Source organism: Gossypium arboreum, chromosome 11, assembly GCF_025698485.1.
Source record: "Gossypium arboreum isolate Shixiya-1 chromosome 11, ASM2569848v2, whole genome shotgun sequence".
Classification (NCBI taxonomy): domain Eukaryota; kingdom Viridiplantae; phylum Streptophyta; class Magnoliopsida; order Malvales; family Malvaceae; genus Gossypium; species Gossypium arboreum.
In genome coordinates, this window is record NC_069080.1 from 133,926,880 (window position 1) to 134,065,889 (window position 139,010).

General features: G+C 36.6%; 3 protein-coding genes and 3 long non-coding RNA genes across 7 annotated transcripts; 2 read left to right on the forward strand and 4 right to left on the reverse strand.

Moving 5' to 3' along the window:
- Positions 1–14,885: 14,885 nt before the first annotated feature.
- LOC128284067 (uncharacterized) lies at positions 14,886–45,197 on the reverse strand. Of its 2 annotated transcripts, XR_008274381.1 has the most exons (3): positions 45,047–45,197; positions 44,089–44,130; positions 14,886–15,085 (listed from the first exon to the last, which is right to left on the reverse strand). It is a non-coding gene; the product is annotated as an uncharacterized LOC128284067 (long non-coding RNA). The 2 variants fall into 2 exon arrangements; XR_008274380.1 differs by lacking the exons at positions 44,089–44,130; positions 45,047–45,197 and adding an exon at positions 43,860–44,026.
- Positions 45,198–61,251: 16,054 nt separating this feature from the next.
- LOC108472833 (uncharacterized) lies at positions 61,252–62,232 on the reverse strand. Its single transcript, XR_001869607.2, has 2 exons — positions 62,056–62,232; positions 61,252–61,673 (listed from the first exon to the last, which is right to left on the reverse strand). It is a non-coding gene; the product is annotated as an uncharacterized LOC108472833 (long non-coding RNA).
- A 10,626-nt stretch (positions 62,233–72,858) lies between these two features.
- LOC128284068 (uncharacterized) lies at positions 72,859–81,160 on the forward strand. Its single transcript, XR_008274383.1, has 3 exons — positions 72,859–73,027; positions 79,864–80,137; positions 80,923–81,160. It is a non-coding gene; the product is annotated as an uncharacterized LOC128284068 (long non-coding RNA).
- Positions 81,161–89,003: 7,843 nt separating this feature from the next.
- Positions 89,004–94,413, forward strand: LOC108472145 (uncharacterized). The gene is made up of 11 exons (XM_017773659.2): positions 89,004–89,032; positions 89,223–89,280; positions 89,895–90,007; positions 90,109–90,211; positions 91,138–91,214; positions 91,889–92,024; positions 92,139–92,236; positions 92,382–92,472; positions 92,553–92,662; positions 94,001–94,101; positions 94,237–94,413. Exons 3-11 carry the CDS (start codon positions 89,904–89,906, stop codon positions 94,275–94,277), a joined length of 861 nt encoding a protein of 286 aa, XP_017629148.1. The 5' UTR covers positions 89,004–89,032; positions 89,223–89,280; positions 89,895–89,903; the 3' UTR covers positions 94,278–94,413.
- Positions 94,414–122,337: 27,924 nt separating this feature from the next.
- Positions 122,338–123,669, reverse strand: LOC108472144 (uncharacterized). Its single transcript, XM_017773657.1, has one exon. It carries the CDS (start codon positions 123,667–123,669, stop codon positions 122,338–122,340), a length of 1,332 nt encoding a protein of 443 aa, XP_017629146.1.
- A 1,490-nt stretch (positions 123,670–125,159) lies between these two features.
- LOC128283989 (tropomyosin-1-like) lies at positions 125,160–125,732 on the reverse strand. Its single transcript, XM_053021439.1, has one exon. The coding sequence runs from the start codon at positions 125,730–125,732 to the stop codon at positions 125,160–125,162; it is 573 nt and encodes a 190-aa protein (XP_052877399.1).
- Between the last annotated feature and the right edge of the window lie 13,278 nt (positions 125,733–139,010).

Sequence of the window (139,010 nt, forward strand, 5' to 3'; positions counted from 1 at the left end):
AAATGTTCCATGATAATGGGTAAGGTAAATGTTTCATGATAATGGGTTAGGTAAATGTTTCATGATAAGAATATCATGTCTTTTGTATTAAAGAATTAAATGGATGAAATATGAAGTTTTATTAAAAGAAAAAGGGGTGAAAAGAACAAAGTTTTGTCCATCTTTATTCATCATAGCTGAAAGTTAGAGAAGAGAAAGGAGAGGAGAAAGCTCTTGAGTATTCGGTCATTAGGAGGAGGAAAATTGAAGGTAAGTTCTTGGTACCTTGCTTCTATTTTGAGGTTCATGAGTTCTTCTTGATTCTACCTTAACTCTTGAAGTATATTTTGATTTTTAGTTGTGTTGTGAGCATTTAGTCATGAATTAAAATGAAGGAAATGGTTGTTGTTTCATGTTCTTTTGATGAAAAATGGAAGATAGGTGAACTTGAGCCAAACAAATGAACATGCATGTGCCTTAGATGCTAAAGGGAAAAATCGGCTAACATGTTGTGCTTTAAAATGATGAAATGGAGATTATACTTAAGTAAAATCATAGATATGTGATGATTGATTGGTGATATACATGTTTAAATAACATGCATGCAAGTTAGGTGTGAAAGAGTGATTTGGTAATAAATCTGCTTGGGACAGCAGCAGTAACGTGACTTTGGAAAATCACCATAAATTGTGGGAGATGAATTAGAAGCTGAATAAATTATTTAATTAAAGCTTATTCAGTCTAGTTTCTAATGAAATAAACAAGAACATATTTTGAATTCTGTACAATGAGAAATTTGATTCGTAATGAAGAGTGGTCAGATTAGTCAAACAGTGAAACATGGGAAACTTTGAGAAAAATCTGGTATTGATTGGATAAACCAAAAATTCTGAAAATTTTATGGATAGAAGATATATGAGTCTATTTTCAGGAAAAATTAACGGAACTTGATTTGGAGTTTTGTAGCTCCAGTTATAAATGATTTAGTGACTGTTGCTCAGGAAGATAGCTTGCAGTGAAATTATGATTATGTGGTAAACATTGACAAAAATTTGTTAATGGGTTGCTTATTGATTTCTTATAAGCTTACTATGATCTGTAGGTGTGGTTGGCCGAATATTGTAAGGGATTAATACGTAGTTCATATTTGAATAGTTAGATTAACGTGTTAGTAATCCAATTGTAGGCGGTTCGTGTGTGGATCTCGTCAAGATATCGTCGCAAAGCAGTGTGTAACTAACACCCTCTTTCTTAGTCTAGATCAAAGAAAAGTCGAAAAGTCGAAATGCGAAACCGTATTTTGTAGATTTGTGAGTGTGCGAATGCTCGTGAAGTAAATCGATTAATGTTTTTGGTAAGCTGTAATGTTTGGACCGCAAAGTGCATGATTTACGTGCCCTCGATATTTTTGGGCTTAATGGGCCAAAATTGGAATGATGGGCCAACTGCCCAATTCGGTAAGAACCCTCAAGACGTGATTCTGTTAGTACGTGAAAAGTAGGAATATGCATGAAAAACCCTAAAATAGATAAATTACTGAAATACCTTTAAAAGTGGAAAATTTACGCTTTACCCTAGTAGATAAATTACCAAATACCCTAGGGTTAAATACCTAAATGCATGTTTGACTGTTGTTATTTACTGCATGCCATGTTGTTATTATCTGATGCATGGGACTGGGATATTGACGGAGGAAGTTGTAACGCCCCAATTTTCGGGAATCCTGTGAATGTTGGCATAGGTTTAATTATGTTAGTGGGCCTCTAGAATGCCCAAACTTAAGATAGAACCCGACAATTTTAGTTAATTTTTGTTCCATAAGAAAAAGGGGGTGAAATTATGAAATAGGACCTATGTGAAAATGTTTGAAAATGATATAGGCTAAATTGAAGTGGCCAAATAAATAGGAGTGCAAAATAGGAGGATTTGCATGACAAACCTCCCATTTTACATGAAGTGGCCAACCATTATGTTGTTGTAGACAAAATGTACACTTGATATCCATAATTTATGGTACAAATTGATACAAATTGATAATAGGTTAGGTAAATGTTCCATGATAATGGGTTAGGTAAATGTTTCATGATAATAGGTTAGGTAAATGTTCCATGATAATGGGTTAGGTAAATGTTTCATGATAATGGGTTAGGTAAATGTTTCATGATAAGAATATCATGTCTTTTGTATTAAAGAATTAAATGGATGAAATATGAAGTTTTATTAAAAGAAAAGGGTGAAAAGAACAAAGTTTTGTCCATCTTTGTTCATCATAGCTGAAAGTTAGAGAAGAGAAAGGAGAGGAGAAAGCTCTTGAGTATTCGGTCATTAGGAGGAGGAAAATTGAAGGTAAGTTCTTGGTACCTTGCTTCTATTTTGAGGTTCATGAGTTCTTCTTGATTCTACCTTAACTCTTGAAGTATATTTTGATTTTTGGTTGTGTTGTGAGCATTTGGTCATGAATTAAAATGAAGGAAATGGTTGTTGTTTCATGTTCTTTTGATGAAAAATGGAAGATATGTGAAGTTGAGCCAAACAAATGAGCATGCATGTGCCTTAGATGCTAAAGGGAAATCGGCTAACATGTTGTGCTTTAAAATGATGAAATGGAGATTATGCTTAAGTAAAAATCATAGATATGTGATGATTGATTGGTGATATACATGTTTAAATAACATGCATGCAAGATAGGTGTTTGAAAGAGTGATTTGGTAATAAATCTGCTTGGGACAGCAGCAGTAATGTGACTTTGGAAAATCACCATAAATTGTGGGAGAAGAATTAGAAGCTGAATAAATTATGTAATTAAAGATTATTGAGTCTAGTTTCTAATGAAATAAACAAGAACATATTTCGAATTCTGTACAATGAGAAATTTGATTCGTAATGAAGGGTGGTCAGATTAGTCAAACAGTGAAACATGGGAAACTTTGAGAAATTTCTGGTATTGATTGGCTAAACCAAAAATTCTGAAAATTTTATGGATAGAAGATATATGAGTCTATTTTCATGGAAAATTAACGGAACTTGATTTGGAGTTTCGTAACTCCAGTTATAAATGATTTAGTGACTGTTGCCCAGGAAGACAGCTTGCAGTGAAATTATGATTATGTGGTAAACATTGACAAAAATTTGTTAATGGGTTGCTTATTGATTTCTTATAAGCTTACTATGATCTGTAGGTGTGGTTGGCCGAATATTGTAAGGGATTAATACGTAGTTCGTATTTGAATAGTTAGATTAACGTGTTAGTAATCCAATTGTAGGCGGTTCGTGTGTGGATCTCGTCAGCATATCGTCGCAAACAGGTGTGTAACTAACACCCTTTTTCTTAGTCTGGATCGGCAAAAGTCGAAAAGCCGAAATGCCGAAAACTGGTATTTTGTAGATTTGCGAGTGTGCGAATGCTCGTGAGGTAAATCGATTAATGTTTTTGGTAAGCTGCAATGTTTGGACTGCAAAGTGCATGATTTCTATGCCCTCGATATTTTTGGGCTTAATGGGCCAAAATTGAAATGATGGGCCAACGGGCCCAATTCGGTAAGAACCCTCGGTACGTGATTCTGTTAGTACGTGAAAAGTAGGAATATGCATGAAAAACCCTAAAATAGATAAATTACTGAAATACCTTTAAAAGTGGAAAATTTACAGTTTTACCCCTAATAGATAAATTACCAAATACCCCTGGGTTAAATTGACCTAAATGCATGTTTGATTGTTGTTATTTATGCATGCCATGTTGTTATTATCGATGCATGGACGGGATATTGACGGAGGAAGTCTCAAGTGGCTTGTCCACGTCTTGGAGGCTTTGCCTCAATTCTTCGATAATCGAGCAGTATGAAGGCTGCAATCTGTGGAGTGTTAATGGGTGGGTTGAGCTATTCCCCACATGGAGTGTATGGCTGGTACGGTGGAGTGTAGTGGTTGGTGGGTTGAGTAGTCTCCCAAATGGGCTTGCATATGTTTCTTGATGTTGCATGTATTTTGAAATGGGCCTATGGGCCATCTCATTATCTGAATAAGGGCTAAGGCCCGGTTTATTATAATCTGAAAAGGGCTTTGGCCCAAGATCACTATTACCCAAATGGGCTTGCATATGTTATTGATGTTGCATGTATTTTGAAATGGGCCTATGGGCCATCTTTATTATCTGAATAAGGGCTAAGGCCCGGTTTATTGTAATCTGAAAAGGACTCGCCCAGACCACTTTATTACTGAATGGGCTTAGGCCCAATGGGCTTGAGTGACTTGGACTTTGAATGGGTTTTCCTTACACACCGAGTTTCCCCAAACTCACCCTTTTATTTTCATCCACGCAGAAATCCCCAACCATAGTGGGCTTGGAGTCGTGAGGGAATTGAGAGTGGCCACATTGCTCAAAGTTTGATTTTCTTCTGGTGAACTGGACATCCTTTTAATTACGTTTGAGGTTTTAGACTTTTAAATGTAATAATGCCGCTTATTTATTTTTGATGGTTTTAATATGTATTACTAAGATAGGTATTACTTATTTTAACTGTTGAAACTGGATAGCTTTAGGGCGCGTTTTCAAAAACAACAGTTGATTTCAAAATAACAGGACAACAAGCAAAGCTTCCGCAATGAAAGTATTTTCTAAAATTAATCACTTTTCCTAAAATGACTTAATCAAATCGGTTTCCTAGAAATATCCATGACGTTAAGGTGTGGCAATGGCGAGATGCATGTCTAGGATTGGATCCGAAGGAGCTTGGTATAGCAATCGATGGACTCACCACCTCTTTTCCGGTTTCCTACGGTGCATGACTTCCATTCACTTTAACCCTTAATGAATTAATCTTTTGAACATTAAGTACGATTTTACGGACTTAGAATGGATTTTTTAACGCTTTTGATGTGGCATGCGGATCCACCATAACCGGGTCGGGTTTGGGGTACTACATTTAGTGGTATCGAGCCTAGGTTGCAATAACTCTACTGTGGAATGGGTTTACAAAAACAAAGATTTTCGAAAGCAAAAATTTTATAAAGAATACGAAAAACTCGATTTTCAAAATTTAGATCTTTAGAAGCTGGCATTCCGAATCTCCGGCCCAAGCCTGTAAGTATTACTCTAAACTCTTCTGAATATTTTTCTGACTTATCTGTCTGTACTAAAATCCTGCTAGGATACTTTAGATAGGATGATACTGAAACCATAGGAAAATCTAATAAGAGACTGAAATTGTAGCTAGACTTGATTCTGCGAAACAAACTCGAACTCTTTCGATTCATAAAACATCGTAATAAACACCGGAATATTAATTGATGCATAAAAATTCAGAATCAAGATAATACGATATGAGTACAAGAGGCCGTGGGCGGAGCCGAGGAAGTGCTTGAGCGAGATCTTCGTCTTGAGACATATCTTGGCGGTGGATGCACGGTACCACCGACAACAGAGGTAGAGTCTCATGACCATGGTCAGGGGATGATGCCTATCACGAGTAATGCTTCGTGTTCGGAAAGGGTTGCGGGACAAGTTCGAAACGAAATTCGAGGATCGATTTCTGAATGACTTCGAGCTAACGGAGCGGAGACCTTTAGGGGCGTGTCTGGTATAGCCCCGAATGTAGCGGAATATTGGTTGGAGGCCACAGAACGGATTATGGATGACTTGGACTGCTCTGAGGAGATTGTGAGTGGGGTATCTGTACTAAGTCCCTTGGGTCACTCAGTTAGGGTAGACAAAGCGTATAGGAATGTACCTTAGAAACTCAAGGTAAGATTTTCCTTGGAGATCTGATGGAGTTACCATTCGGAGAGTTTGATCTCATTTTGGGAATGGACTGGCTTGTTAAGCATAAAGCAACTCTGGATTGTGCTGCTAAACGAATAGTGTTAAGGACCACGAAGGATGAGGAGGTTATGGTGATAGGTGAGTGAAGGGATTATTTGTCCAATGTGGTGTCGGCATTAAGAGCCGAAAAGTGGATTCAGAAAGGTTGTGAGGTCTATTTGGCATTTGTAAATCAGTCAGAAGAGGAGGGACTGACAGTGGATAAGGCTAGGACCGTAAAGGAGTTCCAAGATGTTTTTCCGGAGGAGCTTCCAGGATTGCCTCCGAATCGAGAAGTTGAGTTTGGAATAGACTTGTTGCCTGGAAGGGCGCCTGTGTCAATCACACCATATAGGATGGCACCGAAGGAGTTAGTAGAGTTAAATGCTCAAATTCAAGAGTTGTTGGATAGGGGCTTTATTAGGCCAAGCGTGTCTCCATGGGGAGCACCAGTGCTATTCGTGAAAAAGAAGGATGGTACGATGCGGATGTGCATTGATTATCGCCAGTTGAACAAACTGACGATTAAGAATAAGTATCCACTGCCAAGGATTGACGATCTATTCGACCAGCTTAGAGGAGCTTCTGTATTTTCCAAGATCAACCTTCGATCTGGATATCATTAGTTAAGGGTCAAGGAGGCAGACATCCAAAAGACGACATTCAGGACTCGGTATGGTCATTACGAGTTTCTGGTTATGCCATTTGGACTAACGAACGCTCCTGCAGCATTTATGGATCTGATGAATCGTGTGTTCCAACCATTTTTGATCAGTTCGTAGTCATCTTTATTGACGATATCCTGGTATATTCTGAAACTGAAATGAAACATGATGAGCATCTCCGTATAGTGCTGTAAGTGTTAAGGGAGAAGGAACTTTTTGTGAAGTTCAGCAAGTCTGAACTTTGGTTGAGGGAGGTAACCTTCTTAGGACATGTGGTCTCTGCTGAGGGGATTAAGGTGGACCCTCGGAAAATTGAAGTGATTTTGGAGTGGAAGCCGCCTAGGTCAATGTCAGAAATACGGAGTTTTCTAGGACTGGCAAGATACTACAAAAGGTTTGTGGAAGGTTTTTTTTTTTCTGTGATGGCAGCACCTCTGACAAAACACATAAGGAAAGGAGTACCGTTTGTATGGACTAAGAAACAGCAGGAAGCTTTTGAGAAGTTGAAGAAAGTTCTGACTGAAGCACTTGTGTTAATTCAGTCGGAGTCTGGGAATGATTTTACTGTGTACAGTGATGCATCACACGTGGGTTTGAGTTGCGTGTTAATGCAAGAGGGTAAGGTGGTTGCATATGCATCACGATAGCTTAAGCCTCATGAGGGAAACTATTTGACTCATGATTTAGAGTTGGCAGCAGTGATATTTGCACTTAAGATTTGGAGACATTACTTGTGCGGAGAAAGGTGTATTATATACACTCGACCATAAGAGTCTTAAGTATTTGTTGACTCGAAGGAGCTGAACCTTAGGCAAAGGAGATGGATTGAGTTGCTTAAGGATTATGATTGTTCGATCGAGTATCACCCAAGCAAGGCTAATGTGGTAGCCGATGCTCTAAGTCGTAGAGCTGTATCTGATCTGAGAGCAATGTTTGCTCGTCTGAGTCTCAGATGATGATGGAAGTCTGTTGGAGTTGCAAGTGAGGCCAACACTGGTGGATCAGATTAAGGAAAAACAGTTGAACGATGAGTCTTTGGTCGCTCGTTTTCAACAAGTTAAGGAAGGCGAAACTTCTGAGTTTGGGAGCCAGAAGAGACGATGCAACAGCAATACCCTCATTTGTTTGGATTAGGTAAATTTCGAGGACGAAATTTCTTTAAGGAGGGTAGAGTTGTAACGCCCCAATTTTCGGGAATCCTGTGAATGTTGGCATAGGTTTAATTATGTTAATGGGCCTCTAGAATGCCCAAACTTAAGATAGAACCCGACAATTTTAGTTAATTTTTGTTCCATAAGAAAAAGGGGGTGAAATTATGAAATAGGACCTATGTGAAAATGTTTGAAAATGATATAGGCTAAATTGAAGTGGCCAAATAAATAGGAGTGCAAAATAGGAGGATTTGCATGACAAACCTCCCATTTTACATGAAGTGGCCAACCATCATGTTGTTGTAGACAAAATGTACACTTGATATCCATAATTTATGGTACAAATTGATACATATTGATAATAGGTTAGGTAAATGTTCCATGATAATGGGTTAGGTAAATGTTTCATGATAATAGGTTAGGTAAATGTTCCATGATAATGGGTTAGGTAAATGTTTCATGATAATGGGTTAGGTAAATGTTTCATGATAAGAATATCATGTCTTTTGTATTAAAGAATTAAATGGATGAAATATGAAATTTTATTAAAAGAAAAGGGGTGAAAAGAACAAAGTTTTGTCCATCTTTGTTCATCATAGCTGAAAGTTAGAGAAGAGAAAGGAGAGGAGAAAGCTCTTGAGTATTCGGTCATTAGGAGGAGGAAAATTGAAGGTAAGTTCTTGGTACCTTGCTTCTATTTTGAGGTTCATGAGTTCTTCTTGATTCTACCTTAACTCTTGAAGTATATTTTGATTTTTGGTTGTGTTGTGAGCATTTGGTCATGAATTAAAATGAAGGAAATGGTTGTTGTTTCATGTTCTTTTGATGAAAAATGGAAGATATGTGAAGTTGAGCCAAACAAATGAGCATGCATGTGCCTTAGATGCTAAAGGGAAAAATCGGCTAACATGTTGTGCTTTAAAATGATGAAATGGAGATTATGCTTAAGTAAAAATCATAGATATGTGATGATTGATTGGTGATATACATGTTTAAATAACATGCATGCAAGATAGGTGTTTGAAAGAGTGATTTGGTAATAAATCTGCTTGGGACAGCAGCAGTAATGTGACTTTGGAAAATCACCATAAATTGTGGAAGAAGAATTAGAAGCTGAATAAATTATGTAATTAAAGATTATTGAGTCTAGTTTCTAATGAAATAAACAAGAACATATTTCGAATTCTGTACAATGAGAAATTTGATTCGTAATGAAGGGTGGTCAGATTAGTCAAACAGTGAAACATGGGAAACTTTGAGAAATTTCTGGTATTGATTGGCTAGACCAAAAATTCTGAAAATTTTATGGATAGAAGATATATGAGTCTATTTTCAGGGAAAATTAACGGAACTTGATTTGGAGTTTCGTAACTCCAGTTATAAATGATTTAGTGACTGTTGCCCAGGAAGACAGCTTGCAGTGAAATTATGATTATGTGGTAAACATTGACAAAAATTTGTTAATGGGTTGCTTATTAATTTCTTATAAGCTTACTATGATCTGTAGGTGTGGTTGGCCGAATATTGTAAGGGATTAATACGTATTTCGTATTTGAATAGTTAGATTAACGTGTTAGTAATCCAATTGTAGGCGGTTCGTGTGTGGATCTCGTCAGCATATCGTCGCAAACAGGTGTGTAACTAACACCCTTTTTCTTAGTCCGGATCGGCAAAAGTCGAAAAGTCGAAATGTTTGAAAACCGTATTTTGTAGATTTGCGAGTGTGCGAATGCTCGTGAGGTAAATCGATTAATGTTTTTGGTAAGCTGCAATGTTTGGACTGCAAAGTGCATGATTTCTATGCCCTCGATATTTTTGGGCTTAATGGGCCAAAATTGGAATGATGGGCCAATCAGCCCAATTCGGTAAGAACCCTCGATGCGTGATTACATTAGTACGTGAAAAGTAGGAATATGCATGAAAAACCTAAAATAGATAAATTACTGAAATACCTTTAAAAGTGGAAAATTTACGTTTTTACCTAGTAGATAAATTACCAAATACCCTAGGGTTAAATTGACCTAAATGCATGTTTGATTGTTGTTATTTATCGCATGCCATGTTGTTATTATCGATGCATGGGACCGGGATATTGACGGAGGAAGTCTTGAAAGTGGCTTGTCCACGTCTTTGGAGGCTTTGCCTCAATTCTTCGATAATGAGCAAAGAAGGCAAATCTGTGGAGTGTTAAATTTGGGTGGGTTGAGCTATTCCCACATGGAGTGTATGGCTGATACGGGTGGAGTGTAGTGGTTGGTGGGTTGAGTAGTCTCCCCAAATGGGCTTGCATATGTTTCTTGATGTTGCATGTATTTTGAAATGGGCCTATGGGCCATCTTGTTATCTGAATAAGGGCTAAAGCCCGGTTTATTATGTCTGAAAAGGGCTTTGGCCCAATATCACTTTACCCAAATGGGCTTGCATATGTTATTGATGTTGCATGTATTTTGAAATGGGCCTATGGGCCATCATGTTATCTGAATAAGGGCTAAGGCCCGGTTTATTGTAATCTGAAAAGGACTCGGCCCAGACCATTTACACTGAATGGGCTTAGGCCCAATGGGCTTGAGTGACTTGGACTTTGAATGGGTTTTCCTTACACACCGAGTTTCCCAAACTCACCCCTTTTATTTTCATCCACGCAGAAATCCCCAACCATAGTGGGCTTGGAGTGTGAGGGAATTCGGAGTGGCCACATTGCGAAAGTTTGATTTTCTTACGGTGAACTGGACATCCTTTTAATTACGTTTGAGGTTTTGGGCTTTTAAATGTAATAAGGCCGCTTATTTATTTTGATGGTTTTAATATGTATTACTAAGATAGGTATTACTTATTTTAACTGTTGAAACTGGATATCTTTAGGCGCGTTTTCAAAAACAACAGTTGATTTCAAAATAACAGGACAATAAGCAAAGCTTCCGCAATGAAAGTATTTTCCAAAATTAATCACTTTTCCTAAAATGACTTAATCAAATCGGTTTCTAGAAATATCCATGACGTTAAGGTGTGGCAATGGCGGTATGCATGTCTAGGATTGGATCCGAAGGAGCTTGGTACTTAGCAATCCGATGGACTCACCACCTCTTTTCGGTTTCCTACCGGTGCACGACTTCCATTCACTTTAACCCTTAATGAATTAATCTTTTGAACATTAAATACGATTTTCGGACTTAGAATAGATTTTTTTAACGTTTTGATGTGGCATGCGGATCCACCATAACTTCGAGTCGGGTTTGGGGTACTACTGAAATCTTGAAAGTGGCTTGTCCACGTCTTGGAGGCTTTGCCTCAATTTATCGATAATGAGCGACAATCTGCAGAATCGTGGAGTGTTAAATGGGTGGGTTGAGCTATCCCACATGGAGTGTATGGTGATGGTACGGTGGAGTGTAGTGGTTGGTGGGTTGAGTAGTCTCCCAAATGGGCTTGCATATGTTTATTGATGTTGCATGTATTTTGAAATGAGCCTATGGGCCATCTTATTATCTGAATAAGGGCTAAGGCCCGGTTTATTGTAATCTGAAAAGGGCTCGCCCAGCACCACTGTTACTGAATGGGCTTAGGCCCAATAGGCTTGAGTGACTTGGGCTTTGAATGGGTTTTCTTACACACCGAGTTTCCCCAAACTCACCCTTTTATTTTCATCCACGCAGAAATCCCCAACCATAGTGGGCTTGGAGTGTGAGGGAATTTGGAGTGGCCACCGCTCGAAAGTTTGATTTTCTTCGGTGAACTGGACATCCTTTTAATTACGTTTGAGGTTTTGGGCTTTTAAATGTAATAATGCCGCTTATTTATTTTGATGGTTTTAATATGTATTACTAAGATAGGTAATACTTATTTTAACTGTTGAAATTGGATAGCTTTAGGCGCTTTTCAAAAACAACATGGATTTCAAAATAACACGACAACAAGCAAAGCTTCCGCAATGAAAGTATTTTCAAAATTAATCACTTTTCTTAAAATGACTTAATCAAATCGGTTTCCTAGAAATATCCATGACGTTAAGGTGTGGCAATGGCGATGCATGTCTAGGATTGGATCCGAAGGAGCTTGGTACTTAGCATCCGATGGACTCACCACCTCTTTTCCGATTTCCTACACGGTGCATGACTTCCATTCACTTTAACCCTTAATGAATTAATCTTTTGAACATCAAGTACAATTTTACGGACTTTGAATGGAATTTTTTTACGTTTTTGATGTGGCATGCGGATCCTACCATAACTTCGGCGGGTTTGGGGTGCTACAGAAAGAGAGGGGAATTGCTTTATGGTGTTATTAATATTAATTTAATATTTCAAATTTATATAAAGTTAATAATATTTTGATATATTTAATTACATATTTCAACTAATTGAGTCGTAGCTCGATTGGCTGGAAATTATTACTAATACAGGGAGAGTGGGTTCGCGTGAGCTGAAATATATTATTCTCCTATTTATGAGTTGGGGAGGGACTATGGTTAATTTTAGAGATTGTAAAAAAATAATATTATATTAAAAATCGAAGAAGTCATATTTCGAGTGTCATTATTGTTGATGTAACAATTTAAAAAATATAAATTCTACTGTGTTTAAGCACATAATATCTTTCACCGTGTAATTTAGCTCTTATTTTATGCAAAAGTAGTTTTAAATTATTTTTACTTAAAATATTAAAATAATAATTGATATAATTGTAAATTTAATTTATTTATAATTAATTGTTAAATCATGGCGAAGCTGGGTATAAAAATCTAGTATAAAACCAAGTAGATTCACATAAAAATTTAGAGTAAATTATACTTAATGTCACTAAATTATTACTAAGTTTATATTTTGGTCATTTAATTCTAAAAAGTTACCAAATGGTCGTTAAATTATTCGAAAATTTTCATTGAAGTCATTGAACTATTTGAAAGTCTTTATTTAAGTTGCTGGGCTATTAAATTTTCTTTTTTTAAAAAAAGTTCGGCTAGCAAACTTTAAGCAACTATTCGATGATCAATATGGTAGATCAATAACCATTGACTAGTAAAATGATAACTTTCAATTAGTGTAGGTGGTGCGAACAAAGAAGACCATACAATAACGATTTTAACAGCATAGTGATTTAAATAAAAACTTTCAAATAATTTATCGACTATTTGTAACTTTTTAAAGTTAAGAGACTAAAATATAAATTTACTAATAATTTAGTGAACTTAAATATAATTTATTCAATAATAAAAAAAGGGAAAAATCTAGGACTTCCTTTGACCTTTTGGGAAACTTAATACAAAGAGATAATAATTATTACATGAATGGACAGCATCGTTGGATTGGGCTCCACGTGTATTTTTTTAATTTTATCACATGTTAATAAAATATAATATTTTTAATATTAATCTGATAATATATTTTAATGTATTTAAACTTACGATCTATCACATTAATAATAATATCAATATTAATTAAATTAAAATTCAATCGATAATAAAATTTTTTAATACACCAACACTATATAAATTATAACATAATTATCGTATAATTAAAAATATTTTTATTAATTTAATACTAGAGTTAAAATCTTTTAATGATTGAATATGATTAATAAGAGGCAAATTTATACACAATGCGACAACAAATATTGATTACTCTTTATTTGAAATGTACAATCATGACGACATTTGCATTAGTCCTAGTTCACGCGTTTCCCATTATGGGTAATTTCACTAAATATCTTTAAATTACGATTTTTATTTTAAATTATTTTTTAATTTAAAATGTTTTAATTGCAATGTTAAATTATGAAAGTTGTTTCGTTATTAAAATAGTTAATTTAGCTATTAAACAGACATCAACTCTTATATAACGTAATTTAAAATAAAAATTATAAAGAAAAATAAAATATTATTATAACTTTTAAAATTAAAAACTAAAAATAAAGTAAAATCGAAATTTGATATAATGGAAGAACCTAATTGATAAAAGATATATAGTTTAGGGATATAATCAGAATGTTTTGAAATTTGAATTTGTATATGGCGCACTAGAAATATATAATTTTATATATTTCAGTAATAACATGTCACTAAAAATGAAGTCATTGTCGATGAGATATTGATACTGTTGGTAGAAGTTGAGACCCTGATACCTTAATGACTGAAGTTCAACCATATGTGTGTTGTCTTTATATTTATTCCGACTTAATTCTTATCTTACGTGGGTCCTCTCGAACATTATTTTGGTTTGGCTCTGAATATATTTTACATACTACTTTTATTACACTCTATAATGCTTGATTTTGACAATAAGTTATTTGAATATATATTGCTTGTATTGTAATTGTACTTATACACTTAAAAAAAAAAAGTAAATTACAAACTATACATATTTGAATAAATTATAATTGAAATCAAGCATTATAAAGCACCGTCAAATAAATAATCGAAATAAATCCAAAACTAAACTAGAATAATTTTTTAAATGATTTACACATGGTAGAATTTAAATCCGGCGAATAAACTGAAGACAACCCATACATGATTCCCGCAATGTGAGAATTGAATCCGAAACATCAAAGTGTTAGAACCTTAGTCTTTGACAACACTACGAAACTTTCATTGCTAAATGACTTGTATTTGTACAAGCCCAATTTGTGGGCCCGATATAAGCCCAATACAATTACCCAAACCTAAGTCCAATACCTAAAATAAAACTAAAAACCCTAGCAAAATCAGCTTCTGCCGCCTCTGCCCCCAGCCCCATGCTAGTCAGCCACTCACTCCACCTACTCCTACCGCCACTATGTCACCACTCCACTTGCACTTGCAAAAGGTAGAGAAAAGAAAGATAATATAAAATAAATCATGTAACAATGCTATAAAAGCCATCAAAATACAATGTAAAGGTGTAGCACCCCAAACCCAGCCCAGAAGTTATGGCCGGATCCGGCATGCCACATCAAAAACGTAAAAAAAAAAAATTCCATTCTAAGTCCAGAAAATTGTACTTGATGTTCAAAAGATTAATTCATTAAGGGTTAAAGTGAATGGAATCATGCACCGTAGGAAACCTAAAAGAGGTGGTGAGTCCATCGGATTGCTAAGTACCAAGCTCCTTCGGATCCAATCCTAGACATGCATACCGCCATTGCCACACCTTAACGTCATGGATATTTCTAGGAAACCGATTCGATTAAGTCATTTTTAGGAAAAGTGATTAATTTTGGAAAATACTTTCATTGTGGAAGCTTTGCTTGTTGTCGTGTTATTTTGAAATCAACTGTTGTTTTTGAAAACGCATACCTAAAGCTATCCAATTTCAACAGTTAAAATAAGTATTACCTATCTTAGTAATACATATTAAAAACCATCAAAAATAAATAAGCGGCCTTATTACATTTAAAAGCCTAAAACCTCAAACGTAATTAAAAGGATGTCCAGTTCACCAGAAGAAAATCAAACTTTCAGAACGGGTGGCCACTCCGAATTCCCTCACAGCTCCAAGCCCACTATGGTTGGGGGTTTCCTGCGTGGATGAAAACAAAAGGGATGAGTTTGGGGAAACTCAGTGTGTAAAATAACCCAACCATAGTCTAAATCAGCTCAACCCACAGAAACATAATAAGTTGGCCTTAGCCTAAAATGCAATTGAATAAAGCCCATAGGCCCATAGCGAGCGAGCAGATATTACATGTTTATGCGAAACCCAACCATATCCAACCGTATACACCCCATACCAACCTTACATTGTGTGGGGAGACAACTCGACCCACCCAACCGCTACACACCACGAATTTGCAGCATGGCTGCTGAGCGAATAATGTGACAGAGTCACGGATCTGAATAATCGTGGCGAGCCACCGTATCAGATATATGTGGCGAGCCACCAGATCGAATATTTGTGGCATAGCCACCGAACGCTTCCTCCATAATATAACCCATGTCCCCATGCAACAGATATATAATCATGGCATACATCATACGAATCGGATCGTCATGCTTTTCACCAAAATTAACCACAGGGGTATAACGGTAATTTTGCACCTAGAGGTATATGATAATTTTCCATACATAGGGGTATTATAGTAATTTAGCTACTTTTAGGGTTTTCATGCATATCCTAACTATTTACATACTATCGAACACTTACACGCATACTTACGAATTGGGCTGTTGGCCCATGAACCCGATCTTTGGCCCATTAAGCCCAAATTATCAAAATGTACGAAATCGCAGCGTCTGCAGTTTATTACTTTAGATTACCAAATATACAAACCCAACTATCTTACGAGCATTCGACATTCATAAATTCCCAAAATACCGACTTTTCGGCATTTCGCTTTTGGCTTTTGCCAATCTAGTCTATGAGAGGGTGTCATTACACACCTATTTGCGACGATATCTTGATTTAGATCCACACACGAACCGCCTACAATTGGATTACTAACACGTTAATCTAACTATTCAAATACAAACTACGTATTAACCCCTTACAATATTCGACCAACCACACCTACAGATCATAGTAAGCTTATAAGAAATCAATAAGCAACTCATTAACAAATTTTTGTCAATGTTTACCACATAATCATAATTTCACTGCAAGCTGTCTTCCTGAGCAATAGTCACTAAATCATTTATAACTGGAGCTAAGAAACTCCAAATCAAGTGCCGTTAATTTTCCCTGAAAATAGACTCATATATCTTCTATCCATAAAATTTTCAGAATTTTTGGTTTATCCAATCAATACCAGATTTTTCTCAAAGTTTCCCATGTTTCACTGTTTGACTAATCTGACCACTCTTCATTACGAATCAAATTTCTCATTGTACAGAATTCAAAATATGTTCTAGTTTATTCCATTTGAAACTAGACTCATTAAGCTTTAATTACATAATTTATGCAGCTCCTAACTCATCTCCCACAATTTATGGTGATTTTCCAAAGTCATGTTACTGCTGCTGTCCCAAGCAAATTTATTACCAAATCACTTATTCACACCTAACTTGCATGCTTGTTATTTAAACATGTATATCACCAATCAATCATCACATATCTATGATTTTACTTAAGTATAATCTCCATTTCATCATTTTAAAGCACAACATGTTAGCCGATTTTTCCCTTTAGCATCTAAGGCACATGCATGTTCATTTGTTTGGCTCAACTTCACCTATCTTCCATTTTTCATCAAAAGAACATGAAACAACAACCATTTCCTTCATTTTAATTCATGACTAAATGCTCACAACACAACTAAAAATCAAAATATACTTCAAGAGTTAAGGTAGAATTAAGAAGAATTCATGAACCTCAAAATAGAAGCAAGGTACCAAGAACTTACCTTCAATTTTCCTCCTCCTAATGACCGAATACTCAAGAGCTTTCTCCTCTCCTTTCTCTTCTCTAACTTTTAGCTATGATGAACAAAGATGGACAAAACTTTGTTCTTTTCACCCCTTTTTCTTTTAATAAAACTTCATATTTCATCTATTTAATTCTTTAATACAAAAGACATGAAATTCTTATCATGAAACATTTACATAAACCATTATCATGAAACATTTACCTAACCCATTATCATGGAACATTTACCTAACCTATTATCATGGAACATTTACCTAACCTATTATCAATTTGTATCAATTTGTACCATAAATTATGGATATCAAGTGCACATTTTGTCTACAACAACATTATGTCTGGCCACTTCATGTAAAATGGGAGGTTTGTCATGCAAATCCTCCTATTTTGCACTCCTATTTATTTGGTCACTTCAATTTAGCCTATAGCATTTTCAAACATTTTCACATAGGTTCTATTTCATAATTTCACCCCCTTTTTGTTATGGAACAAAAATTAACTAAAATTACCGGGTTCTATCTTAAGCTTGGGCCTTCTAGAGGCCCACTAACATAATTAAACCTATGCCAACATTCACAGGATTCCCGAAAATTGGGGCGTTACAACTCTACCCTCCTTAAAGAAATTTCGTCCTCGAAATTTACCTAATCAAACAGATGAGGGTATTGCTTGTTGCATCGTCTCTTCGCTCCCAAACTTAGAAGTTTCCTTCCTTAACTTGTTGAAAATGAGCGACCAAAGACTCATCGTTCAACTGTTTTCCTTAATCTGATCCCCAGGTTGGCCTCACTTGCAACTCAAATGAGACTTCTATCATCATCTGAGACTCGAGACGAGCAAACATTGCTCTCGGATCGAATCTGACTCTACGACTTAGAGCATCGGCTACCACATTAGCGTTGCTTGGGTGATACTCGATCGAACAGTCATAATCCTTAAGCAACTCAATCCATCTCCTTTGCCTAAGGTTTAGCTCCTTCTGAGTCAACAAATACTTAAGACTCTTATGGTCAGTGAGTATAATACACCTTTCTCCGTACAGGTAATGTCTCCAAATCTTAAGTGCAAATATCACTGCCGCCAACTCCAAATCATGAGTAAGATAGTTCCCTTCATGAGGTTTAAGTTGTCGTGATGCATATGCAACCACCTTACCCTCCTGCATTAACACGCAGCCCAAACCCACGTGTGATGCGTCACTGTACACACTAAAATCCTTCCCAGACTCCGGCTGAATCAACTCAGGTGCTTCAGTCAGAACTTTCTTCAACTTCTCAAAAGCTTCCTGCTGCTTCTTAGTCTATACAAACGGTACTCCTTTCCTTATGAGTTTTGTCAGGGGTGCTGCCATCACAGAAAAACCTTCCACAAACCTTCTGTAGTATCCTGCCAGTCCTAAAAAACTCTGTATTTTTGACACTGACCTAGGTGGCTTCCACTCCAAAATCGCTTCAATTTTCCGAGGGTCCACCTTAATCCCTTCAGCAGAGACCACATGTTCTAAGAAAGTTACCTCCCTCAACCAAAATTCACACTTGCTGAACTTCGCAAAGAGTTCCTTCACCCTTAATACTTACAGCACTATACGGAGATGCTCATCATGTTTCGTTTTAGTTTCAGAATATACCAGGATATCGTCAATAAAGACGACTATGAACTGATCTAAAAATAGTTGGAACACACGATTTATCAGATCCATAAACACTGCAAGAGCGTTCGTTAGTCCAAATGGCATAACCAGAAACTCGTAATGACCATACCGAGTCCTGAATGCTGTCTTATGGATATCCACTTCCTTTACCCTTAACTGATGGTATCCAGATCGAAGGTCGATCTTGGAAAATACAGAAGCTCCTCTAAGCTGGTCGAATAGATCATCAATCCTTGGCAGTGGATACTTATTCTTAATCGTCAGTTTATTCAACTGGCGATAATCAATGCACATCCGCATTACCATCCTTCTTTTTCACGAATAGCACCGGTGCTCCCCATGGAGACATGCTTGGCCTAATAAAGCCCCTATCCAACAACTCTTGAATTTAAGCATTTAACTCTACTAACTCCTTCGGTGCCATCCTATACGGTGCGATAGACACAGGCGCCATTCCAGGCAACAAGTCTATTCCAAACTCAACTTCTCGATTCGGAGGCAATCCTGGAAGCTCCTCTAAAAAAACATCTTGGAACTCTTTTACGGTCCTAACCTTATCTATTGTCAGTCCCTCCTCTTCTGACTGACTTACAAATGCCAAATAGGCCTCACAACCTTTCCGAATCCACTTCTCAGCTCTTAATGCCGACACCACATTGGACAAATAATCCCTTCGCTCACCTATCACCATAACCTCCTCTTCCTTTGTGGTCCTTAACACTATTCGTTTAACAGCACAATCCAGAGTCGCTTTATACTTAACAAGACAGTCTATTCCCAAAATGAGATCAAACACTCCGAACGGTAACTCCATCAGATCTCCAGGGAAAATCTTACCGTGAGTTTCTAAGGGTACATCCCTATACAGTTTGTCTACCCTAACCGAGTGACCCAAAGGACTTAGTACAGATACCCCACTCACAATCTCCTCAGAGTAGTCCAAGTTGTCCATAATCCGTTCTGTGGCCTCTAACCAATATTCCGCCACATTCGGGGCTATACCAGACACGCCCTTAAAGATCTCCGTTCCGTTAGTCCGAAGTCGTTCAGAAATAGATCCCCGAACTCCATTGCCCGTACTTGCCCCGGTAACCCTTTCCAGAACACGAAGCATTGCCTGTGACAGGCATCATCCTCGGCACCGCGATCATGAGACTCTACCTCTATTGCCAGTGGTACCGGTGCATCCACCGCCGGCATATGTCTCGAAGACGAAGATCTCGCTCGAGCACTTCCTCGGCCCCATCCACGGCCTATTGTACTAATATCGTATTATCTTGATTACGAATTTTTATGCATCAATTAATATTCCAGTGTTTATTACAGATGTTTTATGAATTAGACAGTAGTTCAGAGTTTGTTTTCGCAAAATCGAAGTCTAGCTACTGATTTCAATCTCTTATCGATTTTCCTATGGTTTCAGATCATCCTATCTAGAGTGTCCTAGTAGGGTTTCATGATGACAGATAATTCAGAAAATATTGAAAAATTCGAATACTTACAGACTTGAGTAGAGATTGAATGCCACCTTCTAAAGATCTAAATTTTGAAAATCAAGTTTTCGCATTCTTTATAAAATTTTCGCTTTCAAAATCTTTGTTTTTGTAAACCCATTCCACAGTAGAGTTGTTGTAACTTGCTCGATACCACTAAATATAGCACCCCAAACCCAGCCCAGAAGTTATGGCCGAATCCGGCATGCCACATCAAAAATGTAAAAAAAAAAAATTCCATTCTAAGTCCAGAAAATCATACTTGATGTTCAAAAGATTAATTCATTAAGGGTTAAAGTGAATGGAAGTCATGCACCGGTAGGAAACCGGAAAAGAGGTGGTGAGTCCATCGGATTGCTAAGTACCAAGCTCCTTCGGATCCAATCCTAGACATGCATACCGCCATTGCCACACCTTAACGTCATGGATATTTCTAGGAAACCGATTCGATTAAGTCATTTTAGGAAAAGTGATTAATTTTGGAAAATACTTTCATTGCGGAAGCTTTGCTTGTTGTCGTGTTATTTTGAAATCAACTGTTGTTTTTGAAAACGCGCTAAAGCTATCCAATTTCAACAGTTAAAATAAGTATTACCTATCTTAGTAATACATATTAAAACCATCAAAATAAATAAGCGGCCTTATTACATTTAAAAGCTCAAAACCTCAAACGTAATAAAAGGATGTCCAGTTCACGGAAGAAAATCAAACTTTCGAACGGGTGGCCACTTCGAATTCCCTCACAGCTCCAAGCCCACTATGGTTGGGGATTTCCTGCGTGGATGAAAACAAAAGGGATGAGTTTGGGGAAACTCAGTGTGTAAAATAACCCAACCATAGTCTAAATCAGCTCAACCCACAGAAACATAATAAGTTGGCCTTAGCCTAGAACAGAATTCAGAATAAAGCCCATAGGCCCATAGCAGAATAGAACAGATATTACATGTTTATGCAGAAACCCAACCATATCCAACCGTATACACCCCCATACCAACCTTACACCGTGTGGGGAGACAACTCGACCCATCCAACCGCTACACACCACAGAATTTGCAGCATGGCTGCCAGAACAGATAATGTGACAGAGTCACGGATCTGAGATAATCGTGGCGAGCCACCGAAGCAGATATATGTGGCAGAGCCACCAGATCAGATATTTGTGGCATAGCCACCAGAACGCTTCCTCCATAATATAACCCATGTCCCCATGCAATGATATATAATCATGGCATACATCATACGAGAATCGATCGTCATGCTTTTCACCAAAATTAACCACAGGGTATAACGGTAATTTGCACCTAGAGGTATAACATAATTTTCCATACATAGGGTATTATAGTAATTTAGCTACTTTTAGGGTTTTCATGCATATCCTAACTATTTACATACTATCGAACACTTATACAAGATACTTACGAATTGGGCTGTTGGCCCATGAACCCGATCTTTGGCCCATTAAGCCCAAATTATCAAAATGTACGAAATCGCGCGTCTGCAGTTTATTACTTTAGATTACCAAATATACAAACCCAACTATCTTACGAGCATTCGCACATTCAAAATTCCCAAAATACCGACTTTTCGGCATTTCGCTTTTGGCTTTTGCCAATCTAGTCTATGAGAGGTGTCGATTACACACACATTTGCGACGATATCTTGTGAGATCCACACACGAACCGCCTACAATTGGATTACTAACACGTTAATCTAACTATTCAAATACAAACTACGTATTAACCCCTTATAATATTCGACCAACCACACCTACAGATCATAGTAAGCTTATAAGAAATCAATAAGCAACTCATTAACAAATTTTTGTCAATGTTTACCACATAATCATAATTTCACTGCAAGCTGTCTTCCTGAGCAACAGTCACTAAATCATTTATAACTGGAGCTAAGAAACTCCAAATCAAGTGCCGTTAATTTTCCCTGAAAATAGACTCATATATCTTCTATCCATAAAATTTTCAGAATTTTTGGTTTATCCAATCAATACCAGATTTTTCTCAAAGTTTCCCATGTTTCACTGTTTGACTAATCTGACCACTCTTCATTACGAATCAAATTTCTCATTGTACAGAATTCAAAATATGTTCTAGTTTATTCCATTTGAAACTAGACTCATTAAGCTTTAATTACATAATTTATGCAGCTCCTAACTCATCTCCCACAATTTATGGTGATTTTCCAAAGTCATGTTACTGCTGCTGTCCCAAGTAGATTTATTACCAAATCACTCATTCACACCTAACTTGCATGCTTGTTATTTAAACATGTATATCACCAATCAATCATCACATATCTATGATTTTACTTAAGTATAATCTCCATTTCATCATTTTAAAGCACAACATGTTAGCCGATTTTTCCCTTTAGCATCTAAGGCACATGCATGTTCATTTGTTTGGCTCAACTTCACCTATCTTCCATTTTTCATCAAAAGAACATGAAACAACAACCATTTCCTTCATTTTAATTCATGACTAAATGCTCACAACACAACTAAAAATCAAAATATACTTCAAGAGTTAAGGTAGAATTAAGAAGAACTCATGAACCTCAAAATAGAAGCAAGGTACCAAGAACTTACCTTCAATTTTCCTCCTCCTAATGACCGAATACTCAAGAGTTTTCTCCTCTCCTTTCTCTTCTCTAACTTTTAGCTATGATGAACAAAGATGGACAAAACTTTGTTCTTTTCACCCCTTTTTCTTTTAATAAAACTTCATATTTCATCTATTTAATTCTTTAATACAAAAGACATGAAATTCTTATCATGAAACATTTACATAAACCATTATCATGAAACATTTACCTAACCCATTATCATGGAACATTTACCTAACCTATTATCATGAAACATTTACCTAACCTATTATCAATTTGTATCAATTTGTACCATAAATTATGGATATCAAGTGCACATTTTGTCTACAACAACATTATGTCTGGCCACTTCATGTAAAATGGGAGGTTTGTCATGCAAATCCTCCTATTTTGCACTCCTATTTATTTGGTCACTTCAATTTAGCCTATAGCATTTTCAAACATTTTCACATAGGTTCTATTTCATAATTTCACCCCCTTTTTGTTATGGAACAAAAATTAACTAAAATTACCGGGTTCTATCTTAAGCTTGGGCCTTCTAGAGGCCCACTAACATAATTAAACCTATGCCAACATTCACAGGATTCCCGAAAATTGGGGCGTTACAAAAGGGACCCTTTTTTTTCATCAATACAAAGGAGAGACATTGAATAAAAACAGCAGCAATTCAAAGCAAAAAGAACAACGAAAGCAATTGAAATAGAAATGGGGTTCAAAATCAGGCTAAGGTTTTCTTTTCTTTTCTTCTTTTTTTTTTTTTCTATTTTTGAATCTATCTTTTCCTATACAATATATTAGATTATATCAAAAAAAATATTTTAAAAAATATAAAACAAAAAAACAAAAAACTTACCTTTTATATTTTCCGGCCACCGCACACGGCGGTGGTCCACGGTGGCGACCGGACTGAAACCTCGCCGGAGCAATGGCCTTTACAGAGAACAAAAAAGGAAGAAAGTAAATTTTTTTTAAAAAGGAGAAGAAATGAACTTAAAAATTTTTTTTGGGGTTTATATAGGCCACCAAAACGACGTCGTTTTGGGACTGGCCTTAAACACCCAAAACGAAGTCGTTTTATTCCATACCGGTGCGGCCCGACCCGCCTTACCTGAGATCCGCGCGTTTTTGCTATAGTGGGTTATTTGCCAAATAAGTCCTTCCGCTTTTAATTCAGTTTGCAATCATTTTTTGTTTATCTAAATTTGTACTTAATAATTTGTTTCAGTCCTCAATTTAATCCCTTTTTTATTATTTAACTATTTTACTGTTAAATTAGTTAATTTTATTATTTTTGTTATTATTTGCTCTATTATCAGTATTTTTCATGTATATATTATATTGTTGTTATTATTACTATTATTAAATATTCTTATTATTACTATTATTTTTATTCCTTTTATTATTGTTTATTATCAATATTTATTATTATTGCTATTATTGCTATTATATCTTAATTTATATTCGTCTTATCTAATTTTATTTATCTCTTTATATTTATGTTTATATTTTATGTATTATATCTATCTTTATATTTACGCATGAACATTACTATTCTACTATTGCTATTTTTTATTATCTTCATTGGCATTTTTAATTATTATCATTTTGTATCTTTATTAACATTATTACTATTATTATTTTACTATCATGTTTTTCTTATCACAATTTTATTATTTTACTGTTATAACTTAACGTACTATTATTACTATTATTTTTATTTTTTATTACCATTATTGTTATTGTACTTATATCTATATGTATTTTGTTTTAATACCATTATTATTACTACTTCCATTATCTTTTATCTCTAACTATTATGATTTTTACGTACATATTATCATTTATATTATTATTATTATTACTTCTTTGTATTACTATTATTGTTCATACATATACGTTATTATTTATATTATTACAATTATTATTATTGTATTTTATATTCTTTCTATTATCTATTACTCATATATTACCACTACCACTTTCAGTATTTTATTATTATATTTTAATGTATTATTAACATGACTTTTATTTTATTATTATTACTATTATTCCTTATTGTCATGGTTAGTATTCTTATAGCTATTATTTTTATTACTAATATTACTATTGTCATATCTAGTATTATTTTTTACTTTCATTATATCTACTACTATTATTATGGTTTCTCTTTTATACATTTACGTTTTATATAATACATTGATTTCACCACTTATTCGTTTATACTTTTATGTAATTCCAAACCTTTTATTTATTTTGTATCATTATTTTATTTTATATAATACTTATTTATGTTTATACCATTATTACTATTTTCGCTTTTTATTTATTATAAGTTTGTTTACTTACTCATATGTTTATTTGCTTACCCCGATTTAAAATCAATTTATACTATAATTTGCTTTGTTATTTCCTTTATCGTTGTATTTTTATTTAATTTGGTCTCATTATCATTATTTCATTATGTTGATTCTTTTATTCTTATATGTCTCAATATATCTACAAATCCATATTATTTTGTCATTATAATTGTTGTTTATATCACCACCTTTGTTATTATTATGCATATTATCTGCTTCGTTTCTTATTTCACCATGCGATTATGATTACATTGGTCTTTTACTCGGCGCATATAATTGCGTTTTCTAAAATAAAACAAGTTTATTATTTAGACAATTAGAAAATTGCGCCCTAACTTCTTGGGTTTCGGTTTTCCTCGTTTAAATTTAAATAACGATATAATCCTCTTAAATCATAATCTGAAAAAACACTTATTTTGAATGCGAGTGTTGTGCCTAACTTCTGGAGTGCGACATTTTGTCACCTCGAAATAAAATTTGTTTAAAAATAAAGGCAATATTTGGTATTAGGAAATTAGAAAGCGTGCCCTAACTTACTAGGTTTGACTTTTCTTGTTTATCCTAAATAACCAAACAGCCTTTTAAAAATTTTAGAATATATGAATTTTAAATAAAGGCAAGCACATTCTCAAAGTTTGAGATGTAGTGTCCTAACTTATTAGCGTGACATTTTATTACTTGAGATGAGAGAGTCTTTAACATTTGTTTTAATTTATTGAGTCATTTTCAAATTAGCATTTTTACGAAGAGGATCGTATTTCAATGTCTTTCAAGCTTTCCATTTTCGACACTAAGATATTAATTAATCAACTAGGTACCAATTTTTTGGGCGCTCTGAGGTGCTAATCCTTCCTCGTTAATATGCAGACTCCGAACTGTTTTCTTGATTTACGTGGACCAAAATCGTTGTTTAAATAAATCAAACCATTCATTAAAACAACCACTTTTACAAGGTGATCCAATCACACCTAAAAAGATTGGTGGCGACTCCGTTTTGTTTTTTTTCTCCAAGTCGATGCAGTTTTTTTTTAAAAATGGTTACGACAATTATAAGTAACCATTTTTTTTGAAAAAAAGGAATATAAACTTAGATTTAAATGAAAGCGAATGAGAGTCTCCACAATCTTTTAAATAATGAAATGAAATTTAATAAATTTAATTTATTAAAAATTTAAATTTAAAAAAAATGTGATTAGATGTCAAAAATTGAAAATTGAAAATTAAAATGAAAAATAAAAAATTAATGACAAATGTTAAAGATTTGATAATAATAAAATTAGGATAAAAATTAATTGATTAAAAATTCAAATGACAATTTTAAATTAAATGAAAAATTGAAACCCGGTAAAAAAAACAGTGATTTTATTTTTTAAAAACAAAAATATATGGCGATTTAAAAAGTAATTTAAATTAAATGAGAAAAATTGAGCCAGGTGAGTGAGATTTAAATAAAATACAAATTATTTAAATTAAATGAAAAAATATAAGAATATAATAAAAAACAAAACTTATAATAAATAAAAGCATAAAATAGTAATAAATGGTATTAACAAAATACATATAGATATAATTACAATAACAATAATGGTAATAAAAAATAAAATAATAGTAATAATAGCACGTTAAGTTGTAACAGTAAAATAATAAAAATTGTGATAAGAAAAACATGATAGTGAAATAATAATAGTAATAATGTTAATAAAGATACAAAATGATAATAAGTAAAATTGCCAATGAAGATAATAAAAAAAAAAGCAATAGTAGAATAGTAATGTTCATGCGTAAATATAAAGATAGGTATAATACATAAAATATAAACATAAATATAAAGAGAGAAATAAAATTAGATAAGACGAATATAAATTAAGATATAATAGCAATAATAGCAATAGTAATAAATATTGATAATAAACAATAATAAAAGGAATAAAAATAATAGTAATAATAAGAAAATTTAATAATAATAATAACAACAATATAATATATACATGAAAATACGATAATAGCATAAATAATAACAAAAATAATGAAATTAACTAATTTAACAGATAAAATAGTTAAATAATAAAAGGGATTAAATTGAGGACTGAAACAAATTATTAAGTACAATTTAGATAAACAAAAATGATTGCAAACTGAATTAAAAGTGGAAGGACTTATTTGGCAAATAACCCACTATAGCAAAAACGCGCGGATCTCAGGTAAGGCGGGTCGGGTCGAACGGGTATGGCCATTATTCTAGCGAGGTTTCAGTCCGGTCGCCACCGTGGACCACCGCCGTCGCCGGCCACCGCACACGGTGGCCGGAAAATATAAATGGTACGCTTTTTCTTTTTTCTTTTTATATTTTTTTTATATTTTTTTGATATAATCTAATATATTGTATAGGAAAAGATAGATTCAAAAATAGAAAAAAAAAAGAAGAAAGGAAAATAAAACCTTAGCCCGATTTTGAACCTCCTTTCTATTTCAATTACTTTCGTTGTTCTTTTTGCTTTGAATTGCTGTTGTTTTTATTCAATGTCTCTCCTTTGTATTGATGAAGAAAAAAAAAGGTCCTTTTACATTGTGTTTTGATGGCTTTTATAGCCTTGTTACATGATTTATTTTTACATTATCTTTCTTTTCTCTTCCTTTTGTAAGTGCAAGTGGAGTGGTGGCATAGTGGTGTAGGTGGCCAAGGTGGGTGGCCAACAAGGGTGGTGGAGTAGGTGGGATTAGGGTTTTCTTTTTTTGATTTTTTTTTTGGGTTGGGTTAGTGTTTTGGGCTAAGGGTTTTGGGCTTGTATTGGGTTTTAATTGGGTAGTTGGGTTATGTTTATTTGGGCCCAAAATTGGGCTTGTACAGCTGCCCCTCTTTGCTTGTTGTCGTGTAACGAGAACAGAACAAAGACTTAAGAAAGACCAATTTTACCCGATTTCACTGTGTCTAGACTTGTTTAGTGCTCCTTTTCTCCAGGTAGCTTTATTCCAATCTTGTTGATTCGCTTCGCATCACTGCTCTACTGCAACTTCAAGAAGGTAAGGTTTGTTTTGATCTGCTCCACTGCAACTCCATGGAGATAAGACACGTGACTTCAATCAATTCCACTGAAACTTCAAAGGGATCTGCTGTAGCTTCGATTAATCCACTGAAACTTCAAGGAACTCTGCTGTGGCTTTTAGCTACTCCAACGCCATTTCAGGGAGAAGATATTTGATTTTCAACTTGTTACCCTACTGCTTAGGGGGTTAAGGCTTGTCATCATTGATCTGTTTCCCTCTTGCTTGGGGTTTAGATCAGTAAACTCAACTGTTACCCTCTTGCTTAGGGGTTTAAGGTTTGAAAATTTGGTTTGTTACCCTATTGCTTAGGCAATAATATCTATAAACTTCACTTGTTACCCTCTTGCTAGGGGTTAAAGCTTGGTGGTTTGAATCGCTTCCTTTGCATTCGAGGAGGCAAAATTGATGTATTTGATCGCTCCACTTGCAACTTCAGGAGGCAAGATCTGTGATTTTCACCTATTACCGTCTTCGCTTGGGGGTTAAGGCCCATCTTCTTTGATCTGTTTCCCTACTGCTTAGGGTGATAAGATCAGCAAATTCAGCTTGTTACCCTACTGCTTAGGGGTTAAAGCCCTTTGAATTCAATCTGTTACCCTACTGCTTAGGGGTTTAAGGTCTGTACATTTAGTCTGCTCCACTGCGACTTCAAGGAGATAAGACTTGTAACTTCAGTTTGCTCCTCTGTACTTCAGGGAGATAAGGCTAGTGACTTCAATCTGCTTCACTAAGTCTTCAGGAAGACAGGATTCGCTGGATTTGATCTGTTCCACTGCAACTTCAGGGAGACGAGATTTGTAATTTTCAGCCTATTACCCTACTGTTTAGGGGGTTAAGGTCTAGTGAATTCACTGATTCTAGAAACATGACTTGTAGAATCAGTTCTATGTATTTATGCATATGCCAATGAATTAGGATGCTATAATTAAAATGAATCAAATGCTCCTAATAAAATGCGTTATGAATAATATATGAATGTATAGGTGCAACATGTTGTGAGCGAGAATCTCTTTTAATGTTTAGATTGCCATTGCTCTTTGTTCATCAAGGTTCTTTCACTGGAATGGTACCCTATCTTCTTGTTTAGCTCAAATTTTGAATCAGAAAACCCGAAGAGGTAGTCTCAATTTAAACTCTTTCTTCTCATATGCTTCCAATCTTTGAGTTTGGTTAGTTCTAAATAATAGTCCTGTTTTAGATTCCTGTACTATCTTAGAAACTTTCAGAGCAATATACAGAACTCTTTTTATGAAAATGACTTTTAGTCCATTAATCATCATTTCAATGCAAAATGCCTGAAAAAGATTTGAAATTTATCAGAACAAAATTTGAAGGGAATAGATTCATCACGGTCAACAAACATTGCTAGAATACAAAATGAATAGGAAGGGAATAGGTGCCCCAGATATCGCAACGTGAGCTTCTCTGTACTGGCTTCTTGAGGACTTCTTTTTGCCCAATATGTGTTTAGGGGATCTAGAGTACTCTTGTAACATCTTTCCTCCTTGTTAATTTTAGGTATCATAAGACCATCGTATGCCCCATCTTTGATCAACATTTGAATCGCCCTTTATAGGTTTTCAATTTAAAATCCCTTTGGTCTCAAGGTGTTCTTTGCGAGTTTTCACCCTGGCCTCTCCCTTTTTTTTTTTAGGCAAAGTATTTCTTAACTGAGTCTGAATTAATGGGATTGGGTAAGGTCTTGCCATCCATTTCAGCCAATATCAATGCTCCTCCAGAAAAGGCTTTCTTTACCACATAAGGTCCTTCCCAATTAGACATCCATTTTCCTCTGAAATCCTTTTGTATGGGCAGGATCTTTTTCAATACTAGGTCTCCCTCGTGGAATTCTCTTGGATGAACCTTTTTGTTGTAAGCTCACATCATTCGCTTTTGGTACATCTGACCATGACGGATAGCCCTTAGTCTTTTTTCTTCAATCAGATTCAACTGATCATAGAGGGACTGGATCCATTCTACTTCATCTAACTTTACTTCTAACAAAACTCTGAGGGAGGGAATCTCGACCTCAATAGGTAAAACCGCCTCCATTCCATAGACCAATGAGAAAGGTGTTGCCCTAGTAGAAGTCCTGACAGATGTTCGATAAGCATAGAGGGCGAATGGCAACTTTTCGTGCCAGTCTTTATAAGTTTCAGTCATTTTCCCCACGATCTTTTTAATGTTTTTATTAGCTGTCTCAACTGTACCGTTCATTTTTGGGCGATACGGCAACGAGTTGTGGTGTCTGATCTTGAACTGACTGCAGACTTCTGCTATCATGCTATTGTTTAAATTTAATGCGTTGTCAGATATGATCCTTTCCGGCATTCCATATCGACAAATGATTTCCTTTTTTAGGAACTTGCTAACTTTCGATTTTGTAACATTGGCATATGAAGGGCTTCCACCCACTTGGTGAAATAATCGATGACCACAAAGATGAAACGATGCCCATTTGAAGCTTTTGGTGAAATTGGCCCAATCACATCCATGCCCCACATTGAGAAAGGCCATGGCGAAGTCATGACATGCAGAGGTGAGGGAGGTACATTAATCTTGTCTCCATAGATTTGGCACTTATGACATCTTTTGGCGTAGTTAATACGGTCTCCTTTCATGGTAAACCAATAATATCCAAACCTCATAATTTGCCTGGCCATTGTAAACCCATTAGCATGTGTCCCACAGACGCCCTCATGGACTTCCTCTAAGATTTTCTTAGCCTCTATAGCATCTACACATCTCAACAGTATTTGATCCTTCCTTCTTTTGTATAGGATCTCCCCATCTAAGACATAGTCATGGGCTAGTCTTCTCAACGTTCTTTTGTCATTCTCGGTAGCTTGGTCGGGGTACTCACGATTCTTCACATATCGCAGGATATCGTGGTACCAAGGGTGCTCATCAATTTCTTCTTCTTCTTCGAGGTTGTAACAATGATCCAGAGCTTCATAAATGCTCATTTGGATTGGTTTCACATCCTTTGGTTGGTTCACCTTGATCATAGAGGCTAAAGTTGCTAGGGCGTCAGCCATCTGATTTTCTTCTCGTGGAAGGTAGTAGAAGACAATATTATCAAACTCTTTAATTAACTCAAAGATCAACCTCCGGTAATTGATCAATTTGGGGTCTCTTGTCTTCCATTCACCTTTGAGTTGATAAATCACTAGGACAGAATCTCTATATACCTCTAACACCTTGATTTTACGTTCTATGGCTGCACGTATTCCTATGATGTATGCTTCGTATTCTGCCATATTGTTCGTGCAGTCAAAATCCAATTTACTAGTGAAGGGATAATGATCTCCGTTCGGGGATACCAGGACTGTCCCGATTCCATTGCCCACGGCATTTGATGCTCCGTCAAAGTTTAGCTTCCAAGGATGACCTTCTTGAGGGTCTTCTTCAGTGGTTGTATGTACATTAGATCTTCATTTGGGAAGTCAAAGTTTAGAGGCTCGTAGTCCTCTAGGGCCCTGCTGGCTAGGAAATCTGCTATCGCATTCCCCTTTACGGCCTTCTGGTTCACATAGACTATATCAAATTCAGAAAGTAGAATTTGCCATTGGGCCATCTTCTAGTTCAAAGCAGTTGACTCCATCAAGTACTTCAGAGGGTCCATTTTAGAGATTAGCCAAGTTATGTGATACAACATGTATTGTCTCAGTCTTCGGGTTGTCCAGATTAAGGCACAACACAACTTTTCAATGAACGAATATCTCGTCTCGTACTCAGTGAACTTTTTACTGAGGTAATATATCGCCCTTTCTTTCCTTCCCGATTCATCGTGTTGGCCAAGCACGCATCCCATAGAATTTTCAAATACCGTCAAATCTGATGTCGATGGTTTATCTGGACTAGGTGGTGTCAACACTGGGGCATTAGACAAATATTGCTTAACCTTGTCAAAGGTCTTCTGGCATTCCTCGTCCCAAACACTAGGGTTGTGTTTCTTAAGGAGAAGGAATATGGGGTCACATTTCTCGGTTAGTTGTGAAATAAACCGAGCGATGTAATTTAATCTTCCTAGGAATCATCGAACCTCCTTTTGAGTACGCGGCGGAGGTAACTCTTGTATGGCTTTGACTTTATCTGGGTCAATCTCAATCCCTTTTTCACTGACTACGAATCCAAGTAGTTTTCCAGACCTGGCCCCGAAGGTACACTTCGCTGGATTGAGTTTTAGCTGGAATTTCCTCAACCTAAAAAATAATTTCCTCAAGACTTGCACATGCTCTTCTTCAGTTCGAGATTTGGCGATCATGTCGTCGACATAGACTTTAATTTCTTTATGCATCATATCATGGAATAGGGTTACCATAGCTCTCTGATATGTTGCCCCCGTATTTTTCAATCCGAACGGCATCACCTTGTAGCAAAAGGTTCCCCATATAGTCACGAATGTGGTTTTATTCATGTCTTCAGGATGCATCTTGATCTGATTATACCCCGAGAAACCATCCATGAAGGAGAAGAGTGAGTAGCTTGCCGTGTTATCCACTAAAGTGTCAATATGAGGCAACAGGAAATTATCTTTCGGGTTGGCTTTGTTTAAGTCTTTGTAGTCTACACACATCCGTACCTTTCCATCTTTTTTAGGGACGGGGACGATGTTGGCTACCCATTCCGAGTACTTAACTACTTGTAAGAAGCCTACTTTAAATTGTTTCTTGACCTCCTCTTTTATTTTCAACAAAACATCGGGCCGCATCCTTCGAAGCTTTTGCTGAATTGGCTTGCATTTTTCTTTGATGGGGAGCCTGTGTACCACAATGTCAGTACTTAGCCAGGCATATCTTGATATGACCATGCAAAGACATCTTTAAATTCTTGGAGTAACTCAATAAGGTCCCGCTTTGTCTCTGTGGTAATGCAAGCTCCGATCTTTACTTCTTTCTTTTCCAGTTCATCTCCCAAGTTCACGATTTCTACGGTCTCTTTGTGGGGTAGAATCTGTTTCTCCTCGTGTTCTACCATCCTTAACAAATCAGGGGATAAGTTACAGTCTTCGCCATCCTCAAAGTTCTGAGATCCTTCTAGACACATATCCCACTCAAAAGGAGACTCTGAATGAGTAGCAATGTCACTCACATCATTGATATCTGGAGACCTGTTGTAGGTGCGAAGGAAGATACAAAGAACAAAAGAATCTAAGAACAAAGAGATGATCATGAATGAAAGAATATTTGCATAGAATAAGTCAAAAGGATGCATTTTATTGAAATAACAATTTCGAACATAAGCATATTTCACAAAATGACACTTCTTACTCCTAGGCCTAGAGCAATAAGTGTGTTTTGGACATTACTCTGAGTTAGTTCTAAAGACTACAGAAATCTCCTCCATAGTCTAATTATTCAGAACGCTTCCCGGCTCATATGGGCGAATGCCCGACAGATTCTCTATCCCAGTTCCTTCTTCATACGTGGCGTTGATGTCTAAACTCTCCATCATTCCTTCTAAGATTTCCTTTCCCGATGCTTTCCGCTCGAAGAGAATGACCCTTCCAGACACAAAAATCTTCGATATATAGGGGAAGATCATTGGTTCCCATTCGATTTCTCCCCCGCTCAATTGCGCTCTCCTTCTTTCTTGCTTCTTCTCAAGTTCCTTCTTTCTTTGTTTCATGTCCGGCTTAAACCCTAACCCAAAACGGTCTTGTTTGTCCTTCATCATTGGTACATTAATCCTTCCCTGGAGGTATCTCCCGAGTCCTCTTCCTGGTAGAGCCCCTTTTCCAATAGTTAGCGGCAGTCCCATTCTTGTAGTCTCAGATAACCTGGGTATTGGAATCTTATTTTCTTCGGTGATGAACGTCGCGTTCACAAACTCCAAAGATCGAAAAGAGCACTCTATTGCTTCATCATTTGCCTCGAGATATGGGATGTCACTGGTTATTGTCGCGATGATGTCCTCTTCAGCATTGATTGTCACTAACCAACCTTCAGTCACTAATTTCAACTTTTGGTACAGCGATGAAGGGACTGCCCCTGCCGAGTGTATCCATGGTCTCCCCAATAGGCAATTATACGAAGGCTTAATGTCCATGACCAAGAAATCTACTTCATACGTGCTCGGCCCGATTAAGAGGGGTACTTTAATTCTCCCCATTACCTTCCTTTCCGTGCCATCAAATGCTCTCACTACACTTTGGCATGTCTTCATATGGGAACCATCCACTAGCAACCTATTCAGTGTAGATAGGGGTAGGACATTCAGTGCAGACCCATTGTAGATCAATACCCCCGGTAATGTGTACTCTTTACAGCGAGTCGTGATGTGCAAAGCTTTAGTTAATCTTCGGCCCCCTGGCGGTACCTCATCGTCATTGAAGAATATGAAGTTGTCGGTACTTATATTATTGACTAAGCGGTCCAGTTTGTTTACAGAGATATCATTAGCAACATAAGTTTCATTCAGCACTTTCATCAATGCGCTGCAATGGGTTTCGGAGCTTAAAAGCAAGGTCAGTATCGATATACGTGCTGGCTGTTTGTGCAACTATTCTACGACATTATATTCGCTATGCTTTAGAAATTTTAAGAATTCCTTGGCTTCTTTGTCAGTCACTGATTCATTAACAGTTGGTTCAGGCCCCACCGGCTTCTCTTTCTTTTGCTCAATTGCTAATGATTTTTCTTTAACCTGTTCAACTTTTGTACTTGGAGTATAACGTCTTTCGCTGCGCATATAAAAACCCTCGTCTTGAACTTCCTCTGATGCATTAATTAGGGTCTTCTCTCCCGGGAATGTCACATTGCAGCTATAGTTCCACGGTACCCTTTTTCTATCCTTGTAAGGGAAAGCAACGGGCTTATGGATCACGACCTTTGGCGCAACTTGTGCCCTGGCTTCATTCATTCTCGGACGTGATATGATAACCACTGGGTGGTTGGCTTTGTAAACACCCTTCATCGATCCTTCTTCGGAGGTATACACATCTGTTTCTCCCGGGCTCCCGACATATTTGAAGAATTCCAGCTCCTTATTATCCATCAATCCTTGTAACAAAGCCCTGAATTCGCTGCATTTTTGAATCTCGTGATCCTCTTGATCATGGAACTCGCAATAATTCTCCGCTTCTCGAGGTCTGACCCTTAAATTCTGTGCTATGAACCCTCTTTCCACCATTTTCTTCCAAACATCCTCCAACGGGGTATTCACTTCTATAATACTCATCTTAATTTCTTTCCCCGAACTCTTAATTATCACATTTATTCCCTTATCCCCATGGTTTGGTAATGGGTTCTCTGTATTGGATGCATCATCAAATTTCACAATCCCCATGTTGATGAGTCTTTCAACTAATTTCTTAAAAGTGGTGCAGTTTTCTATCGAGTGTCCTGTGGCTCCCGCATGGTATTCGCATTGGGCATTTGCGTCATACCATTTGGGGTATAGAGGTTGCATTGGCTTCAGATAGAAGGGAGACACGACATGTGCATCAAATAAACTCTGGTATAACTCATTGTACGTCATTGAAATGGGTGTAAATTGAAGTTTCTCCCTATTTTGTTTTGTGTTGGGCCCTGGTCTGGGTGGGCCCTGCTGTCTAGTAGTTATTGACTTTGGTTGGCTTACGGTGATCGATTTCGAATATGAGCTCACATTATTCACCTCATGCTCTTTCTTTCTCGGCGCTAACCTCTTAGCGTTTTCCCCAGCCTCTATTTTCCCACATCTTATGGCATTTTCTATCATTTCTCCAGACATTACTATGTCCGAAAAACTCTTAGTTGCGCTACCCAGCATGTGGTTAATAAAAGGTGCCTTCAGTGTATTGATGAAGAGCATAGTGGTTTCCTTTTCCAACAGAGGGGGTTGGACCTGTGTGCCCACTTCTCTCCATCGCTGGGAGTACTGCCTAAAGCTCTCATTATGCTTTTTTTCCATATTCTGTAAAGTGATTCTATCAGGGGCTATGTCCGCCACATGACCGTATTGCTTCATGAAGGCTTGTGCTAAATCTTTCTATGAACTGATCTAGGCGCGACTCAGTTGGTTGTACCATCTAGATGCGGCCCCAACCAGACTTTCTTGGAAGCAGTGAATTAATAGTTGGTCATTGTTGACATGGCCTGCCATTCGTCTGCAGAACATAGTGATGTGAGCTTCGGGACAGCTAGTCCCGTTGTATTTCTCAAATTTTGGAGTTTTGAACTTGGGAGGGAGTACCAGGTCTGGAACCAAACTTAATTCCTCAGCATCGATTCCACCACGATAGTCGGTGCTTTCCATTTCTTTAAATTTTTTTTCCAACCATCTACACCTTCATTCAAGCTCTCTCGGGAGTTCTACCCTCGTCTTTTCTGCTTCTGTTACTTCATCAAGATTGAGGACCACAGGGTGGGTTGGGTTGTCCCCCGGATTAGAGCCCGAGCCGGCCTGATAATTCATCGGTGCTGAAACACCAGCCTGAAATGGTTGAGGCCTAATTGTGACCGATGGCCTTCTTGGGTACATGTCAGGTTGTGTCTGAACGTTCGCTGGGGCAAAACCCAGAGGGTAGGTAGGATCTTCATTATCTTCTCCCACATTAATCAAAGGGTTTTTCCCTTTTTCTAATCCGCCAGCCAATGGACGAGTTAATTGGTCCATCATGCTTTTCTGAGACTCCAACATATGGTCCCTCATATCTTACTGGATTTTGGCAAGCTGTTCTTGCATACGTGTTTGTAATTGATCTTCCATCTCTTTTTGCATTTGTTCCAATCTCTCTAACCTTTGATCCATTGCTCTTGTTTTTCCTCTTGTACCGTAATGATGTTCCAGGGTAACTGCCATGATTTTTAGGGTTTTTTGTGAGTTTTAGTGTGTGTGATGCTATGCCGATGCATGAATTCAATGAATGCAATGAATGCAAAAAAAAAAAAGCGTTGATTTCAATTCGATTTCATTAGAGTAACTTTTCTAGAAAACAAGTTTCTTTACATAAAATAGATTACATATAAGGATTGGCCCTGATACTTAAGGCCTTGACCTGCCTAAGAAACCAAGCTAGCTTTCGGCCTCGGTCCGATTCTGACTCGTATTTTAAACTCAGTACATCGGCTTGTACTGCTAATGTTTGCAAGTGGTCAGCCACTTCTCGCACTTGAGTCAAAGCTTCGTCCATGACATAGTCCCTGCTCCTGATTTGGTCTTGAGATTGATGAAGTTGCTCCTTCCATCGCTCGTTATTTACCTCGAGAAGTTCTATCTGAAGTTCACGATTTTGCAGCACTGTTTTAAGTTCTTCTATATTCTCTTTTAATTCTTCAATTCTGTTCTGACTAGCTTTCAACTCGATTGCAGAGTTATGCGAGCGATACTGATACAATGACCTCTCTAACTCTGATACCCGGTCTTTAACCCTTCTTTCTCATTTTGGCTTTCTACCAAACTTCTTTTCAGAGTACCTCTCGAGCTTGAGCATTGCGAAATTTTTCTTCCCACTGGTTGGCTTTGCTTTGTTCTTCTTTAACTTCATGTCGCCATTGTTCGGATGTTTTTCCTAACCCAGTAGTTCTCATTGATCTGCACAGCTTCTTGTAATCCGTTTTCAAACTATCCAAGTCCTCTTCAGCCTTGTTTTTCCCTTTTCTGAGTTTTTCAGCTTCTAGTTTCTGGACATCGACATCTAACCCTAACTGTATCTTTTCTTTTTCCAACTGCTCGATCCTTTTTTCTAGCTCCAGACTCTTCCTCTCAAAATCTTGCCTGATGATTTCTAGCTCAGAGGGGATTACATTCAAGTGCTCTTCTATCGACTGAGGATTTCCTTGATCTGATATAGGGATGTTGTCGTTAAGTCTCTGATTCCACCATCGGTCGTACTCAGGAGTAGTCATTGGATTGGTAGCAAATTTTTTCATTCTACGAGTCTGGTTCCAGGCATTTGATATCTCACGAACTTTCTTTTTGTAATTATTCCCTGTGAACACGAACTCGCACTGGGCTAACCCGTATGTTGGTGGTGTAAATTGTCTGGATCTGTACTGTTGCAATGCAAGCAGAGGAGCATACCCGACAGCTCCCCATACTCCTAACAAGGGAACCCAATCGAAGTCTCCGTATCGGTATAATATTTCATCAGGAACCATCCACGGGGCTCTCCATTCAACATCTTCTTCTTGCAAATTTTGGAGAACCGTCATCCAATTTTCTTCTGTAACATTATCTCGCCTCGGTGTAGCCACTAACTCTTTTAGCGGAGAGTAATTTTCAGAGAAGATATGATACGAGACCTTTTCCACTTTCCAAAAATGGTTATGGAACCAAGATAGCAAGAGCTGTGCGCATCAAATAAATCTCCCTTCACCCGATCTTCTACAAGCATTCAATGATCTGAAAGTTTCAGCCAAGATTGCGGGTATAGGTGTGGTTCCTTTACCAAGCCTGTCAAAAAGGTCGGCAACAGCCTCGTCTACATGCCCCAAAGTTTTGGGGAAGATGACTAGTCCATAAATACTCAATGTGAAGACATCTACCCTTTTCTTCACATCGGGGTGCGCTAAGATTAGATCCCTCAGGTTCCTCCAAGGAACGCATTTATCATCTCCTTTTTGCTTGATCCGAGTTGTCACCCACTGTTCGCTCATCCCTGTGATGTTTATCGACTTTTTGAAAATCTTTGGGACGTTAGCGTGTCCGCATAAATTCATCAACAACTTGAATCTTTGGGCAATGGAGTAAGGTCGTGTATTCTTCTATAGTAGGTACCAAATCTACTTTCCCAAAAGTGAAGCAACTGTGAGCAGAATTCCAATATTGGGCAAGGGCTCGAAACAGGTGTTCATCTACCTTGACATCGAGCAGATAAGGTAAATCACCGTAATGACAATAGAATAGCTGTTTGACCTCGTCATCCCATTAGCCCCATATTTCTTTCATCTCTTGGAGATTATTCTGAGTTACGCTGATCCGAGTAAAATTCCATAACTCTGACACGTACCCCTCGGTAAGACTGTCACCTTTCTCTTGTTGTGTTGTCTCAGCCCATATCCGGACAGCCGCGTTGTCTTCTACTTTATCAAAAAACCCCTTTTCCATGATAAGCTATCTATTTAGGAACCGAATGCGAATCAACACCTTTTATGATGAAAACGCCATGCAAATACAATCAAAGTAAAACAAAGCAAGTCAGTAATTTATACGTAGTTCAAAGCAAGCAAAGCATAATAAATATAGCACTTGCTCAGGTAACCATTAGGGTTTCAGAGTGGCTCTACCTAGGGTGGGTTCTTAAGGCTCGCTACATGGGGCTTGGTTCTAGAGTAAGGGTACCTGAACCAGCAGATTCCTTGATCTTCACCCATTATAGGCTCATATAAACCGAGTTCAGTTCAGGGGAATACATTTCCCTATGGCTGCACGGAGATGAAAATCTCACGAAGACATAGGTACAGATGTATCCCGAAAGCGATCCACTATCCTGCACGGAGGTGAAAAACTCACGAAGGAGTAGTTTCTCACTCCCACTTAAAGGGGTGTGACCACAGCGGTCATGCAATGCAATGTGCGAGGATATATGCATAAAAAAAAAACTCGAAGCGATTAAAGAAAATAAGAATAAAATGATGAAAACCGCAAGAAAAACAGGTAAAATGCAATGAAAGGATCGTATATCAAAATCAAATTTTTAGTTCTCGACAAAAAGACAAAAGTTAATCAACTTGTGGCTTGACTCTCTTATTTTGTCCCCAGTGGAGTCGCCAAGCTGTCGTAACCATTTTTTTTTGAAAAAAACGGGAATCGACTTAGATTTTTGGAAATGAAAACGAATAGAGGGAGTCGCCACCAATCTTTTTAGGTGTGATTGGATCACCTTGTAAAAGTGGTTGTTTTTAATAAATGGTTTAATTTATTTAAACAACGATTTTGGTCTACGTAAATCAAGAAAATAGGTTCGGGAGTTGATTACGCACGAGGAAGGATTAGCACCCTCGTAACGCCCAAAAATTGGTACCTAGTTGATTAATTAATGTCTTAGTGTCAAAAATTGAAAGCTTGAAAGACACTGAAATACGATCCTTCTTCGTAAAAACGCTAATTTGAAAATGACCAAATAAATTAAAACAAATGTTAAAGACTTTCTCATCTCGAAGTAATAAAATATCACTCCCAGTAAGTTAGGACACTATATCTCAAACTTCGAGAATGAGCTTGCCTTTATTTAAAATTCATATATTCTAAAATTTTTTAAAGGTTGTTCGGTTATTTAGGATAAACAAGAAAAGTCGAAACCCAGTAAGTTAGGGCACGTTTTCTCAAATTTCCTAATACCAAATATTGCCTTTATTTTAAAACAAATTCTTACTTCGAGGTGACAAAGTGTCATACCCAGTAAGTTAGGGCACAACACCTCATACTTTCGAAAATAAGTATTATTTATTTTAAAAAAAAAAACTCGTATAGCGATTTAAAAGAGTATTCCGTTATTTAAATTAAATGAGAAAAAATCGAAACCCAGTAAATTAGGGCACAATTTTCTCAAATTGTCTAAATACGAAACTTGTTTTGTTTTAGAAAACACAATTATATGCGTCGAGTAAAGGACCAACGTAATCATAATCGCATGGTGAAATAAGAAACGAGTTGCAGTATTAACATGCATAATAATAACAAAGGTGGTGATAAAAACAACAATTATAATGACAAAATAATATGGATTCGCAGATATATTGAGACATATAAGAATAAACGAATAAAAATAATGAAATAATGATAATGAGAACAAAACGAAATAAAAATACAACGATAAAGGAAATAACAAAGCAAATTATAGTATAAATTGGATTTTAAATCGGGGTAAGCAAATAAACATATGAGTAAGTAAACAAACTTATAATAAATAAAAAGCATAAAATAGTAATAAATGGTATTAACAAAATACATATAGATATAATTACAATAACAATAATGGTAATAAAAATAAAAATAATAGTAATAATAGCACGTTAAGTTGTAACAAGAAAATAATAAAATTGTGATAAGAAAAACATGATAGTGAAATAATAATAGTAATAATGTTAATTAAGATACAAAATGATAATAAGTAAAAATGCCAATGAAGATAATAAAAAAAACAGCAATAGTAGAGTAGTAATGTTCATGCGTAAATATAAAGATAGGTATAATACATAAAATATAAACATAAAAATAAAGAGAGAAATAAAATTAGATAAGACGAATATAAATTAAGATATAATAGCAATAATAGCAATAATAATAAATATTGATAATAAACAATAATAAAAGGAATAAAATAATAGTAATAATAAGAAAATTTAATAATAATAATAATAACAACAATATAATATATACATGAAAATAATTGATAATAGCAAAATAATAACAAAATAATGAAATTAACTAATTTAACAGTAAAATAGTTAAATAATAAAAAGGGATTAAATTGAGGTCTGAAACAAATTATTAAGTACAAATTTAGATAAACAAAAAATGATTGCAAACTGAATTAAAAGTGGAAGGACTTATTTGGCAAATAACCCACTATAGCAAAAACGCGCGGATCTTAGGTAAGGCGGGTCGAGTCGAACGGGTATGGCCATTGTTCCGGCGAGGTTTCAGTCCGGTCGCCACCGTGGACCACCGCCGTCGCCGCCGTCGCGGGCTGCCGCACACGATGGCCGAAAAATATAAAACGTACGCTTCTTTTTTTTTTATATTTTTTTAAAATATTTTTTTGATATAATCTAATATATTGTATAGGAAAAGATAGATTCAAAAATAGAAAAAAAAAAGAAAGGAAAAGAAAACCTTAGCCCGATTTTGAACCTCCTTTCTATTTCAATTGCTTTCGTTGTTCTTTTTGCTTTGAATTGCTGCTGTTTTTATTCAATGTCCCTCCTTTGTATTGATGAAGAAAAAAAAAGGTCATTTTACATTGTGTTTTGATGGCTTTTATAGCCTTGTTACATGATTTATTTTTATATTATCTTTCTTTTCTCTTCCTTTTGTAAGTGCAAGTGGAGTGGTGGCATAGTGGTGTAGGTGGCCAAGGTGGGTGGCCAACAAGGGTGGTGGAGTAGGTGGGATTAGGGTTTTTTTTTCTGATTTTTTTTTTGAGGGTTGGGTTAGTGTTTTAGGCTAAGTTTTGGGTTAAGAGTTTTGGATTTGTATTGGGTTTTAATTGGGTAGTTGAGTTATGTTTATTTAAGCCCAAAATTGGGCTTGTACAACAGTATTTATTTAAATCATCATATAGATTACTGATAATTTAGTTATCCAATTTTATAAATATAAAATAAATTTATATATTTATTTTGATAAAGACATTTCATCTTACATATATAATTAATAAAGGAGAGTGATCACATCAATTTACAAAATTGGAATGCAATTCTCACTCCTTTTCTCTTTAATGGAACCGACGAAAAGATCACTTCATTTTGAAATATATCTCGATTTAAAGATAAAAATAAATTTAAACTATCAATATATATATAAGTGTAGGGATAAATTTTAAAATTATACATGAATATTGATTTAATATGTAATTTTTGTAGCACCCCAAACCCGGCCCAGTAGTTATGGCCGGATCCGGCATGCCACATCAAAAACGTAAAAAAAAAAAATTCCATTCTAAGTCTAGAAAATCGTATTTGATGTTCAAAAGATTAATTCATTAAGGGTTAAAGTGAATGGAAGCTGTGCACCAGGTAGGAAACCGGAAAAGAGATGGTGAGTCCATCGAACTGCTTAAGTACCAAGCTCCCTTCGGATCCAATCCTAGACATGCATACCGCCATTGCCACACCTTAACGTCATAGATATTTCTAGGAAACCGATTTGATTAAGTCATTTTTAGGAAAAGTGATTAATCTTGGAAAATACTTTCATTGCGGAAGCTTTGCTTGTTGTCGTGTTATTTTGAAATCAATTGTTGTTTTTGAAAACGCGCCCTAAAGCTATCCAATTTCAACAGTTAAATATAAATATTACCTATCTTAATAAAACATATAAAAAAACCATCAAAAATAAATAAGCGGCCTTATTACATTTAAAAGCCCAAAACCTCAAACGTAATTAAAAGGATGTCCAGTTCACGGAAGAAAATCAAACTTTCAAAGCGGTGGCCACTCCGAATTCCCTCACGACTCCAAGCCCACTATAGTTGGGGATTTCTGCGTGGATGAAAATAAAAGGGTGAGTTTGGGAAACTCGAGTGTAAGGAAAACCCATTCAAAGCCCAAGTCACTCAAGCCTATTGGGCCTAAGCCCATTCAGATAACAGTGGTATTGGGCGAGCCCTTTTCATTACATAATAAACGGGCCTTAGCCCTTATTCAGATAACAAGATGGCCCATAGGCCCATTTCAAAATACATGCAACATCAATAACATATGCAAGCCCATTTGGGAGACTACTCAACCCACCAACCACTACACTCCACCGTACCAGCCATACACTCCATGTGGGGATAGCTCAACCCACCCAAATTTAACACTCCACAGCTTTGACATTCTTTGCTCGATTATCAATAATTGAGGCAAAGCCTCCAATCGTGGACAAGCCACTTTCAAGACTTCCTCCGTCAATATCCCATCCATGCATCGAGATAATAACAACATGGCATGCAATAAATAACAACATCAAACATGCATTTAGGTCAATTTAACCCTAGGGGTATTTGGTAATTTATCTCCTAGGGGTAAAATTGTAAATTTTCCACTTTTAAAGGTATTTCATAATTTATATATTTTAGGGTTTTCATGCATATTCCTACTTTTCACGTACTAACGTAATCACGTACCGAGGGTTCTTACCGAATTGGGCCCGTTGGCCCATCATTCCAATTTTGGCCCATTAAGCCCAAAAATATCGAGGGCATAGAAATCATGCACTTTGCAGTCCAAACATTGCAGCTTACCAAAAACATTAATCGATTTACCTCACGAGCATTCGCACACTCGCAAATCTACAAAATACCGGTTTTCGGCATTTGACTTTTCGCTTTTGCCGATCTAGACTAAGAAAGAGGTGTTAGTTACACACCTGTTTGCGACGATATACTGACGAGATCCACACACGAACTGCCTACAATTGGATTACTACCACGTTAATCTAACTATTCAAATACAAACTACGTATTAACCCCTTACAATATTCGGTCAACCACACCTACATATCATAGTAAGCTTATAAGAAATCAATAAGCAACCCATTAACAAATTTTTGTCAATGTTTACCACATAATCATAATTTCACTGCAAGCTGTCTTCCTGAGCAACAGTCACTAAATCATTTATAACTGGAGCTACGAAACTCCAAATCAAGTTCCGTTAATTTTCCCTGAAAATAGACTCATATATCTTCTATCCATAAAATTTTCAGAATTTTTGGTTTATCCAATCAATACCAGATTTTTCTCAAATTTTCCCATGTTTCACTGTTTGACTAATCTGACCACTCTTTATTACGAATCAAATTTCTCATTGTACAGAATTTAAAATATGTTCTTGTTTATTTCATTAGAAACTAAACTCAATAAGCTTTAATTACATAATTTATTCAGCTTCTAATTCTTCTCCCACAATTTATGGTGATTTTCCAAAGTCACGTTACTGCTGCTGTCCCAAGCAGATTTATTACCAAATCACTCTTTCACACCTAACTTGCATGCATGTTATTTAAACATGTATATCACCAATCAGTCATCACATATCTATGATTTTACTTAAGTATAATCTCCATTTCATCATTTTAAAGCACAACATGTTAGCCAATTTTTCCTTTTAGCATCTAAGGCACATGCATGTTCATTTGTTTGGCTCAACTTCACCTATCTTCCATTTTTCATCAAAAGAACATGAAACAACAACCATTTCCTTCATTTTAATTCATGACTAAATGCTCACAACACAACTAAAAATCAAAATATACTTCAAGAGTTAAGGTAGAATCAAGAAGAACTCATGAACCTCAAAATAGAAGCAAGGTACCAAGAACTTACCTTCAATTTTTCTCCTCCTAATGACCGAATACTCAAGAGCTTTCTCCTCTCCTTTCTCTTCTCTAACTTTTAGCTATGATGAACAAAGATGGACAAAACTTTGTTCTTTTCACCCCTTTTTCTTTTAATAAAACTTCATATTTCATCCATTTAATTCTTTAATACAAAAGACATGATATTCTTATTGTAGAAGCCCAAATTGCCCGGGCCCAATTATATGAAAACCCAACCAAACCTCTAAACCCACTAAAACCCTTAACCCATGACCCATTTACATCTACCCAAACCCAATTCAAAAGCCCATTAAGCCCCCCAAAAAAAACCTAACCCAAAAAAAAAAACAAAGAAAAAAAAAAAAAAGAAAAACCTACCAAAAAAACCTAACCCAAAAAAAAAAAAAAAAGAAAAAAAAAAAACCTAACAAAAAAGATAAAAAACCTAGCCACCTAACCACTTTCCCACTTGCCCCATTTTTCCTCCCATTGTCTACCACCACCACCTACAAAATAGAAAAAAAAAGAAAATCATGTAAAAGATGGCTATAAAAGCCATTCAAAAATCATGTAAAAAAGAGGAGGGGATTTTACAAGATTGAAAAAAAAACATAAAAATCCTTCAAATTTTGAACACAAAAGAAACATCAATAAAAAGGTTGCATCTTTTCTTTTTCCTCTTCTTTCAATTTTTTTCTTTTTTTGTATTGTTTTTTTCTTTCTTTATATATACATATATTGTTAAAAAATTTAACTTTTCCGCCACTGTGGGCGGTGGTCATGGCGATGTCGACGACGGCGACCGACGATCAACCGTGACCGCCCCCTTGGCCGGATTTCCTTTCCCCTCCTTCTCTCTTCTTTCCCCTTCTTTTTTAGGTATTTTATATATATTATGTATATATTTTTAATGCCATTAGTTATATATTTCTTATGTATATATTCTTAAATACTATTATATACATATATATATATATTTTAAATACCATATTGTGTATATATTATTATTACAAATTATTACTATTGCTAGTATTATTATAACTATTATTATATTAGTGTATATTTTATGTACATATGTATATATATATATATTTTGCACATATCATTATTTTATATTATTGTTGTAAATTTTTATGTATATATTTTTTAGGTACGTTTCCTAATATTTTCTTTTATTGTAGATATTATTATTATTATTATTACATACTTTTATTATATGCATATATATATATATATGTATTTTTATGTACATATTATTATTTTATATTATTATTACCAAATATATCATTTTTCTATTTTATTATTAGTACATGATTTGTTTTATTTTGTAAATATCATTATTATTGTTATTCTAATATTCTAGTATTCCATGTTAATATTTTTCATTAATGATATCATTTTTTTATGTCCTTTATCTATTTTAATTTCTCACTTTAGGAATATTTTTCTCATGTTTTAATTAATTTCAAAAATAAGGCAATGTACCGATTTAATATTAAGCCATCGATTTCATCGCTATGTTGGGTGAAATTCATCGGCTTGTGTTAAAAAACAGGACACCCTTTCTAAAAAGAAATCGAAAACTAAAATTCTCATTTTCAATCGGATCACGATTAAATATTATATTGAACTCGTATTTTTGAAAATCAAGTCAACAAATGTTTATGAGATACCAATTTTGGGCGTCGCGAGGTGCTAATACCTTCCTCACAGAATCGACTCGAACCCCAATTTTTCTCTGGACTTTCACGTAGACCTAAATTTGGCCTTCTTTTTATTTTAAAATAATTTTATTAGGTGTCCGATCACACCTATAAAAAAGGATCGTGGCGACTCCCTTTGTTAATAAAATCGAAAGTTGGTTTTCAAATGTTTAATAAATCGCCACAATTAGCGACCAAGCGAAACTAATTTTTTTTACGTCGCTACAGCTGGCGACTCCACTGGGGACGCTTTTTGAGAGTCGAGTCGAATTAAACTCGCGTTGTCAAAATTTTCAAAGTTCCTTGTTCAAATTAACATTTAGTCGTGATCCTCAAATTTTTTATTTTCAAAAAAATCATGCATTTGCATCGTGTTGTATATATTCTAACTTGTTTCATCCGGTTGTTTTTCAGCTTTAAATTTTTGTGATTTTGGTTTTGGTTTAGTTTTTTAAATAAAACGTAAAGGTTTGCAAGTTTCTCCCCACACACCGTGCACGTGCATTTTTGTTGCATAACATGAGCTCTATACCCGGGCTCCGTCCCTGTTAAGTGAAAGAAAACGCTACGCCTTCGTGAGTTAACTCGTTCCTCCGCATGAAGCTAGTGAATACTTTCGGGTTACATATGACTTATGCTTTCGTGAGTTAACTTGTCCCTCCGCATAGGCATAAGTAAATGTAATCCTCGAATTGATCTCGTAAGCCTATGATGGGCCATGACCGAGGCTCAGTACTAATCTTAGTAGATGACAAGTGCATTTATTGAGTACCCATCTAGAACCAAAACCGCATATAGTAAACCATACGAGCCATCCAACTAGAGCCATGCCGAACCTCCGCTCGTTTAGTAGTCACCAAATATGTACACGGAAAAACATATCTTACCTTCTATTTCTTTTACATTTGTGCTTTCTAAGCAAGGGAATCGAGTCTACTGGACCAAGTAGCTTAATTTGTTAGATTTTCCACAGTTTTTCTCTGTTTATATGTGTTGCGCTAACCAAGGTCGTTTGTCTGTATTTCTATTTTTCATCATGCATCGAAGGCATCTTGCTAGGAAGGTATTGATTAGAGATTGGTCGCCAAAAACGGGTTTCTAATGGAGGAGTCAATTATACGAGTGACCGAAACGTTGTGTAATAGACTCCTTTGATTAAGGAAATGCCTAAATAGGGGCTATCTTGAAATTAACACCAAATTTTTGCATATTCATTCATGACTGACATTCATTTGACATTCATGCATTCATTTATGCATCCATTCATTCATTGCATATCCCATACTCGTTCGCTGAGGTTAAAACATACAATTCGCAGTTGCAATACCACAAGACTGGAACCCGTTCCCTAACCATACTGAAGGGAATGTGAGTACAGTGGGGAAAGAAGATGAATGGCAAGTAGAAGATGGGTTTCTGAAATAAGAACACCTCTGCAGAAAATCTGGGAGGTACTAGTTGAAAAAGAGTTGCTCTATCGTCTTGACGGAGTATTCGAAGGAAAAGATGCAAAAGGTCACAGTTTTTGTGAGTTCCATGGCGTTGAAGGGCACGACATTGAGTCCTGCGATGAGTTCAGAGGATTACTGCAAAGTATGATGGATAACAAGGAGATTGGGATCTTTTATAAAAGTGAGGAGGCCGATAGAGGAGAAATATGCACTTCTGACAATCAATCATCAGGTTTCCCATATAGCGCGGACCGACCGTTAATAATTTATTATAACGCGAAGAAAGAGCTGGTGAAGCCAAAAATGATAATCGAAGTACCATCTCATTTCCCTTATAAGAACAATAAAACAGTACCGTGGAGATACGATGTTAATATTGTCACACTGGAAGTTGGAAATTCCAAAGCCATAACTGAAGATGTGGGAGAGGTAGGTCATTTTACCAAGCGGACGGTGCTATTCTAAAGAAATTGAACTGTAAAGAAAAGTAGTGACTCGAAGCAAAAGGAAAGCGGATGCACGAAGTCGAAGTCGAGCAAGAAATTCCACCGTGCAAGAAACTAAAAAGCTTGTGAATGAGGAAGAACCTCAGGAATTCTTGAAATTTATCAAGCACAGTGAGTATAGTGTGGTGGAACAATTAAGCAAGCAGCCAGTACGGATCTCAGTTTTATCTCTACTCTTAAATTCGGAGCCACACATTAACGCTTTGCTGAAGGTGTTAAATCAAGCTTACGTAGCTAACAACATATCCGTTGAGAAGCTTGATAGGTGGGTTAACAATCTGAATGCGGACAATTTCATCTCTTTTAGTGATGATGAGATACCGCCAAATGGTAGAGGCTCGGTGAAAGCGCTGCATATCACAACTCGTTGCAAGGGCTACATAATACCAAACGTGCTCATCGATAATGGGTCAGCGTTAAATGTTATGCCATTGGCCACGCTTTCCAGAATACCGATAGATTTGTCCTACTTAAGACTCTGTCATTCCACGGTAAGGGCATTTGACGGGACAAGGCGAGAAGTTATGGGTAAGATTGAGATCCCTCTGGAGGTGGGCCCTTATATTTATGATGTTGAGTTCCAAGTCATGGACATTACGCCCTCTTATAATTGCCTTTTGGGAAGACCCTGGATCCATTCTGCTAAAGCAGTCCCATCATCCCTCCATCAAAAGGTGAAATTTATCATGGACGGCTGTTTGGTCACAGTCGAGGGCGAAAAAGATATTGTCGCATCTGTCTCTACCGATGCACCGTACTTGGAAGTGAACAAAGACGCACTGGAATGTTCCTTTCGATCCCTTGAATTTGTCAATGCCACTTTTGTTGTTGAGGAAAACAAAATTTCGGTGCCAAAACTGTCGAGAAATACTAGAATGGGGGTCAACTTGACCGTAGGAAGGGGAGCTCGAGCAAGAAGAGGTTTAGGTAGATATCTGCAAGGAATAGTCAAGGCTTTAAAGCCAGCACACCACAAGGCCCGATACGGTTTGGGGTTCCAGGCTGACATGCGTCAAAGAAGAAGACAGTGGAAGAAGGATCAGGAAAGAAGGATTGCAAGAACTTTGGACCGATAAGTAGAATGGGAGCCCATAACATACCCTCTTTTGTCAAAAACATTTACATCTGCGGGAATGATATACCCCGGACAGGATAATATACAAAGCACGCTGTTTTTAATTGAAATGGGTCTTCAGAATGTCAGTATATATGTCATTGACAAAGGAAGTGAGGCTATTAAAGATGTTTCAACGATACGCCATTGTCCTCCTGGTTTCATGTTGAACAATTGAACTGCCGAGTACCTTCTTGTAGTTTATAAGTCTTCAGAGTAATGCTCAAACATTAACCCTCTATTGTGTCCTTAGATATAATAGAACTCTTTTGTAAGAGCTTGCATTCACTCTTTATCATTTAAATGAATATCAATGAAGATGCATTTTATCACGATCTTTCGCATTATCACTAATTTCATAATCATCTCCTCATTTCATAGTCTATCTGTACATTTGCCTCATACCATACCATAACATTTCGTTTGTTGGTTCCAATACTTGGATACCCCTCTATAGTTTCCTTTTCCATTCAACTGTCAGGTGCTCAGATATCAATGGCATGAACAAACCCGTTACGAGTCCTGAAATCGATTTTGAAAAGACTGTTTGTTTAGGAGAATTCGAAGCCGAAGAAAATGCTGAAGACTATGTCTCGTCTCCTGAATTGTTAAGAATGGTGGAATAAGAGGATAAACAGATTTTGCCTCATGAAGAATCTGTGGAAACAATAAACTTGGGCACTGAAGAAAGGAAACAAGAAGTGAAGATTGGGACTTCTATTTCAGAGAGCACTAGGCATAATTTGATCGCTTTGCTCCGTGAGTACAAAGATGTTTTCACATGGTCATACCAGGATATGCGAGGGCTAGATGAAGATTTAGTGGTCCACAAGCTCCCATTAAAGCCAGAATGCAAGCCTATCCAGCAAAAATTAAGACGGATGAGACCCGAAATGCTGTTGAAAATAAAAGAGAAAGTCAAGAAGCAATTTGATGCTGGCTTCCTACAAGCCTCCAAATATCCAGAATGGGTGGCTAACGTAGTCCCGGTACCAAAGAAAGATAGCAAAGTACGAATGTGCGTGGATTACCGTGACCTGAATCGAGCAAGTCCTAAAGATAATTTTCCCTTACCACACATTGATACGTTGGTGGATAACACGGCAAAACATTCATTGTTTTCCTTCATGGATAGATTCTTGGGGTACAATCAGATCAAAATAGCCCCGGAAGATATGGAGAAAACTACCTTTATAACGATGTAGGGAACATTTTGCTACAAGGTGATGCCTTTTGGGTTAAAGAATGCAGGGGCAACATATCAGAGGGCTATGGTAACGTTATTCCATGATATGATGTATAAAGAAATAGAGGTCTATGTCGACGATATGATTGCTAAATCCCGAGGGGAAGAAGAGCATGTAGTGAACCTGAAGAAGTTCGACAGACTGAGAAAGTTCCAACTAAAGCTCAATTCGGCCAAATGTACGTTTGGAGCTACCTCAGGAAAATTGCTTGGTTTCATTGTCAGCGAGAGAGGTATTGAAGTTGATCCAGATAAAATAAAAGCCATTCAAGAGTTACCACCTCCACGCACGCAAAAGGAAGTCAGAAGATTTTAAGGGAGATTAAACTACATCGCCTGATTTATCGCTCAACTTACCGACCAATGCGACCCAATCTTTCGACTCCTTGAAAACATAATCCGGAGAATGGAGCGAGGAATGCCAAGTGGCTTTTAACAAGATAAAACAAGATTTGTCTAGTCCTCCAAGACTAGTACCGCTAACTCCGGGAAGACCATTAATTTTGTATCTGACAGTGTTCGAAAATTCAATGGGTTGCGTACTGGGGCAACATGACGAGTCAGGAAAAAAAGAAAAGGCGATCTACTACCTCAGTAAAAAGTTCACTAAATATGAGGCAAAGTATTCATCCATTGAAAAATATTGTTGCGCTCTGGTTTGGGTAGCTCGGAGACTCAGGCAATACATGTTGTATCATACGACATGGTTAATTTCAAAGCTAGACCCAATAAAGTACATGATAGAATTACTTGCACTCTCAGGAAGAATGGCACGGTGGCAGATCTTACTATCAGAGTACGACATCGTCTATGTGAGTCAAAAGTCAATAAAAGGAAGCGCAATAGCTGACTTTTTGGTGACCCGAACAATGGATGAATATGAGTCATTGAGATTTGAATTCTCGGACGAAGATTTGATGTGCATTACAGAAAAAGAATGCGAGTCACCAAAAGAGAAGTCATGGAAGGTGAGCTTTGATGATGCATCAAATACTTTAGGGCATGGAATTGGAGCAATCTTGGTATCACCAAACGGGAATCATTATCCGTTCACTGCAAGACTGAACTTCTTCTGTACCAATAATATCGCAGAATATGAGGCCTGTATCATGGGGCTTCGTGCAGCTATCGAACGAAACATCAAGATCTTGGAGGTGTCGGGGACTCACCCTAGTGATTTACCAAATCCGTGGAGAGTGGGAAGTGAGGGACTCAAAATTGATTAAGTACAATGATTTAGTGGTGGATTGATCAAGGAATTCAAAGAAATAGCTTTTCATTACTTCCACGAGAAGAGAACCAATGGTGATGCCACGCCACTTTGGCTTCAATGTTCAAAGCAAGTAGAGAAGCGAAATAATGCCCTCAAAATGAGCATATCTGAGGTCCCCGCACACTTGTTGTAGCATTGAGAAAGAAGTAGACGGACGGCCTTGGTTCTATGATATCTTAGAATATATCAAGAATCAAAGGTATCCCGAACAAGCGAATGAGAACGATAAAAGAACAATTAGAAGAATGGCGGTGGATTTGTTCTTAATGGGGATATCTGTATAAAGAGGAAAGGATCGATGCTTTTGAGATGTGTGGATGATGTTGAAGCCGAAAAATACTTGAAGAGGTCCATGAGGAATTTGCAAAACGCATGTCAATGGTTTCAATATGGCGAAAAGATCATGAGACTCGGTTATTATTGGTGACAATGGAAAATGACTAAATCAATTTTGCGAGAAAATGCCACAAATGTCAAATCTATGGCGATAAAATTCATGTAGCCCCTTCACCCCTTCATGTCATGACTTCTCCGTGGCCTTTTTCTATGTGGGGCATGGATGTCATAGGGCCAATTTCTCCAAAAGCATCAAATGGACATCGATTCGTTTTTGTGGTCATTGATTACTTCACAAAATGGATAGATGCCGCTTCGTTTGCCAATGTGACGAGGACTGCAGTTTGCAGGTTTTTGAAAAAGGAAATCATTTGCCGGTATGGTTTGCCTGAAAGAATCATTTCAGATAGTGCCACGAATCTGAACAATAAGATGATGAAAGAAGTGTGTGAGCAGTTCCAAATAAAGCATCATAACTCCTCGCCCTATCGCCCAAAGATGAACGGGGCTGTTGAAGCAGCCAATAAAAATATTAAGAGGATCATTGGGAAAATAACTGAGACATATAAAGATTGGCACGAGAAGCTTCCATTTGCTTTGTTTGCATATCGCACATCTGTGCGAACATCTACGGGAGCAACTCCTTTCTCTCTGGCTTACGGAATGGAAGCTGTGCTACCTATTGAGGTTGAGATCCCCTCCCTGCGAGTCTTAATGGAATTAAAGTTAGAAGAAGCAGAATGGGTTCGAGCTCGATATGATTAGTTGAACCTCATCGAAGAAAAACGTCTAAGAGTAATTTGTCACGGCGGATGTACGGAAGAGAATGATCGCGCCCATGACAAGAAAGTATGGCCAAGAGAATTCCACGAAGGAGAACTCAGTCTTGAGGAAGATTCTCCCAATACAAAAGGACTGCGAGGAAAATGGGCACCAAATTGGGAAGGACCATACGTCGTAAAGAAGGCATTTTCGGGAGGACCTTTGATCCTTACCGAGATGGATGGCAAGGAGCTCTCAATCCAGTGAACTCGAGATCTTTGTGAAGAAATATTATGCTTGAGATGAAAACCGAAAAGGGCATCAAAAAAAAAGGGATCAAAGCGAAAACCCGCAAAGGCGTCTTGATTAGCACAAAATATTAGGATGAAAACCGAGAGGCGTCCTAATGAGGTAAACACAGCTTAAAGAGCGTGGCGTTTTAACAATGGGTCAAACAGTGAGACTACAGATTTGAAGCATTTCGAAAGCTCAAATCTTCTACACAAGAAGCCGCTTCGAAAAGATTTTGATTGAGGAGCGAGGAAGAGTTCATGTGTTGAATATCTAGAGCATTTGTATCCATTGAATACGATCCTTTCTTTCTTTTTGACATTTTTACTCTCATTGGTTAACTTGCTTTGTTTGCCACATTTGAAATAGATGAATATGAAATATCATTTTTGTCCCTATCTGACCTTTTTCATGCATCTCATTATGTGTTTATTTACATGATAAATGGTGAAATGACACACTCTAAGCAAAAGAAATGTTAAGCATTACCTGGATGAAAATTTGATAAGCACAAGAGTCTCAAAGTAAGAACAAAGTTCAATCGGGGGCAAAAGAGTGATATCTGAGAAACGTCGATTACTCGTGAAGCTTGAAGACAGGTATAAGGCCTGAAGAGAAAGTCGAGAATCAAAGCAATGAACACAGATCCTCAACAATCGTGGCTAAATGGACATACGATAAACATGCTTAAGGAGCACTGCATAATCATGTAAGCATAAAAGCATTTAAGACAAACATGTGCATATCATGATAACATCATACATGGCATATACAGGTACTCCAACAGAGCAAGAAATCTTGAATGAAAGTCGAATGAATCAAAGGAAAAGACACGAATTCTACCAAAGGACGTGTTTTGGTATTTTGATGTTTTTAATTCATGCTTTTCAAGGAAAATCAACTCATATTGCGAGAGATGAGTTGAGCCTCAAGACACGTTGAGGTATTTTTAATTGTTGTTTTCAAAATCAACTCATATTGCGAGAAGTGAGTTGAGCCTCGGGACACGCTTGAGGTATTTTAGTTTTAAATTGACTCATATTGCGAGAGGTGAGTTAAGCCTTTTAATTTTGTTTTTCAAAATCAACTCATATTGCTAGAGGTGAGTTGAGCCTCGGGCACGCTGTTGAGGTATTTTCAATTTTGTGTTTTAATCAACTCATATTGCGAGAGATGAGTTGAGCCTCAAGACACGTTGAGGTATTTTTAATTTTGTTTTCAAAATCAACTCATATTAAGAGAAGTGAGTTGAGCCTCGGGGCACTGTTGAGGTATTTTTAGTTTATGTTTTAAATTGACTCATATTGCGAGAGGTGAGTTAAGCCTTTTAATTTTGTTTTTCAAAATCAACTCATATTGCTAGAGGTGAGTTGAGCCTCGAGAACCGCTGAGGTATTTTCAATTTTGTGTTTTAATTTCAACTCATATTGCGAGAGGTGAGTTGAGCCTCGAGTCACGTTGAGGTATTTTCAATTCTGTTTTCAATTTACGTTGTTCAAGAATCAACTCATATTGCGAGAGGTAGGTTGAACCTTTTAATTTCTACTTTTTCAAAATCAACTCATATTGCGAGAGGTGAGTTGAGCCTCGAGACACTGTTGAGGTAATTTCAATTCTGTTGTCAAAAAATCAACTCAGATTGCAGTGGCGAGTTGAGCCTCGTGTCACACGCCGAGGTATTTTCAATTTCCGTTTTCAATTTTGCCTTTCAAAAAATCAACTCATATTGCGAGAGGTGAGTTGAGCCTCGGGACACTGTTGAGGTAATTTCAATTCTGTTGTCAAAAAGTCAACTCGTATTGCGAGAGGTGAGTTGAGCCTCGGTCACACGCCGAGGTATTTTCAATTTCCGTTTTTCAATTTTTGCCTTTCAAAAAATCAACTCATATTGCGAGAGGTGAGTTGAGCCTCGGGACACTGTTGAGGTAATTTCAATTCTGTTGTCAAAAAGTCAACTCGTATTGCGAGAGATGAGTTGAGCCTCGGATCACACGTCGAGGTATTTTCAATTTCCATTTTCAATTTCGCATTTCAAAAAAAAAAATCAACTCATATTGCGAGAGGTGAGTTGAGCCTCGGGACACTGTTGAGGTAATTTCAATTTCTTTTTCAAAATTCAACTCATATTGTGAGAAATGAGTTGAGCCTCAAGACACGTTGAGGTATTTTCAATTTCTTTTCAAAAATCAACTTATATTGCGAGAGGTGAGTTGACCCTTGGCTCATCTTGCTGAGCTATTTTCAATTTCTATCTTTCAAAAAAATCAACTCATATTGCGAGAGGTGAGTTGAGCTTCAGATCACACACTGAGGTATTTTTTCAATTTATATTTTTCAAAAAAATCAACTCACATTGCGAGATGTGAGTTGAGCCTCGGGTTACATGTCGAGGTATTTTCAAAATCTGTTTTTCAAATTCTGTTTTCAAAAATCAACTCATATTGCGAGAAGTGAGTTGAGCCTTGGCTCACGTGCTGAGCTATTTTCAATTTCTGTTTTTTTTTCAAAAAAATTCAACTCATATTGCGAGAGGTGAGTTGAGCTTTTTAATTTCTGCGAGAGTTGAGTTGAGTCTTTTAATTTCTGTTTTTCAAAAATCAACTCATATTGCGAGAGGTGAGTTGAACCTCCAGTCACATATCGAGGTATTTTCAAAATCTGCTTTTCAAGTTAAGTTTCAAAAAATCAACTCATATTGCGAGAGGTGAGTTGAGCCTTGGCTCACGCGCTGAGCTATTTTCAATTTCTGTTTTTAATGTCTGCTTTAGAGAGTCAATTCATATTGCAAAAAATGAGTTGAGCTCAGGATCACATGCCGAGTAGAGAATAAAGATTGAAGCTGATTGAAGACGTCAGATTCTGCCTCCTTAAAGTTGTAGTGGAGTTGATCGAGGGCATCAGATCTTGCCTTTCTGGAGTCGCAGAAGAGAAGACCAAAACCTTATCTCACTGAAGCGATAAAAGAGCATATTGAAATTGTAGATCTTATCTTTCCGAGATTACAATGAAGCGGATCGAAGCCACAAATCTCATATCCTTGAAGTTACTTTGGAGCAGATTGAAGCTACAAGGCATATCTCGAATTTGCAGTGGATTGAACCAAAGCTACAAGATGCGGTGGATGAAAAGAGACTAACTAAACAAGAAGAGTTCCAAAGCAAGTCAAGACCTAGCAAGACCGGCAAGTTTGGTCTTCCTTGAAAGTCTTTGCTCTATTATCGTTGCACGACAATGAGCAAAGAGGGCAACATAGAAGCCCAAATTGCAGGCCCAATTATATGAAAACCCAACCAAACCTCTAAACCCACTAAAACCCTTAACCCATGACCCATTTACATCTACCCAAACCCAATTCAAAAGCCCATTAAGCCCCCAAAAAAACCTAACCCAAAAAAAAAAAAGAAAAAAAAAAGAAAAAGAAAAACCTACCAAAAAAAACCTAACCCAAAAAAAAAAAAGAAGAAAAAAGAAAAACCTAACAAAAAAAGATAAAAAAACCTAGCCACCTAACCACTTTCCCACTTGCCCCATTTTTCCTCCCATTGTCTACCACCACCACCTACAAAATAGAAAAAAAAAAAAAGAAAATCATGTAAAAGATGGCTATAAAAAGCCATTCAAAAATCATGTAAAAAAGAGGAGGGGGGATTTTACAAAGATTGAAAAAAAACATAAAAATCCCTTCAAATTTTGAACACAAAAGAAACATCAATAAAAGGTTGCATCTTTTCTTTTTCCTCTTCTTTGAATTTTTTTCTTTTTTTTGTATTGTTTTTTCTTTCTTTATATATACATATATTGTTAAAAAATTTAACTTTTCTGCCCACGTGTGGTGGTGGCGGTGGTCGACGACGGTGACATGACCGACGATCAACCGATGACCGCCCCCTTGGCGGATTTCCTTTTCCCCTCCTTCTCTCTTCTTTCCCCTTCTTTTTTAGGTATTTTATATATATTATGTATATATTTTTAATGCCATTAGTTATATATTTCTTATGTATATATTCTTAAATACTATTATATACATATATATATATATATTTTAAATACCATATTGTGTATATATTATTATTACAAATTATTACTATTGCTAGTATTATTATAACTATTATTATATTAGTGTATATTTTATGTACATATGTATATATATATATATTTTGCACATATCATTATTTTATATTATTGTTGTAAATTTTTATGTATATATTTTTTAGGTACGTTTCCTAATATTTTCTTTTATTGTAGATATTATTATTATTATTATTACATACTTTTATTATATGCATATATATATATATATATATATATATATATATATATGTATTTTATGTACATATTATTATTTTATATTATTATTACCAAATATATCATTTTTCCTATTTTATTATTAGTACATGATTTGTTTTATTTTGTAAATATCATTATTATTGTTATTCTAATATTCTAGTATTCCATGTTAATATTTTTCATTAATGATATCATTTTTTTGCGTCCTTTATCTATTTTAATTTCTCACTTTAGGAATATTTTTCTCATGTTTTAATTAATTTCAAAAATAAGGCAATGTACCGATTTAATATTAAGCCATCGATTTCATCGCTATGTTGGGTGAAATTCATCGACTTGTGTTAAAAAACAGGACACCCTTTCTAAAAAGAAATCGAAAACTAAAATTCTCATTTTCAATCGGATCACGATTAAATATTATATTGAACTCGTATTTTTGAAAATCAAGTCAACAAATGTTTATGAGATACCAATTTTGGGCGTCGCGAGGTGCTAATACCTTCCTCACAGAATCGACTCGAACCCCAATTTTTCTCTGGACTTTCACGTAGACCTAAATTTGGCCTTCTTTTTATTTTAAAATAATTTTATTAGGTGTCCGATCACACCTATAAAAAAGGATCGGTGGCGACTCCCTTTGTTAATAAAATCGAAAGTTGGTTTTCAAATGTTTAATAAATCGCCACAATTAGCGACCAAGCGAAACTAATTTTTTTTTTTACGTCGCTACACTTATCATGAAACATTTTCCTAACCCATTATCATGAAACATTTACCTAACCCATTATCATGGAATATTTACCTAACCTATTATCATGAAACATTTACCTAACCCATTATCATGGAACATTTACCTAACCTATTATCAATTTGTATCAATTTGTACCATAAATTATGGATATCAAGTGTACATTTTGTCTACAACAACATGATGGTTGGCCACTTCATGTAAAATGGGAGGTTTGTCATGCAAATCCTCCTATTTTGCACTCCTATTTATTTGGCCACTTCAATTTAGCCTATAGCATTTTCAAACATTTTCACATAGGTCCTATTTCATAATTTCACCCCATTTTTCTTATGGAACAAAAATTAACTAAAATAGTCGGGTTCTATCTTAAGCTTAGGCTTTCTAGAGGCCCACTAACATAATTAAACCTATGCCAACATTCATAGGATTCCCGAAAATTAGGGCGTTACAATTTTATATATGAATTTTAATTTTGTGCAACTGTACACGTAAAACTCTAACTATGGTTCAAATATATATTTAAAAATTTAATTTTGATTTAATCATACACATTTAAAGAAATAATTTAGAAGGATTAGATTAAATCGAAATTTTATGTATAAAATTATATAAAATTATTAAAATTTATCTATACAATTACACATTAAATCATAGTCTATATATAATTTTGGTATTTAATTACACAAATTAAAAAGTAAAATCATGCAAAAATATAAGTTTTTTTTTTTAAACCAACGATGAAGAATGCAGCATTTGTCATAAATTAATTTTAAGAGACCCATACCCAAAATAAAGAGAGGAAAAAAAATCAATGCAAGTATTGTACTTTTTCTTTTGTTCTATTTCAATCAATTCATTATCAATGATCTGTTCATCACCTGTGAAAGGATAGCAGTTCTTCAAGATTTCGATGTCGGATAGCCTCATCTCAAAAAAAAAAAAATTATCTTTCTCGAAAAAGGAAAAATATTATTCTAAAAGGAACCACAAATTGATATAATTATAATTTAGTAATTAGTACCCTACATAAATGAGATAATTTTGGGTTTTGTTTTAGTACGAAGTGATCACTCTATCGTTAAGCTCTGTTATCTCTCTAACAGTAATCTTACGTGACAGTCTAAATAGATTTTAAATATTAACTTGAATGTCTAAGTGGGACGAGAATAGGTTTTAATAAAATAAATTTAATTAATTTAAAATTTTAAATTAATTATATATTGAACTAGAAAACAAAAAACCGATTTTCACATTTTCTTTATATATAATAATAAAAAAAGCTTTTGATAAATTTGTTACCAACTCAGTAAGAATATTAAATATTAGTATAGATTAATAAGGAAATAGAAAAATATTCTTTATGTAAAAGAAAAGAATAGGACAATAATTTCTACCTTTTCTATTATTGATTTTTACTTCTTTTTTGTTTGCCCTCAATTTTTACGTCTAAAGGGGACTAGAAATATTTAGAATAGTACAATAATGCATGCATGGCCATGTATGGTCCAACCCGAATTAATAGCAAAAATAATTGAGGCATACGCGTCGACTAGAAAATGTATAGCAAGTATGAGATTTTATCCAATCATATTCACAACTTGATAGCATATGTGCAAATATGCACCATTCATACATTTATCAAGTGTCATTGGGGTAGTTGTGCCTTAAATATTTTTATTTATAAGGGGCTTCCAACCAAACCTTTTCTCTTTCATGCGGTTGAAGTAACTTTTGATGGACCCGAAAGTAGATTAGGAGCAGTTGAGTAATGCTTAAATTTTAGAGTGATCTAACGATTAGCTTTGGAGATAAGAGGACAAGAGTTTGAAACTTTTTGCATAAATTTGGAGAAATTGAGGCTAGTTTGGAAAGAGGAGGTCGAAATGATGCTAGAATGAACTTTTAGCTGTAGCCAACACTAGCAAGTACTGACCAACTGGTAGATTCTGAATTAGGCTTGTTTTCTGAATTTTGGTTTATTTTATTATTTCTTTTATTTTTTTAATTGAATGAACTTAAAAGTAAATAAGAGTATAAGAAAAAAAGAAAACCATATCTATTTTAAAACATTTGTCTGACACTGGCAATCATACTAGCTTAACATACAAGTCTAATAATACCTATATACTGGAAACTAGGTTATTGTTTTATGTAGGAGTAGAAATAACAGTAATTTGTTCATCAGAGAAACTTGTTTTGAGTGCATATTGTGTTGTAAACAAACGATTTTGATCAGTTTGTGACCAAGCTTTCATGAGGAAAGATTTAGTGAGAGAGTAAATCTAGAGTGTTATTCATTGATTTATTTTTTTTGAGATCCAATTGTATCTTTAGTTGCATTTTATAGTACAACTGACTAGCAATTCAATGTTAATAAATGGTATTAGAACTAGACACTAAACTAATTTGGTGAAGATCTTACTATTGAATTGTTGAGACATGAAAGGAAGCTTGATTTTTAGATCCCTATCCTCGATTGCTCCAACTACGCATTTTAAAAAACACACATGATTACATTTATTAGTTTCCTCGATAAGAAGACATGGAGGACAGTGCTTACTAGTTGAGATCCACCGGCAATTGAAGTTGACGGTGTAAGGACATCCAAGCCATAGACTACCTAAATTATTAAGATAAGGTAGGCAACTTCAACTCCAAGACGTTAAATGTCGTCTTTAATGGAGTAGAACTCCAGGAATTAAAGAGACTATTGTTGTAGGCTAATTTTGACCCAAATATAATCAAATATTCACCGCAATTTCATCAGCTCAACATTATTAAACCTAATCTAAACCAACAGCCCACCTAAACTAACCTACTAAACATTTTCCAGCAAAGAAAAAAACCCTAGTCACCTCCCCACTTTCCTCTGACACCAGCCACCATCACCTGCTCCACCAGTCACCCCCATACCCTGCAAAAACAGAGCAAACAAGCAAGACGGGAAAATATGGCAAAAGTAATAAAAATTTTTGTAAAAGATGGCTATAAAAAGTCATTCAAAAATGTTGTAAAAATGGGGGTTTATTTTTTTTTAAAAGAAAGATTGTAACATAGATATTGGAAATAAAAACGGATACGAAAACAAATAAAGAGAAGGAAGGTTCAAGAGGTTTAGTTTTGTTCTTTTTTTTTTTTTTTCCTTTTTTCTTCTTTTTGTTCTGTACTTACCTTGTTTTTTTCATATTTATTCATTGTTTTTTTTTCATATTTATTCATTGTTTTTTTTTTCCTTTTCTTTTTTCAAGAAAATATTTTTTAACAAAGAAACATAAAAAATTTTAAAGTAGGCGTACCTAGGTTGCGCTCCTTCGCTGTACACGGCGGTCACCGCCGTCGTCGTTGGCGGTAGGGCGGGTCTCTAAGGAACCCAATCGACAGAAAGAAAAAGGGGGAGGGGAAGAGAGCATGAAAGTTTTTTTTTTTTTTAAGATTGGGGGTTGAAAATGAAACACAAAAAAAAAATCTTTGTTTTTAAATAATGGTGTTGAAATGGCACTATTTTGTTTGGTGGGTGGGGTCTGTGCACTTTCCCTAAAAGGGAAATTTATGCGTTTAGTCCTCCTCTCTCGCAACCTCATTCAATTAACCCCCATTTTCTATCTTCTTTTGTTTTTTAAATTTGGCCCTCAGATCTTGTTTGGTTTTCGTTTTGATCCCTAATTAACTATCCAATATTTATACTTTTATATCCCAAATTTTAATTTGTTTTTAGCCATGTCCTAAATCTATTTAATTTATTTATTAACCTTTTTTTTTAAATGTTTCATTTATATGTTATTTCAAATATTTTATATGTTGTTTATTTACATCATTATTATAAATATTTTATATATATATTTTTGTACATTTCCTAATATTTTCTTTTATGGTAGATATTATTATTATTATTATTATTATTATTATTATTATATGCATATATATGAAGTATCTTTTATGTACATATTATTTTATATTATTATTACCAAATATATCATTTTTTTCTTATTATTAGTACATGATTTGTTTTTATTTTCTTTTTTTGCAAATGTCATTATTATTGTTATAATAATTTCTAGTATTCCATGTTAAAATTTTTCATTAATGATATAATTGTTTGCGTCGTTTATCTATTTTTAAATTCTCACTTTAGAAATATTTTTTCTTATGTTTTAATTAATTTCAATAAATAAAGCAACGCGCCGATTTAACATTAAGTCGTAGATTTCATCGCTATGTTGGGTGGAATTTGTCGGCTCGTGCTAAAGACGGAACACCCTTCTAAAAAACCAAAAAAAATAAAAACTAAAATTTTTTGTCTTTTCAATCGGGTCACGACTAAATATTACATTGAACTCGCATTTTTGAAAATCAAGACAACACGTGTTTATAAGATACCAATTTTGGGCGTCGCGAGGGTGCTAATACCTTCCCCGCGCGTAACCGACTCTCGAACCTTATTTTTCTCTAGACTTTTGACGTAGACCTAAACTCGGCCTTCCTTTTGTTTTAAAAAATAAATCTAATAGGTGTCCGATCACACCTAGGAAAAAGGATCGGTGGCAACTCCCTCTTTATTTTAAAATCAAACTTCAGTTTTCAAGTTTTCAATAAATCGCCACAATTAGCGACCAAATCTAAACATTTTTACATCGCTACAGCTGGCGACTCCGCTGGGGACTTCCATTTTTGAGAGTCGAGTTGAATTAAACGCGTGTTGTCAAAATTTTCAAATTTCCGTGTTCAAATTAATATTTAATCATGATCCTTAAGTTTTGTTTTCGAAAAAAATCATACATACATATCTCCTAATTTGTTTTATCTTTTGTTTTTCAGCTTTAAGTTTTACGGTTTTAGTTTTGTAGTTTTAAAATAAATGAAAGGTTTGCAAGTTTCTCCCTACGCATCGTGCACTTGCATTTCGCATAATATGAGCTCTCAACCCGGGCCCCGTCCGTTTAAGTGAAAGTAAACGCTACGCCTTCGTGAGTTAACTCGTCCCTCCGCACAGGCTAGTGAATACTTTCGGGTTACATATGACTTATGCTTTCGTGAGTTAACTTGTCCCTCCGCATAGGCATCAGTAAATGTAATCCCTCGAATTGAACTCGTGAGTCTGTGATGGGCTATGACCGAGGCTTCGTACTAATCTTAGTAGATGACAGTACGGACAATTCGAGTACCTATCTAGAACCAAAACCGCATATAATGAACCATACGAGCCACCTAACTAGAGCCATGCTGAACCTCCGTTCATTTAGTAGTCACCAAAATAAGCGCACGGGAGGAACGCCTCTTGCCTTTTGCATTTTCATTGTCTATACAAAGGGGATTGGGTCTGTTTAATAAACTAGATTTGGGTAATTTGATTCGTTCAATTTTCCATATTTTTTCTATCTGTATTTAATTACTAATCAAGATTATTTGTGTTTGCCGTATTGTTTTTCATAATGCATTATAGGCATCATATTAGAAAGGTGTTGACTAAAGATCGGTTGCCAAAAAACGGGTTTCTAATGGAAGAGTCAATTATACAAACAACCGAGGAAAATGCCGTAGTCCGAGATTGGTCTCTAAAAACTCAGAAAGAAAAAGGGGATAGTCTAGTGGAGGGATGTATTGCCAATTTGCCCGAGCACGTAACTGTAAATGTTCGCCAGAATAACCTTGAAGATTTGGTTCGGGTTTGGAATCAGTGGGACTCGGATACTAGAGGTATCTTCGCTGAGAGATATGGAGACATAGCCAACTTGATTGCTGTCAGCGTAGACGAACGATTGATCCAAGCCATGGTCAGATTTTGGGATCCAGCCTACCATTGTTTTACTTTCAATCAGGAAGACATGACCCCGACTATAGAAGAGTACACTGCTTTGCTCCGTGTCGATAATATACAACCCTATAAGATATATGTGAAAGAGCCTAAGCCAATGACCTTCAAGAAAAAGTTAGTAAGAGTGACAGACATGACTGACGCGTGGCTCGAAAAATAGATAAAGAAGAAGAATGAAACCATTTGTATCCCATGGTCTTCCCTACGAGACTTGGTTCTAAACCATCTCGACATGTTAAAAAGGGTAAATCTGTTCGCTCTGGCCATTTACGGTTTGATCATCTTCCCGAAGGTCCTTGGACACATAGAAGTTGCGGTGGTAGATTTCTTCGAAAGATTAAAACAAGGAATCAACCCCGTCCCAACTATCCTGGCCGAAACCTTCAGATCATTAAGTAGCTGTAGGAAGAAAGGGAAAGGTCGTTTTATTGGATGCGCGCAGTTACTTAATGTTTGGATTCTGAGCCACTTCTAGAAAGTAGAGTGCACACCGTTCCATATGTTTTCTAAAACATTCTCACCGTTAGAACCTTATCTCAAGAAAGAATGGCCGAAGGAGGTCACTGAACAACACTGGGTCTCAGTCTTTTAGAATCTTCGCGCCGATGACTTAACTTGGAGAGCCCCGTGGATACGCCCGTCAGTTCTGCTATACAAGGTTAGAGATCAAGATTGGGTGCCACTACTCGGATTATGGGGAGGAGTCGGATATGCCCCATTATTAGTCCAAAGGTAATTTTCTTCGCGGCAATTCATACCCGCCACTGGAGGATTGGCACAATCCGAGTTCGCTTTTGCGGGTGAAGGATATATGAAGAAGGTCCGAGACAATGAAAAATCTTGGAAGAAAATTCATCTAATGGAATTGGCCTTATATGCTGATACCCTAACTCAAGATTACGACATATGGAGGAAGCAACGAATAAATAGTCAGCAAATCTCATCAACAACTCCACCGTCCAGAATATTTTCTCAGAGGAAATGTCGTCTGAGCTAGAAATAGCAAGACAAGAATTTGAACGAGAAAAGGCCAAGATGTCTCGGGACCTTAATGCCCTTCAAGAAGAAAACTACCAATTGAAGATCGACATTCAGATTGAAAGATCCAGAACCGAGAAAGTGCAAAAAGAAGTTGAAGTCGTGAGAAATGACTTAAGAGACCTCCATCTGGAAAATAAAAGTTAAGTGGCACAATGAAAAATAGTGGGCTGGGCAAGTCATCGGCAGAATGGAAAGAGGAGATAAGCAACATTAAAGGAGGGATGGAATTTTGGAAAGGAAAAGCAAAGAAAGAGGAAGAAAAGGCTGCGCGGGCTATGATAGAATTGAGGAAGAAGAACGCCGAATATGAAATAGTGTCTGCCAAGGTGATGACTAGTCGATCTAAACGTCAAGAACTAAAAGAAAGGATACGAGAGTTAGAAGATATGTTGCAAGATCATCAACAACAGTTAGATACTCTCTTGAAGGCTTTGGAAGAAAAAGATTGTCAGTATGATAGAGACATTCGTGCTTGCGAAGAGGGCCTCCAGGAAAAAAAAAAGGCAACTTAGCTATTTGATCAATAAAGTTCGTGGGGTAGCCATGCACGTGGTACAATTATCAGAAGAAGCTGAAAATCTCAGTTGCCAATTCCCACCAAGCCAACGATCGAGCATATCGAAATTCCTAGAGCGAATAAAGAAATATAGAGATATAGCTAGAAAGTTTGTGTAATAGCTGAATCAAAAATGGCAAAATGTTTTGTAATGAACTCTTTTGATGAATGAAATGCCTAAATAGGGGCTATCTTGAAATCAACACTAATTCCTTACATGTCATTCATGACTAATATCCATTTGGCATTCAAGCATTCATGCATTTATTCATTCATTGATGGCATATCCCGTACTCATTTGCTGAGGTTAAAACGTACAATTCGCAGTTGCAATACTTCAAATCTGGAACCACGCCACTCGTATAGAACGAGTCGGTAAACTAGAACAATGGAGGCTGAATTCAATGAAAGGATTGAAAGAATGGAAAGAATCCAAAAGGAATTACAAGAGCAATTGGCTAGGTCACAGCAAGAGATGAGAGACTTAATGGTGGGATCACAAGAAGAATCATTCGAACAGAAGGATCAAATGGCCAAGATGATGGAGATGATATCAGCTTTAGTTAAAGGAAAGGGACCCATGCAGAGCCCTGACATTGAGAATCTTGGTCAAGAGTTAATCACAATCAATACCCGCTCTATCCCCCCGGATTCACTCCACCACACGCCCGCGCAGCACAAAGAGGGTACACCCAAGGAGAACCCACAGACCCAGAGCAACGGTCGGTGCCACATACTCATTTAGGGCAAGAAATATTCATATCAAATTCTGGAGCTAATCCCGCCAATCCAATTGTTCCAGATTTGGACGATCCAGCGGAAATAGCCAGGTTGAGAACGGACGATCATGAGGCTCAAGAGAAGTATAGGAGCTTAGAGGAAAGACTCAAAGCAATAGAGGGTACTGAAGCCTTCTCTGCACTAAGTGCCAAAGAGCTCAGTTTGGTGCCCGATCTAGTTCTGCCTCCGAAGTTCAAGGTGCTTGATTTCGAAAAATACGATGGCACGAGATGTCCAAAGGCGCATCTTGTCATGTTTTGCCGAAAAATGACTGGTTACGTGAATGAAGACCAGCTACTCATACATTGTTTTCAGGACAGTCTAGTAGGATCGACTCTTCGGTGGTACAACCAGCTTAGTAGGGAAAGGATCCGATCTTGGAAAGACTTGGCATTAGCATTCTGTGAGCAATACAAGCATGTATCGGATATGGTACCAGACCGGATGACTTTGCAAATGATGGAGAAAAAACCGTCAGAAACTTTTAGACAGTATGCGCAGAGATGGAGGGATGTCTCAGCCCAAGTGGAACCCCCATTAACGAAAACGGAGATAACCGTTATTTTCATCAACACTTTGAAAGCACCGTTTTATGACAAACTAGTGGGAAGTGCCACGAAAGACTTTGCGGATATTGTAATATCCGGTGAGCTTATAGAGAATGCCGTCAAGAGCGGTAGAATGGAAGGTCAAGAAAGTTCAAGAAGGGCAGCGCCCATGAAGAAGAAAGAACCAGAAGCCCACATGGTGGGAATGGGAAGCCGTTATGCCCCGAACCCATATTCAAACCAACCCCGACCTCAAAATTATCCTCCTCCGAATTTCTATTATCCTCCTCAGACCCCTTACTACCGAGCACAACCTCCTTTCTACCCCGTATACGCCATGAACAACCAAAGGCCCGTCACTACATTCCCACAAAATACAATACCCGCCCAAGGCCAACCCAAAAACGAGCAGAGGCCAGCAAAACCCTATTCCGAGAAACCACAATTTACCACTATTCCTGTGTCATATGGGGAGCTGTACCCAAAAATTTTGGATAAGCAATTGATATCCCCGCATTATATGGCACCCTTGAGGCCCCCATACCCGAAATGGTACGACCCAAACGCTAGTTGTGCATACTATGCAGGAAACCAGGGACATTTCACGGAAAATTGCCTAGCCTTTAAGAGGAGGGTTCAAGGATTAATTGATGCGGATATCCTACGATTCGATAGTGCCAGTAATGCAACTGGGAACCCGTTCCTTAACCATACTGAAGGGAATGTGAGCACAGTGGGGAAAGAAGATGAATGACAAGTTAGAAGATGTGTTTCAAAAATAAGGACGCCTCTGCAGAAAATCTGGGAGGCACTGGTTAAGAATGGATTGCTCTGTCACCCCGACGATAATCTCAAAAAAGAATGTCAGGTTTTTTGTGATTTTCATGGAATTGTAAGGCACGACATTCAATTATGTGAGGAATTTAAAAGGTTATTGCAAGACCGGATAGATAATAAGGAGATTGTGATCATTAATCAAGGAGAGGCCAATGAGAAAGAAGTATGTGCCTCTGAAATCAATCGTCAAGTTGTCCGTATAGCGCTGATCGACCATTCGTAATTTATTACGATGCAAGGAAGGAACCGGTGAAACCAAAAATGATAATTGAAGTACCGTCTCCTTTCCCTTACAAGGACAATAAAGCAGTACTATGGAAATATGACGTTAATATCGTCACACCTGAAGATGAAAAACCCAAAGCCATGACTGGAGGCGTTGGGAAAGTAGGTCATTTCACTTGTAGTGGAAGATGTTATTTGAAGGAGGTGAAGAAGAACAGTGACTTGAAACAGAAAGGAAAAGCACTGATGCACGTGACCAAAGAAGAGCATGAAACTGTGCCTGAACAAGAAGCTAAAAAGCCTGTGGACGAGGAGGAAGCACAGGAATTCTTAAAATTTATCAAGCACAGTGAGTACAACGTGGTAGAACAATTGAGTAAGCAGCCAGCACGAATCTCAGTATTATCTCTGCTGTTGAATTCAAAACCACACCAGAACGCTCTGCTGAAAGTGTTAAATCAAGCTTATGTGGCAAACAATGTATCCGTTGAAAAACTGGATAGATGGATGAACAACTTGAATGTGGATAATTTCATTTCCTTTAGTGACGATGAAATACCGCCTAATGGTAGAGGCTCAGTGAAAGCATTGCATATCACAACCCGTTGTAAGGGCTATATAATACCGAACGTGCTCATTGACAATGGATCGGCACTCAATGTCATGCCTTTGGCCACACTTTCCAGGATTCCGATGGATTTGTCCTATCTAAGGCCCTGCCATTCTACAGTAAGGGCATTCGATGGAACAAGACAAGAAGTTATGGGAAAAATCGAGATCCCTCTAGAAGTGGGTCCCTACATATACAATATTGAGTTTCAAGTCATGGACATTACACCATCATACAATTGTCTCTTGGGAAGACCTTGGATCCATTCTGTTGGAGCAGTACCATCATCCCTCCATCAAAAGGTGAAATTTATCATGGATGGTTGTTTGGTCACTGTCGAGGGAGAAGAAGACATTGTCGCATCTATCTCTGCTGATGCACCCTACCTCGAAGTAAGCAAAGACGCAGTAGAATGTTCGTTCTGATCCCTTGAATTCATCAATGCCACATTCGTCGCTGAGGGAAATAGAATTCCCGCGCCAAAACTGTCGAGAAATACCAAGATGGGTGTCAAATTGACTGTAGGAAAGGGAGCCCGAGCAAGGAAAGGTTTGGGAAGGTACCTGCAAGGAATAGTCAGGGCTCTAAAGCCAGTACACCACAAGCCCCGATACGGTTTAGGGTTCCAGCCGAACATGCGTCAAAGAAGAAAGTAGTGGAAGAAAGATCAGGAAAGAAGGATCGCAAGAACACTAGGCCGAGAACCAGAATGGGAGCCCATGGAATTCCCTCCTTTGTCAAGAATATTTACGTCTACGAGAATGATATACCCAAGGCAGTATAGTGCACAAAGCACAATGTCAATGATCGAAGAGGGTTTTCAGAATATCAGTATAAATGTCATTGACAAAGGAGCTGACCCGAGTAAAGACGTCTCAAAGATACGCCCTTGTCCCCCGGGTTTCATGTTGAACAATTGGACTGCCCAGGATCTTCTTGTAGTTTATAAGTCTTCAGAGTAATGCTCAAACGTTAACATTCTGTTATGTCCTTAGATATAACATAATTCTTTTTGTAAGAGCTTGCATTCACTCTTTATCATTTAAATGAATATCAATGAAGATGCATTTTGTCACGATTTTTTCGCATTATCACTAATTCTATAATCATTTTATAGCCTATCTTTACAATTGTCTCACGTCATACCATAACATTCAGTTTGTTGATTTCAATACTTAGATGCCCCTCTATAGTTTCCTTTTCCATTCAACTTTTAGGTGCTCAGATATCAACAGCATGAACAAACCCGTTACGAGTTCTGAAATCGATTTTGAGAAGGCTATTTGTTTAGGAGAATTTGAAGTCGAAGAAAATGCTGAAGACTATGTCTCGTCTCCTGACTTGCTAAGAATGGTGGAACAAGAGGATAAACAGATTTTGCCTCATCAAGAATCTGTTGAAACAATAAATCTGGGAACTGAAGAAAGGAAGCAAGAAGTGAAGATTGGGACTTCTATTTCAGGGGGCAGCAGGCATAATTTGATTGCTTTGCTCCGCGAGTACAAAGATGTATTCGCATGGTCATATCAGGACATGCCAGGATTGGAAGAAGATGTAACGGTCTATAAGCTCCCATTAAAGCCAGAATACAAGCCCATTCAACAAAAGCTAAGACGGATGAGACCTGAGATGTTGTTGAAGATAAAAGAGGAAGTCAAGAAGCAATTTGATGCTGGTTTCCTATAAGCCTCCAAATATCCAGAATGGGTGGCTAACATAGTCCCGGTACCAAAGAAAGACGGCAAAGTGCAAATGTGTGTGGATTATCGTGACCTGAATTGAGCAAGTCCTAAAGATAATTTTCCCTTACCACACATTGATACGTTGGTGGATAACACAGCAAAACATTCATTGTTTTCTTTCATGGACGGATTCTTGGGGTATAATCAGATCAAGATGGCCCCTGAGGATATGGAGAAAACTACCTTCGTAACAATGTGGGGAACATTCTGCTACAAGGTAATGCCATTTGGGTTAAAGAATGCTGGGGCAATATATCAGAGGGCTATGGTGACGTTATTCCATGACATGATGCATAAAGAAATAGAGGTCTACGTAGACGATATGATTGCTAAATCTCGAGGGGAAGAAGAGCATGTAGTGAACCTGAAGAAATTGTTCGACAGACTGAGAAAATTCCAACTAAAGCTCAATCCGGCCAAATGTACGTTTGGGGCTACCTCGGGAAAATTGCTGGGCTTCATTGTCAGTGAAAGAGGTATCGAGGTTGATCCAGATAAAATAAAAGCTATTCAAGAGTTACCACCTCCGCGCACGCCGAAGGAAGTCAGAGGATTTTTAGGGAGGTTAAACTACATCGCCCGATTTATCGCTCAACTTACCAACCAATGCGACCTAATCTTTCGACTCCTTCGAAAACATAATCCCGGAGAATGGAACGAGGAGTGCCAAGTGGCTTTTGACAAGATAAAACAGTATTTGTCTAATCCTCCAGTGCTAGTACCGCCAATGCCGGGAAGACCATTGATATTGTATTTGACTGTGTTCGAGAATTCAATGGGTTACGTACTGGGGCAACACGACGAGTCAGGAAAGAAAAAAAAGGTGATCTACTACCTCAGCAAAAAGTTTACTGAATATGAGGCAAAGTATTCGTCCATAGATTACTGCTGCGCTCTGGTTTGGGTAGCTCGAAGACTCAGGCAATATATGTTGTATCATACGACATGGCTAATTTCAAAGTTTGACCCAATAAGGTACATGATGGAATCACCCACACTCTCAGGAAGAATGGCACGATGGCAAATCTTACTATCAGAATATGACATTATCTATGTGAGCCAAAAGTCGATAAAAGGGAGTGCAATAGCTGACTTCTTAGCAACTCGAACAACGAAGGAATACGAGCCATTGAAATTTGATTTCCCAGATGAAGACTTAATGTGCATTACAGAAAAAGAATGTGAGTCATCAAAAGAAAAGTCATGGAGGATGAGCTTTGACGGTGCATCGAATGCATTGGGGCATGGGATTGGAGCAGTCTTAGTATCACAAGAAGGGAACCATTATCCGTTCACTGCCAAGCTGAATTTCTTCTGTACCAATAATATAGCAGAATATGAAGCTTGTATCATGGGACTTCGTGCAGCAATTGAACAAAACATCCAAACTTTAGAGGTATACGGAGACTCAGTATTAGTGATTTATCAGATCTGTGGAGATTGGGAAGTGAGGGATTCAAAATTAGTCAAATACAGTGATCTCGTGGCAGGGTTGTAACGCCCCAATTTTCGGGAATTCTGTGAATGTTGGCATAGGTTTAATTATGTTAGTGGACCTCTAGAAGGCCCAAGCTTAAGATAGAACCCGGTAATTTTAGTTAATTTTTGTTCCATAAGAAAAAGGGGGTGAAATTACGAAATAGAACCTATGTGAAAATGTTTGAAAATGTTATAGGCTAAATTGAAGTGGCCAAATAAATAGGAGTGCAAAATAGGAGGATTTGCATGACAAACCTCCCATTTTACATGAAGTGGCTAGCCATCATGTTGTTGTAGACAAAATGTGCACTTGATATCCATAATTTATGGTACAAATTGATACAAATTGATAATAGGTTAGGTAAATGTTTCATGATAATAGGTTAGGTAAATGTTCCATGATAATGGGTTAGGTAAATGTTTCATGATAATGGGTTAGGTAAATGTTTCATGATAAGAATTTCATGTCTTTTGTATTAAAGAATTAAATGGATGAAATATGAAGTTTTATTAAAAGAAAAAGGGGTGAAAAGAACAAAGTTTTGTCCATCTTTGATCATCATAGCTGAAAGTTAGAGAAGAGAAAGGAGAGGAGAAAGCTCTTGAGTATTCGGTCATTAGGAGGAGGAAAATTGAAGGTAAGTTCTTGGTACCTTGCTTCTATTTTGAGGTTCATGAGTTCTTCTTGATTCTACCTTAACTCTTGAAGTATATTTTGATTTTTAGTTGTGTTGTGAGCATTTAGTCATGAATTAAAATGAAGGAAATGGTTGTTGTTTCATGTTGTTTTGATGAAAAATGGAAGATATGTGAAGTTGAGCCAAACAAATGAGCATGCATGTGCCTTAGATGCTAAAGGGAAAAATCAGCTAACATGTGCTTTAAAATGATGAAATGGAGATTATGCTTAAGTAAAAATCATAAATATGTGATGATTGATTGGTGATATACATGTTTAAATAACATGCATGCAAGGTAGGTGTATGAAAGAGTGATTTGGTAATAAATCTGCTTGGGACAGCAGCAGTAACGTGACTTTGGAAAATCACCATAAATTGTGGGAGATGAATTAGAAGCTGAATAAATTATGTAATTAAAGCTTATTGAGTCTAGTTTATAATGAAATAAACAAGAACATATTTCGAATTCTGTACAATGAGAAATTTGATTCGTAATGAAGGGTGGTCAGATTAGTCAAACAGTGAAACATGGGAAACTTTGAGAAATTTCTGGTATTGATTGGCTAAACCAAAAATTCTGAAAATTTTATGGATAGAAGATAAATGAGTCTATTTTCAGGGAAAATTAACGGAACTTGATTTGGAGTTTTGTAGCTCCGGTTATAAATGATTTAGTTACTGTTGCTCAGGAAGACAGCTTGCAGTGAAATTATGATTATGTGGTAAACATTGACAAAAATTTGTTAATGAGTTGCTTATTGATTTCTTATAAGCTTACTATGATCTGTAGGTGTGGTTGGCCGAATATTGTAAGGGGTTAATACGTAGTTTGTATTTGAATAGTTAGATTAACGTGTTAGTAATCCAATTGTAGGCGGTTCGTGTGTGGATCTCGTCAAGATATCGTCGCAAATGTGTGTAACTAACACCCTCTTTCTTAGTCTAGATCAAAGAAAAGTCGAAAAGCGAAATGCCGAAAACCGGTATTTTGTAGATTTGCAGTGTGCGAATGCTCGTGAGGTAAATCGATTAATGTTTTTGGTAAGCTGCAAAATTTGGACTGCAAAGTGCATGATTTACGTGCCTCGATATTTTTGGGCTTAATGGGCCAAAATTGGAATGATGGGCCAATCTGCCCAATTCGGTAAGAACCCTCGATGCGTGATTCATTAGTACGTGAAAAGTAGGAATATGCATGAAAAACCCTAAAAGCAGCTAAATTACTATAATACCCCTATGTATGGAAAATTACTTGTTATACCCCTAGGTGCAAAATTACCAAATACCCCTAGGGTTAAATTGACCTAAATGCATGTTTGATTGTTGTTATTTATCGCATGCCATGTTGTTATTATCTGATGCATGGGATTGGGATATTGACGAGGAAGTACTGAAAGTGGCTTGTCCACGTCTTGGAGGCTTTGCCTCAATTTATCGATAATTGAGCAGCAAAGTCAAGAATCGTGGAGTGTTAAATTTGGGTGGGTTGAGCTATTCCCCACATGGAGTGTATGGCTGGTACGGTGGAGTGTAGTGGTTGGTGGGTTGAGTAGTCTCCCAAATGGGCTTGCATATGTTTACCGATGTTGCATGTATTTTGAAATGGGCCTATGGGCCATCTTGTTATATGAATAAGGGCTAAGGCCCGCTTTATTGTAATCTGAAAAGGGCTCGCCCAAGACCACTGTTACCCAAATGGGCTTGCATATGTTTACCGATGTTGCATGTATTTTGAAATGGGCCTATGGGCCATCATCATTATCTAAATAAGGGCTAAGGCCCGTTTATTGTAATCTGAAAAGGGCTCGCCCAAGACCACTGCACTGAATGGGCTTAGGCCCAATAGGCTTGAGTGACTTGGGCTTTGAATGGGTTTTCCTTACACACCGAGTTTCCCAAACTCACCCCTTTTATTTTCATCCACGCAGAAATCCCCAACCATAGTGGGCTTGGAGTCGTGAGGGAATTCGGAGTGGCCACCGCTCGAAAGTTTGATTTTCTTCCGTGAACTGGACATCCTTTTAATTACGTTTGAGGTTTTGGGCTTTTAAATGTAATAAGGCCGCTTATTTATTTTGATGGTTTTATATGTTTTATTAAGATAGATAATATTTATTTTAACTGTTGAAATTGGATAGCTTTAGGCGCTTTCAAAAACAACAGTTGATTTCAAAATAACACGACAACAAGGAAAGCTTCCGCAATGAAAGCATTTTCCAAAATTAATCACTTTTCCTAAAAATGACTTAATCAAATCGGTTTCCTAGAAATATCCATGACGTTAAGGTGTGGCAATGGCGGTATGCATGTCTAGGATTGGATCCGAAGGGAGCTTGGTACTTAAGCAGTCCGATGGACTCACCACCTCTTTTCCGGTTTCCTACCTGGTGCACAGCTTCCTTTCACTTTAACCCTTAATGAATTAATCTTTTGAACATCAAGTACGATTTTCTAGACTTAGAATGGAAATTTTTTTTTTACGTTTTGATGTGGCATGTCGGATCCGGCCATAACTTCTGGGCCGGGTTTGGGGTGCTACATTTAGTGGTATCAGAGCCCAGTTACAACAACTCAGCTGTGGAATGGGTTTACAAAAACAAAGATTTTTGAAAGCGAAAATTTTATAAAGAATGCGAAAAACTTGATTTTTAAAATTTAGATCTTTAAAAGGTGGCATTCCGAATCTCCGGCTCAAGTCTGTAAGTATTCTGAATTTTTCTGAATATTTTCCTGAATTATCTGTTTATACTGAAACCCTACTAGGACATTTTAGATAGGATGATACTGAAACCATAGGAAAATCTGATAAGAGATTGAAACTGTAGCTAGACTTCGATTCTGCGAAAACAAACTCTGAACTACTGTCTGATTCATAAAACATTTGTAATAAACACTGGAATATTAATTGATGCATAAAAATTCGTAATCAAGATAATACGATATGAGTACAAGAGGCCGTGGACGGGGTCGAGGAAGTGCTCGAACGAGATCTTCGTCTTCGAGACATATGCCGGCGGTGGATGCACCGGTACCACTGGCAATAGAGTTAGAGTCTCATGACCGCAGTGCCGGGGATGATGCCCTGTCACAGGCAATGCTTCGTGTTCTGAAAAGGGTTGCCGGGGCAAGTACGGGTAATGGAGTTCGGGATCTATTTCGAACGACTTGAATAACGAGCGAGATTTTTAGGGCGTGTTCGGTATAGCCCGAATGTGGCGAAATATTGGTTGGAGGCCACAGAACGGATTATGGACAACTTGGACTGGTCTGAGGAGATTGTGAGTGGGGTATCTGTACTAAGTCCTTTGGGTCACTTTCGGTTAGGGTAGACAAAGCAGATAGGATGTACCCTTAGAAACTCAAGGTATGATTTTCCTGGAGATTTGATGGAGTTACTGTTCGAGAGTTTGATCTCATTTTGGGAATGGACTGGCTTGTTAAGCATAAAGCGACCACTGGATTGTGCTGCTAAACGAATGGTGTTAAGGACCACAAAGGATGAGGAGGTTATGGTGATAGGTGAGCAAAGGGATTATTTGTCCAATGTGGTGTCGGCATTAAGAGCCGAGAAGTGGAGTCAGAAAGGTTGTGAGGCCTATTTTGCATTTGTAAGTCAGTCGGAAGAGGAGGGACTGACAGTGGATAAGGTTAGGACCGTAAAGGAGTTCCAAGATGTTTTTTCGGAGGAGCTTCCAAGATTGCCTTCGAACCGAGAAGTGGAGATTGGAATCGACTTATTGCCTGGAACGGCACCAGTGTCTATCACACCGTATAGAATGGCACCGAAGGAGTTGGTAGAGTTAAAGGCATAAATTCAAGAGTTGTTGGATAGGGGCTTCATTAGGCCAAGCGTGTCTCCATGGGGAGCACCGGTGCTATTCATGAAAAAGAAGGATGGTATGATGTGGATGTGCATTGATTATTGCCAGTTGAACAAATTGACGATTAAGAATAAGTATCCACTGCCAAGGATTGACGATCTGTTCGACCAGCTTAGAGGAGCTTCTGTATTTTCCAAGATCGACCTTCGATCTGGATATCATCAGTTAAGAGTCAAGGAGGCAGATATCCATAAGACAACATTCAGGACTCGGTATGGTCATTACGAATTTCTGGTTATGCCATTTGGACTGACGAACGCTCCTGCAGCATTTATGGATCTGATGAATCGTGTGTTCCAACCATTTTTTTATCAGTTCGTAGTCGTCTTTATTAACGATATCTTGGTATATTCTGAAACTGAAACGAAACATAATGAGCATATCCGTATAGTGCTCCAAGTGTTAAGGGAGAAGGAACTCTTTGTGAAGTTCAGCAAGTCTGAACTTTGGTTGAGGGAGGTAACCTTCTTAGGACATGCGGTCTCTGCTGAGGGGATTAAGTGGACCCTCGAAAAATTGAAGTGATTTTGGAGTGGAAGCCGCCTAGGTCAGTGTCAGAAATACGGAGTTTTCTAGGACTGGCAGGATACTACAGAAGGTTTGTGGAAGGTTTTTCTGTGATGGCAGCACCTCTGACAAAACTCATAAGGAAGGGAGTATCGTTTGTATGGACTGAGAAGCAGCAGGAAGCTTTTGAGAAGTTGAAGAAAGTTCTGACTGAAGCACCTGTGTTAATTCAGCCGGAGTTTGGGAAGGATTTTAGTGTGTACAGTGACGCATCACACGTGGGTTTGGGCTGTGTGTTAATGCAAGAAGGTAAGGTGGTTGCATATGCATCACGACAGCTTAAGCCTTATGAGGGGAACTATCTGTTTCATGATTTAGAGTTGGTAGCAGTGATATTTACACTTAAGATTTGGAGACATTACTTGTACGGAGAAATGTGTAAATACACTGACCATAAGAGTCTTAAGTATTTGTTGACTCAGAAGGAGCTAAACCTTAGGCAAAGGAGATGGATTGAGTTACTTAAGGATTATGACTGTTCGATCGAGTATCACCTAGGCAAGGCTAATGTGGTAGCCGATGCTCTAAGTCGTAGAGCTATATCTGATCTGAGAGCAATGTTTCCTCGTCTGAGTCTGTCTGATGATGGAAGTCTGTTGGCTGAGTTGCAAGTGAGGCCAACCTGGGTGGATCATATTAAGGAAAAAAAAATAGTTGAACAATGAGTCTTTGGTCGCTCGTTTTCAACAAGTTAAGGAAGGGGAAACTTCTGAGTTTAGGAGCCAGAAGAGACGATGCATTAATAATACCCTCTTCTGTTTGGATCAGGTAAATTTCGAGGACGAAATTTCTTTAAGGAGGGTAGAGTTGTAACGCCCCAATTTTTGGGAATTCTGTAAATGTTGGCATAGGTTTAATTATGTTAGTGGGCCTCTAGAAGGCCCAAGCTTAAGATAGAACCCGGCAATTTTAGTTAATTTTTGTTCCATAAGAAAAAGGGGGTGAAATTACGAAATAGAACCTATGTGAAAATGTTTGAAAATGCTATAGGCTAAATTGAAGTGGCCAAATAAATAGGAGTGCAAAATAGGAGGATTTGCATGACAAACCTCCCATTTTACATGAAGTGGCTAGCCATCATGTTGTTGTAGACAAAATGTGCACTTGATATCCATAATTTATGGTACAAATTGATACAAATTGATAATAGGTTAGGTAAATGTTTCATGATAATAGGTTAGGTAAATGTTCCATGATAATGGGTTAGGTAAATGTTTCATGATAATGAGTTAGGTAAATGTTTCATGATAAGAATTTCATGTCTTTTGTATTAAAGAATTAAATGGATGAAATATGAAGTTTTATTAAAAGAAAAGGGTGAAAAGAACAAAGTTTTGTCCATCTTTGTTCATCATAGCTGAAAGTTAGAGAAGAGAAAGGAGAGGAGAAAGCTCTTGAGTATTCGGTCATTAGGAGGAGGAAAATTGAAGGTAAGTTCTTGGTACCTTGCTTCTATTTTGAGGTTCATGAGTTCTTCTTGATTCTACCTTAACTCTTGAAGTATATTTTGATTTTTAGTTGTGTTGTGAGCATTTAGTCATGAATTAAAATGAAGGAAATGGTTGTTGTTTCATGTTGTTTTGATGAAAAATGGAAGATATGTGAAGTTGAGCCAAACAAATGAGCATGCATGTGCCTTAGATGCTAAAGGGAAAAATCAGCTAACATGAGCTTTAAAATGATGAAATGGAGATTATGTTTAAGTAAAAATCATAGATATGTGATGATTGATTGGTGATATACGTGTTTAAATAACATGCATGCAAGGTAGGTGTATGAAAGAGTGATTTGGTAATAAATCTGCTTGGGACAGCAGCAGTAACGTGACTTTGGAAAATCACCATAAATTGTGGGAGATGAATTAGAAGCTGAATAAATTATGTAATTAAAGCTTATTGAGTCTAGTTTATAATGAAATAAACAAGAACATATTTCGAATTCTGTACAATGAGAAATTTGATTTGTAATGAAGGGTGGTCAGATTAGTCAAACAGTGAAACATGGGAAACTTTGAGAAATTTCTGGTATTGATTGGCTAAACCAAAAATTCTGAAAATTTTATGGATAGAATATATATGAGTCTATTTTCAGGGAAAATTAATGGAACTTGATTTGGAGTTTCGTAGCTCCGGTTATAAATGATTTAGTGACTGTTGCTCAGGAAGACAGCTTGCAGTGAAATTATGATTATGTGGTAAACATTGACAAAAATTTGTTAATGAGTTGCTTATTGATTTCTTATAAGCTTACTATGATCTGTAGGTGTGGTTGGCCGAATATTGTAAGGGGTTAATACGTAGTTTGTATTTGAATAGTTAGATTAACGTGTTAGTAATCCAATTGTAGGCGGTTCGTGTGTGGATCTCGTCAGCATATCGTCGCAAACAAGTGTGTAACTAACACCCTCTTTCTTAGTCTAGATCAGCAAAAGTCGAAAAGCCGAAATGCCGAAAACCGGTATTTTGTAGATTTGCGAGTGTGCAAATGCTCGTGAGGTAAATCGATTAATGTTTTTGGTAAGCTGCAAAATTTGGACTGCAAAGTGCATGATTTCTGTGCCCTCGATATTTTTGGGCTTAATGGGTCAAAATTGGAATGATGGGCCAACGGGCCCAATTCGGTAAGAACCCTCGGTACGTGATTCTGTTAGTACGTGAAAAGTAGGAATATGCATGAAAAACCCTAAAAGCAGCTAAATTACTATAATACCCCTATGTATGGAAAATTATTGTTATACCCCTAGGTGCAAAATTACCAAATACCCCTAGGGTTAAATTGACCTAAATGCATGTTTGATTGTTGTTATTTATCGCATGCCATGTTGTTATTATCGATGCATGGGATTGGGATATTGACGGAGGAAGTACTAAAAGTGGCTTGTCCACGTCTTGGAGGCTTTGCCTCAATTTATGATAACCGAGCAAAGAAGGTCAAGAATGTGGAGTGTTGGGCTGGGTGGGTTGAGCTATTCCCCACATGGAGTGTATGGCTGGTACGGGTGGAGTGTAGTGGTTGGTGGGTTGAGTAGTCTCCCCAAATGGGCTTGCATATGTTTACTGATGTTGCATGTATTTTGAAATGGGCCTATGGGCCATCTTGTTATATGAATAAGGGGCTCGGCCCGGTTTATTGTAATCTGAAAAGGGCTCGCCCAACCACTATTACCCAAATGGGCTTGCATATGTTTACCGATGTTGCATGTATTTTGAAATGGGCCTATGGGCCATCTGTTATCTAAATAAGGGCTAAGGCCCGGTTTATTATAATCTGAAAAGGGCTCGGCCCAAGACCATTTATTACTGAATGGGCTTAGGCCCAATAGGCTTGAGCTGACTTGGGCTTTGAATGGGTTTTCCTTACACACTGAGTTTCCCCAAACTCACCCTTTTATTTTCATCCACGCAGGAAATCCCCAACCATAGTGGGCTTGGAGCTGTGAGGGAATTCGGAGTGGCCACCCGTTCTGAAAGTTTGATTTTCTTCTGGTGAACTGGACATCCTTTTAATTACATTTGAGGTTTTGGGCTTTTAAATGTAATAAGGCCGCTTATTTATTTTTGATGGTTTTTATATGTTTTAAGATAGATAATATTTATTTTAACTGTTGAAATTGGATAGCTTTAGGGCGCGTTTTCAAAAACAACAGTTGATTTCAAAATAACACGACAACAAGGAAAGCTTCCGCAATGAAAGCATTTTCCAAAATTAATCACTTTTCCTAAAATGACTTAATCAAATCGGTTTCCTAGAAATATCCATGACGTTAAGGTGTGGCAATGGCGGTATGCATGTCTAGGATTGGATCCGAAGGAGCTTGGTATTAGCAAATCAGATGGACTCACCACCTCTTTTCGGTTTCCTACCGGTGCATGACTTCCTTTCACTTTAACCCTTAATGAATTAATCTTTGAACATCAAGTACGATTTTCTGGACTTAGAATGGAAATTTTTTTTTTCGTTTTGATGTGGCATGCCGGATCCGGCCATAACTTCTGGGCCGGGTTTGGGGTGCTACAAGGGTTGATTAAAGAATTCAAAGAAATAACTTTTAATTACTTTCCACGAGAAAAAAACCAGTTAGCTGATGCCCTGGCCACTTTGGCTTCAATGTTTAAAGCAAACAGAGAAACAGAAATAATGCCTCTTCAAATGAGCATATATGAAACCCCTGCACATTGTTTCAGCATTGAGAAAGAGCCAGATGGGCAGTCATGGTTCCATGATATCTTAGAATACATCAAGAATCAAAGGTATCCCGAGCAAGCAAATGTGAACGACAGAAGAACAATCAGAAGAATGGCAGCGGAATTTATTCTTGATGGGGACATCCTATACAAAAGAGGAAAAGATCAGGTACTCTTGAGATGCGTGGATACAGTTGAAGCCAGAAAAATACTTAAAGATGTCCATGAAGGAATTTGCGGGACACATGCCAATGGTTTCACTATGGCCAGGAAGATTATAAGACTCGGATATTACTAGCTGTCGATAGAAAGCGACTGCATTAATTTCGCACGAAAATGCCACAAATGTCAAATTTATGGTGATAAAATTCATGTAGCCCATTTGCCCTTCACGTCATGACTTCTCCGTGGCCTTTTTCTATGTGGGGCATGGATGTTATAGGGCCAATTTCCCCAAAAGCTTCCAATGGACACCGGTTCATTTTTGTGGTCATTGATTACTTCACAAAACGGATAGAAGCTGCATCGTTTGCCAATGTGATGAAGACTGCGGTTTGCAGGTTTTTGAAAAAGGAAATCATTTTTCGATATAGTTTGCCTAAAAGAATCATTTCAGATAACGCCTTAAATTTGAACAACAAGATGATGAAAGAAGTGTGTGAGCAATTCCAAATAAAGCATCATAACTCCTCGCCCTATCGCCCAAAGATGAATGGAGCAGTTGAAACGGCCAACAAGAATATTAAGAAGATTATTGGGAAAATGACTGAGACATATAAAGACTAGCACAAGAAGCTACCATTTGCTTTGTATGCATATCGCACATCTGTACGGACATCTACGGGGGCAACTCCTTTCTCTCTGGTCTATGCATTGGAAGCTGTGCTACCTATCGAAGTTGAGATCCCCTCTCTACGAGTCTTAATGGAGTCAAAATTAGAGGAAGCAGAATGGGTTTGAGCTCGATATGACCAGTTAAACCTCATCAAAGAAAAACGTCTAAAGGCAATTTGTCATGGACAAATGTACCAGAAGAGAATGATCGCGGCTCATGACAAGAAAATACGGCCAAGAGAATTCCAAGAAGGAGAACTCGTGCTGAGAAAGATTTTCCCAATACAAAGAGACCTGCGAGGAAAATGGGCACCGAATTGGGAAGGACCATACGTCGTAAAGAAGGCATTCTCGGGTGGAGCTTTGATTCTCACCGAGATGGATGGGAAGGAGTTACCGAGTCCAGTGAACTCAGATGCTGTAAAGAAATATTATGCTTGAAAAAGGAAACCAAGATGAAAACCCGAAAAGGGCATCTTAAAAAAAAAAGAGAGAAAAAAGGGATCAAGGTGAAAACCCGAAAAGGGCGTCTTAATTAAACACAAAAGATTATGATGAAAACTCGAAAGGGCATTCTAATGAAGCAAACCCGGGCTTAAAGAACAAGGCGTTTTGAACGGTGGGTCAAATAGTGAGACTACAGTATTTGAAGCATTTCTGAAAGCTCGAAATCTTCTACGCAAGAAGCCATGCTCGAAAAGATTCTTGATTGAGAAACGTGAAAAAGTTCATGCATTGAATATCTAGAGCATTTGTATTCGTTGAATGCAATCCCTTTTCTCTTTATGACACTTTTTTACTATTATTGGTTAACTTTCTTTGTTTACTACATTTGAAATGAATAAATGCGAGGTATCCTTTTGTCCCTACCTGACCATTTTTTTCATGCATCTCATTATGTGGTCCATTTACATGATAAATAGTAAAATGACATACTCTAAACAAAAGAAATGTTAAGCATTACCCGGGTAAGAATTTGATAAGTACAAGAGCCTCAACGCAAGGACAAAAACTCAACCAGGGGCAAAAGAGTGATATCTGGGAAATACGGATTATTCGTGAAGCTTGAGGACGGGTACAGAACCTGAAGAGAAAGTCAAGAGTTGAAACAATGAACACAGATCATCAAAAATCGTGACGAAAAAGGGATATATGACAGACATGCCTAAAGCTCATATCATAATCATGTAGGCATAAATGCATTTAAGTCAAACATGTGCATATCATGATGACATCATGCATGACATATACAGGTACTCCAGTAGAGTAAGAGGATGTGATGATAGCTGAAAAGACACATGAATTCCACCAAATTACATGTTTTGGTATTCTGATGTTTTATTTCTGTTTTTCAAAAATCAACTCATATTGCGAGAGGTGAGTTGAGCCTCAGGACATGCTGAGGTAATTTCAATTTCTGTTTTCTTCAATTTATGTTTTTCAAAAATCAGCTCATATTGCGAGAGGTGAGTTGAGCCTCAGGGCATGCTGAGGTATTTTCAATTTATGCTTTTCAATTTCTGCTTTTCAAAAAAATCAACTCATATTGTGAGAGGTGAGTTGAGCCTCAGGACACGCTGAGGTAATTTCAATTTATGTTTGTCAAAAAAAAATCAACTCATATTGCGAGAGGTGAGTTGAGCCTCAGGGCACACTGAGGTATTTTCGATTTCTGCTTTCCAATTTCTGCTCTTCAAAAAAATCAACTCATATTGTGAGAGGTGAGTTAAGCCTCAGGACACGCTGAGGTAATTTCAATTTCTGTTTGTCAAAAATCAACTCATATCGTGAGAGGTGAGTTGAGCCTCGGCTCACATGCTGAGGTCTTTTCAATTTCTATTTTTCAATTTCTGTTCGTCAAAATCAACTCATATTGCGAGAGGTGAGTTGAGCCTCGAGGCACGCTGAGGTATTTTCAATTAATGTTTTTTCAATTTATGCTTTTCAAAAATCAACTCATATTACGAGAGGTGAGTTGAGCCTCGGGTCACATGCCAAGGTATTTCCAAAATCTATTTGGCAAATTCTGTTTTCAAAAATCAACTCATATTGCGAGAAGTGAGTTGAGCCTTTGCTCACGTGCTGAGCTATTTTTCAATTTTTGTTTTTAATGTCTAGTTTTTAAAAGTCAATTCATATTGCGAGAAATGAGTTGAGCTCAGGATCACACACCGAGTAAAGAACAAAGATTGGAGCCGATTGAAGCCACCAGATTTTGTCTCCCTGAAGTTGCAGTGGAGCTGGTCGAGGATATCAGATCTTGCCTTTCTGAAGTGGCAGAAGAGAAGACCAAAACCTTATCTCACGGAAGCAATAGAAGAGAAGATTGAAGCTGTAGATCTTATCCTTCTGAAGTTACAGTGAAGCAGATGGAAGCCACAAATCTCATATCCTTGAAACTACATTGAAGTAGATTGAAGCTACAAGGCCCATATCAGAAGATGCAATGAACTGAACCAAAGCTACAAGATGCGATGGACTAGTAAGAGACTATCCGGAAAAGAAGAGCGCCAAAGAAGTCAACAATTGGCAAGATCGGGCGAAATTGGCCTTTCATTATGTCTTTGCTCTATTCCCGTTACATGATAATGAGCAAAGAGGGGCAGCTGTTGTAGGCCAATTTTGGCACAAATACAACCAAATACCCACCCCAATTTCATCAGCCCAACATCATCAAACCCAATCTAAACCAACAGCCCACCTAAACTAACCTACTAAACATTTTCCAGCAAAGAAAAAAACCCTAGCCACCTCCCCACTTTCCTCTGACACCAGCCACCATCACCTGCTCCACCAGTAACCCCCATACCCTGCAAAAACAGAGCAAACAAGCAAGACGGGAAAATATGGCAAAAGTAATAAAAAAACTTGTAAAAGATGGCTATAAAAAGCCATTCAAAAATGTTGTAAAAATGGGGGTTTATTTTTTTTAAAAGAAAGATTGTAACACAGATATTGGAAATAAAAACGGATACGAAAACAAAAAAAGAGAAGGAAGGTTCAAGAGGTTTAGTTTTGTTCTTTTTTTTTCCTTTTTTCTTCTTTTTGTTCTCTGCTTACCTTGTTTTTTTCATATTTATTCATTTTTTTTTCCTTTTCTTTTTTCAAGAAAACCTTTTTTTAACAAAGAAACATAAAAAATTTTAAAGTAGGCGTGCCTAGGTTGCGCTCCTTCACTGTCGTCGTTGGCGGTAGGGCGGGTCTCTAAGGAACCCAATCGACAGAAAGAAAAAGGGGGAGGGGGAGAGAGCATGGAAGTTTTTTTGTTTTTTTAAGATTGGGGGTTGAAAATGAAACACAAAAAAAAAAATCTTTGTTTTTAAATAATGGTGTTGAAACGGCACTATTTTGTTTGGTGGGTGGGGTCTGTGCACTTTCCCTAAAAGGGAAATTTATGCGTTTAATCCTCCTCTCTCGCAACCTCATTCAATTAACCCCCATTTTCTATCTTCTTTTATTTTTTTAAATTTGGCCCTCAAATCTTGTTTGGTTTTCGTTTTGATCCCTAATTAACTATCCAATATTTATACTTTTATATCCCGAATTTTAATTTGTTTTAGCCATGTCCTAAATCTATTTAATTTATTTATTAACCTTTTTTAAAATGTTTCATTTATATGTTATTTCAAATATTTTATATGTTGTTTATTTACATCATTATTGTAAATATTTTATATATATATTTTTGTACATTTCCTAATATTTTCTTTTATTGTAGATATTATTATTATTATTATTATTATTATTATTATATGCATATATATGAAGTATCTTTTATGTACATATTATTTTATATTATTATTACCAAATATATCATTTTTTCTTATTATTAGTACATGATTTGTTTTTATTTTCTTTTTTTGCAAATGTCATTATTATTGTTATAATAATTTCTAGTATTTCATGTTAAAATTTTTCATTAATGATATCATTGTTTGCGTCGTTTATCTATTTTTAAATTCTCACTTTAGAAATATTTTTTTCTTATGTTTTAATTAATTTCAATAAATAAAGCAACGCGCCGATTTAACATTAAGTCGTAGATTTCATCGCTATGTTGGGTGGAATTTGTCGGCTCGTGCTAAAGACGGAACACCCTTCTAAAAAACCAAAAAAAATAAAAACTAAACTTTTTCGTCTTTTCAATCGCATCACGACTAAATATTACATTGAACTCGCATTTTTGAAAATCAAGACAACACGTGTTTATAAGATACCAATTTTGGGCATCGCGAGGGTGCTAATACCTTCCCCGCGCGTAACCGACTCCCGGACCTTATTTTTCTCTGGACTTTTGACGTAGACCTAAACTCGGCCTTCCTTTTGTTTTAAAAAATAAATCTAATAGGTGTCCGATCACACCTAGGAAAAAGGATCGGTGGCGACTCCCTCTTTATTTTAAAATCAAACTTCAGTTTTCAAGTTTTCAATAAATCGCCACAATTAGCGACCAAATCTAAACATTTTTATGTCGCTACAGCTATCCAAGTGCATCATTGCTAGAGAGGCTTAAAGATAGCACATCAACCAACTTTCACTCTTAAGCATTCTAAACTTCAGATGCTAACAATTAGGTTTGAGACCTTCAGAATGTGAGTAGATGAAACATTGTTTAACTTTCATGCAAAATTATGTGATCTCTAACCACGAATTGACTCTTGGAGAGGAGTATTCCAATACAAAATTGGTGAAGAAGGTCCTCGGATTGCTCCCTACAATTCTCCATCTAAGTGACAACCATAGATGTGGCCAAGGACAACGACACGATGAGAATTGATGAGTCACGCGAATTCAATATTAATCGGGACCACATCACCATTTGAAGGGACTTAAAATGCTTTCTCAATTAGCTTAATTTACTCATTATGATCTAATAATTCCCCCTAATTTCTTCTAACACTCAACTCACTTTTAATGATTGACACATTATTTATTCTTCTTTGAGTAATTCTCTTTCCTCCTAACCACACCACCTTTGAACCAAGAGTTAGCCTCCCATTCTTATTTAATAAATTTCTAATTTTGTCAAGGCCATCATTAATGTTTGACACTCCTAAAGCTCTAGGAAAAAGTGTAGCTGCAAGGGGATAGTCAGAGGCTTTGGCATCCCCTTGGTTAAATGAAAGAATTTAACTTTTTTTAACTCTTAAATGAATTTTCTAGCTTCCTAGCCCTATGCTCCTTCCAAGCCGAATCAATCACTAATACAATGAAATTATGTTGCTTTCTATATGATGCTTCTCTTTCCCACCATTCCCATAGCTTTGCACTAGCTTTCAAATTTTGCATCTTTGGAGTTACCATAACATCCCCTTTTGATGAGACTAAGTCCTCCGAGGAGCTTTCCATATTGAGTAAACCACATCACCAATAAGCAACCACAAATCTTACCTCTCTAATAAGCTAACACAAGCATGTTTCCATGAATTAAAGATTTCATGTTACAAGTATCTCCATCAATATTAACAAAAATTTCCCACTCTTTAAACGTCCAAATACCCCCACACATGCATGGGTAAACTAGGTCGTGCTATGTGTAGGGTTGTAGTACAAGATGAGGGTGGACATAGATTTAGGGTCCCTTTGGATGGGCGGTGTGTTTATTTGCCGTTAGTGTAAAAACAATGGTAATCGTGAGATTAGTTACTGTAGTGATACTGTAATGTGAGACAAAAAAAAAACTAAATGCACCGTACTAGAGATAAACGCCCCTCTAAAGGGGCCCTTAGAAGTATTGAAACACTCTATGCATGCACGGGTATCCCATAACATGATAACTAATGCTTGGGTTAACAATTGAGTCAAATTCAAATAATCTAATTTCTACTCGAGTAGCTACGGAGTTTAAGCAATTTTTTTTTAGTTTAACCTTTCTTTTTTGCTTAATATTGAAAATATCCTGATTCGAGATAAACTAATCATAATTAAGGCATTGTTTGATAACTCATTGAAAAAATTAAATCGGCAAAAAATTAATATTTTCAATGATTTAAATTTTAAGCATGTTTCATTGAAAAGGGTTAAAAATAATAACTAAATAGGAGCTACTTTTCACTTATTATTTATCAAACAATCTAATTAAATTTCATACTTAATTTTAAGTATGTAATATACTAAATATATTTAATAACTTAAATTCAGTACTTAATTTTTAAATCTATCAAACAACACATTAAAAAACAGAATCAACCTTTTCCTTTTATCAAGTAAACAAACTCAAAATCCCAATTACTTATATCTATTAGAGCTCAAACTTTTAAAAATAAAACTCAATCAAACCCTAATACTAATCATTCATTGAATTTCATAGTCCAAGATTCTTCATAAAGTTATATCTTAATAAAAGGAAAGAAAATCCAACCTGAATTCTATATCCTAATTAGGACTAATTCAAAATCATGAATAGGTTTTTACCATAATTGAACCATCCTTCATTATTTATATATTTTTACATATTCACTAAAATGAATTAACCATCTTTTGTCGAAAAACTATTGGTAGGAATAATGTTTTTTTAAAAATAATTTTTAGTTTTTTTCATAATCTAGTTTACATTTGTGTTACATTTGTAATTTTAGTCAAGATTTAGGAAGCAAAAGTTATGTGTTAATTTAATTATTTTAATAGATGATTTTCAATAAATTTTACTTATATCCTCTTTTTTTTGTATTTTTTATATATTTGCAGGAAACGAGATGTATTAAGTCGACCTATTCGTGACTCAAGAAAACTATACAATAAAATTGTAAGATTTTTCTTTTTTTTTCTTTTTAAATTTCAATGATCATATTTATTCTTTTTGGTACAATGCTTAGAACTATCCTACAATGACAACAGTACCGATATCAATCGAGTTAAGACTCAATCGACAAATCTAATCACTTGTTTGGGACAAATCCTTGCTGATTTTTTATTACAATCTATTTCACGGTAGAGCCAATGAGTGTTAGGGGTAGTTGTTTAGATTATATAAGTTTTAAAGTTATATTATTTATTTAATTTAATGGCGTGAATAATTGTTTTTCCTTTAAAATAGTTAAAAACCCTGAAATGATTAATCTCCGTCAAATGAAAAATGAATAATTTTAAAACGTAAAAAACTTTGAAGGGGCCTACAATTTTACCATATCTTTCGATCAAATAACCCGTAACTCAAAACGGGTTTATAGAATTGAGAGTGTCAAGACTTCTACCTGCCTCGTTAGCTATATCATTATTCATCCAACTGAAACTATCATTTAATATAAAAAATATTAGTATCATTTTGTAATATTTTAATATATTTAAACAGTAAGATAATTTTTTGAATATCTAATTGAACCGAACTTGATCTAACTCGACTCAATGATTATGCATTAGGATCAACATATGGAAAAAGAGGGCGAAAATGCAGGAGACTCATCCTCCTCCTCAGAAGAAAGCAATGGAACTCAACAAGAACTTGATGAATCCCAAACATCAATGGGTCAAAGGTGCAAATTAATTATATTCTTAATTTTATATTTTGATAAAAATTACTTAATTAAATCTCATTTATTCTTGTTCATATTTTTAATTGTTTATGTACCATCAGATCTTCAGAGATAATTGAAAGCATCACAACCCATCCATCACTCCCAAATCAGCCTTTGCAACAACCAATTATTTCCCCTTCAATTTACAATTCAAGTACTAAGGTATTATCACAATACTTTGATCATCTATTACACTATCATATTATATGTAATTTGATTTCGTTTTAATTGATTTATAAATTTTTTAAGAGTTGGTATTAAAGATGGCAACATAGTGGGGGAGGTAATTTTTTGCCCACCTCGATATAGTGTTTTGATACTTTAAAATTGATCTGATTTCGATTTCAATATAATTTTATGTGTTTCAATCCAACTCCAAAAGTAAATAAAATACCCAACCCCGACCTGACTAATATGTCACGTTTTCAATTTATTATGCATTTTATTAAAATATAACAGTAAAATCTAAAATATATTTTTGAGTTTTTCCGTATAATGCAATAGAAAGTAACATAAAACCCTACATAAAGTTATATGCTGTATATAGGAGTATTTTCTTATAAGTATTCCAAAGGGAGGTTGAGTTTTCCTAAATTCAGTTCAACTCGAAATTGATTCTCGAAAAAAAATTTTATCCTAATAAAGTTCAAAGATGCTCTATAAAATAATAATTTTTTAAAATATTAATCTCAATAGGTTCTTATCATATCTGCTTTTTTTATACAATGCTTAGAATTATTTATAACCCCTCCCCAACCATTAAATAATAAGATATTGTGCTTCAACGCATTAGTATCTACGTCCTCCTACACTACCAATAACGTCGATGCCAATCAAGCTAAAACTTAATTGGCACAAAAGAATTCTTCAATAAAATGAGTTTGGCAATTATACTAAAAAAAAATATCTATGTAATTGACATGTCTCTACTTTGTTAATTTATCAATTTCTTTAATAATATAATCTTAATAAGGTAACTTTTATAAGCACATTAGTAAATTTTAAAATTTCAATATCAAAAGTAAATTTTTCTTTTTTTTTCCCTTTCATTTATTAACTAAAGTATGTATTGCTTAACATTTTGATAGGCAATGGAGTGGTCACATGATGAAAGGATTCAATCACACAATCATGAGCAAAACAATGTTGTTGAACAATTACTTCTGTATGTCTTTTATTTCTAAATATCCCAATTATGCTACCCTTATTTTAATTTATTTTTGCAAAACTATTTAGTAAATTTAGTTTCTTGAAATTATATATCTTATGCTAATATATTAAGAAAAACCTCTTAAACTATTAGCACATAAATTTTTTGTGGTCAAATAAGTCCCTTACCTTTAATTTTTACTCGTTATATCTCTTGATTTTAATTTTAAAGTAAAAATATTTTAAATTTCAAGCTCTTATCGATCTTAATTTCTTGTTGATGCTATAGACATTATATACGCTTTAACATCAACATAAAATTTAAAAGAGTAATCATAATTTTCAAAAGAGTGATTAAGTGTTATGTATAAAACAATTTAAAAAAATAATATTGTTTTATTTTTATTTTATAAACTGTTCTCATCAAATTCACAAAATATTTTTCTCATCAAATTCACAAAATATTTTTACTTTAATAATAAAATTAAGGGATTTCGTGGGTAAAAATCATAGGTTAAAGGCTTATTTAACTATAAAAATAGTGTAAGAACCAGGGCTAGGGGTGTAATTGAGTTGAGTTGAGCCTGAATACTGCCAAGCTTGAGCTTGAGTTGAACTCAAAATTTAGAACTCGATACTCGACTCGAGCTCGATTTAAGATATAACATTTTGTTTTTGGTAAATAATTAGGTCTCAAGTAATAGAAGAACCCACTCAAGGAAGTGGAAATTTGATGAAAAATAATACCATTAGAGCATCCAATGGCTACCATCTTCCAACATCAAATCTTCCACCACAATTCCGTTTGGATTTCTCTTCTATACAGGTTCATTTATTTATTTTGTATACTTACTACAAACTTGCAATCTTTTTTGTCAAATTTTATAAAAGACCCTTATACTATACTTTTTGACATTTTTTACATTATTCATTTGTATAGAGTGAGCAAGGAAATTGGAGTGGATCGTCTTTGGCCGATACAAATTGGATGAATAGGCACCCTTTTCCTCATACACATGAGCCTACTATAGATTTAGGGTATTAAAAACTTAAATTTTTCCTTTTTTTATTTAGCAATTTTATATTTAAATATATAAATCGATTCTCTGAGTATTTGTGTAATATTGATGTTATTTTTCGTCTCATAAAATTTAATATAGTAATTTTATTTGTCCTTCCAAAGGCCACATGGTTTTGGCTTCCAAGCACTGCTGAATCAAGCTATAGCATCAGATACTTGTCATATGAATGATCATGATAGGCCAATTCAACAAGTATGTATAATGCTATATTAATTTCCTTAATGTTTTCTTACTTAATCTAATTTATTGATGAATAAATATTTGTGTTGTAGATGAAAACGAGTTTGCAAGAAGACCCAAATCTCCATTTTATGGATTGGATGTCATTAAAGGAAGGCAATCAACATCAAGATATTGGTCTTCCTAGTGCTTCTGGTTCAAGGTAATATGGTGAAATTTCTAAATAGTCCCTTTAAAAATTATGCAGATATAAATTAATATATTAATAAAATTACACTTTAACTTTTCCAGAAATTTATAACTTAGTTACCTCTCTTAAAAGAAAGTTCTGACTTCGTCCTATGTGTTTAATATCCATTAGTTGCATATCAATTAAATTGGACAATCCCTATACCCTTTATTAAAAATTAAGTAAAATATTATTTTATATTTTATCTAGATTTGTTAATGTGTTGATAAGACAAAGATTGATCTGAATTGAGTCTAGTTTAAGGTAATTTTTGATAATTTTGAAAGGATTTTATTATAATTTAAGTAATTACTTTTTCTATTTAAATTTAATTATAAAATATATAAATTTTGATATGAAATTAATTTTTAAATAATTTAATATAAACTAAAAATATTAAAATAGATCTTGAAGTATTACTTTTTTTAAATAATTCCTTATACCTTCATAGTACCCAAATAATTTTTTTTCTTTTATTTGTACCAAAATTTATATTTTCATATAAATTAAAGATTCATAAATATTGTAATTTTTTATTTCATTGAATTAAAATTTTGAATGTATTTGATAACGATATTAAATAAAAATGGTTTTGATATATTTACTTATCACTTAATGTTGAAAATGTTAAGATGATTTAGTTTTTTTTAAATTATCTTTTAAAAAATTATCTTTTAATTTTCGTTAAAAATGAAATATTTAAATTATTGTATAATTAAATTTTATTTTATATTATCTAAAATAGTATAAAATATTATGTTAATTAGATTAAAATTATGAAATAAATAATTTTAAACATCTAGATTTACTATTAGCTTTAGAGGTTGTTCAGAGATAGAACCCAAGACTAATTTTTAAGTATTATTCACATTCATTTTATGGTCCATGTTCGGTATTTTGTGCCTATCCTTCCAGATAATGTTGACTTTAAGGTTCGAATTAGCATCTCCTCTTGAGAATGTAATGTGTATTATCATTGCATTCAACATTAATTGGTAAAACATGATATTGATGTCAATTTAAGGGGCAAGACCAAAAATGAAAAAAATTATTATACCGCCCCTTAAAATTTGTTCAAATTATAAATAAATATATGGTCAGATTGCACTTCCCTGCCCCAAATGAAAAAAATTCCATTGAGTTCTTTAAAATATAATAAAATTACATTTTGACCTTACAAAAATTTATATTTCAGTTCTACCCAAAAGTTTCTAGATTGCACTTGGATTTGAGTATACTCAAGCATATAAAATTAAGAGCAACAATCCACATATTTGGATATTATATATTTGATGAAACTTGTATCCTCAGGTCCAAATTTATCATGAACAAATTGTACGATCCATCGTATGAAGCCATGGGATTGCCAGTGGATCCTCATCTAAGAATGTTTCAAGCAAAATATGGTAATGGTAAGTTCCATTTACAACATCAATTATATATGTTTTAGATAATTTTATTACCATTCTTTCCAATTGAAAATTAAAATAGAATGTGTTGAAATTAATACAACTGTGGCTTTGTGTTTTTCATTTGATTCTTTGTAGCTGCAGAAAACAAGGATAAGGATAATGAGGAACATCGTTGATTCGAGACCTTTTAAAAATTATAGTTTGTATTGCTTATTTATAGAAACTTTCGAGCTTGTTGTGTGAAAAACTACATTCATGATTTTGCTTTGTTTTAATTTGTTTGATGATGAATTACAACTTTGGTTTTAATAAGTTTGAGAATGATGGACTAAAAGGAAAGCGGTATTAAGTTTTTGAAGGGTCTAATTATAATTTTTAAATATTTTTAGAGTTAAATGCGAATTTTTAAGTGTATAATTAAAATGAATGTTAGATATAAATACGTATTTGGTATAATTATGTTTTAATTTAATAAGAACACACTTATGTGTAATTTGAATCGATACAAGAATGGTTATTCTTTTATAAAGCAAGCAACCATTTAATAGCAATGTAGTTGTTGAAAAGTCAACAAAGGTAGGAAGCAACTTGTTAAAAAGGTGAAGCAAGTTGCACCGAATGTTGAAAAGTTGAATGGGATAATTGCAATTTTGGTCCCTAATTTTTAGGCCATTTGCAAGTTAGTCCCTGAACTTCAACTATAAATAGGCCTTTTCATTTTTCATTTCAACCATCCCAACCAATCTTTCTCTCTTAGTTTTCTCTCTTCTCCCATTTGAGAATTCTTAAGGAATTCTATTTGTTTGTAATATTTTGGAGATAGTAAAGTTATCATCTGGTGTTAGTGCCCGAGGACGTAGGTATAATTTACCGAACCTCGTTAAAACTCTTGTGTTCTTTCTTGTCCTATTTTTCTTTCAATATTTGAGGGTATAATAGTAGTATTTAATTGTGCTATTAAATTACTATAAAAGGGATATTCTGACTAAGGAAAGACTTGGTATTTAAGAGATCCTTGTGATCCACCTCTCTTCCCTGGGAATTGAACTTTGTGTGATTTTTTAGTACAATAATTTACACGCTTCCGACCCTATTGAAACAACAAGTGGTATCAGAGCCGAAGGTTAATCGTAGTATGCTCTGTGGTTGCAGTTTAAACTGATCTTCCACATCAGAAAAGATTTCCTTAGGTATATTGAAAGATTATGGAGAAAACGGTCGGTGTAGGAGCTTCAACATCGTCCATGTGGACAAGACCGACAATTGCAAATGCAAGATTGGCCGTGGAGATCTTTGATGGCACGGGCCATATTGGTATGTGGCAAAGTGAGGTTCTAGATGCCCTTTTCAGCGAGGTCTAGACATTGCCATTGATGAAGAGAAACCGGATGATGTCACAGGAGAAAGATTGGAAGGCGATCAATCGGTTGGCATGTGGCACAATTCGATCATGCCTTTCTCGAGAGCGAGAGGTATGCTTTTTCAAAGGAGACTTCGCAAATAAGTTCTGGTGGCACTTGAAGAAAAATTTTTGAAGAAAAACAGTCAAAATAAGCTCCACTTGAAGAAAAGACTGCTTCGCTTCACTTACGTCCCAAGTACCACAATGAATGATCACATCACCAAATTTAATCGGTTAGTCACCGATTTGTTGAATATGGATGAGACATTCAAAGATGAAGATTTGGCTTTGATCTTTGTTGGGGTCACTTCACGAGGAGTTTGAGTTCCTAGAAACTACTCTACTTCATGGCGGGAGTGATATATCTCGAGCGAAGTGCATGCGGCCTTATACGCTTATGAACAGAGAAAGAAGGACAAACAGAAAAACTCAATCGAGATCTGAAGCTTTAGTAGTCCGAGGTCGTTCATACACTCGGAAGAAAACTCAAAAGGGAGATCAAAGTCAAAGTCCGGACTCGGGAAAGATGAATGTGCCTTTTGTCATGAGAAAGGCCACTTTGGAAGAAAAATTGTCCAAAGTCAAGAATAAGGGAAAAGTCTGCTGTAGATACTTGTGTTGCAAAGCATGATACCAAAGACTCAATTATCATTGGTTGCATCATCATCGTCGTTCCATTCGGATGAGTGGATATTGGATTCGGGTTGTACCTATCATATGTCCCCTAACCGGAGTGGTTCTCGATTTAGTAGAACTAAATGGAGGAGTTGTTTATATGGGCAATGACAATGCACAGTAAAACTGTTGGGATAAGTTCAATCCAATTAAAGAATCAAGATGGATCAACCAGAGTTCTAACTGATGTTCGGTACGTGCCCAGTTTGAAGAAAAATCTCATCTCATTGGGAGCCTTGGAATCCAATGGTTCGGTTGTTACTATGAGAGATGGGGTTTTGAAAGTGACATCTGGCGCACTTGTGATATTGAAGGGCATCGGGAAAAATAACTTGTATTACTACCAAGGTAGTACAGTTATTGGAGCGATCATTGCAGACTTCCGGTAACAAAGAATTGGACTCAATGCGGTTGTGGCATATGAAGTTGGGACATGCCGTGAAAAATCCTTGCAAATTCGGCAAAGCAAGGATTGTTGAAAGGTGCAAAGGCTTGCAAATTAAAATTTTACGAGCATTGTGTTCGGGAAAGCAAAAGAGAGTGAAATTCGCCTTGCTATCCATAATACAAAAGGTATTTTGGAATATGTTCACTCGAGATGTGTGGGGCCTTCCAAAACACTTTCGTTGGGAGGAAAACACTACTTTGTTACTTTTGTTGATGACTTTTCCGAAGAGTTTGGGTGTATACCATGAAAACTAAAGATGAAGTGCTTGGAGTTTTTCTTAAATGGAAAACTATGATCGAAAACCGACCGGCAAGAAAATCAAGCGGCTTAGGGCGGACAATGGAGGGGAATATAGAAGTGATCCGTTCTTCGATGTGTGCCAAGAGTATGGTATTGTTCGACACTTCACAGTTAAAGATACACCACAGCAGAATGGAGTGGCAGAGCGTATGAATCGAACATTGCTGGAGAAAGTTCGATGTATGTTGTCCAATCTTTGGGTTGGGCAAGCAATTTTGGTTTGAGGTCGTGACATACGCGCCATCTTGTTAATCGTTTGCCATCATCTGCATTAGAAAGAAAAACTCCTATGGAGGTATGGTCCGAAAACCCGCTCTGATTATGATTCATTACATGTGTTTGGATCCACCGCATATTACCATGTGAAGGAGTCAAAGTTAGATCCGAGGGCAAAGAAAGCTCTCTTTATGGGAATCACTTACGGAGTGAAGGGATTTCGTCTTTGGTGCTTAAGCACAAAGAAAATGATCTGTGAGAGAGATGTTACCTTTGATGAATCGCCACATTGAAAAAGGTAGCGAGATGAAGATATTCAGACAAGCGATACTCCACAGCGGTGGAGTGTACTCCAAAACAGTGGAGTTTGAGCGGATGGGATTTGCCCAGTTAATAAGTCTAATTCTCCAGCCACAATGGAGGAATTAGAGGTTGAAGAGGTTCGACCCAAGAACCATTAAGTACACTGAACCGATTGCAGATTGCAAGGCCAAGGAGAGAAATTCGTAAACCCGCTCGATTCTCGATATGGTGGCCTCGCCCTTCCGTTGTTGATGATGATATTCCTATCACTTATCAAGAAGCAATGCAAAGCTTAGAAAGTGATAAATGGAAAAGCGCCATGGATGAAGAAATGCAATCTCTCTGAAGAACAATACTTGGGAGTTGGCGCAATTACCGAAAGGTAAAAGGGCAATCGGATGCAAGTGGGTATTCAGTAAGAAAGATGGATCTCCTAGCAAGAAAGATGTTCGCTACAAGGCAAGGTTGGTAGCTAAAGGCTACGCTTCGAAGGAGGAATTGACTACAATGATGTATTTTCCCCTGTTGTGAAGCATTCCTCCATTAGAATTTTGTTGGCCTTGGTAGCACAGTTGAATTTGGAGCTAGCTCAACTTGATGTTAAGACGGCTTTCTTGCATGGTGAGTTAGAAGAGAAGATCTATATGACTCAGCCCGAAGGATACAAAGATGCTGGTGGTAGAAATTGGGTTTGTAAGCTGAACAAATCGCTATATGGATTGAAGCAATCCCGAGGCGATGGTACAAGCGATTTGATAGCTTTATGAAAAGGCAGAAGTACACAAGAAGCAAATATGACAATTGTGTGTATTTGCAAAAGCTACATAACGGATCTTTCATTTATCTACTCTTGTATGTTGATGATATGTTAATCGCTTCGAAGAGCCAAAAAGAGATAGATAAGCTGAAGGCTCAGTTGAATCAAGAGTTCGAGATGAAAGATCTAGGTGAGGCCAAGAAGATTCTCGGCATGGAGATAAGTAGAGATAGACAGAGAGGTAAGCTTTGTTTGAATCAGAAGCAATATCTGAAAAAGGTATTACAATGTTTTGGTGTAAATGAAAACACTAAACATGTAAGTACCCCACTTGCTTCTCATTTGAAATTTAGTGCTCAATTATCTCCGAAAATTGAAGAAGAAAGAGAATATATGGCAAAAGTCCCATATGCTAATGCAGTTGGGAGTTTGATGTATGCGATGGTATGTACGCGGCCTGACATTTCACAAGCTGTTGGAGTTGTGAGCAGGTATATGCATGATCCTGGAAAGGGACATTGGCAAGCTGTGAAATGGATTCTGCGGTATCTTCGAAAAACCGTAGATGTTGGTTTAGTTTTTGAGCAGGATGAAACACTTGGTCAGTTTGTAGTCGGATATGTTGATTCCGACTTTGCTGGTGATTTAGATAAACGTCGTTCAACTACGGGGTATCTGTTTACTCTTGCGAAAGCCCCATGAGTTGGAAGTCTACCTTACGATCTCATGATGGTATGTCTACTACTGAAGCGGAATATATGGCGATTCTGAAAGGCATTAAGGAGGCTATTTGGCTTAATGGATTGTTGAAAGACTTGGGAGTTGTTCAAAGTCACATTAGTCTATATTGTGACAGTCGAGGCGCTATTCATTTAGCGAAAAATCAAGTCTATCATTCAAGAACCAAGCATATCGACGTAAGATATCACTTTGTGCGGAAGTCTTTGAAAAGGAAAAATTCTACTTGAAAGATTCCGACAGAGATAATCCTGCAGATATGATGACCAAAATGGTAACAACAATCAAGTTTAATCATTGTTTGAACTTGATTAACATCCTGAGAATTTGAGCACCTTCAGGTGTATGGCGCTCGAGAGCGCATTTGGAGGCACTACAAAAGATAACTTTATCGAATTTGGGGAGTTGAAGGAAGTGTGTGAAGATGCGATTATCCTAATCAAATCTTCAAGGTGGAGATTGTTGAAAAGTCAACAAAGGTAGGAAGCAACTTGTTAAAAGGTGAAGCAAGTTGCACCGAATGTTGAAAAGTTGAATGGGATAATTGCAATTTTGGTCCCTAATTTTAGGCCATTTACAAGTTAGTCCACGAACTTCAACTATAAATAGGCCTTTTCATTTTCATTTCAACCATCCCAACCAATCTTTCTCTCTTAGTTTTCTCTCTTCTCCCATTTGAGAATTCTTAAGGAATTCTATTTGTTTGTAATATTTTGGAGATAGTAAAGTTATCATCCGGTGTTAGTGCCCGAGGGCGTAGGTATAATTTACGAACCTCGTTAAAACTCTTGTGTTCTTTCTTGTCCTATTTTTCTTTCAATATTTGAGGGTATAATAGTAGTATTTAATTGTGCTATTAAATTACTATAAAAGGGATATTCTGACTAAGGAAAGACTTGGTATTTAAGAGATCCTTGTGATCCACCTCTCTTCCCTGGGAATTGAACTTTGTGTGATTTTTTAGTACAATAATTTACACGCTTCCGACCCTATTGAAACAACAGTAGTATCTCCAAACAAGTATCGGGTGTAGTAGTAAGATACATTGTATTTTAAAATAGAATATAAGTTCGAACATTGAATATTACATGATTAAGAGGGACAACCACATATCCCTAAAAAAGTTAGTCTTTATGGACCGTACAACGAACATGTCAGACATTGCCAACTTAGAATATGGCAAATTCTTGCACCCTGAGAGTTTCTAGTTTCTCCAAACCAATACAAATGAATATCTCCAAGCATTTCAACTTCATGTGAGAAACAGCATGCTTTGCATTCACTAGACTGAAACTATAATGCGAATGGAGGCACTTGAACGACGTGCAGACGAATAAAATGGTATCGAACCGTTCATCTCTAATATCAACATGTATCAAGAAAAGCTATCTTAGAAACTCGAAACGATTAACAACATTCAAAGCTGGCGTACGCACGAAGAATACATAATCCAACTGCTTTAAATAAGGCTCTACTCCCTTCTTTTTATCGAAGAGGTCGAGTGGGATAGAGTACTTCTTAGTGAAGTATGGATTGAAAAGTTTATTGCAAAAACAACCAAAGATCAATATGACAACTAAAATATTCCCTAATGGAGCATGAATGCCAAATTTCATGTAGTTTTTGACCTTGGTGAAACCTAAGCACTTCGTTAACCACTTGTATGTATCTATCCTTGTAAGGTTTATATACTTTAGAGCTTACAAGATCTCTGCCATTAGAAGTGTTTATGGGCCAAGTTCAAATCAGACCTAGATATGATATTAACATATTTGATATTTGTCTAAATTCGGTCTAGCTCAAAATATGAGTCTAAAATTTTGTGCACACCCGCCCATAATTATAAATGGGTAATTCAAACTCATCTTAAGTCCACCCATATTATTTTAAAAAAAAATTAATTTAATATTTAATAGTTATAATTTTTATTTATTAAAATTTTATATAAAGTCATCTTAACATTTTTAATGTTTATATTATAGTAGTATAAATTTTTTATATGTTATAAATTACATAATATATAAAAATAACATAATATAAAACATTACAAACTTTAAAAAAAAATAGTCAATTTGGGTCAAGCCGGGTTCGTGCTTCTAATGTTCAAGCCCGAGCCCGGCTCTTATTTTAAACGGGCTTAATTTCTTACCTAAACTCACTTTTGGAGGATAATATTTTTACCCAAACTCTCTTAAATATAAATATTCAAACTTAAGTAAATAACTCAACCTATAAATAGTTCTATTTCTTCAAATCTAAAGTTGAGATAAGGGATGGATGCCCATAAATATCACCATCTTCAAGGATGCCAGTGAAAATTACTTTCTTGAATGTCAATAGTGATGAAATGATTAAAAGGAAATTTTTGACAATTCACAAATCTTATCTTCCAATCTCATCCTTTTGCAGCCCTGTTTTTCCATACAATTTTTGTTATGTACTTTGGAGGGAAACAAAACCATGAAATATAAAATCATATATGAATAATATGATGATGATGATGATAATATAACTAGGTACCATCACTAATTAAGAAAAAGGGCAAACTCGTGTTGAATCTAACATATAAGAACAGTAAAAAAACACATTAAAATTAATTTAATTGTTTATGATACCAAAAGAGGGTATGTAGAAGATTGAGGTCAATTCATCTTGACTGGGGGGAGAGTTATATGGATTGAGTGGTGGAAGAAGCCTATGAAAGAAGAAAAGTTTGGGAGAAGAAGGTAGCGCAGTTGGAGTAGAGGGTCTGTCTACGTGCAAGCTTTAAGGTTGAGAGGGGGTATTTGTATCATTGTATGGGTTTGACCTCTCTTGCATTGTGTAATCCCTTGATAAGCTTGTTAACCTCTTCCATGGTTCCTTGTTAGATCAATAATACAATATGAGGTGATATGGCTATAAAGTATATGGGTGACATATGATAAAATAATTGTCGAAACCATCTTTCGATTTAAAAAAATTTAAAGTTTTTAAATTTAATGAAAATACGGGGGAATCGAATTTTGAAAAAAATAGGAATAAGGGAGTCGCCATCGATCTTTTTGTTTTGGGTGTGATCGGATCACCTAAAAATTTGGTTATTTTAATAAAAGATTTGCGATTTACTAAAACAATGACTCGGTCTCTGAAAATTTTAGAAAAATGGGCTCAAAGTTGATTCACGCATGAGGAAGGATTAGCGACCTCACTCGCCCAAAATTGGTACCAAATCAATTAAATCTTGTCCTTTTGTCTAAAAAATGTTTTTTGGAATGTGGCTCCTTTTAATAAAAGTTGAATAACCCGAGTTGATTGTCAAAATCTTTTTGTTTCGACGTCCGAAAAATTTATAATTTGAAAATCACGAAAGGATGCTCAATTATTTAGTCCAACGAAAAATCGAAACCCAGCACAGTAGGGCACGATTCTTCGAATTCCCAAACATCGATCATTGCCTCACTTTGGGAAAATACAAGTGAAATTCCGGGGAGATATTCGATTATTTTGGACAGACGGGAGATTGCAACCCAGCACGATAGGGCACTATTCCTCGAACTGCCAAACATCGAACACTTCTTTCGTTTTAAAGGGCTTTTAGAAAACGTGAATGAAACTTCGAAGGGATCTTCGATTGTTTAGGGCGAATGAAAAAGCGCAACCCAGCACGATAGGGTACGATTCTCAAATCGCCAAACATCAAACATCCTTTGTTTTGAAAGGTTTTAATAAACATGAGTGAAAACCTAAAGGAATATTCGATTGTTTTGAGCAAGCGAAGTCACAACCCAAGACGATAGGGCATGATTCCCGAATTGTCAATCACCGAATATTGCCTTCGTTTTAAATGATTTTAGAAGACATGCGTGAAATTTTGGAGGATATTTGATTATTTTAAGCAAACGAGAAATTGCAACCCAGCACGTTAGGGCACAATTCCACGATTGCCAAATATCAAATCTCGTCTTCGTTTTAAAGAATTTTTAAGTGAATACTTATAAACTAGCTTAAAACGTATTAATGCATTTTTTGAAATGAAACAAAATTAATCATAAAATTTAGATTTTATAAAACCACGTTTCGAAAATCAAAAAGAAAACGATGAATGGGTAATATGTACATACGAGACATGGTCCATTAATAAACTAATAATTAAGCGGGACTAATCAAAAAAGGTAATACGATTACAAAAATGCATGGAGAATAATTACTATAATAATACAATGACAAAGATGATAATATAACAACCATTCAAGCAAAACAATACATATGATAGCATGGCACAATAATATTCATCGTATGTTATAGAATAACCAATATAAGACATAAAAATAATATAGCAATTAGAAACCAATGCGCTATCCAATGATAACAACAAGTAAATGGACCTATATAAGTATTTTAAAATAAAAATCTATTAAAGTAACAAGTATATCGACATGTATACCTATGAATTAAAAAAGGTACATGCAAATTTGTATAGAAATGATAATGTATATACATGCTTAATAATACATATGAATCAAATACATGTACTAATATAAATAAATCCAAAATAACTCAAATCCTATGCCAAACACATGCAAAGCATATTTGAATAATAAAGAAATACGTTAAAAATGCCGGGATATATATAAAGACAAAAGCCGTATATGCATATAAAAATATATTGACACTATTATAATATATACATACATATATAATAATATAAAGGAAACAAATATTTAAAATGTATAAAACATGATGTTCACATTGTTAAGAGAAAACAGTTTATAACAATGGAATAGCCATGACCTAAAATTAAAAAAAAATAATTAATTAAGAACACACAAAAGGGCTATGAACTAAAGGACTTAATCAAAATTAAACTAAAACAAGAGGGGAAAATTAAGAAAATGGAACAAATGAAAAAAAAGGGACCAATGCGCGAGGCGCGATAATGCAGAGGGATCTAAACTGGAAACATACCGGTCCTCACAATGCAGCACTAAAACGCAGACTAAATTACAAACGCGCATGAATTAAAGAGCCAAATTAAAAAAGGGCCAAACAAATAAGGTGCAATTGAATATTCGCACAAAAGGAAGGGTTTAATGCAAAAATTCCCCACTCCTAATGAAAAGACGCAGACTTATTTTAATGCTGAAACACTTATTCCCATTTACTTTTCTTTCAAAGCACAAGTAACCTTTTAATTTAAAAAAAGAAACAGAACCCTTCACCCTCTTTGGGTTCATTAAGCAACCGCCCAAACCACATCAATTTGATGGTTGACGGAGGACGAACGGGGGTCAGATCTTGCTGAAGAATGCCTTGCCCACAAAGATCCGGTAAGAGTACTCCTTTCCCCTTTTTTTTTTTAAAAAAAAACTTTAAAATCCTATACTATTCTGTCAAAAATAAGGCGAAATTCAACGAAGAGCAAGAGAAAACAACCCTAGCCTGAATCACCATATTCCTGAGACATGAGGGCTTTCATCGGTGTTGTTTCAAGTATCCTTTTCGTTTTCTATGCTAAAATAATGCAAGCAAATCGATGGAAAAGAGGGAAAGATTTGAAATCACCTTTAGATAACTTTTTTGATTTCTTTTCTACTGTTTAGAATATGTATTGTAGTGTGCGTATCTCGTCCCCAAAAAAAAAAGAGACTTTACAATCGAAAAATACAGGGCCCCAAAAAGATCAAAACATAAAAAATAAAAAATACAACTTTTCTTTGTTTTTCTATTTGCTACTGCTGTGGTTTGTCTGTTCTTCACAGGTACGGGGTGCATTGGCATCGTACGGAGGCTGTGCTGGCGCGGGCATGGCTGCTGGAGGGTATGGAGGTGGTACAATTTGGTCTCTATCATGGCATAAAAGAGTTGCTAGGGTTCTGCCCTATTTTTGAATCTTGGGCCACTTGGGCTGATATAATTTGGACTAGTTTTATTAGTTTTGGGCTATGGGTCATGTAACTAGGCTATGGGGTATTGGGTTTGTGACTTGGGTCTTGGATTTTAATTTTGGGTTTAGGGTCATGTATTAATTTTAGGTTTTGGACTGCAATGATTTGGTTTGTAAAAGGACACTAAAATGGGTTGTTTGTGTTTTAAACTTTTTGTTTATTGATTTATTTTATATTTTGTTTTGGTCTTTTGTGTTTGTTTGGGCCGGGCAAATTTGGCCCACTACAGCTGCCCCTCTTTGCTCATTGACGTGTAACGAGAATAGAGCAAAGACTTCGACGAGGGTCAATTTTGCCCGATTTTGCGGAATCATGACTTCTTTGGTGCTTCTTTTCTTCGAGTGACTTTGACTTGCTCCATTGGAGATGAGATCTGCAATCTTCGGCCTACTCCACTATAACATTAGGGAGCTAGGATGGTGGCTTAAATCTGCTTCACTGCAACTTCAGGAAGCCAAGGTTCGTCATCTTCAATTTGCTCTCTGTCAATCACAGAGACGCCAAATCTGTCATCTTCGATCTGCTCTCCGCCAATACAGAGATGCCAAATCTGCTATCTTTGATCTGCTCTCCACCAATACAGAGATGCCAAATCTGCTATCTTTGATCTGCTCTCTGCCAATACAGAGGCTAAATCTGCTATCTTCAATCTGCTCTCTGCCAATAAAGAGACGCCAAATCTGCTATCCTTGATCTGCTCTCTGCCAATACAGAGACGCCAAATCTGCTATCTTCAATCTGCTCTCCACCAATACAGAGACGCCAAATCTACTATCTTCAATCTGCTCCCTCCAATACAGAGATGCCAAATCTGCAGGATTTACCAATGTCGTTACACTGTCTTCTAAAGACATGATGTGTAGAATGGGTTTCCTGTATCTGTGTATGTCAAATAACTAGAATGCTATGATCGAGGTGAATCAAATGATCCTAACTAAATGAATGACTATGAATGTAGAAATGTCATGAGAGTGATTCCTTTTTAAACGCTTAAGGCATCATTGCTCATAACTCGTCTGGGTTCCATCATTGATGTGCTATCGCGTCTTCTTACTTAGCCATTATCTCTGACAAAAAACTTGAAGAAATAGTCCTAATTTGGATTTCTCTTTTTCCAATATTTTCCAACTTTGAGCCCGGTTAGTTGTGACAGCCCAAAATTGACCCTAGTCGGAAGGTGGTCTCGGGACCACAAAACCGAGGCATAAAAATAATTAAAAATTTATTTTGATGCCTATAATATGTGTGTGCTCATGTATGACATTTTATGATGATTGATTTAGTGTTATAAGGGTGAATTCCACAAGAAAGGACTTAGTAATGAACTTTGAAAGTATGATAGGGAAATGTGTGATGACTAATTAAAGCATGCATGCAAAATAATGGACTTGCATGTCAAATTCCCCTTTTATAGGTGGTGGCGGCCATGACAAGGGAGGATGGGCTAAACATGTCATGAAACATGTTTTGTTGGTGCATTAGGGTGAAATAATAAACAAAGGTGTATGGGTGATAAAAAAATGAAAAAAAAATGTGTGTGAGTGTGGTAATCCCCCCCCATTGCCGTGAGTTGTAGAGAAGGAAAGAAAAAAATTTTGTTCATCCTTTCTTTGAGCCAAAACTAAGGAAGAAGGAGGATTTTTGCTTCATGCTTGGTTTGGAAGAGATCTAGAAGGAGATTTGGCCAAGTTTGCATCAAGATTAAGGTATGTATGAGGTTGTGTTAGGAGTTTCATGCATGTTTTGGTTGCTAACTTGATGTGCATGTTAGCCATGGCTCAAATCTTTGTTAAGCCATGGAAATGGTATTTGGCCAAAGTTGTTATGGTGATAAAGCCATTGCATGCTAAGTGTGAAGCTTGATGATGATGCATGCAATGATGGATTGTCTACTCTTGAGCAAGATTTTGAGCCTTCTTTTTGATTTATCATGATTGAAGTTGAAAAGGAGCATGATTGTCATATTCGGCCATTCATGAGCATGGTTCATGCTTCTTGCATGTTAGTTAAAATTTGTATTTTTGGATGGCTATGGACACCTTGAAAATTCGGCCATGCTCATATTGTATATATATGTTTGCACATGATGTTTTGGCTATGAAGTAAGTGATGAATAAGTTGGTTTAAAGAAGAAGATGTTGAAGAATAATTGTGAAATTTCAAGCACAATTCGCCTAGCACACATATAAGTGCTTGATGCTATATTATAAGTTTTGAGCCACAATATGCAAAGCATTAACTAGTAAAATGCATGCTGTTTTTGTGAGGTATTAAGTGCATAATTGGCCTCAACATGTACATGAATATTCGGCCTTGGGTAGCCTATTGAAGGCCTTAGCATTTCCTTGATGCTCAAATAAATTGTATTGAATTGCTTGATGTAGTATAAAATGTGCATGACCATTGTGTATTCAAGCTAAAGAGTGGCCATATGACCATTTAAAATCCTTGTCATATTCGCCATAAGCAAGCACAATGAGGTTTTAATAAATTGAATTTGTTTGAATTAGCTCAAGAGCTAAGAGGGCCACAATTGGACAAGGGGAAGGAAAAGGTGATCGAATAGCCGAAAAAGCCGTTCGACAACATCCGAGGTAAGTCCTCAAGAAGTGATCTTACTTGAATTATGTAAGATGAAACATGGATGTGTATGATTATTGATCATGTGTGTATGAGTATTTGAATTCCACCGGGCTAAGTCCCGAAGGGCGAATATGCTAATGATTATAATTGTGTTTGAGCCTTAGTAACGAAAATGAAATATGTATGTCCAATGATTATTGATGTATGTGTGCATGAGAAATTGAATGATATCCGGGCTAAGCCGAAGACAATTATGCTGAAATTTATATCCGGGTTAAGACCGAAGGCAATTGTGCTAGTAGCTATATCCGGGCTAAGACCGAAGGCATTCGTGCAAGTTGTTAAATCCGGGCTAAGACCGAAGGCATTTGTGCAAATCGTGATATCCGGGTAAAGTCCGTTGGCCTTGGTGCGGGTTACCATAACCGGCTATGTCCCAAGGCGATTGAGCAGTACCGACATCCGGATAAACTCGAAGGTATGCGATTTGAAAATTATGAGCTTGCTGGAAAATTTCAGCTAATGCACTTGTGAAATTTCCCAATGATAAGGTAAGTGCGGTGTGTGCTTTGCGCGCTAGGAGTAGAGCGTATGAATATCCGCTCCTATGATGGAAGCGAGTTATCGGCCTTAATGAAGCCGTTATTTGTGTATGAACATAAGAGTTGGGATGGTAAAGTAAGTATGATTATGTGAATGCGCATTAATGAAATGATGCATTTAACTATGTGAATGTATTGCTGTAATTAGAGTTGATTATATTCCTTGAGACTTACTAAGCATAAAAATGCTTACTCATTGCTTTGGCTCTCGGTTTTCTAGATTTATTTCGATAGCAATCGGATTCGGGATCGTTGAAGTCGAAGTCATCCACACTATCAAGCCCCCATTTTGGTATAAATTCTTGGTTGAACTTGAAATGGCATGTATAGGACTACCCTTGTTTGTTAAATATGTGGTGATGTAAGTATATACGGCCATGCGAAAATGGCTCGAAAAGGAACATGAACTTAGAATAATTGTGGTTTGTATGTATATATTTGGTGTCATGATGTGGCTATGGCTTGGAAATGGGAATGTTGGTCATATGATCAGCCATTGGCATGGTTAAAATGATCATATATGAACCTATGTATGGCAAAGACTAGTTGGTTCATGGAGACTACCAAATAGGTAAGACCTACCTTAAAACAGATGCTGCCAGCTGCAGTGACGTGAATGTGAAAAATCACCAAAATTCGTAGAAATGGAATTAAATAGTGAATAAGCTATGTAAATGAACCTTGATGAGTCTATTTTCATATGGAAGAAACGAAATGGTCATAGGAGTTACATGTTAAGAGATATTAATGCTATTGTGAGACAGGGCCAGAACGGTTTCTGGGTTCCCTGTCGCAACTTTAAAATTTACTATAAATTATCCAGAAAGAATTAGGCGACATACCTTATATGTACAGATTCCATTTTGAGTCTAGTTTCATTAGAAACAAACGACACCAGGATTAAAGCCCTGTACAGAGAGATATTCAAGTTATACCGCGCGAAGGTCAGAGCAGTCGATCCCTGTAACATGGGTGACTTTAACTAATAAACTGTACCAATTGGCCCATCCAAAATTCTAGAAATAAATCCATGGATGGATATATGAGTCTAAATTCAGGAAAATTTACGAAACCAGTTTTCGAGTTTTGAAACTCGAGATATGATTTTAAGGCGACGGTGATGCAGTCTTCCAGCCTGACTGGAAATGTCAAATTGGTGGGCAAACCATGTGAACTTGGCTTGTTAACCCCTCGTGTCCGACACGGAAATGGTCTCGGGTTCGGGTGTTACAATTTTATGGTATCGAGCCACGGTTTAGTCGATTCTAGGACTACCGTGAGGTGTTTGGGGTCTAGCTATACATGCCATTAAATGATGAATCGATAGTGTGGTGATTTCGACAATTTGACTTTGAGTTGTTTATAGCAATGGGTCCCGATCCCAACCGAGCAATAGCTGATGATGTGGAGAGTGTGGCGCTGCTCCGCACAAGGGACAGCGCGGCGGACTCTCAACCTATGGCCAGCAATCCGAATGATGAGGCTAGGCAAGCCTTTTATAGTGTGATGAGCGAATGGTTTAATCAATACATTCGAACTAACACGGCTGTCCCACGACCTCCATTCCCGACAAATGCAACCCCGCACCTACAATACCTCCGTGAATGACCAAATAAGGTCAAGTAAGCCCCGATCGATAGGATTCGAAAACATGGGGCCACTGAATTTAAAGCTACGGATGATGATGATGCCGAACGAGCTGAATTTCGGTTGGACAACACTATCCGGGTGCTCGATGAGCTATCTTGTACACCGATGAATGCTTAAAGTGTACCATCTCCTTGCTCGTGATTCCACCTACTATTGGTGGAGTACTCGACTTCGTGGTACCTAGAGAGCAAGTGACTTGGGAATTTCTTGATCTTAAGCAAGGTTCTATGTCGGTTACCGACTATGAACGAAAATTTGTGAGGCTTAGCCGATACACGCGAGAATGCATTTCGTCCAAGCTATTATGTGTAAATGCTTGAGGATGGGCTGAATGATGATATAAGGATGTTCGTTGGCATTCTCGAAATCTGAGATCGTAGTACTTGTTGAGCGAGCTTGTAAAGTCGAAGAGCTTAGAAAGGAGAAACAAAAAGTGATGTGGGAACTGGAGAATTCGAAGAGGTCCTCGGAAAGTCTCTTCAACAGCAATCAAGAGATTTCGAGATGATGTGAACCGGTCTAGAGCGCTTTGGGCTTTTTTGACGAGGACGCGATCGACCCCTGTGACCACACGAGTCACTTGATCGCCAATGGTGGAAATGATCGCGAGAGAGGCGGAGTGTCAACATTGTGGCAAATGGCATTCGGGAGCTGTTGGTTTCGTGATCACTCCTGCTATAAGTGTGGATCGGCCGACCACTTTAGGAAGGATTGCAGGAAGCTTGAGCAGAATGTGAGTCGAGTGGAAACTCGGGTGCTACCACTACTCGAGGTAGGCCACCTAGAAATATGGGCAATGTCGGTGGCGGTCGAGAGGATCTAGAGATGCTACCATCGATCCGAGGCTCGTGCTCCTGCGAGGACTTATGCCATCTGCGCGCCGAGGATCTTGCCTCTCCGGATGTCATTCTGGTGCTTTCACCCTTTTCAATACTAAAGTGATTGCATTGATTGACCCCGGTTCTACTCAATCTTATATATGTGAAACCTTAGCATCCAAAGAAGACTTTGCCTATTGAGTCTCTTGAGTTTGTAATCCGGTGTCAAACCCTTGGGTCATTACGTGCTTGTCAACAAAGTGTGCAAGAAAAGTCTCCTAGTGTTCGAGGTTCTTGTTTCCGGCGGACTTGATGCTTTTGCCGTTCGATGAATTCAATGTTATTCTTGGTTTGGATGGGTTGACCATGCACGATGCGGTCGTAAATTGCAAAAGCAAGACTATCGATTTGAGGTGCGCGAATAACGAGATAATTCGGGTTAAGTCTACGGACTTAAAGGGTTGCCACCGTAATATCGCAATGTTGGCCCGAAAGTATGTAAGAAAAGAGTGCGAAGCGTACACAGCGTCGTGCTCGATGACAAGGAATCGAAAAAGAAACTCGAATCTGTGCCGTGGTTTGTGAATACCCGGATGTTTTCCAAGAATTGCGGGTTTACCACTGTTCGGAAATAGAATTTGGCATCGAATTGGTACTGGTACCACTCCATTTCGATAGCTCCGTGTCGTATGGCACCAACGGAATTAAAGGAGTTGGAAGCTCGGTTGCAAGAATTGGTGGATAGAGGTTTTGCTCGCTTGAGTTTTTCGCCTTAGGGTGCGCCGGTGTTGTTCGTGAAAAGAAGGATGGAACCATGCGGTTGTGCATCGACTATCGTCGACTTAATAAGCGACGATAAAGAACAAATATCCGTTGCCACGTATTGACGACTTGTTCGACCAAGCTGAAGGAGCCTCGGTGTTCTCGAAAATAGATTTGAGATCGGGCTACTATCAATTGCGAATCCGAGATTCGGACGTGCCCAAGACCGCCTTGAGCGAGATATGGTCACTATGAGTTCCTAGTGATGCCGTTTGGGCTCACTAATGCCCTACGGTATTTATGGATTTAATGAATCGGATCTTTAGACCATATTTGGATCGATTCAGTAGTCGTGTTCATTGATGACATCTTGGTCTATTCAAGAAATGAGACCGAACATCTTTGAACACTGCGGTTAGTCTTGCAAATTTTACGGGACAAGCAATTATATGCTAAGTTCAAGCAAGTGTGAGTTACGGTTAAGAGAGGTTAGCTTATTGGGTCATGTGGTATCTGCATCGGGTATTCGAGTCGACCGAATAAAATTTCAGCCATACTTAATTGGAAGCCTCAGAAATATTCTTGAGGTTCGGAGCTTTTGGGGCTTGCTTAGGTTATTACCGACGATTTGTAAAGGCTTCTCAACGATAGCCACGCCGATGACGGCTACTCCAAAAGGACGTTAAGTTCGAATGGACGGAGAAATGCCAAAAAGTTTCGATCAACGAAAACTTATTTGATGAAGCCCCAATTCTAGTGCAACCCGAGTCCGCAAGGAGTTTGTCATCTATAGCGACGCCTCTCTACTTGGGTTAGGTTATGTATTAATGCAAGAAGGTCGAGTTGTGGCCTATCGTCGAGGCAATTAAAGCCACATGAGAAAAATTATCCAGACTCATGATCTCGAATGGCCATATCGTATTCGCCTTAAAGATTTGGCGACATTACTTATTTGGTGAAAGGTGCCATGTATACTCGGATCACAAAAGTCTCAAATATTTGATGACCCAAAGAGACTTAAATCTGCGACAAAGACGTTGGCTCGAGTTGTTAAAGGATTATGAGTGATCATTGACTATCACCCGAAAGGCGAATATGGTTGCGGATGCCTTGAGTCGTAAATCGTTATTCACTTCTGACGATGAATGTGCACTTATCATCCGATCCGACGGTGTGTTAGTGGCTGAATTGAAAGCCAAACCATTATTGACACACCAAATTCGAGAAGCTCGGAAAGTCGACGACGAGTTGGTTGCAAAATGGGCTGCGTGTGTTCGAACAAGGACTCGGAGTTTCAAATCGGCGATGACGATTGTTTGAGGTTCAAAAGTCGTCGGTGTGTCCCAAAGAATTTGGAACTCATTTCGATAATTCGAATGAAGCCCATTGTAGCCGAATGGCAATCCACCGGGAGTACGAAGATGTACAACGATTTGAAACGTCGGTTTTGGTGGCATGGTATGAAACGAGACATCTCCGATTTTGTTTGAGATGTTTAATATGTCAACAAGTGAAAGCGGAACATCAAGTGCCTTGAGGATTACTTCACCGATCACGATACCCGAGTGGAAATGGGATTGAGTCACAATGGACTTTGTGTCCGGACCGCCATTGTCGACAAGTAAGAAGGATGCGATTTGGGTTGTTGTTGATAGATTGACTAAGTCGGCTCACTTTATCCTGTCGTCGGATTTTCATTAGATAAACTAGCTGAATTGTACGTTTCTCGATTGTGAGATTACACGGGTATCGATTTACATTGTGTCGGATAGAGATCCGAGGTTCACCTCGCGATTTTGGAAGAAATTGCAAGAAGCTTTGGGTACCAAGTTGCATTTCAAAGACCGCCTTTCACCCCCAAACCGATGGTCAATCCGGCGGATAATTCGGATACTTGAGGATATGTTGAGATGTTGCATCCTCGAGTTCGATGGTTCATGGAATGGTACCTACCTTTGATTGAATTAAACACAACAATAGTTTTCAATCAAGTATTAAGATGGCACCTTACGAGGCTTTATGCGGGCGTAAATGCCGTACACCATTGTTTTGGACCGAGCTCGGTGAAAACAAAATTTTGGAGTGGATTTGATTAAAGATGCTGAGCAGAAAGTAAAAGTAATCCGTGAAAGTCGAAAATAGCCTCCGATCGTCGAAAGTCGTGACGCGATTTGAAGCGAAAGGACATTGAGTATCGGTGGGAGATAAATTGTTTCTTAAGGTTTCGCCTTGGAAAAGATACTCGATTCGGTAGTAAGGGCAAGTTGAGCCCGAGGTTCATTGGACCATATGAGATATCCGAGCGAGTCGGTCCGGTGGCATATCGTCTAATTTTGCCCCGAACTCGAAAAGGTTCACGATGTCTTTCACGTTTCGATGCTTGACGCTATAGATCCGATCCATCGCACGTGATTAGTCCATCGAAATTGAAATTCAAGCTAATATGAGTTATGAGGAAGAACCGATTCGTATCCTATCACGAGAAGTGAAAGAGTTGTGAAACAAGCGGGTTCCGCTAGTAAAAGTGTTATGGCTCAAGCACGGGATAGAAGAAGCTACTTGGGAGACCGAGAACTCTATGAAAGAGCGATATCCAAACCTATTTACGGTAAGATTTTCGGGGACGAAAATTTCTTAAGTGGGGAGAGTTGTGACAGCCCAAAATTGACCCTAGTCGGAAGGTGGTCTCGGGACCACAAAACCGAGGCATAAAAATAATTAAAATTTATTTTGATGCCTATAATATGTGTGTGCTCATGTATGACATTTTATGATGATTGATTTAGTGTTATAAGGGTGAATTCCACAAGAAAGGACTTAGTAATGAACTTTGAAAGTATGATAGGAAATGTGTGATGACTAATTAAAGCATGCATGCAAAATAATGGACTTGCATGTCAAATTCCCCTTTATAGGTGGTGGCCGGCCATGACAAGGAGGATGGGCTAAACATGTCATGAAACATGTTTTGTTGGTGCATTAGGGTGAAATAATAAACAAAGGTGTATGGGTGATAAAAAATGAAAAAAAATGTGTGTGAGTGTGGTAATCCCCCATTGCCGTGAGTTGTAGAGAAGGAAAGAAAAAAATTTTGTTCATCCTTTCTTTGAGCCAAAACTAAGGAAGAAGGAGGATTTTTGCTTCATGCTTGGTTTGGAAGAGATCTAGAAGGAGATTTGGCCAAGTTTGCATCAAGATTAAGGTATGTATGAGGTTGTGTTAGGAGTTTCATGCATGTTTTGGTTGCTAACTTGATGTGCATGTTAGCCATGGCTCAAATCTTTGTTAAGCCATGGAAATGGTATTTGGCCAAAGTTGTTATGGTGATAAAGCCATTGCATGCTAAGTGTGAAGCTTGATGATGATGCATGCAATGATGGATTGTCTACTCTTGAGCAAGATTTTGAGCCTTCTTTTTGATTTATCATGATTGAAGTTGAAAAGGAGCATGATTGTCATATTCGGCCATTCATGAGCATGGTTCATGCTTCTTGCATGTTAGTTAAAATTTGTATTTTTGGATGGCTATGGACACCTTGAAAATTCGCCATGCTCATATTGTATATATATGTTTGCACATGATGTTTTGGCTATGAAGTAAGTGATGAATAAGTTGGTTTAAAGAAGAAGATGTTGAAGAATAATTGTGAAATTTCAAGCACAATTCGCCTAGCACACATATAAGTGCTTGATGCTATATTATAAGTTTTGAGCCACAATATGCAAAGCATTAACTAGTAAAATGCATGCTGTTTTTGTGAGGTATTAAGTGCATAATTGGCCTCAACATGTACATGAATATTCGGCCTTGGGTAGCCTATTGAAGGCCTTAGCATTTCCTTGATGCTCAAATAAATTGTATTGAATTGCTTGATGTAGTATAAAATGTGCATGACCATTGTGTATTCAAGCTAAAGAGTGGCCATATGACCATTTAAAATCCTTGTCATATTCGGCCATAAGCAAGCACAATGAGGTTTTAATAAATTGAATTTGTTTGAATTAGCTCAAGAGCTAAGAGGGCCACAATTGGACAAGGGGAAGGAAAAGGTGATCGAATAGCCGAAAAAGCCGTTCGACAACATCCGAGGTAAGTCCTCAAGAAGTGATCTTACTTGAATTATGTAAGATGAAACATGGATGTGTATGATTATTGATCATGTGTGTATGAGTATTTGAATTCCACCCGGCTAAGTCCCAAGGCGAATATGCTAATGATTATAATTGTGTTTGAGCCTTAATGTGAAAATGAAATATGTATGTCCAATGATTATTGATGTATGTGTGCATGAGAAATTGAATGATATCCGGGCTAAGCCCAAGACAATTATGCTGAAATTTATATCCGGGTTAAGACCGAAGGCAATTGTGCTAGTAGCTATATCCGGGCTAAGACCGAAGGCATTCGTGCAAGTTGTTAAATCCGGGCTAAGACCGAAGGCATTTGTGCAAATCGTGATATCCGGGTAAAGTCCGTTGGCCTTGGTGCGGGTTACCATAACCGGCTATGTCCCGGCGATTGAGCGAGTACCGACATCCGGATAAACTCGAAGGTATGCGATTTGAAAATTATGAGCTTGCTGGAAAATTTCAGCTAATGCACTTGTGAAATTTCCCAATGATAAGGTAAGTGCGGTGTGTGCTTTGCGCTAGGAGTAAGGCGTATGAATATCCGCTCCTATGATGGAGCGAGTTATCGGCCTTAATGAAGCCGTTATTTGTGTATGAACATAAGAGTTGGGATGGTAAAGTAAGTATGATTATGTGAATGCGCATTAATGAAATGATGCATTTAACTATGTGAATGTATTGCTGTAATTAGAGTTGATTATATTCCTTGAGACTTACTAAGCATAAAATGCTTACTCACCGCTTTGGCTCTCGGTTTTCTAGATTTCGCTCGATAGCAATCGGATTCGGGATCGTTGAAGTCGAAGTCATCCACACTATCAAGCCCCCATTTTGGTATAAATTCTTGGTTGAACTTGAAATGGCATGTATAGGACTACCCTTGTTTGTTAAATATGTGGTGATGTAAGTATGTACGGCCATGCGAAAATGGCTCGAAAAGGAACATGAACTTAGAATAATTGTGGTTTGTATGTATATATTTGGTGTCATGATGTGGCTATGGCTTGGAAATGGGAATGTTGGTCATATGATCAGCCATTGGCATGGTTAAAATGATCATATATGAACCTATGTATGGCAAAGACTAGTTGGTTCATGGAGACTACCAAATAGGTAAGACCTACCTTAAAACAGATGCTGCCAGCTGCAGTGACGTGAATGTGAAAAATCACCAAAATTCGTAGAAATGGAATTAAATAGTGAATAAGCTATGTAAATGAACCTTGATGAGTCTATTTTCATATGGAAGAAACGAAATGGTCATAGGAGTTACATGTTAAGAGATATTAATGCTATTGTGAGACAGGGCCAGAACGGTTTCTGGGTTCCCTGTCGCAACTTTAAAAATTTACTATAAATTATCCAGAAAGAATTAGGCGACATACCTTATATGTACAGATTCCATTTTGAGTCTAGTTTCATTATAAACAAACGACACCAGGATTAAAGCCCTGTACAGAGAGATATTCAAGTTATACCGCGCGAAGATCAGAGCAGTCGATCCCTGTAACATGGGTGACTTTAACTAATAAACTGTACCAATTGGCCCATCCAAAAATTCTAGAAATAAATCCATGGATGGATATATGAGTCTAAATTCAGGGAAAATTTACGAAACCAGTTTTCGAGTTTTGAAACTCGAGATATGATTTTTAAGGCGACGGTGATGCAGTCTTCCAGCCTGACTGGAAATGTCAAATTGGTGGGCAAACCATGTGAACTTGGCTTGTTAACCCCTCGTGTCCGACACCGGCAATGGTCTCGGGTTCGGGGTGTTACATTAGTCCTGACTAGTGGCCCTGTTTCAGGTCCTTGTACTATTTTGAGATTTTTCTAGAGTAATATGCATAACATCTTGTGTGTAGATGTTACATGTTCAAAAATTTTGATTTCAACAAAATGCTCGAAAGTGATTATCATAATGGACAAATGGCATTTTATTAAGCAAAGTTTGATGTGAATACATAGGATAACGAATCTGGTAAGGTGTGAAAAATGAGCCCCAGATATCGCAACACGAGTTTCACTATTCTAATTTCTCAAAGGCTCCTTCGAACCAAATGTGTGTTCAGGAGATTCCGTGTATTTTGTTGATGCTCCAAGGTGTACTGTTCCTCTATCTTGTTGATTTTGGAAGTACAAGACTACCATATGCCCCATATTCAAAATTTGAGCTGCCCGTTTTCGGGTTTTCAACTCAAAAACCCCTTTGGTTCCAAAGTGCCCTTTGCGAGTTTTCACCTTGGCCTCTCCTTCTTCTTCTTCTTCCCTTTTTTTTTTTTAGATTTCAGAGCGCCCTTTGCGGGTTTTCACTCTGGCCTCTCTTTCTTCAGGTAAAATACTTCTTGACCGAATCCGAGTTTACAGGATTGGGTAAGTTTCTACCGTCCATCTCGGCTAGAATCAATGCTCCACCAAAAAAAACTTTCTTCACCACGTAAGACCCTTCCCAATTAGGCATCCATTTCCCTCGAAAGTCTTTCTGTATGGGAAGGATCTTTTTCAAAACCAAGTCTCCTTCGTGGAATTCTCTAGGGCGAACCTTTTTGTCATAAGCCCATATCATTCACTTTTGGTACATCTGACCATTACGGATAGCTCTTAACCTCTTTCCCTCAATTAGGTTCAATTGATCATATCAATATTGGATCCACTCGGCTTCTTCTAACTTTAACTCTGACAACACTCGAAGTGACAAGATCTCGACTTCGATTGGCAACACTGCTTCCATTCCGTAGACCAGGAAGAAAGGGGTTGCCCCGGTTGAAGTTCTGACTGACGTTCGATAAGCAAAGAGGTCAAATGGTAACTTCTCATGCCAGTCTCTGTAGGTTTCTGTCATCTTCCCCACAATCTTCTTAATGTTTTTATTGGCCGCTTCCACTGCCCCATTCATCTTCGGGCGATACGGCGATGAGTTGTGATGTCTGATCTTGAATTGACTGTAGACTTCTGCTATCGTACTATTGTTCAAGTTTAATGCATTGTCAGATATAATCCTCTCCGGCATTCTATATCGACATATAATCTCCTTTTTCAGAAACTTGCTCACTGCCGACTTGGTCACACTAGCATACGAAGCGGCTTCTACCCACTTGGTGAAGTAGTCGATAACCACGAAGATGAATCGATGCCCATTGGAAGCTTTCGGCTATATCGGTCCAATCACATCCATGCCCCACATGGAGAATGGCCATGGAGAAACCATGACATGCAGCGGTGAAGGAGGCACATGGATTTTGTCTTCGTAGATTTGGCACTTATGACATCTCTTAGCGTAATTGATACAGTCTCCTTCCATAGTGGACCAATAGTACCCGAATCTCATAATTTGTCTGGCCATTGTAAAGCCGTTAGCATGTGTCCCACAGACGCCTTTATGGACTTCTTCCAAGATTTTCTTAGACTCTGTAGCATCTACACATTTTAGTAGCACTTGATCCTTTCTTCTTTTGTATAATATATCCCCATCTAAGACATAGTCGATGGCCAATCTTCTTAGCGTTCTTTTGTCATTCTCGCTCACCTGGTCCGGGTATGCACGATTCTTCACATATTGTAATATATCGTGATACCAAAGGTGATCATCTCTTTCTTCAACTTCTTCAATATTGTAACAGTAGGCCGAAATTTCATAAATGCTCATCCGGATGGGTTTGACATCTTCTTGTTTGTTTACCTTGATTATGGAGGCTAAAGTAGCCAAAGCGTCAGCCATCTGATTTTCGTCTCGTGGAAGGTAGTGGAAGGTGATGTCATCAAACTCTTTAACCAATTCAAGGACCAGTTTTTGATAGTCGATCAACTTGGGGTCTCTGGTTTCCCATTCTCCCTTGAGTTGATAAATCACTAGTGCGGAATCCCCATACACCTCTAGCACTCTAATCTTGCATTCTATGGTTGCACGGATACCCATGATGCACGCTTCATATTTCGCCGTATTATTTGTACAATCAAAATCCAATTTACTAGTTAATGGATAATGATCTCCGTTTGGGGATACCAAGACAGCCCCGATTCCATTGCCCACAGCATTTGATGCCCCATCGAAATTCAATTTCCAAGGAAGGTCTTCTAGAGCCCCTTCTTCAGCCGTAGCAATACACATTAAGTCTTTATTCGGAAAGTCGAAGTTCAGAGGCTCGTAGTCTTCCGAAGCTCTACTGGCCAGAAAATCTGCTATTGCACTTCCTTTTACTACTTTCTGATTTACATAGACTATGTCGAATTCAGAAAGTAGAATCTACCATCGGGCCATCCTTCCATTCAAGGCTGTTGACTCCATCATGTACTTTAAAGGGTCCAATTTTGATATGAGCCAAGTGGTGTGATACAACATATACTGCCTCAGCCTTCGGGTTGTCCAAATTAGGGTACAACACAACTTCTCTATCGGCGGGTACCTTGTCTCACATTCTATAAACTTTTTACTAAGATAGTAAATGGCTTTTTCTTTCCTTCCCGACTCGTCATGCTGACTCAATACGCACCCCATGGAATTCTCAAATACTGCCAAGTACAGTATCAACGGCTTATCGGGATTAGGTGGCATCAGCATCGGGGCATTGGATAAGTACTGTTTGACCTTGTCGAAAGCCCTTTGGCATTCTTCATCCCATTCACCTGGGTTACGTTTCTTGAGGAGGCGAAAGACAGGGTCACATTTCTCGGTCAGTTGTGAAATGAACCGAGCAATGTAATTTAATCTACCTAGAAAGCCTCAAACTTCTTTCTGAGTGCGCGGCGGGGATAGCTCTTGTATGGCTTTAACTTTGTCTGGATCAATCTCAATCCCTTTCTCACTAACCACGAATCCGAGCAACTTTCTTGACTTAGCTCCGAAGGTACATTTGGCTGGGTTGAGTTTTAGCTGGAACTTCCTCAACCTCAAGAATAGTTTTTTCAGGACTTGTATGTGCTCCTTCTCTATTTGGGACTTAGCTATCATGTCATCAACATAGACCTCGATTTCTTTATGCATCATGTCATGAAAAAAGGTTACCATGGCTCTTTGATAAGTTGCCCCTGCATTCTTCAGTCCAAATGGCATCACCTTGTAACAGAATGTGCCCCACATGGTTACAAACGTGGTTTTCTCCATATCTTTAGGGTGCATCTTGATCTGGTTGTATCCCGAGAAACCATTCATGAACGAAAACAGTGACTGTCCCGACGTATTGTCCACTAGGGTGTCGATATGAGGTAGTGGGAAATTGTCTTTTGGGCTGGCTTTATTCAAATCTCTGTAGTCCACACACATTCGCACTTTTCCATCTTTCTTAGGGACTGGGACGATGTTGGCTACCCAATCTGAGTATTTTACCACATTCAAAAATCCAGCGTCAAACTGCTTTCGGACCTCTTCCTTTATTTTTAGCAAGACATCGGGCCTCATTCTTCAGAGTTTTTGCTAAACTGTCTTACACTCTTCTTTTATGGGGAGTCGATGCACCATGATGTCAGTGTCCAATCCGGGCATATCTTGGTATGACCATACGAAGACATCTTTAAATTCTTGAAGTAATTCAATGAGGTCTCGCTTCATCTCCGTAGTGATACATGTTCCGATCTTCACCTCTTGTCCTTCTCCTAAGCTTACAATTTCAACTAATTCTTTGTGAGGTAGGATTTGTTTCTCACCTTGTTCTATCATCCTCAGCAAATCAAGAGATAGGTTACAGCCTTGGTCATCTTTAAAATCCTAAGAATCATCCATACACACATCTTGCTCGAAAGGAAATTCTGAGTCGCTAGCAGTGTCACTCGTATCATTAATATCTAGGGACCTGTTATGAGGACGAAGGTAGATACAAAGAATCAAAAGAATTCAAAACGTTTATTTGCGTGATATGATTATGAATGACGAATGAAAGAGTATTTAAAAGAATGTTTCAAGAATAAAAGAATTTGAAAGTAATCATTTGTATGGTTATGAATGAAATAGAAAGGACGAGATAACATCTGCTCAAAAATGATAATAACCGTGCATTTTATTGAAATATCATTTTTAAACATCAACCTATTTCACAAAAGATTCTTATCACTCCTAGGCCTAGAGCAATAAGTGTGTTTTGGACATTACTCTGTATTCGTTCTAAAAACTATATGGATCTCTTCCGCAGTCCAGTTGTCCAGAACACTTCCAGGTATGTAAGGGCCAATGTCCGAGAAACTTTCTCTTCCGGTCTCCTCTTCGTACATGACGTTGATGTCCAAACTTTTCCGGCTTTTTTCTATAGCTCCCATCATTGATGTGTCTCTTTCGGGATGGATGCTTCCCCCGGACACAAATATTTTCGATATATGGGGGAATATCATTGGTGCCCACTTAATTTCCTTCCCCGTTAATCTAGCTCTCCTTCTTTCCTGCTTCTTTTCCAGCTCCATTCTCCTTTGTTTCGCGTCCGGCTTAAATCCTAAGCCGAAGCGGTCTCTCTTGTCTTTTAGCATTGGCGTTTCAGTTCTTCCTTGTAAATGCCACCCAAGTCCTTTTCCGGGTAGGGCCCTTTTTCCAAATGTCAGCTGGAGGTTCATCCTCGTGGTTTTGGACAATTTCGGCACCGAAATTTTGCTTCCCTCGGCGATGAACGTCGCGTTAACAAATTCCAAAGATTGAAATAAGCATTCGATTGCTTCGTCATCTGTCTCCAAATAGGGTGCATTATTGCTCACAGTTGCAATAATATCTTCTTCAGCCTTAATCCTTATCAACCTTCCCTCCGACACCGACTTCAATTTTTGATGCAACGAGGAAAACCTTGCCCAAATTGAATGTATCCAGGGCCTCCCCAATAAGCAATTATATAAGGGTTTGATGTCCATTACAAGGAAATCCACCTCATATGTGTTTGGCCCAATCTGAAGGGGTACCTCGATTCTGCCCATAACCTTTCTCTCCTTGCCATCGAATGCCTTCACGATGTTCTAGCACTCCTTCATGTGAGAGCTGTCTATAGGTAATCTGTTCAGTGTGGTCAATGGCAGGACGTTCAGGGCGGATCCATTGTCAATTAGTACGCCAGGCAGCGTATACCCTTTACAGCGTGTGGTGATATGCAGAGCTTTAGTCGACCCCATGCCCCCGGGTGGTATCTCATCGTTATTAAAGAAGATATAGCTATCGGCACTAATGTTGTTAACTAAGCGGTCCAACTTGTTAACGGAGATATCATTGGGAACATACGTTTCATTCAAGACCTTCATTAGCGCGCTGCGATGGACTTCCGAGCTTAGAAGCAATGCCAGTACTGAAATGCGGGCTGGTTGTTTGCGTAGTTGTTCCACCACACTGTATTCGCTATGCTTTAGGAATTTTAAAAACTCCTTGGCCTTTTCTTCGTTAACTCGCTCGTTAATAGGTTTGGTTGCTTTTCCTTTCATTTCCTCGACCATCTGGGCTTTTCCTTTTGTGGGTTGTGCCTCCTTATTTGCTGTATCGTAACGTCTCCCGTTACGTGTATAGGATCCCTTGTCCTGATCCCCTATTGAAGCGTCAATCGGGCTCTCTTTTCCCGGCGTCATCACACTGCAATCATAATTCCATGGAACCTTTTTTCTATCTTTGTAAGGGAAGACTGCAGGTCTTTGGATTATGACCCTCGGTGGCATTTGTACTCCAGCTTTATTATTTTTGGGTCTCAAAATGATCACCACAGGATAGTTAGGTGTTCGGTTTTGTACCATCGATTCCCCCTCTGATGCGCATATATCTCCCACTACGGGGTTTTTGGCTTCTCCATAAAACTCCATTTCTTTATTGTTCATCATGTCTTGTATTAGGGCCTTGAACTCCAAGCAATCTTGGATTTCATGCCCCACTTCGTCGTGAAACTCACAGTAATTTCTCTCTTCTTCAGGTTCTTCCCTCGAATCCAACGTGATCAATCCTCTCTTGACCATCTCTATCCATACTCGCCTCAACGGAGTCCTGACTTCCGCAACCTCATACTTGGTCTTCTTATTCATGCCTTCACATATCTCATTCACTCCTTGGTTGGTATGATTGAGGAGCGGGTTTCCCGCTATATTGGATGTGGCTGGGTCGTCAAATCTCAGGATCCCCATCTTAATGAGTCTTTCAACTAATTTTTTAAACGCTGCGCAGTTTTCGATAGAGTGTCTAGTGATTCCCGCATGGTACTCACATTGAGCGTTCGCGTCATACCATTTGGGATACGGGGGCTGCAATGGCTTCAGGTAGAAAGGGGAGACCACATGAGCGTTGAACAGGTTCTGGTACAACTCCCTATACGTCATGCGTATAGGGGTGAATTGTGGTCTTTCTGTATTCTCCCTTGCATTGGATTCTTGTCTTACAGAGCTTTGCTGATTGGTGGTCACTGCCTTGGGTTGATTTACGGTGAATGACTTAGGCTGACCTTTACTAGATGTACTCGTATTGTTCACTTCATTGTCTCTTTTCCTCGGGACCGACTTTCTGGTACTTTATCAGGCTTCTATCTTGCCGCTCCTTACAGCATTTTCGATCATTTCTCCCGTCATTACTATATCAGAGAAGCTCTTGGTGGCGCTTCCCAACATATGAGTGATAAAAGAAGCCTTCAAGGTATTAATAAAGAGCATCGTTGTCTCCTTTTTTAGAAGTGGTGGCTGAACCTGTATGGCCACCTCCCTCCATCTTTGTGCGTACTGCCTGAAGCTTTCATTCGATTTCTTCTCCATATTCTGGAGAGTGATTCTATCAGGGGTCATGTCTGTCATGTGATTGTATTACTTCATAAAGGCCTGGGCCAGGTTCTTCCACGAGTTAATCTTAGAGCGACTTAATTGGTTGTACCACTTAGATGGCGCCCCGACCAGACTATCTTGAAAGCAATGGATTAATAGTTGATCATTGTTAACATATCCCGTCATTCGCCTGCAAAACATAGTGATGTGGGCTTCAAGGCAGCTCGTTCCATTGTATTTCTCAAATTCGAAAATTTTGAATTTGGGGGAAGGACTAAATCTGGGACCAAACTCAGGTACTTGGCATCAATCCCTTGATGATGATCCGCGCTTTCCATAGCTTTAAATCTTTCCTCGAGACATCTGCATCGTTCTTCTAATTGTTTTTACGAATCCATCATCGCCTTCTCTTCTTCGGCAATTTCATCCAAGTCGGGAACGGGCGGATAGTTTGGGTTGTTGACAAAGTTAGAGCCTGAGCCGGTTTGGAAATTTATCGGTACCGAAGCTCTGGCCTGAACTTGCTGAGGCATAATCGTGACAGATGGTTTCGGTAAATTAATCTCGAGCTTCATCGGTACATGCGTCGGAGTGAAGCCAGGGGGTATTGAGGATCCTCGTTAGTTTTTTCAACTTTGTCCATAGGGCCCTTTCCCTTATCCGTTCCTCCCAATAGCAGCTGGGATAACTGACTCATCATTTCCATCTGGGACTCCATCATTTGCTCTTTCATCTCTCGCTGAATCTTAGCTAGTTGCTCTTGCATCTGAGGCTGCATTTGTTCTTGTATTTCTTTTTGCATCTGCTCCAATTTCTCGAGTCTCTTATCCATTGATTTTTTCCTTGTACCGTAGGGGTGTGTGGTTGGTTGGTTTTCGTTGGTTTCCAGGTTACTGAAATAATTTTTAATTAATTAATTAGAAAACTCTTATGGCCTTTTATGCATAGTGATATGATGCAAATACAAATGCATGAATGCAAAGGAGGCATCAATTTTTTTTATTTAATTGCCCTTAGAAAATTTTACTTGAAAATAAAATCTTTTACATAAAGTCGAGTTACAAAAAAAATCTCGTTCTAACACTTAAAGTCTTAATTTTTTTAAGCAACGAGGCCAGCTCTTGTCTGCGATCCGACTCCAACTCATATTTCACGCTCAGTGTGTCCGCCTGAACCGCTAAAGTTTGCAAGTAGTCGGCTACCTCCCGAATCTGGGTTATGGCTTCCCCCATAAGATAATCTCTGTTTCTGACTTGGTCTTGCACATGGTGAAGCTGCTCTTTCCAACGATCCTTGTTTGCCTCGAAAAACTGGATCCGCATCTCACAATTCTGCAGTGATGCCTCTAACTCTCCTATTCTTCCTTTCATTTCTTCTATCTTGCTCAAACTCGCCCTCAGCTCTATTGCGGTGTTACGATTTTGGTACTGATGCAGAGACTTCTCGAGTTCTGTTACTCTAGCCCTTAATTCACCTCGCTCTTTTCTACTTTCCGACAGACTCTTCTCCAAATCTTCGTTTCGCTCTTGAGCTTCTCGGAATTTCCTTTCCCACCGGTCGGTATTGGCCTTTTCTTCCCGAATTTCATGGCGCCATTGTTCGGAAGTCTTACCTAAGCCTGCAGTCCTCATAGATAGGCGTAGCTTCTTGTAGTCCGTCTTCAGGCTGTCTAGGTCTTCTTCGGCCTTGGTTTTTCCTTTTCTCCACTTCTCAGCCTCTGACCTCTAAACGTCGGCGTCTAACCTTAAGTGCATCTTTTCTTCTTCCAATTGCTCGATCTTCTTCCCAAGCTTCAAACTCTTTTTCTCAAAGTCTTACCTTATAATTTCCAATTTTGATGGGGCGACTTGTAATTGTTCCCCGATAGGTCGAGCACTCTCTAAGTTTGGCCTAGGAATATTGTCATTAACCCTCTTATTAAACCACTCACTGTACTCGGGCGTTACCATGGAACCGATGGCTAACCTTTTCATCCAACAAGTTTACTTCCAAGCATCCGATAACTCCCGAACTCTCTTTTTATAATGAGCACCCTTAAAAGAGAATTCACTCTGAGCAAGTCCGTAGGTCATGGGTACAAACTGCCTCGACTTGTATTGCCTCAAGGCTATCAACAGAGTATACCCAGTAGATCCCCAGATTCCTAATAGTGGCACCCAATCGAAGTTACCACATCGGTACATGATCTCATCAGGGACCATCCAATAAGCTCTCCATTCGATATCCCCCTCCTTGAGGTTTTGAAAAATATCCATCCATTTCTCCTCCGAGATATCCTCTCTCCTCTGTATAGCTGCTTCTTCCTTTAAAGGGGAATAACCTTTGGAAAAGACTCGGTAGGAAACCTTGTCTACCTTCCAAAAGTGCCCATGAAACCATACCATCAATAGTTGAGCACATCCAATAAATCGCCCCTCGTCCGTCATCCGACATGAGCTCAAAGATCTGAAAGTTTCTGCCAATGTCGCCAGTACTGGAGTGATTCCCTTCTCAAGGCGATCGAACAAGTCGATGACCGCCTCGTCCACATGCCTTAAAGCCTTAGGAAAGATCACTAATCCATAGATGCTTAAGGCAAATATATCGACCCTCTTTCTTTCGTCTGGATGAGTCAAGATCAAATCTCGCAAATTCTCCCAAGGGACACATTTGCTATCTCCTTTTTGCTGAATCCGAGCGGTGACCCAAGGCTCGCTCATCCCAGAAATGCTCATCAGTTTCTTCACGAAAGCCTGACTACTAAAAACCCGGGCATAAGTCTTCCGGACCTGAATCTTTGGACACCTAAGCAGCGTAGTGTATTCCTCTATAGTAGGTATCAAATCCACTTCTCCAAAGGTGAAACACTTATATGCGGAATTCCAAAACTGCACCAAGGCTCGGAACAAATGCTTATCCACTCTAATGTCTAGCAGGTAGGATATATCACCATAACTTTGGTAAAACAACTGTTTGATCCTTTCATCCCAACTAGCCCAAATGTCTCTCAACTCTTGTAGCTCATTTTGTACTACATTGACGCGAGTGAAATCCCGTAGCTCCGATACATGCCCTTCTGCCAAGCTATCCCCTCTCTCAGATTGTAGCCTTTCCGACCAAGCACGAACAGCCGCATTATCCTCAGCTTTACTAAGAAATTCATTCTCCATGTCAAATTTTCTAACTTAGTAATTGAATGTAGATTAACGCCTCCTTTAGTATGCAATGTCATGCAAAAAAGACAATCAAAACAAAACATCAGTTAGTATCAAATAATAGCGATAGAATGCAAGCACATAAACGGTGATTATAACACATATACAGGTAAGTACTAGGGCTCGACGCGGCTCCACCCAAAGATAGCTCCTAAGGTTCACTATATGTGGTTTAGTCCTAGGAAAAGGGGTACCAGAACCAGCAGATTCCTCAATCCTCACCCATTATAGGCTCATATAGATCGAGTTCGGTTCGGGGGATACATTTCCCTATGACCATGCGGAAATGAAAATCTCACGAAATCATAGGTACGGATGTACCCCGGAAGCAATCCACTAGCCCATGCGGAGGTGAAAACCTCATGAAAGCATAGTTTCTTACTCCCACTTAGAAGGTGTGACCATGGTGGTCATGCAATAAAATGCAGTACTATTATACGAGACCCGCACCGAAACAATCATACAATTGAATGCAATTGAAAGATACATGATTTTTAAAATACATTTTCGGTTTTTGACAAAAGGACAGTAAATAATCGATTTTCATGGCTCGACTCTCAAGTCCCCAGCGGAGTCGCCAAGCTGTCGAAACCATCTTCCGATTTAAAAAAATTTAAAGTTTTTAAATTTAATGAAAATACAGGGGAATCGACTTTTGAAAAAAATAGGAATAAGGGAGTCACCACTGATCTTTTTGTTTTGGGTGTGATCGGATCACCTAAAAATTTGGTTATTTTAATAAAAGATTTGCGATTTACTAAAACAATGACTCGGTCTCTGAAAATTTTAAAAAATGGGCTCGGAGTCGATTCGCATGAGGAAGGATTAGCACCCTCACTATGCCCAAAATTGGTACCAAATCAATTAAATACTGTCCTTATGTCCAAAAAATATTTTTCGGAATATGGCTCCTTTTAATAAAAGTCGAATAACCCGAGTTGATTGTCAAAATCTTTTTGTTTCGACGTCCGAAAAATTTATAATTTGAAAATCACGAAAGGATGCTCAATTATTTAGTCCAACGAAAAATCGAAACCCAGCACAGTAGGGCACGATTCTTTGAATTCCCAAACATCGATCATTGCCTCACTTTGGGAAAATACGAGTGAAATTCCGGAGAGATATTCGATTATTTTGGACAGACGGGAGATTACAACCCAGCACGATAGGGCACTATTTCCCGAACTGCCAAACATCGAACACTTCTTTCATTTTAAAGGGTTTTTAGAAAACGTGAATGAAACTTCGAAGGGATCTTCGATTGTTTAGGGCGAATGAAAAAGCGCAACCCAGCACGATAGGGCACGATTCTCAAATCGCCAAACATCGAACATCCTTTGTTTTGAAAGGTTTTTAATAAACATGAGTGAAAACCTAAAGGAATATTCGATTGTTTTGAGCAAACGAGAAGTCACAACCCAGCACGATAGGGCATGATTCCCGAATTGTCAATCACCGAATATTGCCTTCGTTTTAAATGATTTTTAGAAGACATGCGTGAAATTTTGGAGGGATATTTGATTATTTTAAGCAAACGAGAAATTACAGCCCAGCACGTTAGAGCACGATTCCACGATTGCCAAATATCAAATCTCGTCTTCGTTTTAAAGAATTTTTAAGTGAATACTTATAAACTAGCTTAAAACGTATTAATGCATTTTTTGAAATGAAACAAAATTAATCATAAAATTTAGATTTTATAAAACCACATTTCGAAAATCAAAAAGAAAACGATGAATGGGGTAATATGTACATACGAGACATGGTCCATTAATAAACTAATAATTAAGCGGGACTAATCAAAAAAGGTAATACGATTACAAAAATGCATGGAGAATAATTACTATAATAATACAATGACAAAGATGATAATATAACAACCATTCAAGCAAAACAATACATATGATAGCATGCCACAATAATATTCATCGTATGTTATAGAATAACCAATACAAGACATAAAAATAATATAGCAATTAGAAACCAATGCGCTATCCAATGATAACAACGAGTAAATGGACCTATATAAGTTGACAAATTTGCATGAAAGCTATAAATAGCTATATGATTTTTGGGAACTGATATTATAGAATGAAAATTTGAATCGAATTGCATGTAAAATGTTTTAAACATGAATTTATTTAAAATTAACAAAATACATGATGGTATAAAATTACATGATACAAAAATACATGACAAAAACATGAGGCCCAAAATAGATTTATAAAAAAATGTACGTATAAATTAATAAAAGAATGAGATTAAAATTAATACATAAATAATTTTAAATTGGTTTTAAAAACATATATATCCTCATATCAAAATATTTAAATAATAAGCTATACAAAACACAAAAGCCATATAATATAAAGAAATATTCAAAAACTTTAAAATTATCAAAGGAGTTTCTAAAAATAATTTTGTATACATACATAAAGAGAATGAAAAAGTCATAAAACAAAGAGTATTTTAAAATAAAAATCTATTAAAGTAACAAGTATATCGACATGTATACCTATGAATTAAAAAGGTACATGCAAATTTGTATAGAGATGATAATGTATATACATGCTTAATAATACATATGAATCAAATACATGTACTAATATAAATAAATCCAAAATAACTCAAATCCTATGCCAAACACATGCAAAGCATATTTGAATAATAAAGAAATACGTTAAAAATGCCAGGATATATATAAAGACAAAAGCCAGTATATGCATATAAAATATATTGACACTATTATAATATATACATATATAATAATATAAAGGAAACAAATATTTAAAATGTATAAAACATGATGTTCACATTGTTAAGAGAAAACAGTTTATAACAATGGAATAGCCATGACCTAAAATTAAAAAAAATAATTAATTAAGAATACACAAAAGGGCTATGAACTAAAGGATTTAATCAAAATTAAACTAAAACAAGAGGGGAAAATTAAGAAAATGGAACAAATGAAAAAAAAGGGACCAATGCGCGAGGCGCGATAATGCAGAAGGATCTAAACTGGAAATATACCGGTCCTCACAATGCAGCATTAAAACCGGACTAAATTACAAACGCGCATGAATTAAAGAGCCAAATTAAAAAAGGCCAAACAAATAAGGTGCAATTGAATATTCGCACAAAAGGAAGGATTTAATGCAAAAATTCCCCACTCCTAATGAAAAGACGCAGACTTATTTTAATGCTGAAACAGTTATTCCCATTTACTTTTCTTTCAAAGCACAAGTAACCTTTTAATTTAAAAAAAGAAACAGAACCCTTCACTCTCTTTGGGTTCATTAAGCAACCGCCCAAACCACATCAATTTGATGGTTGACGAACCTGAACGGGGTCGATCTTGTTTGAAGAATGCCTTGCCCACAAATATCCGGTAAGAGTACTCCTTTCCCCTTTTTTTTTAAAAAAAAACTTTAAAATCCTATACTATTCTGTCAAAAATAAGGCGAAATCCGACGAAGAGCAAGAGAAAACAACCCTAGCCCGAATCAACATATTCCTGAGACATGAGGGCTTTCATCGGTGTTGTTTCAAGTATCCTTTTCGTTTTCTATGCTAAAATAATGCAAGCAAATCGATGGAAAAGAGGGAAAGATTTGAAATCACCTTTAGATAACTTTTTTGATTTCTTTTCTACTGTTTAGAATATGTATTGTAGTGTGCGTATCTCGTCCCCCCAAAAAAAAGAGAGACTTTACAATCAAAAAATGTAGGGCCCCAAAAAGATCAAAACATAAAAAATAAAAAATACAACTTTTCTTTGTTTTTCTATTTGCTACTGCTGTGGTTTGTCTGTTCTTCGCAAGTACGGGGTGCGTTGGCATCGTCTGGAGGTGTCTTTGGCCTGGCGTGGCTGCTTTGGAGGGTGCGGAGGCGGATGAAGAAGGTGAAATTCTGCGGCACAAACAGATTGTTAGGGTTCTGCCCTATTTTTGAATCTTGGGCCACTTGGGCTGACATAATTTGGACTAGTTTTATTAGTTTTGGGCTATGGGTCATGTAACTAGGTTATGGGGTATTGGGTTTGTGACTTGGGTCTTGGATTTTAATTTTGGGTTTAGGGTCATGTATTAATTTTAAGTTTTGGACTGCAATGATTTGGTTTGTAAAAGGACACTAAAATGGGCTGTTTGTGTTTTAAACTTTTTGTTTATTGATTTATTTTATATTTTGTTTTGGTCTTTTGTGTTTGTTTGGGCCGGGCAAATTTGGCTCACTACAATAATAATACGATATGAGGTGATATGGCTATAAAGTATATGGGTGACATATGATAAAATTAAAAATTATAGAAAAACCAATATTTTCGTAAATCGTAATACATCAAAATATTCTTATTTAAAATAAAATCGAAATTAATGTTAATATCTAGAAATTTATAAAATTATAAAAAATTTGTTGAAATAATAATAGAAAATTACAAAAAAAGAGCTATACAAATTATACAAAATTAGAAAAACTATTAGAATATTTAAAATATTAAATATATATAATTTTATATATAGTCTCGATGGTCTATTACCCTCTAAATCTATTTCAACAGCTTATCTCAAAACACTATCTATTCATTGCTCATCACTATTCTTTCTAAGAAACCTCTTTATATATACATATATAATTCCTATTACAATAATAATTTTATCATTATAAATCAAAATATATATGAAAATCATGAAAGAAAATGACAAAAGTGAGCTAAAAATGTTGGGACTATTGTTTATCATGATAATACTATCAACGATGATATTTGAGGTAGTAACGTGTATGTGATGATCGTGGGAGGGAGAACATTAGTGAACAACATGAATATGGATAAAGGTGTTCAAGAACTAAGGAGATTCGTGATGGACGAGCAAAATAAAGATCAACAGAACTATGGTGGAAGGATGGCTTAGATAGAATTTTCTCAAGCGGTAGATGCTAAGAAACAAATAGTTTTAGGGATCAAATAAAGTTTTTATAACTTTTTGATAGGTGTTGTATTGTTAACAAAGGTTGGTGTGGAAATTGGAAAATTTTAGATTTTATAATTATTTTCATATATTTTTATAATATTTTTTAATTTTTAATATTTTAATATTTTTACAGTTCAAAAGTTTAAAACTTTATTTATAAATGTGAGAAATCTTAACAATAATAAAAATATTTAAAATGACAAAATTATTAATATATGTAATGTAATAGGCCCAATTTGCCCGAGCCCACCAAACAAAAAAAAACAACAAACCGAACAAAAAATAACAATAATAATAAGTCCAGTCCAATTGTTACAAGCCTAAAATATTAAAAAAACCCTATGGCCCAATTGGCCCACGAACTTAAACAGTTTTCGTAAAATTGAAACCTTAACTAGCTCTTTTGCGTCGCTACCCTCGTGCCACATTAGCATGCCTTGTCCCGAGGCTGACACCTTTCGCTGCCGTTGTTTCACCAAAGAAGCAAAAGACCACCTTCTCCACCTCCGTCAACGCTTGCAAAAAGGACACAAAAAACATAATAGGAACAGAAATGCGATAGCAGAGAAACAGTGACGAAACAGTAGCACAAACAGTGAAATTAATAGTGTAGTATTGGCTATAAAAGCCACGAAATTATCAATGTATGGTTTACAGACAGAGAGAAATACAAATAAACTAGAAAAGTTTTAAAACAGCAGAAATCAAAATCGAAGGTAGCTAGTTTATTTTTTTATTTAATAAGAAAAAAATAAATAAGAACAAAGATTCTTACCTGTCACCGTCGAGGGCTATCTTCGACAATCCGAACACCTCAAAATCCATTAGGGTTCTACGAGGATTCGCTGAAAATGGCAAGGTCGAAAGCTACTCTTTTTGTTTTCTTTTTCTTCTTCTGATTTCAAAAAGATTTGGTTTTTAGGGTTTTAAACCTAAAAAAAATGGGAACTGAGAAAAAAATTTTGGCCACGACGAAGGCTTGCCGAACCCCACGGCCGAATTCTGGGCTATGCCCATAGAGAAAAAAACAGAGAAATGATTCTTTTTTTTTAATTTGGTTACAAAATGATTCTTATTTGTTGGTATTTTAACTTATATAGTTAACACCAAACGACGTCGTTTCGAAAGGGTCCAGAAGCCCTAAAAATGACGTCGTTTTGGGGCAAAACCCGAAGTCTGACCCGCCCTTTAATAGGATCAGCGTTTTTCGCTATCCACGGATTATTTGCAGTTTCGACCCTTCTACCTTTTATCCGTTTTTCAATCCAGTCCATCTATTTTACATATTTACAAATTTCACCTTATAATTTTATTTCTGTTTTATTTGGTCCCCTTGAAAAACGAAGCGCATAAGGACAAGGGATATTTCCCTTTTCAGTCACTATCTTTTTTAGCGCTTTAAATTTTAACCCTTATTGGCCTATTTTTTATTTTTGCAATTTATATCCCTAGTTTCCTTTAAATTTCAATTAAATCCTTTATTTAGTTAATTTCAACTTTTTAATGGGATTTTTTATTTTTATTTTATTTTTTATTGTTTACTTATTTATTTATCTATTGCAACTTCATCTTTTCATGAATTTTTCTGTTTATTTTATTATTTACTTATTTATTCATTTATTTATTATTGTCTTGCTTTTTATTTTAAAATTTATATTGTTCATACTTGTACATTTTTGCTCTATTGTCATTATTATTTCATTTTTCTATTTCTTTTATTTTTATTTTATTTTTGTTATATTATTGCTTATCATGCATTTTCCATTTTATTTTATTTTCAAGATTACCTTATTTATTTTATTAATATTATGATTTGATCATTAATATTATTGTTATTATTATTACAACTACATTTGTATCATTATAGTATTCCTCTGTTTGTTTATTCTATTGTTCTACCTATATAGCTACTATATATTATTCCATTTATTATTATACTATACATTAAGTTTAGATATATTTATCCATTGATGTATTGTATTCAAATAAGATAAATACACATCGTTTAAATATTACATCTATTATTATTCAAAACAAATTTTTAAAAATAGGCAATGTTTGATAGTTGGGAGATTCGAGAAATCGTACCCTAACTTACAGGGTTTCGACCTTCTCGTCAAACTTGAATGACCGAATATCTTGTCAAAATTATAATGCACAAGATTTTAAAATAATAATAATAATAATAAAATGTAAGCTTACTCTCAAGGATTCGAGGTGTCGTATCCTAACTCACGGGATATGACATTCTATTACTTTGAGATAATAAGGCATTTTATATACATCTTGATTTATTCAAGCAATTTTTGGGTAACATTAACATAATATAAAGAGGGATTGTATTTTAAATTCTTTTCGGGTTTTCAACTTCCGACATTAAGACATTAATTAATCAACTAGGTACCAATTTTGGGCGTTACGAGGGTGTTAATCCTTCCTCGTGCGTAACCGACTCCCGAACCCGTTTTCTAAACTTCATAGACCAAAAATTGTTGTTTTAATAAATCAAACATTTTATTAAAACGATCGAATTACGAGGTGGTCCAATCACACCTCATAAAAAGGATTGGTGACGACTCCCATTTTTTTCGTTTTTAAAATAAAAAGTCGATTTCAAAAAAATGGTTTCGACATGTAGAGTGAAGAATGAATGGATTCTTATCCTTAAAAAAAGTTCTTTTAGACTTATAATTTTATGTATATTATAGACTATAAAATGTCAAAAGAAATTATGAAAGCATTTTTGAGCAAATGGGTATAAAGAACATTTTGTGGATTGTAATTTGTAAACAAAAATTCATTTAATTATTCAAAAGTTATAAACAACATATTCTTGATTAATAAAAACACTTTCGTAATACCACGAAAATTTTTACGGAAGATATTATCATTGATATAGTAAAATAAGGAAATAAAGTGACATAAAGGGAAATTTTGAGTTATGTCAATATTAAGAAGTATATTATGATATATTAATTCAAGAAAGGACTAAATTGTAAAAGTGAGAAAAGTTTTGTTGCACAAGAGTAAATACTCAAAATTTAAGGGTTAAGTGTAAATATGAAAAAGTTGAAGGACCAATAGTGTAAATATTTTAAGAGTGGAATGATCTAGAAACTAAGGAAAATGGATGAATTAGGACCAAATTGAATAGGTGAAGAACTATGAGGGACTAAATTACAATTTTACCAAAATTAAATGATGACTCAAGGATGGAATTTTAAAAGATAATAAAGGGAAAAATGGTCAATTGGAAGAGAGAAAATCTAGAAAGTAATGATGATGTTGATGATATTTTATGATTATTTAATTAGATATATATTATTTTAATGAGATATTTTATTATTATTTTATTATTAATTATTTAGTATAAAAGGAAGGAAAGATGAAGAATTTTCATCATCTTTCCATGCATGCAACCAACGTTAGAAGAGAAGGAAAAGAAAGAAATTTTCTTTTCTTTACAATTTGGTCCTTCCACCAAAAATTCACCATTTCCACCTAGAAATCAAAAGAATTTCCATTGCTACTACGAGAGAAATGTTAAGGAGACCATGGGGAGTTAGAATATCAAGTTGGATTCAAGAAATAGAAGCTGGAGGAGAGAAAAATCAAGTTAAAGATTAGTATCAATAGAACAAGGTAAATATATCAAGATTTAAATATGTTTTTAAGTTTGTTATTATTGATAAAACATGGAAATAATGTTATGGTAGAGTTTTCTTACATAAGGTCTTATGTTCTTGATATGTTAGTGAAGAGAAAATAAGAGAAAGTGATGAGAAATGGTGTAGAAAAAGAAAATAAGAATGTTATAACATGGTAATTAATATCTTGTACTAAAACAGTTTTGGACAGCAGCAGTAGTCTAAGTTTGAAAAATCATCAAAATTATAGAAATCTAATTATAGGATGAATAAAATATGAAATTAAATCTTATTAAGTCTAGTTTCTTATAGAAGAAATGATGTAAGCAATGGAATTGTAAATCATGAGATATGATGAATTTTGTGAGACAAGGTCAGAATGATTTTGGGTTTCCCTGTTCTAAATTTGTAAAATCATAAAAAAAATGGATAAAAATAATTAGGGGTTTAAATTTATATGTTTAGAATCTTGAATGAGTCTATTTTCAATATAAACAAACATGAACATCATCTGAATTCTGTACGAGGAGATAATTAATTTTTAGTGAAGAAGGGTCAGAACTGTCAGACAGCAGAACAGGGGTAACTTTAAAGAATAAAATGTACTTATTGGCTAAACCAAAAATTATGAAAATTTTATGGTAAGAAGATAGATGAGTCTAGTTTCAGATAAAATTAGCAGATCTTAATTTGGAGTTCTATAGCTCCAGATATAAATAATTTAGTGACTATGACACAGATGGATAGCTTGAATATTCATAAAAGTAAATAATAAAAATTATGGATAATGTTACTTACAAGTAAAGGTGTGCATGGGCCGGGCTACCCAGCCCGGCCCGAAGGTCCCCCAAAAAAATGGGAGGGTTTGGATAAAAATATAGGCCCGAAATATGGGTTTGGGCACAAAAATGAGGCCCCTTTAGAAAATGGGCCGGGCTCGGGTAAAATTTTTTTGGCCCGGGCCCAGCCCTTACCAATTATATAATAAATATATATTTTTTTAATTTTTAATTATATTTATATTTTAATTTTAATTTTAATATAATCAATTTTTATTATATATTTTCAATTTGTGTATTGTTTTAAGAATTGTTTTAATATATTTTTTATTTGTTTCTTGTTTTAATATTTGTTTTAAATGTATTTGATTATTTAATATATTTTAAAAATTTTTATTTAATAAAATAAGTTAAAAAAATTTAATATCGGCCGGGCCGGGTCGGGCTCGGGCTTAACAATTTTATTTCGGGCCGGGCTTGGGCAAATTTTTAGGCCCATATTTCGGGCCGGGCAGGGCCCGGGCCTAGAAAATGGGCCTGAAGTTTTTGGTGGGCCCAGCCCGAACCCGGCCCGGCCCGGCCCATCACACCTCTACTTACAAGTGTGTTATCTACATTAAGGATGTGGAATGGAGAGGAGGAGAATATTCATCTAGCATGGCTAATTTGCATATTTTAGGCTCAGGGACTAAATTGAATAAAAATAAAACTTTATGGGCAATTTTGTAAAAATGTCAGAAATGACCAAATTGCATGAAATGCATTATTTAATTATTTAAATTACAAAATTGAATGAAATTATTAATTTAGTTCAAGATCGGGGGAAAACATGTTTTAGGGATTAAATTGAAAAGTGTTGAAATTATGGAAAATTCTGATATTTTATAGAATTCATGGACTGTTATCAATATATATGAGAATAAGAGCTGGAAATAAGGATTAAATTGCAAGAATTTTATTTTCCTGACCCTAAGGACGAAATCGTCATTAATTAAAATTTTAGGGGCAAAATGGTAATTTTACCTAGAGCATTAATTAAATGCATTAGAATAAGAAATGAATGAAAATGATGATAAAATTTATTTATAAAGATCCGGACGACTCAAATATGAGACTTGATCGTGGAAAAGAAAAGATATCGGATTAATGAAATTATAAACACAAACAAGTAATGAGGTAAGTTTGTGTAACTTGAATTGTATTTTAAATACTTGAAATATGTGATTATGTGATGAAAATATGATTTGAATGTTCAATTCATGATATTTGATAAAATATTGATAATACTCGATATAAATTGAAAATAAATCCCGGTTGAATGAAAGGAAAATTCGATGGATCTCTGAAAAGGAATTGACGGTAAAAAGGATCTAGCCCGGACGGGTGATCCTATCCTGATATAGCCCTCCCAAAGAATACGTGTAAATGGATTTAGTCCGGACGGGTAATCCTAATTAGGGTCTGAATTTAGCCTGGACTGGTAATTCAGATCCAAGCTCATTAGAGTAATTGTCGTTGCAGGGGATTTAGCCTGGACTGGTAATCCCGACAATACTCTATGAGTTTATATTATAGGGGATTTAGCCTGGACTGGTAATCCCACTGTAAGGATGAGGTTCGCGAGAGTGTGCTCTCTAATATGAAATGTGTAAGACCATGGTTGAAAGATACCATGGCAACCTGATATGAAATGTGTAAGACCATGGTTGAAAGATACCATGGCAGCCTGATATGAAACGTGTAAAACCATGGTTGAAAGATACCATGGCACCTGATATGAAACGTGTAAGACCATGGTTGAAAGATACCATGGCAACATGACGGGAAATAAATAAGACCATGGTTGAAAGAACCATGGCAGTGTGACATGAAATGAATAAGACCATGGTTGAAAGATACCATGGCAACATGACAGAAAATGAGTAAGACCATAGTTGAAAGACACTATGGCATCATGTCAAAGATAAATAAGACCGTGGATGGGAGACGCTATGACATCATTGAACAATTGATATTCGGTAATATGTATCGGATGACGAATGGTTATATGAAATAATTATAAAGATAGATAAACGAAATAAGTATAAGTACATGGAATATAATTTATGCTAAGTTTAATATAAACTATTACCGGAATAAATATTACATAAAATATATGGAAATGATAGAGCATGAAATATTGATATAATGAAATGAATGATATATGCTTATTAAGAAACGGTAAGTATTTAAATTTTTTTTTTAGTGATCTGTAAATGGTAGTAATGCTCCGAAACCCTATTCTGGCAGCGGATACGGGCTAGGGGTGTTACACTTTCA

What these genes read in the sequence shown, in the direction of transcription:
- LOC128283989 (XM_053021439.1), bottom strand. Translation starts at nt 125,732, where the DNA reads ATGAGGACTGCAGGCTTAGGTAAGACTTCCGAACAATGGCGCCATGAA.
- LOC108472144 (XM_017773657.1), bottom strand. Translation starts at nt 123,669, where the DNA reads ATGACGTATAGGGAGTTGTACCAGAACCTGTTCAACGCTCATGTGGTC.
- LOC108472145 (XM_017773659.2), top strand. Translation starts at nt 89,904, where the DNA reads ATGGAAAAAGAGGGCGAAAATGCAGGAGACTCATCCTCCTCCTCAGAA. An exon ending in TTTACAATTCAAGTACTAAG is followed by an intron (nt 90,212 to 91,137) that starts GTATTATCACAA and finishes ACATTTTGATAG; the next exon opens with GCAATGGAGTGGTCACATGA. An exon ending in ATGATAGGCCAATTCAACAA is followed by an intron (nt 92,473 to 92,552) that starts GTATGTATAATG and finishes TTTGTGTTGTAG; the next exon opens with ATGAAAACGAGTTTGCAAGA.